This window comes from Squalius cephalus (genome assembly GCF_949319135.1).
Source record: "Squalius cephalus genome assembly, chromosome: 13".
NCBI classification, from domain to species: domain Eukaryota; kingdom Metazoa; phylum Chordata; class Actinopteri; order Cypriniformes; family Leuciscidae; genus Squalius; species Squalius cephalus.
This window is the reverse complement of record NC_137134.1, coordinates 9,414,274-9,558,452: the sequence shown is the minus strand read 5'-3', so window position 1 is coordinate 9,558,452 and position 144,179 is coordinate 9,414,274. Positions and strand designations below refer to the sequence as shown.

At 38.7% G+C, this 144,179-nt stretch overlaps 1 long non-coding RNA gene across 2 annotated transcripts; it reads right to left on the bottom strand.

Annotated features, from left to right (window-relative positions):
- Nucleotides 1–73,747: 73,747 nt before the first annotated feature.
- On the bottom strand, nt 73,748–125,881 carry LOC307169331. 2 transcript variants are annotated; one of them, XR_013823087.1, is made up of 5 exons: nt 125,805–125,881; nt 125,501–125,555; nt 87,849–87,872; nt 87,555–87,741; nt 73,748–73,993 (listed from the first exon to the last, which is right to left on the bottom strand). It is a non-coding gene; the product is annotated as an uncharacterized lncRNA (long non-coding RNA). The 2 variants fall into 2 exon arrangements; XR_013823088.1 differs by lacking the exon at nt 73,748–73,993 and having other exon boundaries at nt 87,511–87,741.
- Nucleotides 125,882–144,179: the final 18,298 nt, after the last annotated feature.

The window sequence follows — 144,179 nt, the reverse complement described above, 5'->3', positions numbered from 1 at the left end:
AATATTCAAGAGACACAGGACAAGAGATCACAACACTTTAGTACATTGATTATGTGATGATGTGAGAAATATCATGATCTTGTGTTGTTCATTTAAACCTTCATTTTGTGTCCTTGATATTTTAATAACCATTTCTTTCAGACAGCTGTATACATGTTTGAATTTTTCAAACCTTTTATTAACATTTTATTAACATTTTCATAGAAGTGTTGAAAACTGAAAGAAATGTTTATTAAAATATCAAGGACACAAAATGAAGGTTTAAATGAACAACACAAGCTCATGATATTTCTGCAGCTCATCGGGTCTAATAAATGTCACATAATCAATGTACTTTAGTGTTTTACTTGAGACAGCTGTATAGATTTTTAAAGTTTTCAACACTTTTATGAAAATGTTAATAAAATGTTCATAAACGTGTTGAAAACTTCAAAAATCATCTGTCTCTTGAACAACACAAGCTCATGATATTTGGGAAAAGCCCATAAAAGTCCAGGCAGAAAGCGATGCATAAGGATGTAGTGTAACGACGCCCAGTTCCAGGAATGCACTAATATTGTGTTGGTAGTACCAGTTTGGAACAATTATTATAGTTAACACTAAGTTGTCAACACTTCGGAAAAAATAATAATTCGTTGTTACACTACATCCTTATGCATCGCTTTCTGCCAGGACTTTTACGTGCTTTTCCAAATCACGGAAGTGACCTCGATGTCCGGGTTAGCGGTAGCATGAGCCGTCAGGCAAGTGTTATTTAAATAAACTCCTGATGTACTTACAAACTTTCCAATGCCTCGTTTTATGAGTACAGAACCTATTTGTACAACTGTAGAAGTTTGGTGCCATTCTGGGCATTATTAGTGCGGTAATTTACGAGATACATAGTAGGATCCATTAGCGCCTGCACTAAGCCATTTGGTTGATATCTCTAAATAAGCTCTAACTTTAATAATGTTCAACCAAGGGAAAAAGGCTTCCGGGGGGGGGGGGGGGGGGGGGGGGTGGTGTTTGGCTCGAGGTCATGGTGCAAAGGACCCTAGGTTGATTTTACTCCGAACCATCAATTTAAGTATATTTAGATAATGGAAGTGCTGTCAAAAAAATGTATATCCTACATAAAAACCATTTTCTAACAAAAACTGCACATGTCGAGGGAAAAACACACACCTGCAAATGCATAGAAGGTGTAAAGTGTAACCCTTTAAGTTAAGGTGATGATGTTACAGTACATACCCCCGATAAACTTCGCATTCGCTCGCAAAATTTCCGAGTCCTTCTAAAACATGTGTGTAAATTTCATCTAAAAGTTGGGGAGGGACAATAAAAACATAAAATAACAAAAGGGGACACAAATAATACAACCAAAATTGTACTTGTAAGGATATGTGTACTTAGGCCAACAACACAAAGTGATAGTTGTTTAAATATGAGCTAGGTTCATACGTTCAACACGCGGTCGTATTATCGTTTTAAATGATCTTGCACATAGCATTTTAGGTTTTGTCTGGAACAGCAAGCCCACTGATCAGCCACTTTACATCATAAATATTGTGTTAACCCATCTCTAAATATCGCGTTATTGGTGTCGCTTCAAACCGCGGCAACAGTGTAAAAATATCCCAATTCCAGGGGAAAACTGCAGACTTGGCAACACGGGAAAGACGGCAGTGGACCAAAGCACTGTGAGGCAAGGGGGGGGGGGGCTTAAAACTTTTAAACGCCCCCTTTGCATTTGCATTGTTATATTGTATATTATTTACAATACACAGCGTGGTTTTTATTGATATTTTTAGGGGGGACATCCCTCAGATAGGGTAGATCCTGACCCCTCCGTCCCCCCAGTGATTTCCGCCTATGTTCTAAAAGTTTCTTGTGGTAACGCAAAAGTTTTCCCAGGGAACGTAAAGGTTTTGCGAGAGAACACAAAAGCATTAAAATCAAAGTTTTCCTCCCATCTCATATTTTCCCCTCACCATGTCCATTTAGGGGCTCCATAGAGGAGAAACGCAGAGAAAACAAAATTTGCTCGTCCAAATTTGCATATGACTGCCTCCAGATCAGTTTTTGTCCAAATTTGTCCTTTGCATATGACTGCTTCCAGATCAAGACATCAATGAATAGTTATCCATCATCGCACCATAGTACACAATAATAATGATGAAATCTGATGAAAACAATCATAAACCATTTAGCTATAGTCGCCATCATTTACATGCTTTCTTTTTTATCCATATTGTATGATATACAATCAGATGAAAATCATTCTCAGTAATGGCCACACAACAGTCAACACTCCCCTCCCCACAGGATCATGCATCAGATTGTCCGTGAATAGAGACTCAGGACATTATAGTGTACACGTCCAGAAAAAGCATTACTTACAAGACTTAATATTTCATGTGGCTTTAATCTAAAATGGTTACAAACACAAACTCCCTGTAAGATATGGATTTCATTTATTCATAATACAATCATGTGACATACTCAGACTTTTATAAGGCAGGAATGAATTATTCCTTGTCTTAAATTATCAATAAGCCGCACACGTCCATGATAGCAGAGCGTGATCTATAGCAGCAGATGTCATATTACTGCCGCCATAGGATCATCTATTAGGAAATTATGCAAAACCGTACAAAATAATAATAAACACCATCTTTCAAGATTAGCATGGTAATACAGATTACATACGCCTGGATAAAATTACATATTGACACTTGTATCCAACTCAAAAATGTATCACCGTTGGGGTAGAAAATACATCTATAACTGTGACCCAGGTGTTGTTTGGACTGGAGATCCTCCTCAAGTGTTCATTTAATTAAACTGCTATCAACGTGAATAGGACGTCTGATCATCGGCATGACAGTTAACTACAGCGTAATGTATTAGCATAATTAATCAAGAAAACCTGTTTTAAGGTCCCCATCAGAACGTTGGCAGGTCCCTTTCCTATTTATTAGCTAGTTAGTTTGCTGGCAGCGCTCCACCGGCAACCCCATTGCTCACAACTGTAACAAGGTAATTTAGTTCTTCAAGTATTGTTAGATAGCATAGAGCCGAGCCAAAAGTGTCTTAGGAAAGGGATGGGGACAGAGAAAGCGAAAGCATTCCTCGAGCATCCCGAGCTGGATTAGAGGTTTTTGGCCAAATAGGTTCAGCGAAAGCAATCCGGGCGAACGTTTTGAATTTGAACTGAATTGCTGCTGAAACAGAAATTTGTCGTGTAGCTTCCAGAAACAAAGATTCTCTTAGGTCATCATAATGTGTACAATACAAAAGGAAATCAGATTCACTTTGCACTTCACCAAGGTCACATAGCACACACAATCTGTTTTCCTCTGGAATAGTTTTGAATCACCAACCTCAATGGCTAGAGGCAAAATCCCACATCTCAGCTGTGCAACCAAGGATCTCTGGCTTCTAGATAAACGAGATGTAACATATAATCCTGGACTAAAGTTCTGTTTGATATGCATATATGTTCTAAATTGTGGCTTTAATAAAACATTTTCAAAACATTTTTCTTCAAATTTCAATAACAGCTTGTGTTTAAGCGAATTGACATTGCAACTTAAATTGTGTCTGTAGATATACAATATATCCACCTCCTCAAAAATAGACTAGATCTCCTTTTATAGAAGTATTATAAGGAGTATAGAATCTCCGGATCTTGCTTTTTTAAATGGAACTTACCCACATTAAAGTGTTGATAAAAAGAATGCATGCAGCTTGTATAAAAAGTTTTGAAATGTTCTTTCATTTGATATATTGCACGTTCATATACAACAAAATATTCTGGGAGCCATGAATTTTTGTGAAAATTATATAAAAAATGCTGGCGGTGACTGGCAACTTAAAAAAAAAAAGGGAAAGAGTTAATGTAGGCTACAGTATGACTTTCATTAAATTTGATAAACTATTTTTCCCATCATAAATGCCTTAATATATTTGACGATGCTTAAAGAAATCATATATTATTATCATGAATATTGGTTTGAGGTGATATGCACAAACTTCCATACGAGTGTGTGTGTGTGTGTGTACAATTTCTATAAGAAATCTAATGCAATGGCATTCATTTTGTATAATTATCTAAGTCATGGCTAATAAATAGCAATAAGTTGGACATTTTACTAATTAATTGGTGTATCTTGTAATTAATTTGATTAATTTTTTTTGAATCCCTTGAAAATCCCAATTGAAAAAAAAAAAAAAAAAAAAAGATCCAAGGGAGATAAACTCCTGGGCATAAACTACCAAATAAAATGTGACATGAAAATAATTAATGTTTTCAATTGATCTAAAATCTAATTATATAATCAAATTCATTAGAAGATACACTGATTAACTATTCAAATGTCCAAATTATTGCTTGTATCAATATTTCCCGAGGAGAGCCAGAAGTCCGACTGATGGCACATGAGTCTCAATGAACTGCATTTTCCTGGAGAGTCAGTTTTACCCAGGAGACAAACATGCCGGCCTCCCAGTTTAATAAGCGCTGGATGAGAAAGATTGCTTTTACTAGCCAGTGTGGAATCGTTCATCACTTTAGACCTCTTTAACACAGCTCAGCCGCTGACAAGAAACAGCAGGTAACCAATTCATGTCCTGCTGGTGCTGATGAGGGCCTGGGGAAACCCTCTACAAACCAGATCCCACAACAAGGACATCCTCTTTTACACCAAAACACAATCCATTAGCAGGTGATTTGTGAGTGGAAAATAAAGCAGTGGACGTCCGTTGTATTGATTTATTTCGTTTATTCCATATTTCCTGCTGTCTGAAAGATGATTTAAAAACCATCTTATTTACACAAATGTCTGCTTTGTGGAAGCAAAATGGCCCTGAAACACTCTATTAAAAAGTTTCGCAGAATCTCTGCAGAGTTTTAAGACAATGCGATGTTTCCTGCATAAATATAGGTTGATCACCCAAAAATGATTTATTTTTATTTATTGATTGATTCATTCACTTCTTGATTCATTTATCTGTGGTCACTATACAAAAAATAAATAAAAAAATGTTATTCAAACATCTACAGAAAAAAAGCATTTATTCAATAATTACATAATTTTCATTTTGGTGAAACTTCTTCATATTCAGTGCCAGATTTCTGTTTCATATGGCTTTATTGAACTACCACAAACAGTTTAGTAATCCACTTTACATTATTATGTAAAGCTAAAAATCATGTAGAGATATTCACCTGAGTAAGTTATTTCCTGTGGATGTGTGAGACTTCCGATTCATTAGCTGCTATACTGTGTCACGGGTCAGGGTGTGTCGCCGGCCCCTCTCTGTTGTTTGGTTTTGTCCTGCCATTTCTGCAGCTCGTGATGTGGGCAATTAGCACAATCACGAGCTGATCTTCCTCACCTGTCGCTCGTTTCCCCTACCCTTTATATTCCCAGCTGTGTCTACCAGTGTTGTCAGTGGATTGTTACATGTAGCGTGTGTGTTCCTTGTCTGTTTGTGTTCTCTGTTTTGCTTACCAGTGATCTGTGTTCAGGAAGCCTAGACGTGGGGGTCGGTGCAGGACTGTTCGCCTGCTGGACCCCAATACTCGTCTATTGCTGGACATTCCTGGGATCTCTCTGTCTGTCGGTGGTCTCCTCTTCTCTACACGTCTGTATGTGTGCTAAGTATTCTGATTAATTATTTTGTCATTTTGCCTCCACGTCCCCCCGATTACCCGCGAGCTTCTCCTCCTGTCTATACGGTAATTTCTCTACTGTGCGACAGAGAATCGCGTGGTTATGACACAATCGTTAGCCTATTTTTACAAAAACTGCTTCTACGGGGCCATAACGTAAGATACAAGGTAATGGAGCCTTTTATACATTTTCGTGTTTCTTTAGAAATAAATAATGGACAAATTGAGTCTTTAAACACCTCAGATGTAAAGTTATTTGCTGTCAAAGTGACGCCAAAATGAATGGTAGTCAATGGAATGCTAACAGCAGGTGATGGTCTGCTAATCAATGGCGGCGCCCAGGGAAGCTTCAGTTTTTTCTGAAACATTACCCCCCTGATAATAATACGGCTTCATAGTTCAGCTCTACTCGCGCCTCCCTATTCATGTCCACTTTTACACTCACCTAAAGGATTATTAGGAACACCTGTTCAATTTCTCATTAATGCAATTATCTAATCAACCAAATCACATGGCAGTTGCTTCAATGCATTTAGGGGTGTGGTCCTGGTCAAGACAATCTCCTGAACTCCAAACTGAATGTCAGAATGGGAAAGAAAGGTGATTTAAGCAATTTTGAGCGTGGCATGGTTGTTGGTGCCAGACGGGCCGGTCTGAGTATTTCACAATCTGCTCAGTTACTGGGATTTTCACGCACAACCATTTCTAGGGTTTTGCAAAGAATGGTGTGAAAAGGGAAAAACATCCAGTATGCGGCAGTCCTGTGGGCAAAAATGCCTTGTTGATGCTAGAGGTCAGAGGAGAATGGGCCGACTGATTCAAGCTGATAGAAGAGCAACTTTGACTGAAATAACCACTCGTTACAACCGAGGTATGCAGCAAAGCATTTGTGAAGCCACAACACGCACAGCCTTGAGGCGCATGGGCTACAACAGCAGAAGACCCCACCAGGTACCACTCATCTCCACTACAAATAGGAAAAAGAGGCTACAATTTGCACGAGCTCACCAAAATTGGACAGTTGAAGACTGGAAAAATGTTGCCTGGTCTGATGAGTCTCGATTTCTGTTGAGACATTCAGATGGTAGAGTCAGAATTTGGCGTAAACAGAATGAGAACATGGATCCATCATGCCTTGTTACCACTGTGCAGGCTGGTGGTGGTGGTGTAATGGTGTGGGGGATGTTTTCTTGGCACACTTTAGGCCCCTTTGTGCCAATTGGGCATCGTTTAAATGCCACAGCCTACCTGAGCATTGTTTCTGACCATGTCCATCCCTTTATGACCACCATGTACCCATCCTCTGATGGCTACTTCCAGCAGGATAATGCACCATGTCACAAAGCTCGAATCATTTCAAATTGGTTTCTTGAACATGACAATGAGTTCACTGTACTAAAATGGCCCCCATAGTCACCAGATCTCAACCCAATAGAGCATCGTGCCCTGGATGTGCATCCCACAAATCTCCATCAACTGCAAGATGCTATCCTATCAATATGGGCCAACATTTCTAAAGAATGCTTTCAGCACCTTGTTGAATCAATGCCACGTAGAATTAAGGCAGTTCTGAAGGCGAAAGGGGGTCAAATACAGTATTAGTATGGTGTTCCTAATAATCCTTTAGGTGAGTGTATATTGGCTAGACTGAGAATTGAGAACAGCCACGTAAACTAAGGTAGTAATGAAACACGCACTCACCTAAAATATATGCGTCTAAAGTGAACCTGTAGTATGAAGCTTGATTCATTTGGAGAACGGGGTCCATTAATCTGAAGTGCTTCAAAGTAAAAGACTTTTTTTTAAAACGCTTTATTTACTCTTTTTCCCCACTTATAAAGATTTTTCCCCTTATGGAGTCATGGAATATTTTTGAGTATTATAAATTATGGTTTTTTTTTTTTTATAGATAGGCTATATATATAAACTATCGGTTTAAATGCTGTTGAATGGGATCCTTGATTTTTGTCAAAAAATAATGTTTTAATAAGAAAAATAATAATCATTATAAATATTATGTTGTATATCAAAAGTGTGCATTCATATTTCAGAATTGTTGGAAACAAGTGTCACATGACCAACATGCTAAATAATTCAGTAATCCATTTTAAAAGTGGGTTATGTTCTCCAGAGGAGGCTTAATGGTAAATCTGGTCTCAAGAAAATAAACCTGGTCTAACAGCCCACATGATATTGTTAAAAAAAACAATATAAATCATTCATGAACAGATCAAACAAAAGCTTTTCTTCTGTCAGAGTGTAACATGGAAAGTGGGGTTAATGGTCACAGGTTACTCACTGTAAAGGGTAGATCTTAGATCACACTGCAGAAGGCCTGTCAAAACAACACCATTAAAATCAACATGAAACTGCATTCGCAAACCATTTTATCTCATTGAACATGTATAGGGTGTGACATGATTTAATATTAATAATAACTCGTGAAACACTTTATCTGGAACCTTACTTTTATTTGAGTTAATGTGCAGTTGAACAGGTGTACCTAATAAAGTGGCCAATGAGTGTATAACACATAGTCTTCATTGTTGGGAGAACAAACAAAGTCGAAATACTGTGTTTTAGTAGGTATTTTTCGTACAGAGCAGTGAAACATATTTGGGTTGTAACGTCGACACTATTCACATTCATACTTTAATTTTTGGTTCAACAGTGCCTACATTTTTCATTCTCTTCCTATAACTGTGCTTATTTAGTGTGATTTGGCAAGCAGTGTAATCTCCACTGTAATCTCAGCTGTCTGCACTGTCATAATACACCACTAGCACTCGTCTTCTTATCCATGATTGAAAAGCGTGTACAAGTAACAAATCGCCAAACTCTTTTCTTCGTCTGTATCTATGAAGAAAATCCCCAAATCCATCTTACTCATGCATGAGCCTTTAAATCCCCCCGCAATCTTTCCTGAGGGGCCAGGGAGGTTGTTTATGTGGGTGGCTTTGGCAAAATCACAGTATTCATTTGATTTAATGAAAACCTCAAGTTTTACGCCTCTAGCAAAGAGCACAGAATTTGGAGCGTAATTGAACAATGCAACAGCGTCTGTGAGAATAGCTGCCGTTCGCCAGCGTTAGAGTAATTAAGCGAAACTCCACCGCGGGGCAGCAGGTAAATAGCCTGGCCTTATACTCCAACACGCATTTAATTACTTTGCATGGATAAAATGCTTGTAAACTTGCATGAAATTTTAAAAACATGAGTGGTTTATAAGGTTTAGCCAATGCATTTGAGATGATTTGAGTTCAAAGACCCCATGAAATTGCTTGACAAGTGCAGTTTCATTTTCTGTGTCAACGTAATCATTTGTGTAAAGACTGGCAAAAATTGATATGTTGGTTTTGAAAAATTTGTACGGCATCTTTCAAGAAAAGTTTAAATTTTATGGCTATAGCAATTTAATCTGGTGTAACAATCATGTCAAAAGTATATTACAGTAACACTTTACAATAAGGTTTCATTTGTTAACATTAGCTACATTAGTTAATATGAAAAATACATATACAGCATTTATTAATCTTAGTTAATGTTAATATCAACATTTGCTAATAAGTTTTTAGATCAAAAGTTGTATCTGTCAACATTAGTTAATGCATTTTAAACTAACATGAACGTTCTTATTAAACAAACGGTTAGTTATTGTTAGTTGATGCATTAACTTGTTAACAAATGAGACCTTATTGTAAAGTGTTACCCATATGCACTAGGGGTGTAACGGTACACAAAAATCACGGTTCGGTACGTACCTCGGTTTTAAAGTCACGGTTCGGTTTATTTTCGGTACAGTAAGGGAAAGAAATGCAAACATTAAACTGCAGGTTGTTTATTACTATAAACTTTTTTTAACAATTTGTTTACACTTTTTTAAACACTTTTTAATAAAATATAATAAAATAGATATAAAATAAAAAAAGAATAAGAAATAAAATACTGCTGCAAAGTTCTCCACTAAATAAAATACTCTCAGTCTCAAACCAATATCACATAATAAAATATAATGAAAAATATAAATAAATAAGTTAACTATGATTACAGTGCAGGAACAGAAAATAGCCCTATATTAAAATAATATTAAACAAATATATTAATGTATTATTATTTTTCAATAATCAATCAACATAATAAATTTAAGATTTTTTTTCCCCACTTTTTTAATAATTATCAAAATAAAATATAGTCCAAAGCTATAGTACAAAGCTATTATTACCAGAGCATGTGATCAGAGCAGGTCATTTTACCATTGTTGCCAGCATGACTATACCAGCTCAGCAAACAGAAATCTAAGTTACTACTGAGAAATTTCACCTTATTTGAGCGGACTTTGCTTTTCCAGTGCGTGATCGGTACATGATTGGAGTGTTTGGGCCGTTAACGACAGAGCAGAACGCGCAGCGCAAACACGGACTCGAACATTGAGCAGAGAGCGCAGCGGGTCGTCGACACACACACACACACACACGCGCGCGCGCGCGCGCCACGGAACGGAGAGTGCGGCGGCGCACACGAAGCGGAAAAGCTTTTTTTCGCCATGCAGTCTATTTCATTGTTACAGTGACGGCGGGTAAAACCAGAGAATGTCTAATAGGAAAAAACATTAGAATCAGCTGCAGGGCGGGATTTGCGCTGAACGCGGAGACTTCCGCCACTTAATATGTTCGTGTGGAAACACGAAAATGTACCTATGTTCCGCACACAAAATATTGCATTCAGTCATTCGGTACACACGTGCACCGAACCGAAAGCCCTGTACCGAAACGGTTCGGTACGAATACACGTACCGTTACACCCCTAATATGCACTATTGATTACAAGTGAGTGTACACATCTTAATTACGGTGGCCCAGTACTTAATCATTATTTTATACAAATATATTAAATATAACAAATAAAAGGTAAAAAATATTTTTATTCCATTAATTATTCATTCACATAAATCGTCATACCACATGACATTAAAAAATGTCACACCACATGACTGTCACATTCATGTTCTGTTTCTCTGTTTTGTTTTGTTTCCAGTCATATGTTGCGTCCCAATTTGCATACTATCCGTTCTAAATGGTATTTGAAAATAGAATTAGTACATCTCAAATCGTAGTATGTTGAAATGAGTGTTCCAAAGATACCCGGGTGGTCTACTATTTCCGGTCAGAATCCGAAGTGCAGATCGATGCGCACTCTAACGGCTAATATTGCCCACAACCCATCGCGCGTTGGACGAGGACTCGGTTAGAACTACAAACACGAGTGAAAAGTGTTAAAAACTACAGACATGGTGGAGGATGCGCGAGTCCGGCGTTGGACGAGGACTCGGTTAGAACTACAAACACGAGTGAAAAGTGTTAAAAACTACAGACATGGAGGATGCGCGAGTCCGTCTTTATGTAGAGAGGTTTAGATAAAGGAGCTTGAGTGATTAATTATCAGTATCTAACCTGACGAAAATTAATTTATTCAATGTTGTCTACATTATATTGCATCTGCAGCAGCATTGTGAACTTTTGTAAAGATACGTTTAGCCATTAACTTTTAAATGCATCATTAGCCTAAACACATGAGGAGAGTCTCCGCATGAAAGACCCCCGACTGGCTGATGAACGTGCAACTACATTTCTCTCCAAAACGGTAGGAAATCAAATTAGATAGAATGGAGGATTTTAACTGTGACAAGATGATTGACAGGGCAGTTTACGGTGATAGGATGCACGCGACAGATCTGTCCGTTAAGATGAGTAGGTAGTCCCAAAGCTTGCCTACTCTTTTGCTACACACTCAAAAGTATGTAGGCTACTTTTTCTTCACAAAAAGAGTACATACTTTTAGGGCGTAGTATAAGTAGGCGAATTGAGACGCAGCATGGTCACCATTGGCTGAGTTCTAGTCATTCATTAGTTGGCATGTTTTCTCATTAGTTCTCACCTGTTCCCTGTTTCGTTGATTGCCATCCTCCTGTGTATATTGTGTTAATTGTATGTGGTGTGTTGTAATCTTCGTCTCTCTGTTTATTCAAATCTTGTATTATTGTTTATTCTCTGTCACGCATCATCTTTTTATTTTAACTATACACACAACTGATGTATCACAGCTCACATTTCACTGTCTGCCCTGTTGAGGAAGACCTCGCCAGCCTCAATCCTGACCCAGAGTGCAGGCTGTTTTCGTCCCGGGGCCCGAGCACAGGTATGTGAGCCAGCGACAGCGTCCATCATGGCATGAATTGGAGCCTCACCACACTCCTGAGGCTGAGGTGCACAATGAAAGCTCGAGCTCAACCGATTTAATACTGGATTAGGATGTATTATGTGATGAGCTGGACGATGAGATGCTTACTGGTCTTCAGTCACCACTGGTCACATCCAGTTCCACGTGTTTTAGTCATCGCTGGATATGCCCGGTTCAAGACATCTAAAGGCGGGCATACACTGTGCGATGTCTATGCGATTTCAGCAAGGTTTCCAACTCACACTGAACGAGTAGATCTCATGCGATGTAAAGCCAAAGCTCGTGTTCTATATGCTCACACTATACGGCCCGAACGTCGAGCTGCGACTTGGCTGTTCACACTACACGTGTGAAATATGTGCGATATTGTCAAAACAAGCATCAGCTATCAATATCAAGAGTATAGCATTTCCAATTTATGTATTACATTATTATTAGTATTGCTATTAGGGAAGGCCTACTTTTAAACTGATAGGCTATTATAATTAATTTGCCACTCAATAATTTCAAGCTTCCTCCTCCTCATTGAAAATTGTCTGAACATATTTAGGTCAATTACAATGGATTATAGGCCTATAATTATAATATGTCCAAACGCTGCAATAATCTAGCCTGACTACGTCAGACTTTCTACTTCCGCTAATTTCATTTCGCTCCTTTAGTCAGTCTGAGATAGCAGCGTATCTTTCAGTTTTCCACCGGCCTGAAAACAGCCGGGCCAATCAACGAACAGAGGGCGGGCTGAGAGCCGTGACGTAGACGCTGATTGTACCGTGGTGGATGCGTACTTGCGTAGATTTACTTCACATAATCTGCAAAAGTCGTTCACAGCCATGTTCACTCCGGTATTTCGCTCGATGGTTTAGTTTTTGCATCATACATGTGTTTACAGTGGAAGTTAGATGCGGCTGAGCATGCGCATAACACACGCCATAACCAAACGTTATGTGATTGGCTTACGGGTAACCAATGATTTTAAACTTCAGACAAGCGCCCCCCCGCGAGAGAGAAAACACTTCTCTATTATGCTATTCCAGACTCTCTCTACGAAGCAAAGTGAAGTAGCAGAGTCTGGTATTACCAGGCTAGCAATAATCAGCCATCAATGAAAATTAAAAACAGCTTTATTTCAAAAACGGACATGAACATTGTATGAACATTCATAAGAAAACTTATGAAAAGATGCATTGTCATTTTAATTTGGATTGCAGTTTTAATATATTTTTGAATAAATTAATGTATTCGGGGGGAAAAAACGCCATGTCACTGACATAATATCTGCTCTTTATCATTTTTTTGCAGTATACTACAGTTGTTATTCTTAATTCAAACTTACAATATTACAATATTTGTTTTTTATTTAATTTTTTTTTTTTGCTACTTTATTTTTTTACAAAAAAACTTAAATATCTATGATAAAAATCTATGAAATGTTGCCTTGGCATCTATCTGATATAAAATAAGTTGTTAAGCATTACTAAAACCTACTGAAAATAAATTACAGCTAAATAGAATTGAACTAATAAACTACAAACACACATAACAAAATTACTAAAAGCTAAAAATATGAATAAATACTACAATAGTAAATATATAATACCTCAAAGCTAACAGGCATTGACTAACACCAGCAAAACTCCCAATTTTTATTTCTTGAGGTCTTTAATAAGCTCTGGCAAACCTAGGTGTAAATTCCTGCACTGGCACAAGAGGAAGTTGGTTTCAGGAAAGCAAAGAGTATTTACCATTTTTCCGTTATGAAGCAGTTACATGCTTTTATGATTCTGCTCATTGGCACCAGCTGTTCGACAATCTGTTCTTTTCCAGACAAGTGCCGTTGTGTTTATTTATTTATCCGCAAACCAAATTGAGGCCTACGAGGTCTGCTTGGAAACCTGTCGTCCGTTCAAATAAGTGTGGCGTCCTGTGTCTGACGTTGACGTTGATGGATCGCAGTCAATCGGATTAGGCCTTTGATATTCCATTATCGAGTCAAGAACTGAGGACGCAAATTTGATCAAGCTAGTCGCATGACTGTACAGTGAATGCACACTGAGACAATGACTGGCTCGATTATGAAACCTGGCCCCTTAGAAAAACTGAGGTGCGTTCAATATATCGTCATTATCTGTGTGACTATGTGGAATATTCATGACTGTATGTGTTCAGATGTACATGATTCATTTCCTACCAGAGCATATGCTTACCAAATCCATGTGTTTTGTCTAACTATATTTATTCCCCAGCAGTTCTTAAATATCATAAATGATGTACATTCATGAACTGAAATACATTGGAAAAACTGCAACATCTAATCACTCTTGTGCTTTCATATACATACAGTCACATATCATCCACAATCTTCAGCATCTCTGAGACCTTAAAGCGCTGCAATATGCTACAGTTTTTCTGTTTTTTTTTGTGAGGCATATTTTACATGATCATTATGGTTCATTTATAATCATCATGTCTGCACAATGTGACTAGGTGGTTTCTCTAAATGATAAGTTGCTGGTTACAAAAGAGAAAAGAAACGGCTTAAAAACAAGTTAAATAGCATTTTCACACATTAATAGGTTTTTAAAGAAATTATGCAGATTAAAATGAAATAAAGTGGGAAAATGTGTTCCATTCCATTTTATAAATAAAGTATACATTTATGTCAGCTCTCTCATTGTCAGTGATAATTGTAGCTATTTGTTTAGAAAATCACTGTGCTAAAAAAAAGGTTAATGGGAAAGGCAAAATGCTTAGATTTCCATGTATTAATTTAGGTGTAAAACATGATCATCTTTTTATTGTTAAAGATAATTGCATATATTTTCCCCCCTGCACATACACATTTTTGCAACTCAAGCCTGTGGTGGCATTTCTGTAAATGTTCTGTTCTAAGATATCATGTTGCTTTTTGCACATTTCGCAGCACTTTCCAATTGAAATATGCAGTGGGTGGCGCTGAAACCGTGTTTCATTTTCTTTGAAATAGATGAATGTGCGTGTGGACACTATTTATGACGTTGGTGGTTGTACATATCACGGCAGTTCGAAAATGAAATGTGCGGGGAGTGGCACTAAAAGGTTAATGCTCTATCGTGTTTGAAAATAACGCACCACTCACACTAAACCTTACCGATAATGAAAAACAAAATGTTGCTGAAGAAATCATTCTAGTTTAGATTGCTTCTACAAATCTTGTGTTTCACAGGACTCTCTCCACATCACAGATGCAATACTGTACCAGGTGAGATACCTGGCAAGTTTACTATGTCAGAAAATCTATATATGGAGCTGGTTATTCAAATGTCAAAATGTATTAGTTTAGAAATCATGCACTTTGGTAAAAGTGTGCTGTGTTCAAAACAGTATTGTCCAAGGAACCTCATGAAAATAAGTCTTTATCAATTGATAATCTGCTCTTTCCAATAATAATTTGTGTGATAAGAAAAACAAGCTGTTGGTGTTTTACTGTGTTTTTCACAGATGGAAACTGTAGTGAATTATATGTATGGATAAGTTTTTGGACTTAAAATTTGGTCTGTTTCTCACAGAAAGTTATTGAATAACTTTAAAAGACTTGGAATAAAGCATAATGTGGACTACTTTTATATTTAACGTTGCTTTTTTTTGGGGGGGGGGGGTTCTTTTGTGAAAAACACAAGGGTGAATAAATTACGACAGAACTGTCATGTTGTGTGCACAATCATTTTGCCTAAATTTTCAAACCATATTTGCTTGAACGTAAGATTCCTTAAAATGCTGTCACAGTTTATCGTAGGTGGCCTTAATTACTATGTAAGATGAAATACCTACAAAACCTACAAAAAGTGGATTTACTATGTAATGATACATTGTTTTCACATTTACTGTTATTGATTTTGAGGTATAGTTAGGTTTAGGAGTAAGTGTTGGGTTAAGGTTCTTTCACACCAAGAACAATAACTACTTTATAACAATAACTATATTAGCATCAACAACTAATGATATTGTTCTGTTTATTCTAAGCACATGCAGCAGTTTTCATCTGCAGCTTTAAATGCTCAAGCTTTATAAAGCAGGATGGATTTTGATTTGATTGTCAATGTTTTTATCGTTCATCAGCTGGGAAAAAAATCATTCTGAAAGTGATTCCAATGAAATTGTTTCTCTGTGCCGTTTTCGTGATAGTTTTGGTGTGAACTCTGCTATTCCTTTACATTTAGAATGTTTCTAGAACTAAATCTTTATTGTTATAGTTGATGTGAACAGGACTTTAGGGTAAGGATTAAAGGGGTTTGTCAGATCAGGACACGAGCTCAGTCTGCGGGCACCAAAAAAAAAGGCAACTTCTTTCAAAAAGGCAACACAAAAGCCTGCCAATAATCCAGACAGGAACTCAATAATCCAGACAGGAACAATTTCAGTGGAACTTCTGGGGTAGCATTCTCCAAAGATGGACGCAATGGCTGAAGATGATCTGCGATCGGACGGAGATCGAGACCAGGGCTGAATGCAGTGGGGAACTGCCTGGGGAAATCAGGAGGGGAGTAGAGAAAACAAAACTAAAAGAGGAAATCCAAAATGGTAAAGTATCCAACATGACACGGGAGGGGGTCGGGACAGAAACAGGTGGGTTAAGGCGGGAACGAAACACAGGCTTGACCCGACAAACATGGAAAACTGGGTGTACCTGACCAAGTGTGGGAGGTAGCTTGAGCCATACCGCCTCCGGACTCAACACCTTGGTGATCTAGTATGGCCCAATGACCTTGGGGGCTAACTTGCGAGAGGCCCCCCGTAGAGGTTGGTCCTTGGTAGACAGCTATACCTTCTGACCACATATGTAGCGGGGAGCAGGAGTTCGGTGACGGTCGGCCGCCGCCTTGGTTCGTCTGGATGCCCGGGCCAATGCTTCCTCAGCCCTCTTCCAGGTGCGACAACAATGGCGGACGAAGGCTTAGGCAGACAGAACAGTGGCATTGGGCTCCTGTGAGGGGAACAAAGGAGGCTGAAACCCAGTTGTGGGCGTACTCAATCCAGGATAGGTGTTGACTCCAATAGCTCGGATTCTGGGACCTCAGGCGGCGGAGAGCTTGTTCCAGATCCTGTTTTGCCTGCTCGGACTGTCCATTGGTCTGAGGATGAAAACCTGATGACAAACTCGTAGAGGCCCAGATCTGCTGACAGAACTCCTTCCAGAACTGGGAGACAAATTGTGGCCCCCTATTGGAGACCACATCTACTGGAGGACCATGAATCCGGAAGACTTATTCAATCACCACTTGAGCAGTCTCCTTGGCTGAGGGCAATTTGGGAACCTGACTAAAGTTCTGTATGAAACGGCAATAAAAGTTAGCTAATCCCATAAACCGCTGCGTGAATCTGGAGTCGGCCACTCAGCCGAGATCCCCTCTGCCGAAATAATGTACAGTTGGTTCTCCCACAGCCGTTGTAGCACCTGACGTATGTGCTGAGTGTGTACCTGAACAGAAGGAGAAAAAATAAGAATGTCATAAAGGTACACAAAGACAATTTTTTTTAACCATGTCCCTTAGCACGTCATTGACCAGGACCTGGAAGACAGCTGTGGTGTTGGTCAGGCCAAAAGGTAGGACCCTGTAGGCGTCTCAACTGCAAGGGTTTGTGATCAGCTGGGAAAGGCGAGGGCATAATCACATAATGTTTGCGCATTAGGTTAGGAGGCGGAGAGTAAGCGGTCTTTTGTGGCTGTTCGAACACATTCGACCACATGAGCATTTACACTACAAAAGCAAAGTTTTTGACTACCTCTGGAAATGGTAGAAAGTGGACAAGCTCAAAATATTTTAGACACATTTAGACCCCTGTATTTAGCATTGTCCACTTGTGATACGATCGACCAAAACGCATCTTAACCCTCTGGGGTCGACAAATGCATCGGCGAGTTTTGCTGAATTTTTTTCACATAGCAGCAAAATAGACTTAAAATACTCCGTCATTTATAGTCATACAGACTTAAGAAATATGAAAAATAAACTGTTAAATGTCTACTTTTTTATGTGTCCACTTACAATTGAAACAAAACATTGTGCTTTTGTAAAATAAAGAAAATAAACAGGGTGTGCTTTCTGCCTCTCCGTCTCGGTGAACTTTTTCTGGAGCACGTCTCTAAACTTAAACAAAACTCAGCGAATACTAGTCACACAGGCAAGAGCTATATATGTGAAGCCCGGTTGAAATTTATTCATATAGTTTGGGTATTCATTTGGTTTAGTAATATTTCCTTAATATTATTTTCTAATATTTTATTTATACATGTATTGTATGTGTATTGGTTCCCTTGTATAATATTATTTTCATTGAAAAGGAAGGAAAATGTATGATTATGTGTTGAGTTAAAAGTACTTGCCACTGTTAAGAGCTGGGATTGGTTAAATGTTGAGGGCGTCCGGGAAGAAGAGGTGATGGCTGGAAGATCGATCGTGTCTGAGTACTAGTTTGATAAAAGATACCATTTTAGGACAGTTGTCCATACGAGAACTGATTCAAAGTTGGTAAAATGTTGTTTGAACGTGTGGGGATAGTAATTTCCCCTTTGATTTTCAAATGACTGAGTAGCGCGATTCTCAAGAAACAGCGCTTATCACACGTGAGAGACGCGAGGTCGCGTGTGTGGAAAACTACCGTGAATCGCCTCTTACCAAATCCATAGATAACATCCCAGATAGCGCCCTGAGATACCAGGGATTCTCAGTGGTTCCTCTGGCAGCGTTGGACGAGTTCACTGATCTGCCGTCAGTTAATCTGACCGCAATCCCCCTCGTGCTGGAAGTGTGTGCGTCATGAAAGCCGGCTCGAACTAACGATCGGTAAGACAGTTGTTTATTTTGTTTACTCGTTGAGTGAAGCGGCAACCTGTTTTGTGCCTCAACGAACCCCAGCATCGTATCAGGCCTAGCTGCAACAGGGTATTTAATTTATTTAGATTTGTATATTTGAATTGACACCCGGGTGTTTTTGATTACTGTTGGGGAATGTTTATGTGAGCCGTAACAGTTGTGTTGAGACAACAAAGACTCGTTGGACTTGTATGGAGTTAGAATCATGCCAAAACCTCACACACACACAAAACGTGTTTTACTCACACCCAACGATTCACAAACAAACTCAGTGTGGTTTGCAAATATAAAACATCACTCACAAACTAATGCATTTTGTTCTGCAAATAAAAAACATACCTATCAAACAAATACAGTATGTTTTACACAAAGAAACGTATTTCTTCAATGACAAAAATATCCTCCAAGTACAAACTCAAATCTTTCAAGTACAAAAAAAAATATCCTTCAAGTAAAAAAAAAAACCATCAAGTACAAAACAAAATCCTTCAAGTACAAAACAAAATTCTACAAGTACAAAACAAAATTCTACAAGTACGAAAAACTGTCACGTGACTTTTGGCACTAATTTTCTGCCTTGCTGATCCACACACAAATGCCTTCAGATCCACACGCATGCTAGTAAACGGTCATGTAATTCGCACTCCACAACAGCAGGTGGCGCTGTTACCTACTTGCTTTAGCGCCGCCACGGACATGGAAAGAGAAGAGAAGAAGAAACGCTAGGGACGTTTTGAACATGATAGCTGTGTTCCAACGTGAAGGCTGCATTCTTCGAAGGACTGAAGACTTCAAGGATGCAGCCTATATGCGTCCTTCGAAGGACGCACCATGTAGACTTCGTAGGATTTCCTAATTGCGCAACCAGGTGTTTCTGATCACCGCTCCAGGTGCCAAGCAGCGGTGCGAGAGGACAGCTGTGAACCTGATAATTCATTTGATAGCCTAATTGAGTAAACAGCTATGGAGCCAGAATTGGCTTTTGTATTTTTTATGTTTTATATTTTACTGGAGGACAGGATGTTTCAGCCCCGGCGCTGCCAGGTCATGTATTTTCGGTTTAGCCCGGTTTGAATATAAAACCCAACTGAATATAAAAAAGTCCAGTATTTCTCGCGCTCGTCACCGGCAGCTGTCACAGTTGCCAGGAGACAAGAACAATCCTCCGTAGGCTAGACCGGTCCGAGCGCGTCAGATGCGCCCTTTGTATAGGACGCTGTTGTTAGCAACAATTTGTTAATATTGTGACAATAGACCTACATTTTGTTTCTTTAATTTTCGGAACTGCATATTTCGTTAAGTATTCACGTACAAATGTGAAGTAACCTACTGAAGTACTTTTTTCCCCACACATGATTTTAAATTAAACTAAACAATAATGTAACAACCTTGAAAATATTCAGAAGTAAAATGCAGTAGTAGCATAATATAAATACAAAACTATAATAGAAACCCTGACAAGGAGTTTTTTCCCCTGCAGAAAACACCTCTAGTTTTACTCTTGATACCTTAAGTACATTAACAAGATAATTTTGCTTAACTAAGGTTTTAGTAGGTTTCCCCCAATGCAGTATTAGTAGTTATTAAAAGTACTTTTTTCAGAAATATACTCTTTGAAAAAAGAAAAGAAAAAAAACCTCAGTGACATGGGAGCCGTCGATTGAATCAGCCCTGCAAACCTGTTGGTAGACAACTTAGTGGATAGTGGAAATATGCACTCAAACACTCTGGAGACCATCCCAGATGATGTCCCACCAGCAGGAGGGGCAGCCCATCCTGGTCCAGCAGCTCCAGTGTTTCCCTGCTCAGCTCAATAGAAGTCTACATCATTTTTTTCTTATTTTATGTTTTATATTTTATCTTATTTTATTTTATGTTGTTCATAGTTGGAAAAAGTACTTTAATGTAGCGTGTGGAACAAATGATTTTCATTTACCAATTGTATTTGAAAAAAAAAAGTATAGAAGAATTTGTTTCATGTAGAAATTATTACTGTCATTACAAAAATAAACAATGACCAGAACAATTCATTCTCTTTTATTTACACATTTAAAGTTGCATAAAAACACAGAATTTTTCTTTCCTTTTAAAAAATAAAAGTGAAAAAAGTTAAACAAGAATAAAAAATATATATTTTTCAATCATTCTCTCAAGAAGAGAAAACAGCCTGTCCATCCTCTCCCTACTCTCCAGTGCCCTCCTCGCCTCTGCCTCCCTTTGTAGTTGCCCTCTGTCTCGCTGCCTTCATGCTGCTGGTGCTGCTGCCTCACCGTGGGCACCCACTGCTGAATTCGGCCCTGGTGTGTCCTCAGGGATTGAGGCAATGAGGACAGGGGTTGGTGCAATGCCTCTGTCCCAACACCTCATCCATGAGGACAAACCAGGGCCAAGTTTCAGCAGTGGGTTTTCCCACTCACACCCTCTCCTGTCCCAGGACACGTGCAATCCTAAGAGCAGAGCAAATGAACCATGGCTTGTTAACAACAACAGCACAATACATTTCAGCAAAGACGTGTATTAACTTTCTTACTTTTGTATTTTTTTTTTTCCTGAATTGCTCTAAAAAAGCAAAAAGGGTACTTAACACAGGGGTGCAATCTTAAGTGCATTGTTAACACTGCAAAATATGACACATCAAGACATGCAAAATACTTATGAAATCATATTTCTAAATACTCAAATTTTTTTAAAACCACATAGCCTAGATTTCATGACAGCACTACAAAAACACATAAAAGTGAAACCCCATTCCCTTATCAACTACTTTTCCTATTGTTGTGGACTTTATAGGGTGAAAAAAAAATGTTATTTGAATACTATGAATTTGCAGTTTGTAATTAACTAGCTAAACTACATGATCCAAAGTACTTAACTACTGAAAAAGCTACAGAGATTTAAATGCACTGCAGTATAACGACAACCAACTACTGTAAACTGTAGATTAACTGGTAATTGAACTATGTGCATCATAAACAAATAAAATGGCCAGACATATTTTTTACCAGTCTTTCTATTGTTATCATCATCTCATAACTTCGCCACTTCACATTAACTTGGAAAGGTAATAATAAAAAAAACTTCCTAAAGTGTCACAATAAATGGGAAAAACGAGTCCAAAGAGACGTATAATAGGTGGATCTGGCAACACGGAGGTTTCACCCGCGCCCTCACTCACAACACGCTCTCAAGCCCCGTTCACTGTTCTAACGTTACCTTCTCGCAGCGACATGAATTGCAAACACTCATATGAAGTGCTTTAAAAGGCTAATTAATCATTCAGAGAGCTTGAAATTTTATTTTTGAATATACATTTTTTTACCGAGGTCCGGACCTTGGTGACCTCATAGCTGGCTACGGCCATTCACCCTACCCACGACAGACATTTCATGAGTTTGATATTTACTAACTAAATATACTAACATTTCTAACATTTGATTTTTCACCAGCAACGACTGCAAACTCACCTGTTGGCCGCTCATCTTGTTCAAAATACGTCCCCCACGCTAGCGTTTCTTCTTCTCTTCTCTTTCCATGTCCGTGGCGGCGCTAAAGCAAGTAGGTAACAGCGCCACCTGCTGTTGTGGAGTGCGAATTACATGACCGTTTTACTAGCATGCGTGTGGATCTGAAGGCATTTGTGTGTGGATCAGCAAGGCGGAAAATTAGTGCCAAAAGTCACGTGACAGTTTTTCGTACTTGTAGAATTTTGTTTTGTACTTGTAGAATTTTGTTTTGTACTTGAAGGATTTTGTTTTGTACTTGATGGTTTTTTTTTTTACTTGAAGGATTTTTTTTTGTACTTGAAAGATTTGAGTTTGTACTTGGAGGATATTTTTGTCATTGAAGAAATACGTTTCTTTGTATATGTAAAACATACTGTATTTGTTTGATAGGTATGTTTTTTATTTGCAGAACAAAATGCATTAGTTTGTGAGTGATGTTTTATATTTGCAAACCACACTGAGTTTGTTTGTGAATCGTTGGGTGTGAGTAAAACACGTTTTGTGTGTGTGTGAGGTTTTGGCATGATTCTAACTCCATAGACTTGAGTATACTAATCAACACATTGGTGATATTTGGGGCATTTTGTGTGTTTACTGTCCATCTTATTAGTTTATCTGTTATATAAATCACCAGAGTGATAAGGAATATTAATACAGTGTTGTATTTGTAAATTGTTGATTTGAGTTTGAAGGAGGAAAGATCCTTTTATTGTAAAACTTTAAAGGGTTAACTTTTATTTGATCTCCAATTGCTATTTTTTTTTTTTTTTTTTTTTTGAGTAAACTACTAAAAGTTTATATTTTACTTCAGACTCTGTGGTTATTTTAGTCTATTATTAAGCACACTAATTGAAAAGATAAGGGTTTATTGAAATAAAATTAATAATATTCAGAGGCTACTTAGAGAGATCTAAAAATAAACTTACCCAGGGCCCCTCCCACTTAAATCGAAGGGAGAAGGGTGCTACATATATTTATAATCATTTAAGTGTCTACTTTTAAATGATGTAATTCAAAACGAAAACAAATATTCTCACTTTATGTAAACTGTATGAAAAGAGAGAGATGTCAGTCGTTCTCATGACAACTCATTATCTGCTAATGTGAACACGCCTAAGGAGAGCGCGCACTATTGAAACGCAAATGATCTGAGGCAATCCATGCAATTCTGTCAACCTGCCACATCAACTCGATAAAACACATCAAGTTTAATCAGATTCATGAAATGTACTTTACGTCGTCTTGCAACGCTGTGAGGAATAATAATAGCGTAATAGTAATATAATCCTGGAAAAATTTACCTCAGAAGTGCTGGTTTCAGTTTCTTTTTTTTTTTTCTTTTTTTTCCTACATTCCCCATCGTGATATTTTGCGGCGAATGCTGCATGGTGCGTCTCAGAATGTCTCTTAACATTTTGACTTTTTGAGCGATGCAATACGATCATTGCAAATGAGACACACTGCGGACCCCGACTTCTCCACAAATGCAAATTGATCAGTCCATTCGGGCTGGAATGAACGGTAATCGTCGTCTTTTTTTCTTTTCGCCATTTTCAATTTTAATTTAGCTAGCTAGGTAGTTGTTTAACTTGATCTGGACAGGACGCAGGCCTAACCACGTTGTCCAATTAAAATTCAGCTCTCTGAAAGGTAGGCTAGCTACAGGCCAAACGCCACTGTCAATTGTATTAAGCTGCTAGTTAGTTAGTTAGTTAGTTTATTTGTATAGCACATTTAAAAACAACATGAGTCGGCCAAAGTGCTTTCCATTTAAAACAATATTCCAACAGCATAAATAGCCAAAATACAAAAAACATTAAATATGACACCAAACTAAATACAATTAAAATACACAACAGTAAAACAAGATACACTCAACTACTAGCTCAACCATAAGCCTGGGCAAGCAAATGCACCCTCAACCGTGATTTAAAAACACTAATTTTCAAGCTGCGAGTCTCTTACCTAAATATTTTTAACACATTTTATTTAATTTGACACATTCATAATTATACATTAATCAGGTATGCTAATAGTTTAAAAATAATTTTATCATCATGTTCGAGGGTGTATTTTCAGTCAACATTTGAAAATTGGAGAGCCATATAAAATCCTCAAAAGAGCCATATATGGCTCGTAAGCCATAGATTCCCGACCCCTGATATAAACCATCCATCAACCTTTAGAGAACCCACCCCCCACCATGCACCTTTCACAGGATCCACACCGCCAGTGACCCTTAAAGTTATGTGTTGAAAGTCTAGTTCCCACCCCCATAAGACCAAGAGAGATCACTATCTGCTAGTTATGGGAAAATGCTGTGTACAGTTCAGGCAGCGTAACCTCGGATAAAATATTTGCTCTGTGGTATTTACCCTTTCCCTACGGACACCTGAATGTCAGGGCATTTGAGATTGGAAGGATCACAAGCAAAGCGGGTCTTGGTTGACACATTACGGTGATGGCGAACCTACACTGTGGACTGATTTTGTCAAGTAGGACACATTGCTGGATCAACATCTCGTGTTGGGCCTGGATCAACAAACCTTTCCCTAAACTTGCCACTGAAATCATAATTCATTGATAGGAATATTGTTCAATGACCAACCAAAATAGTTGCGAACAAGTGACCTACATCCGATCTCTATGATGAATTACATTGTCAGTGAAAGGTCAACAACCAGCTATTTAGCCTCAGTGTAGTTTGGCCAAATAGCACAAATATATATAATATCAGAAATCTGTAATGAAAAGGATTGATCTATCTATCATCTGTCTGTCTGTCTATCTACATATTTAGGGAACCAGTGCTATTATCTGAATATATATATAAAAAAAACTTATGGCAATTCATAATAACAATAATAATACATGTATTCTTTAATTATTGGTTGTTGGTTACGGAAATGATGTAGAATGAAAATGTTTGAATACGCAATTTTCAGACACTAGACATTTTTACTTTCTTAAACATACATTTTGTTCATAACTTAATTGGCTTTACATAGGAAAAGTCACTGAGATATAAAAAGTCATCTGCTCATAAGTACGAACAACCATTTCAGATAATTGCATTGGTTTCAGACGAACAATAACAGAACTTTCATATCTTCCACACGAGCTAGCCTTTTACTGATGTACTGATTATTCTTTAAGCCTTACCTGCGTCATAGAAACCAGGGATTCAGGGACCTTCCAAATCTGCATCACAGGAACTTTGAAATGGGGAAATATTCAAATGTACATCGCAAGACAGAAAAACATACCAACTTAGTCCGAGGCCATGCAAAACATTTAGGCAATCTACAGGGCTACAGATGGCATGTGTAATTCGTACTTAGTATTACTGGCACAAATCCCCTCAGATACCTCTTGGGAGGGAAACGACATTTTGACACACAAAAAAATGACTTTTTAGTCATAAACCTGTTGAGACATGCAGGGTTCACCTTTTACATTGGTATTCAATTATGTCCTTGTTAAATTGCAATTGATTTGTTCATTCATAAGTACGTCTGCTTCCTTACGAATTGCCACATAGGTACAATAAAAGGCTGCAAATGTTCATTCAACTGAGACGTGCCGTTGGAATGGCTTCTATTGTGTTTCAGTGATTGAAAGCAAGAGCATCCTATGACCTTCACCAATATATAAACATGCACATATAACATATACAGGTCATGGAAATAAGCTCTACAATGGCTAACATGTTAACTCACCAATTTGTAGGTGACATTTGGAGAGTGCAGTCAGGTTATGTTGCGAAGAGAACAATAATGCTGCTTCAACCAAGGATGACATGCACTTCAAGCAGAACTGTAAACATAAAGGCCTTTTACTGAAATGTCAGTATTTAGAATTAAATAACAGAGCTGCACTTGCGATATCTGAAAGGGTACCTAAACCAATGACACCTATTAAAGTCACCATGAAATATGTATGTGTGTGTGTATATATACACTCACCTAAAGGATTATTAGGAACACCATACTAATACTGTGTTTGACCCCCTTTCGCCTTCAGAACTGCCTTAATTCTACGTGGCATTGATTCAACAAGGTGCTGAAAGCATTCTTTAGAAATGTTGGCCCATATTGATTGGATAGCATCTTGCAGTTGATGGATATTTGTGGGATGCACATCCAGGGCACGAAGCTCCCGTTCCACCACATCCCAAAGATGCTCTATTGGGTTGAGATCTGGTGACTGTGGGGGCCATTTTAGTACAGTGAACTCATTGTCATGTTCAAGAAACCAATTTGAAATGATTCGAGCTTTGTGACATGGTGCATTATCCTGCTGGAAGTAGCCATCAGAGGATGGGTACATGGTGGTCATAAAGGGATGGACATGGTCAGAAACAATGCTCAGGTAGGCCGTGGCATTTAAACGATGCCCAATTGGCACTAAGGGGCCTAAAGTGTGCCAAGAAAACATCCCCCACACCATTACACCACCACCACCAGCCTGCACAGTGGTAACAAGGCATGATGGATCCATGTTCTCATTCTGTTTACGTCAAATTCTGACTCTACCATCTGAATGTCTCAACAGAAATCGAGACTCATCAGACCAGGCAACATTTTTCCAGTCTTCAACTGTCCAATTTTGGTGAGCTCGTACAAATTATAGCCTCTTTTTCCTATTTGTAGTGGAGATGAGTGGTACCTGGTGGGGTCTTCTGCTGTTGTAGCCCATCCGCCTCAAGGTTGTGCGTGTTGTGGCTTCACAAATGCTTTGCTGCATACCTTGGTTGTAACGAGTGGTTATTTCAGTCAAAGTTGTTCTTCTATCAGCTTGAATCAGTCGGCCCATTCTCCTCTGACCTCTAGCATCAACAAGGCATTTTCGCCCACAGGACTGCCGCATACTGGATGTTTTCCCCTTTTCACACCATTCTTTGTAAACCCTAGAAATGGTTGTGCGTGAAAATCCCAGTAACTGAGCAGATTGTGAAATACTCAGACCGGCCCGTCTGGCACCAACAACCATGCCACGCTCAAAATTGCTTAAATCACCTTTCTTTCCCATTCTGACATTCAGTTTGGACTTCAGTAGATTGTCTTGACCAGGACCACACCCCTAAATGCATTGAAGCAACTGCCATGTGATTGGTTGATTAGATAATTGCATTAATGAGAAATTGAACAGGTGTTCCTAATAATCCTTTAGGTGAGTGTATATATATAATTAAAATCTTTTTTTTATTACATACAGTACATACAGTATATATTGCACTTTTTTTTAATAAATAATTGGTATGTACAATTTTATTTTTATTAATGTGTAATGAAAAAGTACCTTCCCCTTCCATCTCTTCTTTTCCCTGATGTAGTGTTTACTGGAGCGAGGGTGGGGCAACCTGTCACTCATATGAGATCCACCAATAACAAACGATTTAACTAAAAGATTTTACTTTAAGAATAAAAAATAAGATTGTGTTAAGTTTAAAAATGTTAAATGTCATGATCATGTCATGATTAGGTTCTGTCTTGTTCAGTTTTGTTTTAATGTAATGTTCTGTTTCATATTCCTGTCACCATTTCCCTGAGTTCTCCTTCATAGTTTATTACCATGGTTTCTAATTGGTTTCACACCTGTTGCCTGTTCTGTTGATTACCATCCTCCGTGTATTTCAGCCTTTAGTTCCCTTAGTTCATTGTTTGGTGTCGTCTATGTGTGGTGTGTATTGGTAATTCTTGGTGTTCATTAAACATATTCTATCGTTCATTCTGCGTCATGCGTCTCTTTGCATATGAACTCAGCCCTGGACAGTCAGCCGCACTTTGATACATAACATGATTATAAAAACATCAACTCTAAACATTTTGATAGCTAACTAATCTGCAAATTACTTTACAAAAATATTAGCTAAGCTGACTGCTACCCTTCAGAGATAGTTGTTTATACTACAAAGTATCTTGCTATTTAAATGTAAGCTATTTTTAACAGGCTATAAGTCAGACGTGATTAATGCATATTTATATAAAAAAAATAATAATAATGCAGTAGTGTTGAGTAAGCTATTCAAAAATGTTGCTAGCTTGCTTTGCTGCTTACTACTGTACAAAAATATTAGTTAAGCTAAGCTAAAAGCTATGCCCTTCAGAGAAAGTAGATACAATATAAGCTACATGGAAATTGTGGCTTTCTACATTCAGATTAGCTTGCTACATACATACTATTTCCTTAGGAAATATGAGATATTAAAAAAGAAACCTCATGTAAAGATTGTTCAGGTTTTTATTGTGAGATAATCTTTAAGTTAAGTGTGTGTTTATATGCACAACAAAACCCTGATGATACCATGCTAGGAAGCAATGTTTCAGTTTGCTCTGAGCTGTTAGTTTAACAAATGTTGTGGCATTTGATCTGCTGTGGATTAAAACAGCAAAATCAACTATATCCCTCTCCAAACTGCTGGTGTCTCAATCCCAAGGCTGAGGTTGACCTTTAACGGTGGTTCAGCTTGAACTGTGCCTGCCCCCCTCCTGATTAACTGGAGAGGAAGGGAGCGTGAATTCAGCCTTGGTTCCCTGAAGAAAAAGAAAGGCGATACAGCTAATTTCAGCTATTGATAAGTACAAGCAAACAATGAGATCAGTGCCAGAGCTGGAGTCAATACAGTTGCACCAGAGAAATATGTCCTTTAAAATGTGTAATTAAGCCCCATTTACACCAGCAGCAACAAAGCAACTGGTACCAATTGATTTTCAGGCAGTTGCTAGCGACAATTAGTGACAACAAAGTTGAGAAAAGTCTAAATTTACATGCAACTGAACAGTGATGAAGACTCAGTTTAGTCCACTTGGTTGTATCGCCTCCCTTGTGTAAAAGAAGTGCTCTTAATTGTATTGAATGTGCACTTCAAATCGACATGTAGGAGCACTTCTGTACACAGCTTTCAAACATGACAAAATGAAATAGAGATTATGGTATTGTTGCTGCAGGGTGGAATTCTTTATTTTTTGGACTATTCTGACAACAGCCTGTGCAAAACATATATATATATGTATAGGCCTATGTATTTTTTTGGTGAAAACATTTTCAAAAGCTAGTCAGTTACACAGCCCACCAACATTAGGGCATCCAGCTGTAAGAACGCCTACTAGCCGTTGAACCTGGTGACCTGCAGCAATAAAATCGCTGTCAGTTTGAACAGGACATATGTTACAATACTCGACATATGTTGTAAAATTTAAAGCGAGTGAAACATCTGCTGGAAGGCAGAAGCATCTTTCTGTGCTCAGCCATAGTATCACAGAAACCAATCAATGGCTCTTGCTGTGGTGCTATTTTAGATTTTAGGGCTTCAAATCTACCAAGACCATCTGCGAAACATGTGTGAGACCACAGTGGAACTTTGAGCAAGACTATAGTGCATTTTTGATGGATTGATGATGTGAGGTATCCTATAATTTGGATGAAAAGTCCTATCAAACCATCACTGAGTCCAGCCAGTACTTACTGCTTTAGGGATTGAATAGATCTTAACCTGAACTGATGTGTACTGTCCTCCTTTCAGAGTTCCTAACATCCAAAATAATCATACAATTACAATAAAACAGCCTGAACCCCAAATTGACAACTAAGATTACCAAACCTTACCACATTTAAGCCATTAGCTTATTTATCTACTGTAATGCAGTATCACTGTAAAGTCAAGCAAATTATTCTTTGTATTTCTAGATTACCATGAACCTTGACAGTAATGTGTGCATATTGCTACCCTCAAGCCCAACAGATTTATATTTCAAAACACTTTTACAGTGACACATGGCTCCTAAAACCCTTTTCCTGGTTTCTATGGGAACCATGTTTGGTGGCGTCTGCGCAGTCAAGGCCGGCCAGAATATGCTTTGTTTAAAGGCCTAGGAAATGTCAACAGGTGTGCGAATGACATTGAGACCAAAAAAAAAAAAAGTTCCTTGAGCTATTGTCATGTTTACAAGTACATATTTTCATGCCTTCTTGTTTGTCAGAGGAGATGTTATTTTAATTGAATGTGTAAGTGGGTGGTAGATGTTTATTTGATTGACTTATAACCTTGGATTTCCAAAACATTTATTCATGAATATTTTCTAACATTCAACAAATTCTACAGTCTTTTCCAGTCTGGGACAATGCTGTGTTGTAAAACACTCACAAACACGATAATGAAGGAAAAGGTTATCTTTAATAAATCCACAAGAAGACAAATCACACAAAGAGAATGGCTTACAACGCATATCACAGACGAGACCCGAAATCAAATGAATAGACACAGAGGACTTAAGTATACAAGCAAATGAGGATGATTAACACACACCTGAACTAATTGACAACTAGAAACCATGACAACTTACTTAAAGTCCAAACTAAGTGAGAGTGTGACGGTACGCCTCCTCCTAGACCATGGACCGACAGATGGATGGAGGCTTAGCTGGAGAACGAACAACTGGGAGAGGGCCAAACAAAAGAGTCCATGGTGGTGCAGAAGGTGGGCTGATCCAGCGGGTGGCCCTGAACACGGAAAGGCAGATGGTATCCCAGTGCCCAAACAGGACTGCGCTCCACGACGGAAGGAGCCATGGAGGAAGACAGCCAGATGATACCATGGTGACAACAGGAGGCAAGGGAGACATTGGAGGTGGAGCCCACCGCGTAGCCGGAGAGCCGATGAAGCGAAGCGACCTTGATGACGTTGGTGGCCGCGACGGAGCATCAGCTATGACCCCCCACCCCCTCCCCCGAGGTGTAAGCAGGGATCCGGAGCGACCAAGGGCTGAGATGAAGCTTAAGGGAGGGCGGAGCTAGCCGCAAATGAAGGGGTGGAGGGCAGCGAACAGCCCGCAAGTCTGCTGCGAAGGTGGTGCGATGTCCAACCCAGGCAGAGCCGATGTACCAAGGGAGCCCGGTGAGGCCGAATGCCCGGCGGTCACTTCTGGAGTCGAGGGAGGAAGACGGGCAGGCACAGGAGCCAGGGCGACGGGTCGAGGGGGAGTGCTCTGAGGCCAGAGTCGGAGCCACGCCACTGAGAGGATGCTGAAGTGGTACAGAGGGGCTGATGGGAGACAGGAATGACTGGGTGGCAGGAGTGGCTGAAGACTGAGGGGGAGACTGAAACAAGTGCCAAAAAACAAAGCATTCCACATGGCAAATTTAAGAGTTGGTGTGAGAGTGAGGCTGGGTTGGGTTAGCACAGCTGATGATGAAGAGTCACATGAGGGCATAATGAAGGAGCACAGGGAATTCATCTCTCCACACACTTAAAAGGTCCATTAAATCCAACCGGTACTCACTCTCAGTGGCGTAAGGATGGGCAGGGCTCGCTTCCATCCCCTCGTACTCCACAAGGAATCCCACGGCGATGGATTGTACAGCCGGCTCGCACACCTGGTCAAATGGGCTCCCCTCAGGCTCGTAGATGATGTCACTCCTCCTGGCGCGGGCTCAGACATCATGGCTGAGGCACTCTCTTCATTTGCGGTGGGCTCATGGCGTTCCTCCTCGCAACGGGATGGTACTGGGCTTGGCACTTGTTTAGGAGTGGGAGTGGCGTCTTTGCCAATGGGTCCGATAGTGAGTGGCGATCCACAAGACGCCAGCACCCAAAGTCAGCAAAGCTCCCACGAGGACCCTCCCCGGACAACTGCTTTTTGGTGGCGGTGTTAAGGCCGGTATACAGAAACGTGCAAAGGCAGTCGTCAGGGAAGCTTGATAGGTTGGCAAGAAAGATTAAATCTTCCAAGTGTTCCTCGAGGGAGCGATTACCTTGCTCAAGGCCAATTAACAAAAAAACAGGATTGTCCATGATGAACAAACAGAAAAATTTCAAAAAAACAAAAAACACGAGACGAAACGGTCTAACAATACACAACGCGTAATGTAATCACTTCTAGATCGGGTCTTCTGTCACAACGTTGAACACGATGATAAAGGAAAAGGTTATCTTTAATAAATCCACAGGAACATAAATCACACAAAGAGAACGGCTTACAACACATATATCACAGACGAGACCCGGCAGAAAATGAATAGAAACAAATGAAGATAATTAAAAACACACATCTGAACTAAATGACAACTAATCAGAAACCTCAACAGTGGAAACGATGCAAACTGAAAACAAAGTCCAAACTAAGTGAGAGTGTGACATATACATCCTAGTGGCGTTATTGCAAAGAAAAAAAAAAATCAAAATGTAATAAGGATGATTTGCATCCAAAAAAAAAAAAAAAAAAAAAAAAAAAAATCCTTTTGAGTTGACATCATCTAGGCTGCCCAGACTGGTTAATATTTCCAAAATCAAAATAGCTGTTTAATCCCCCTTCCTCAATGCCTGATCAAAACATAAAACTTATTGTGATGCCTTGCTTTATTCAAAAGAGCATTTTAGCCATTTAACGCAATGCTAAGCTAGTTAGCTAAGCTAAAGGCTAAGTGAAAACAAAGGGGTGCTTCTCACTACAGGTCAAGAGCTTTCGTTCCAACTACACAACTTTTAGATGCTGTTTGCGAATGTTTAATTGGAACTATGGTTTTGAGAAATATTAACTATTCTGATAACGACGGAACTTGCAACCATAGTTGGTTAACGATGCTTTTTGGGAAACGCAAATGACAGACCGATACACCTGTGCATCCTCACTCATAGTTCCTCTGGAAGCTTCCTCAGTCCTCGTTCCTCATGGAACAATTAGAGAATCGAGATGTCCTTCAAGATGGCTTTCTTTGATAGTTTTCCTGGTCACAGGCCAGAAAAAAAGGAAGAACGAGGAAATGAGGACGCATCCATTTAAGTATTGAGAAGCTTAGTTTCTTGTTTGTATGACTTAATAAATCATTATCTTGAGTAAAATAAGCAAGCTGACATTCAGTACAATCTATATATTTTATTTCGAATATATACATATGTCATTTACGACTTTTAGTTTGTCAAGAGATGTAAACTGCATGTCCTCTAGTACATAAGAACAAGCCTATGATTGAATCTGGAAATAAAGCTAAATAACTTTGAAAATGAGAATTAGTCCTCAGATGTCATGTCCGTCATTTATAGCAAAAATATGGCATTAATTTGATCATTATTAAAATGAGTTATTACTCAACCACCTGCGTTACATCATTAACCTTTGTGGTTGAAAGACAAAATTGCGACAATACGGTTTCGGGAAACAGTTGTGCCTAGCTAATTGATTTATTCAACGAGTTAAGCAGTGGGTTACATCATTGATCGGAAACGCACGCTTCTGTTTAGTTCCTGGCTCTATGAAACCCCTCCTTCCAAAAAGCACAATGTGCTCGGATTGGTCGGCTGGACAAGTGTGTTGTGATTGGTCAACCACTTCGATCATGTTTGGGAAATGTCACGCCTCTTACCATAACCTTGAGTTTCAACACACTACTAACTAACTCAACCAGGTTCCACCCCTTTATTTTGCGTATACCTTGGGAATTATTTAAATGAGGAATATCGTGACGTGTTCATTCTCAGAAGAAAACTCATGATTACAATGGAGACGTTTCAGCGAGTTCAGAAACAGTGACTTTGTGCGTTTGTAACTGTGCACACCTATTTCAAGCTCCAACACCAACATTACACACTAAGGAAAATTTAAATTGTAAAAAAAACAAAAAACATAATATAGATTTTTTACTCTATTTAAAGTGATATTTTTAGGTTTCATCATCATCACAGCATCTGGGCTACTTTTTGAGTTCGAGTACAACCTGTATGTTAAGATTGTAATTTCTGATTTTCAGGGAATTGTTGGCTTCACCTTGTGTAGCTGATGAACTGGACAGACCATAACCTCCCTATGGTTCTTCACAGCAGGACGGGCATCTTCCCCCGACCCTCAACCCACCGTGGGGATGGCAATCATGCAAGCACATTGATTTCCTGAGCCGAGACTCATATGCCTGTTCCCTCTCATAAATGAGTATTAACCCCGGTGTAGATGGAAGCTTGCCAATAGTTGACCTCTCCGGAGCAAAGAACACCAATGCTGCAACCTGCATTATTATTATATTTAATAATGAATATTATAAATATGAATATAAAATATGAATATTATTATATCAAATAATGAATTACAGTGTTGGTGACAGTGAGGCATAATTTTCCTTAATGGATGCAAAAATATCATGTGAAAAACAAACTGGCATTGTTGATGAAAAATAACAAAGGTAAAATAAGCAAATTTCTGAAACTTGCCGAACAACGGTAAACTTCACCACACATTAAGCTTTATTGAAATACCAGTCATTTAGCCATTTAATGAGGTAACAATTTAGTTTGACAAAACTACATGTCCCATTATTCTCTTTTGCTGCTTAAGAATGGTTATAAATACATAAAAACATGAATTATGCACCTTGTGTCAAAATTGTCTCTCAAATATCTGAATAGGCAAAATATCAAAAGAACAGCCTCTGCTTTTAAACAAAGAAAGAAACATTTTTTTATCAACACTTGAATGTGGTTTCATAAAAAAAAAAAAAACATTTTGAGCAAAAAGCTGAGAAAAACACGTTTTTGTCAAAGACTTCATACAGATTAGATTCAGAACGATGATCAAAAAGATGGAGTAGATCAAGTTCATTAACATCGCCAAAGCTTCACAGGCCTATTACTCGTCCTGGGTAGACATTTCATTCAGTAACATTAGGCAGTTTTAGTTACTATGATGTTTTATGTTGATGATCGTGTTATTTTACATATGAATCTGCTTACATATGCAATCGCTTTGTTTCTGCTACTTCTCCTGTGTTTTCAGTACAGATTCAGAATCTACACATCTTTCAGAAGATGTGTAATAGCGCCCCCTACCGTATAACAGTGAAAACACGGAAAGCCAGAAATTTCAATCAATGGCTGGGAAAGATATAATAAATATATTGCTAATATATTGACAAAAAGATGTAAATAATCTCCAAACTGAGATTTAAACCGCCAATTTACTCAAATCAATTTACTTCTCAACAGTAGGAGATGCAATGCTACATGCTAATGTTAGAGCATTTTTGTTATTGCATTGTGCGCAACACAACAAATGTGTAGCATCTTTCCATGCTACGCCGCTAGGTAGCTTTTTACTAAAAAATACTTTTTCTTTCAAAATCAGAGCAGCTGTTTTTGCACCACTACAAAAAAAAAAAAAAAGTAGTAAAGTAGCTACAATGTTTCTCTCCAACAATGATACTTCACTGTCAAGGTGCGGTTATATTTACAGTCATTTGGCAAATTTTCACAGGCAAAATCTAGTCATTCCAATGGAAATCCAGAATTCTCACGGGAGAATTTGTAAGAATTCGAATGATGCAAATCACGCGGAAATGTACGATTTTTAGAAAGAAAAAAAAGCAAGCATGAAGGACCTCCCCAAACAACACCACGAAACCTAACCGCCACTGTCAAGTTAAGTCAAGTCACCTTTAATACTGCGCTTAATGCAATACAGATTGTTTCAAAGCAGCTTTTAGGCCCCCGATATACTCACGTTCTTCGTTTAGGGGTAAAACAAAGTTCGAAATACGCGAGCAGCGATATTCTGTTATCGAACATTTGACGCCGCCCACACTGCTGAGAGCGACGGTTACATTAACATGTGCTGCTCGCTTCCCTCTCAATAAAATACACACACAACAAAATTGAGAACATAGCAAGCATTTTAATAAAGCATTAGAAAAGCATCTGATTGTAGCAACGTGGTTATGTTTGCACTAGCTGTACGGCACTCCATGTCACGTCAAATTTGTTTATATATCACTATACAATAGCTTAAAATCAAGCAGCTTTTCCATATTAAACATGAAAAACAGTGTCAGAAGCCGCGTTTCCATTAGCTACAATGGAATTTTTTTCTCTTTGGCTCTCAACGAAGGCGGTCGCATTTTCTTACCCTCCTCTCCCTTATCTCCCCTGCTTTGCTGCTCTCGTCTCGTCTACTGTCTTGTACTTTGAGAGACTCTCTCCGCACTGCTCTCCAAACGAAGAAATTATGGATTTGATCAACTGGTCTCTCAACGCAATTGACACCATCTTCTCGACGAGAAGCTTGGGTTCGGGGGAACCTGACTGCCCTGCCGGAACGTTCGCAGCTGGCTACACGATGGACGCGTGGGAGAAGTGGCGGGTCGTGTGTCTGGCGGCTCTTTCTGTGGAGGACATTGAAGATATCTACCTATTCGGAACCATGATAACAGGTCTTCTGCTGATTGGATTAGGCATTGCCCTGGTTTATCGAGGAATTAAGAAGACGGTGACAGCTGTCCAAAACCCCACAAGGCTGCCCTACATGATTGAAGCAGTGGGCAGAGCTGTCAGCACTCAGACTGTGACTTTGGTGACTATGAACCAAAATATTGATAACATCTTGGAGAAGCTTACAGCTTTGCAAAGGCAAATGGATCGTTTCGGAGACCCAAATGGACCAGGAGCTGTGTAAATTGGAATGCGGCTACTCGTCCCAAGACCAAACAACCCCAATCTTATCTGCTTTCGGCCCCCCTCAACCAGCAATGGCCTTGGCCGAGGCTGCTGCTGCAACAACAACTCCTCCAGAAGAGCACTGCTGTGAGACGCTCTTGCGTTCCTTCCCCCACTCCACACTGACACCTGCTGATTGTTGACTCTGTCTGGGACCTGATCAAGGTTGACTCCATGGCAACTGCTGTGTATCGCTATGACATCCTGCGGACTGAGGCACCTAGATTAGGATGCCAGGCGTAGCGACTCTCCAGGCCTACACATACACGAACTCTTACATATACACATATATGCAATCACCCTCCCCTCCCCCCATCCCTCGCCTTCGACGCTTTATACCTCCAGTCTGACAGGCGGGTCTGACCAGCGCCGTAATTGGCTGCAGGACCGGATGGCTGCTTGCCACTGCTGGGTTACCTACATTCCCCACTCCCCTCCCCTGTTGCAAGTCTTGTGTGTTCATGTTGTGTACTGATTATGTGCTAATGTTGCTGAGGTGTTTTTTACTGTTCCCAAACTGTACTCCTTACAGGAGCATAGTCTGGGGGTTGCCTTTTTTCTCCTCACCTCTCCTCATGTTATGCTGTATTTTTTCTCCTCAAACGAATTTCCCCATTGTGGGATAAATAAAGGTTTTCTAATTCTAATTACCCTTCAAATTGCGCGAATTGAAATTGCGAATTTGTTAGAAATGAAGAATTCCAACACGATTATAGTGCCTTTTTGTCTCCTTCTTTATTAGGCGTAATGAATGAATAAAACAAAAGAAAAGAAAGACCAGCGCTGGGAAGCTAGAAAAATAGCTCAACTCCCCAAACTCTGCATATACAATATATAGTAAGAATATTCAGGGAGTATCCCGTTATTCAACCAATAAGATCATAAATGACATCATAGTATCATATACCTATTGTATAACATATCTATAAATGGTAAATATCCGGTAAGATGTGCCTTGAGATCCAAAAAGGCTTCCACAATACAATATAATGCATAGAAAGAACAGAACTCTCTCTCCCCCTCAGAATCTTTGGGTCCTTCTTAATATAAAACAGATGTGCCTTACAATACATACAAAGGAATGTGCAAGCAAGGCTTTTCTCTGGACAGAGCTGAAGATAAGAAAACTACACTTCTAACAGAATTGAAAGTACACCCAATGGAAACTCAATTTCACAAAAACTTCCATTTATAGCAAAAAAGTTTTTACTCTCGCATGAGGTGGTTTTTAGGCAATTTGAAAAAGAAATATTTTGCAAAACTGCAATGGAAACAGTTTTTGCGCATTTAGTGCAGCGGCTGGGATATAGTACATAAGCCTACCAACGTCTGTTGCCATGGTTTTTGGAATGATTTTACTTCTTGTGAGAGGAAAAAAATAAGTTTTAGTCACATAACATCGGTTAATAGAAACGCCGTCATTTCACATTAGTTTTTTGTCGACATTTAGAAAAAAAGTTTTGCGCAAATCTGTAATGGAAATGCACCTAGTGTCTGGGAAATGGGGAGACGTGTGTTCTGCCGCATCACAATGCTGTTGGCCATGAGGAAGCCATTAGGAAGACTGGCATTGATTTATCTATGTGTGTTTGGCATTCAAAGCTCTTTTCAGCTGTTCATATGACGGCTTCCAGAGGAGAGGTTACTGATGTATAGATTTCTCTTAAGAGCTAGCTGTGAAGATGTCTCACACACGAAAGCATATGAATATATAAGCGTAAAACCAAATTTAATGTGGAGAAAGACCCTGAGGAGAATGTTCTTGATTGACAGATAAGTTTTAGGAGATATAGCAAGAGATGAAATGTGCAACAGCACTCCCTTTTCTCCTCTAATGACGGGCGACTCTGTGATGAACCACCGCAGCATTGGTCTGACGTACATTGTTCCCTTTATTTCAGCCGGAAAGGCTGTGTTGACTACAGTAACATCCAGCTCTCAGCGTCAACAAAGACACATTGTTCCATTAGCAGCAGGACTACAGCAGTGTAAAGGGTCCCATCACTCACAGGAGGAATTTATTTATACCTCAATCAAGAGGGAGAGGGCAGGAAATGAGAAAACCAGGAGTAACAATAGACGAGTAAGTGGTACAAGAAATCATGGCAGACATTATAGCAAGTCTCATTTTATATGTGCGTTTCTTGAAAAGTAGCCTACATTTTAAGCTTGGTTAGCAAACCGTATCAGTCATCACTTGCAAACTGCAGGAGAAGAAAAATGGATTTATACATGCTATCGATTATGGTTGTAATCCCACATGTATTGAACATTGAACATTTAATAAATCACCCTGCATTAGGGTTAGGGTTAGGGTTAGGGTCATATTAACTTCCACAGTCCTATTCAGAACGCACTAATTCAAATGCTATCTTTAAATGACTTTTAAACTTTTGAATGATTATTTTTGTTGATTCCTACATAATTCTGTAGTTATTGCAAAGTAATTAACTTTGCCATGTTCCTTCACAAAAAGTTTGAAAGACCCTAGACCTTTAAATTACTGAAATATTTATGCACACTCTCTACTCCACATTGCAACCTTGGGATTGCATACAATTTTTAATAATTTAACAGGCCATTATTACTTTTTTTTAGTACTTAATTGGTTTAATAAGATCTTCAGTATAAACATCACAAATCCAAAGTTGTTACAAAACAAGAATAGCAACTTTAACTATTTGGTTTTGCAGATATTTGAAAATGTCCCTGTGTGACTGCTGTTCCTTTAGAGATATATTCAAAACCAGGTCATTATCAGGTCTTTTCCAAATGAGAATGAGCCATGAATTAAGCTCTGAAAGAGTCAGTTTATAATTAATAAGGATGATTAAACTAATTCATATCAAAGAGGAACAAGACAAGACAGATGTGCCATCTTTACTCACACTCATTTTCTCTATTAGAGGTGGAATTTAACAATGGCACATTGAAAATCAATTAAAGTAATTACCTGGCACTGTATCAAAGTAGGGAAGACACCCGCAAAAGGCTTCACTTATCCTTTCAAAACATCACAAGTTCTTCAATCTCAAACCACACGCAATTTTCCACCAAATGGTAGCGCATAGGTTTATTCTCATGTCAAAGCAAATATGCACTCATATGGGACATAGCTAATGCTTGAATTGTGATGCATGTTATTTATAGTGGCACAGCATTGGCTTGTTTCCATGAGCAATAACAGCGTTTCTGAGTCAAAGAAAGTCACGCACCAATGCCAGCTGAGTTTTCTTCCACCCACACTTTAAAAAAAAGAGGCTGGTGGGCAGTTGGTAATGCTAATGCCAGACAGGTACATTCATGAATGCCATGCGAGATGAGCCCTTGCAGTTGATACAAGTGTCAAATTAGTGGAGATCTGACATCTCCATTTGACATTACATCTGGAGTTCAAAAGATGTTGCCCTGTGGCTGATGCACAACCACCTGTGACAACCTGCAATATTAGTTTCTGCAGAAAATGTGGCCGCTGTGACTCGCAACCTGGAATTTAGGGTGTTGTTAGTGTGGATGATAGGTTTATTACTAGCTAAAATCAAAAGAGCCCACACTGAAATCTGCAGATATGATTTAGATATGGCCGTATTAAATAATAGCACCAGTGTTGGGGAAAGTTACTTTTAAAAGTAGGCCTAATGCATTACAATATTGTGTTACTCCCTAAAAAAGTAACTAATTGAGTTACTTAGTTACTTTTTCTGGAAAGTAATGTGTTGCGTTACTTTTGACTGAATTACTGATTCTCTTCTGTCAATGTCAATGTCAATTTTATTTATATAGCACAACTAAACACAACAGCAGTTGACCAGTGTGCTTTACAGTACATACAATTAAGAAAAAAAAAACATAAAAACAAAATGCACAATCATCATCTTCTGGGCTTGCTTGTTTGTTTCATAATGACAACAACATATATATATTACTTATATATATATATATATATATATATATATATATATATATATATATATATATATATATATATATATATTTGCATATACAGTCAAAGTTATGACAAAGCCATTAATTTATCCAGTGCACACTATAAAAATAAGTAGTGGTGTTTTCCCATATATTACTTCTAACTACTGAATAATGCAACACATTCACATGTATCTACCATAATAATTATTAATGGTGGTCGTATGCTAACTCCTACATTACGTTTCACCATAACACCCCTGTCAGTTTCACACAAAGAAAAGAAACGCGCACCCTCATTATAACCCAACTGCAGTCACGGCCGCAACCGTATAGCGCATCTCGCACACCTCCACTTTTCCCGCGTCTCCTGTCATTCCAGCGGGCTCCTATAGGAGATACGGTGTCCCCGCCTGCCTGTGAGTTGACTCATCCTATCCTTCCCACGGCGGTGACACTGGAGCAGATGGCGCTGGTCTCGAAAGCCCACGACGACGCTCTCTGAGTAATGTTCCCTCACACTGTTTCCGATAACGGCTTTGCTTTGTCTTTTCACCCAGACGGGGCCGGCAGTGCTGTCTCTGCAAGAATGTACAGCCTCTGATTAGCACAAATAGCACTCGGTAATGTCTTCAGGCTCGTACGCCAGGTGCACATCTAGCTTGATAACTCAAGTTGTTGTTTTTTTTTTTCATCCAGACACGGCAAAGGAATTCCGCTTCCAAGTTTACAGCTTTTAAAGTTTATAATTAACATTAGATGTCCCTGAAAACGGTGCAGTTAAATTTGAACTAGATGCTTACATTGTCTGTAGAAATTCTTGCATTTCACCTTCCAGAGCATTTCTACAGAAGTTCCCAAGTTGTCATTTTATGTGGTTGCTAAGGTGCTGTTGCTATTCAGTTGTTCTAAAGCCTATATTAAGTCTATATTATGTTCTTGGGCCAGATTCTCAAAATCTTCTTAAGAATTGAATTAGATACCTATTATATACCTATTTTATACCTAAAACATAATTATGTGTCCAGTGTGTACACACAACAACCATATTGTGGTAAAACTCCATCCACTATGTTTGTTATTTTCTCCATACTGTAAATCTGAAACAGTGTCTCAAAATGAGACGTTCAGGAATGTTCTCCAACGTCACAAGCCCCGTCACAGTCCGCCATGTTTATCTCCTCGCCAGAGCATTTAACAGCAGCATTCAAGTAGGAAATGTATTCTTATTACTACTAAAGTTATTCAATCAAGAGCAGTGAGTGATTTTCTGTTTTTCTTTTGTTGGTTGATTCATATTAACAGCATAGCAGTAGGTAATGTATAATACCAGTGATGGAAAGAGTACTGAAAATTTGTACTCTCAAGTACAAGTACTGTTACATTGCTAAAATAATACTCAATTACAAGTAAAAGTACTAAAAATGTACTTTAGTAAAAGTACAAAGTACCCCCTCAAAAAATACTCAAAGTACTAGTTACTTTTTAGCCGGTGATATTTAATGAATAAACATCGAATCCTTTGAATCAAATCTGAAATATTACTTGACCAAACACAGGCAATTTGTGTTTTAAACGAATAAACGCATAGAACAGGAATTTTGTCTGTTTAAAGAATGTTAAATGATTTTTAAACCTGTATAAACAGTATAAACTTTTCACTGCAAACCAACAACTGGGCAAGTGCCTTAAACTCTGGGACATTTCACTTTCTGAACTTTTTGTTCAGTTTCAGCAGAAGCTGATTTTCAAAGTTCACAGAGTCTATCTGGCTTCGTTTGGATGTGAAAAGTAGAAAAGCACAGCCAAAAAGCCGTTCAGAGGCAGCTGATCCACTCTGTGTTTAACTTCAGAGATTGCTGGGAAGGAGTGAAGCAGCTCCATGTTGTCTGAGGCACATGCAAGGTAACCATCAAGCTCAACTGGACTTTGCAACATTTTGGAGAGTGGTTTGAGAAGAAATCGTCGTCATCAGATGACTCTCTTTGGTGTTCACTCTCATGCTCCGTAGTTTCAAGATCTTGTTTCAAGTATGTCAAGGCTGTAATTGGAAAACAATTACTTCAATTTATGGGAGCATTTTTGTAAACCCACACTTAAATAAGCTAAACCACAACAAATTATACTTTAATAACAACCTTTTAGACCTGCCATGACTGAGATGTTATAAAAGTATACATGCTTATTCAGGCGTGCAGTTATAGCAAGACACAAATGAGATTATGTAAATTTGAAATTACCAGCTTCTATAACATCTGCTTGTCAGTGCAGGGGGTCTTGAACTGGGGTAAGAGGACTTGCAGCAGCAGCCAATTCTAGATCCTCCATCATCTGTCCATCTTCTGCAGGCCATTGTGCAGGGCTCTGATGAGTGTAGGTCCAACTTGATGTCTCTAGCCTGTTGAGATTGGATAGAAGCTGGTGGATTACTGGCAGAAGCCATCTCATGTAGACACTGGACTCTGACTGGAGGATGTTTGAAGCTTTTATCAGTGGCTTCATGGTGATGCAATACTCCCGGAGGAATGCAACTTCTGCAGGACTCAACCTGGAAGATAAAACATGTTTATGACAAACACTAAGGAAAAGACTGCATACATGGTAACTAATATTACTCACGTTTACCATTTGCCACAAGATTTAGCAAGTGACATGCACATCGCTGATGAGGGGGTAATTGATATTACATATCAGAGTCTTCATCAAGGATTGTACTTGCATCATGATATTCAATATGGTCACTTACGTCAAGAGCATCCATGTCTGCTTCATCGTCATCTACCTCTGCATCTTTCGGCATTCCAAACACATGGAAAGCTTTGAAGAAGTTGGATCCACTATCAGTTGTGGTCAACTTTGTCTCTAATCTTGTATTGACAATGGACATCATCAAGAGCACCAGCAATCACATCTTGTTGGGCTATTATTCAATTTATAACAGTATTTTTTTTTTTTACATTTAAAACAAATCTGACTGGACAAAAAGCTTTCCAAAAGTGCTAATATTTAAAAAGTTATCAGCATTTAGCACTGGCACATGTACAATCTAGACAGGCTGTCAATCAGTGCAGTTACATTGTTACGCCAGTAGGTGGCGGCAAGAGACTATTTTTATGAGAGAGTCATTATTAGACCGTTCATTATAGGCTTAAAACACGGATTCAATATGACTGAAACAATTTGTTGACATCAAATTTAACTTTGAGCGGCACTTTACAATGCTAAATCTTTTTTTACAGTCTATGTGCTCAACTGAAAATCAACTTGGGTAACGCTGAAGCTCACGTTTCAAGTGATGTTATTTAGTCAAATTATCGAGACAGGTCTACCCAACATTAAAAAACGAAAACAACTATCACACAAATATAGTTATATGTCTTCTTACAATAATTTAAGCTAAACACCTTCACTGTGTCCGCGAGTACGATTAGCTCTCCAGAACCGGGCTTTTTTCCCAGTCCAAATACAAGGGGTTTTTATTGGCCCGCTCACGATCAGATATTTCTATTGGATACCCAAATGCTGGTCAAAGAATTGAATTTTAATTCAAATTGGACGCATACTCAGTAACGAATGTGATTTTTAAAGTAGCGAAGTACATTACTTAGCTTAATTTGTACTTAAGTACAAGGAAAACTACAGACTTAAAAATATACTAATAAAAGTACAAGTACTCTAAAAAACGACTTAATCACAGTAACGTGATTAGTTGTAATTCGTTACTTCCACCTCTGTATATTACGCTGCTTTCACTTTAATACACAGATCTAATACACACATGCGATTTCTTTACTATAGCTGTTAATATTAACGGACATAACCGACTGTGTTTATGTGAACTTTGTGTGTTTTTGACATGATAAGCGCAATGAGACGTGAAAGAGAACTTAGTTTAATACTCACGGGACGCGCCGTCTGACATCCGACTTTCTATGCGTTTTTTTTTTCAGATGTGTGCGCTCAGAAAGCCATATATCAGAAGTTTAGACTGATATGGCTTTAAAACACATGCAGATAATAAACTTTCATGATGATGAAGAACTGCAATGTCACGTGACCGTGACCTCGATAGAGATGATAATCAAAACAAGTTAGTTGTTTGTTTTTGGCAGAGTATATCTGAGGCACGAGCTGTAAAGTCTCCGCCCTCTTCTGGAAAGCAGGTTTGGGGAGCAGCAGCTTTAAATGTTACATTTTTAGGCTGTATACAATCATCCATTCAAAATGATTGAGATGGCCAATCAAATCAAAGAAGGCAGGCCTTAATTTCATAATATCATAATATCAAATTATGCAAACTACTCAACTTTTTCCATGAAATTTCACCGTTTTGAATTGAATATATGTTATTATTTACATGAATCGTGTAACTAAATGACATTTGAATGAATTTGTGCACATTTGAATATTTATATCATCACGTAGTTATCCTCATTACGTTTACTGGCGTGAGGGCGGGACAGCCTTGACATCAGTGACGTGACACGTCAAACTTGGAAACATGTCTTGGCGTGTCATGTTTAAATCCAACACAAGCACAAATTAAATATGACAACCCCATTATGGAAATCCTGGACATTGTTTTCCACAGAAGAAAGGAAGTCATATGGATATGGGACAACATAAGGGTGGGTAAGTTAAAACAGAATTTGTCAAATATTTACTAAAGCAACAGGCTTCATTAGTTTAAAATCAGAGACCTTGCATGGCTGAGGGCTAAACATAAGCAGAATTGACTGATATTTAAAAACAATATTATTATAGACTTTATAAGCCATAAAATGGCATTTTAGCTTCAAAAATCAAGCTTATTAGCAGTGGCGTTTTAACACGAAATCAAAGTATCTGAAGCCCTTAGAAATCTCACGACGGCACCAGAAAGATGAATCGATTTTAGATTAAACAAATAATTTCTTGTTAAATCCTAATTATATTGCACTAAGACCAATGGTGTTGCCTTTCCAACAACAATACAATTGGACACATCCATTTGAGGAATTTCACGATTCAAATTGATTATGGTATCACACCCGAAGAGAAGATAAACATGCCATAATTGAATTTTAGAGTGCATAATTTCAAAGCACAAATCAATTCGTGACAACGACGCCAGGCAAGTGAACGAAACAAAGTGCCAGGAGTTTGTGGTTTACTCCGGCTAGCCTGGGCTGAGTAAATAGCAATTAACTGAGAAATGCACAAATTGTCAGCTCCACAGAACGACTTCTGTGCTCTCGCACATACTCTTGGAATACCAAATAAAGCATTAGACGGAAGACAGGAGAACACGTGAACTTGGAAGGAATCACCTCAAGCATTTATAAAAACACAAGAAATTATCTTAAAAGGATCCCGTTTGGAAGTGCTGATGAATTCCTCCATTCCCTTGGAAATGGGTTAAAAATTTGTTTACACCCCAAGCAAAACCCAGCAATCGATGCCAGAAAAGCAATTGCATAAATAACAATCAACATCCCATGACGTCTCAATCAATTTTCCTAATCTACTTTTGGAGCATATGGGAAACAAAAATCTAGATTTCATTTCACAAAGTTGAAAACTGTACAACTGCAGAGCCAAACACACTATTAAATATCAATTTGGCACCCGCCGACCCAAAACACACCGCAGCTTTGTGGAAAACACTCTGAATGACGTGAGCTTCCTCAGATCACCGTTTGAGAAATCTGTAATCCCTCCCGGATCTGTCACGCGGGAATTCTGATACCAACTAAGCCTTGTATTGTTAACAGAGAACAATTCCTTTGTTAACAATGGCAAACAATAAGACGTTTTTTTGCGAACAATACCAGTTAAGGCTACTTTAAATTCCCTTTGTTTCTACCTCTCTTGGTTGTTGTGGGAGTGAAAACCTCAGCTTGAGGAGATCCAAGATTGATTACAAATCACTGCTTAGCATTTCAGTGTGTCATTAGCTGAAGTAGTTTTCGTGATGCCGTGTTGTCATTTCACTCCCACGGCAAGCATATTTAAGGGTCATTGGTTGCTAAGCGCGTTATTGTGGGCTGGTTGCAGGATGACAGACCAACACTGTCCACATAGGCTGCCAGGTGAGCAAAGCATGCAGTTTTTTAAGGTCTGACTCAACAATCTACATAGCAACTCTTACATCATGTATGATTCATGAGTATATTTTCACGACTTTAACTATGAAACAAGGTTTTAGAGAGAGCAACACTGTTTTGTTGATTTGATCTGCCGGCCAAATAAATATTAAAAAAGCTTTTACTCCAAGACAGGTGGTTTATCTAGGGGAATAAAAGGCATTTTAATGCCTATTAAAAGTTCTTTTCATGAACGTTTTTCGGCTTGACGTGAATGCTCTTTTGAAAGGCATTGTCCACAGGGGAAAAAGGTCATGCTATCAATGCACATGTTATAGTAGATTTAGTGTTTTTGTTAAGCTCCCATGTCTTCAATGGCATATAATTACTGCTTTCAAAAAGGGTGTTGAATGCAGATAATACACTTAATAAAGGGACGTTTAAATATATTTGTGAGTGACCTGACAATGAATAACACAACCTAGTGTTTTCATGGCTTACACAGTGCACAGTTTTATCAATAACAGCAAACCAAATTATTTAATTAATTACTGTTCTCATTATGCCAAATCAAAGTAATGCAATTGCCGCACTAATAGTGTCAACGAATGGGATTGTAAAAATAATGATTGCGGTTCAACACGATTCCTGAGCACTTTTTTGAAAAAACAGATACTGTGACATTTTTCACAGACAACCAATTTTTCACCTCGTCAGCAATGTTTTACTCGACAAAAGACACTGATATCCATGTTCCAGGCTGCTTCACTCCGTGTGATGTTTTGTAGTTTGAGTAAAATGATCCAGACTCCTCTTGCAAAAATCTGAAAAGCAAAGTCCCATACAGCTTAAATACATCTTCGGGTTTCCAATATTAATATCACTCATAGAAATATATAGTCTTGGGTTTAATGTGGTAACACATTATTTTAAAAGTTCATAATCACACATGAAGTAAGGGAATATTAGCCATTATTAATGCAGTAGTTAAACATGAACATATCAGATTTTGTCTTTAGTAGTACTGTCTAATGGTAACTGTACTGTCTAATGGTAACTTAGCCAAATTACTGGCCTATTCTGATGAATAAACTTGAACATCACTCATTAATGTGGATATACTTTTTTTTTACTTTAGAATAGGGAATCAAATTTTCTTCATTACACAACTGTAGCAATTTATAACTTAAGACTGTGAAACCAAGAAAAAATTAAAATAATGATTCATATTGCTCAGTTTACTTGTAAATCTGAGAAATATAACATTATGTAAATCACTTACTACACACACACAAACACAAAGTTAACACTTTCATTTAGGTTCCAGTTTTTACTATTAACAAGTTGCTTATTAGCATGCAGATTACTAGGATATTGGCTGTTTATTAGTACTTATTAATAACTTATTCTGCATGACCATATTCTACATCCCTTAATCCTACCCAATACCTAAACCTAACTTAACTACCTTACTAACTATTAATAAGCAGTTATTAGAAGTTTGAGGCAAAAGTCATAGTTAATAGTTAATACAGAGAATTGGACCCTAAAGTGTGACCAAAAATAATGCAATGTAATGGCTTACAACTATGACATTTTATTTCAATTGTCCACTTTAGACATTCTGCTAACTATAAGTAACTTTGTTAGTACATGTCAACTAACTCTCATTAGAGTATTAGTAGGCTGTCTGTTTAATATCTCCTAACACTTTATTTTGATGGTCCTCAACAGACATTCTACTGACTAGAAGTAACTTTGAAAATACATGTCAACTTATTCTACTAGCCCTAAACCTAACAGTCAACTAATACTCTAATGAGAGTTTGTTCACATGTAGTTGTAGACAACTTGCAATTTACTTAGTCAGCAGAATGTCTAAAGTGGATGATAAATAAAGTGCAACTCTAAAAGGTATTTATTGTACATTCAGTTTAACAGTTATATCTGCTTGTTTATCCTTTACTGCATAAATACATTTATATGCCATGTACTATATGTTCAGTTCATCACTAACTACCGGTGTGCTAACTTAATACTTAACTACAGCGTAATTATGGACCCTTAAAATAAAGTGTTACCGACTCATGTTGTACAAGTCCCAAGTCGATAAACAGCGTATTTCTATTTCAAAGCAATTGAGAAAAGAACTGTAAAGTTGTACATCTTGTTTATACGTTGAGTCCAGCATAAAAAAAGAAATCTTAGAAACTCGTTGCACTTTATCTTACAGTACGTGTACTTACAATGAACTTACCTAAGAAAGTACTGGTTAATATAAGGTAACTACATGGGTTAAGGTTAGGTTTATGTGTAGGTTCAGGGTTAGTACCTAGTTATTACTCAGTTATTGTTATTACAATAATAAGTACATAGTATATACATGGGGAACATGATTGTAAAACAAAGTGCTACCGTTATACAAAAAAAGTGTGCCCAATCATGTTCCTGGAGATCTACCTGCAGAGTTCAGTTCCAATCCTGCTACAAAACACTTTTCTGTGATGATCAAGCGCTCCTAAAGAACTTAATTAGCTGGTTCAGTTGTGTTTGATCAGGGTTGGAGCTGAACTTTTCAGGAAGTTAGATCTCTAGGAACAGGATTTGGCACCCCTGATCTACAATCTCCTGGAGGGCCAATGTCTTGCAGAGTTTAGCTCCAGCTTGGCCCAACACACCTGCCTGAAAGTTTCTAGAAATCCTTAAGACTTAAACCTTGTTCAGACTGTCAGTCCAAATCCAATTTTGTGCAGGTTGGAATTCGAACATGGCAAAAGTGTGAGTGGCATGGCAAAAAAAAACAAAAAACAAAAAAAAAAAAACCTTAAATCCATTGTTTTACAAATCATTTTAAGCTGTTCCATGACTGGTCCATCTTTGAGAAACTTCTGCAGATATGTCCAGACATCTAAGAGGACACATCGACATTTGAGTGGTAGTCACACACTGTACCTTCCTGAATAATGTAATTCTACTTTGGCTTTACAGTAAGGATTGGAGAGTAATGTTGAAGTGAACAAGGACATACTTGGATATACATTAACATGCCTGAGATGTGTAATGTTTTTCACTTTAAAATAATGGTTCAGATCACTAGTAGTTCCTGCAGAGTGACTAGGCAACACTTGAGTAATTTGTGATGCATTTTATAACTATATTCAGAGTAAAAATATGATTGATTATGTCTCAGACACACAATAATGTTGTGATTAGTAATTAATTGGTAATTCTTTATAATTTGAAGTTAGTTGATAGTCATAATGAGACTAATCTCGTTTAGTAATTATAATAAGGACCTAATAAGAACTGAGTAATAACTAGGTACTAACCCTGAACCGACCCCTAAATCTAACCTTAACCCCTGTAGTTACAGTACCTTATATTAACCAGTACTTACTCAGGTCAGTACACTGTAAGTGCACATACTGTAAACTAAAGTGCAACCCTAAATTTGATATTAATTACTGATTAGTTAAACTTGTTTCCACGTTAGTTAAAGTAATAGCCGAAGTTTTAATGTAGTACTACTCATTTGATTTGTCCTGCATTACTTCTTGCATAGTTACCTATTAATGACGCACCATTATTCTAAAGTGTCGCCCATTTATTTCATATTCATAAAGCAGAACTAAGCATGAAGAAAGTGCTAGTTTGAATCAATGGACTCTTTGAAACATCTTCAGCTTCAGTGACAAAGTCTAGAGCTTTATAGGCAAGCGTCTTCTCCCTCCACAACCCTCATTACAATATACCTGAGAGAGTAGCAGCTTATCGCTTCAGAGGGTTGCTGCTTTAGAAAAGGTCACTGTGTCTGAGCGTTGCTTAAATTTACCAACATTGGTTCAACAATTTTCGTGCACAGTTCTTAGCTACAGACCCTCAAAATACCACTGACGTTCTTCATGTAGAATTAACTTAAAATGTCAAGGACTCAGTTAGGCATTCTGTGCTGGAACAAAACTGTCCGTTCAATGTTGTAGCCTAGCCATCCCTGTCAGTTTGGTTTTAGGGCTGTGTTTTTAAAGGCCAACAAAAGTATCTTCAGAAAAAACAGTACTAATTCAATATTATTTACCCCAAAAATGTCATTTCTAACCTGTACGCTCTTATTTTTTTAAGAGAGTCCTGAATTTACATACTATGACAAAGAACAAGGACCTTTCCATTTTAATTGAACTCCTGTGTGCAGTAAGTCTTCTGAAGCCATAATAGATTTAGTGAGAAAAACAGACCTAGAACACCTAGCAATAGCCTGGCAACAACACTCAGTATCATAGAAGCAGGTCAGCCAAGCACTTCTCATATTTTCTTTAGAAAGTGTCAAAATCCTGTTCTTTTAGAAGTTGGTTCTCTGGAGGTGTGATTGGCTTCGGTGACAGAGCTTTTGAGTTGTTGATACTGCCTGTATTAAATAGAACAGAAAACTTTTCCTGGAGCTTGGTGAAGGTTATATGTTGCAGTCATAATATGTCAGTATGTGACTACATTAGTTGTCAGTATGTAATGCATACTGTATATGACTCCTTTCTGATGTCAAAATCTTTAAGATTTTGAGGTTTTCGTCCACCCACCCATCCATCCACACACCCACCCACCCATCCACCCATCCATCCACCCATCCACCCATCCACCCACCCATCCACCCATCCACCCATCCATCCATCCAAACATAAACAAAATATACAAGACTTGACAATGAATAGACTCAAACTTGAACTAAACATGAACAGAGCTCTCCAACAGCGGTTACAGGGAACATTACTCAACAAGAGACCAATGAAACATGAGGGCTATATATATATACACACGACCAATGGCCAAACAAGAAACACCTGAACACAATGAACCAATCAAAACATGACACATAAAACAAGGAACAAATAAGAACATTGGACACATGACCAAAAACCACCAGGGGAAGCACAAGACATGATCACATGACTGCAAGGGAATCACATGACAAACTATGAGAATTACAAAATAAGACATGAAAACAAGAACATGAACAAAACTCAAAACCAAACGTGACATATTCCTTCCTCAAAAAAGGCAAACCCTAATGCCTTAAGGTGAACATCCACCATAATCAAAACACAAAGTCCAGGAGGGTGGTCCAGGGGGAGGGATGGAGGGTCAGGCACATGCAGGGGAACTGGACCTGGATCATGGAGCAGTGACAGGCCTGGGTCCTGGAGCAATGGCGAGCTTTGGGCCGTGGAGCAATGCACACTTTGAAGACTCTGGGGTTGGAGACTCTGGCGTGGGCCTTCAGCCAAGATGTCCACCACGCCTGAGCCTTCAGCCAACATGGCCGCCACGCCAGAGTCTCCAGCCGTATTGGCCGCATATTGGGGGGACTATAGAAACCAAGCTTGGGCAAAGATTGGCCCTCCACTGCTGCAAAGACCAGAGTCCAGTGATGGCTTCAGCCCATGAACCCGCTCCAGCCCACAGCCCCATCGGGCCTCCCAGGAAGTTTTTTGGTGGGGGCTATAGGTTCCTTGCTAAGGCCACGGAGGCCAATCCCTCCTGGCTCCCTGAACTGCCTGCACCTCCCTGGTTCCCTGCATGCTCCAGGTCCACCCATGCTCCTCTGCCCAGGTCCGCCATTGCCATGTCATGCCATGGTCCAGGTCCTGTCTCCCTCCACTGGCCTGGCCCTTCAACCCCCCATGAAGGGTCGGATGTTTGCATACTTTACCACAGCTGAAGTAAAAAAAAAAAAAGCAATATTTGTCAAATACACAGACTTTTCAGACACATTTTCATTCAATACTTTATGCACTGCTTAATAGAGCGTATGTTTGTACAAGAATAAAGTTCAACAAAAGCCTATAATCTCGATTCGCTCTTGTGGTGCTTTGATGGCATACGTCACAGTCACATGGCGTCGGTGACACTCAAGTCGGACACAATTTCTAAATGGCATCCACTGCTTTAAGTCAGCCGCCGATCGGTCTGCGAAGCGTTGTATGAAGTCGAACAAGCCTATTGGTTCATTGTCTTGATTGTTTACAGGTGTGTCTTGTTTAGTTATCAGCCGTTGTGTATTTAAGCCCTCATGTTTGCCCTGTTACTTTGTCTAGTATTGTCCATGTACCCCATTATTTGGTGAGTCTATGTATAGGTCAAGTTCATGTCAATGCTCATGTCTATGCTTAAGTCTACGTTTTTGGTTATTTTATAGTCAAGTCAAGTCTTGTTTATTATGTATTTTGTTCATGTTTTGTTTAAATAAAACTGCACATCTGCAAACTTGCCTACAGTGGACTCGTTACAAATACAATATATTTAATGAATGTAATTATGTTATTAATTACTGAATTAATGTTTAGTAATCCTCTTTAAAGGCTGAGAACAATCATGACATTTTTTTATTTTTTTTTAAATCTAACAATGGGTTGAAAATATGCCCAATCCTACAATAGTTAAAAGCCAATTAGTAAAAACATGTTGGCATGCTTTGTTTTCCCCTCTATGCTGTATAAATGGATCTTTATACAAGGACAAATAAATAAATAAATAAATAAATAAAATACAGCTGCCTTTATATTTTCAGAATGGGGTCGCTCAGTAATGGATCATCAGATTTGAAGTTCCTGGGCATCAAAAAGTTTGTATACCTCTTGCAAAGACTTCTAACTTCTAAAATCAATTAAAAAAAAAAAAAATGTAAAATTATTTGTGCAAACCTAATTAGCATTCACAAGCTAAGCAATGTTTCAACCACTCGACCAAATCCCACCCCCAACTGTGCCCACCACATTTCAAAACAAAGTAAAGCCCATGGCAATCTCACACTTGCCTCCACTGTGATGCTTACATTCAATACAAGAGTGTACTTTGAGCAAACATCACACTCTTTTTATAATGTGTTAGCTTGTTCATTAACTGCCTCACAGAGGAGACCAAAACACACCTTCAATCAATTATTCCCACGACGGGGCTTGTGTTCCTGCTATCAAGCTCTCCATCAGTTGATGATATCATTGATCAGGGTCTCTATCACCACAGGAAGTCAGAGCACTGAGTCCTGATGATCATCTCCACTGACCGTGCAATCACGAGCGCAATGAAAAAGATCATGCAGTCTGAGATTTTGCACATATTCTGTTGGCCGTTGCGAGCAGGAATGCTGCCATGTGTTGTTGCACGTCTTGTTCAGGTTTGTGCATTTGTCGTATAGTGGCTCCTTGACAGCACACATACCGGGATGACAATGAAAGCGAGAATTCAGCGTTTTTTTTATGTTTTACAGGCATCACCGAGAGCATCCCTGTCTGCTAAGCGTTAAACAATCGCAGTGTGCTGTACAGTAGTTGCGTAATCTCTTAGAAGCTTGTCAGTATGTCTCTCAGCTGCTCTGGAGCAGATGATCAAAAAACCTGTGACAAGCACTAGAGAATAAGAATGGGGACACAAATATATCAGTTCACAAATGCTGATTCTGTGGACGTGAGGAGTTTCTACAATGGTGTGCTTTACTGTTTCATAAAGAGTTCAGATGCAAAAGCCTCTAAGTGCCATCTGAAATTTTCTTCTAGAATGATCATTTTTATCAAGCTCATATATTTAAGTTCGGTAATTTCACTTAAATGACAATTAATAGGTAATCTTCATTGTCATTTAAGTGAAATTACTGAACTTAAACATACGAGCTGGATAAAAATGATCATTCTAGAAGAAAATTGCAGATGGCACTTAGAGGCTTTTGCATCTGAACTCTTATATATATATATATATATATATATATATATATATATATATATATATATATATATATATATATATATATATTATGGCAAGCCGTTCAGGAAATAATTATATTTATAATATGAAGTCTGAATATATAGAATGAAAATCTGAATATATAGAATGAAAGTCTGAATATATAAAATGAAAGTCTGAATATATGGAATGAAAGTCTGAATATATATATAGAATGAAAGTCTGAATATATATAGAATGAAAGTCTGAATATATATAGAATGAAAGTCTGAATATATAAAACGAATGTCTGAATATATGGAATGAAAATCTGATGTTATCAGCGCCATCTTGTGTTATTCATCTACTATTTTTATACACATTTTGAACAATGAGCGAGTCTGCACGAAATTTAGTAGCAGCAATTTTAAGTAACGATCATCTAATTAACACCCTGGCGAAAGCGTGTACGGGCCAAAATACTGGCAACCGTACTCAACATCGTTCTACTGATAAAGAAATGAATTCGCTATTTCATCGCGGAAGAGCGAATGCGGTGAATTCATAAGATTCATAAATTCCTTCGAGAATGATGCATAATGTTCTTTCAGCAACATTTTGTTGAACATGACTGCCCATAAGCGCTAAGAATGTTGCAAGAATTTAAATATGATCCTCGAGATGACGTGATGTAGACTCCAAATTGTTTATGTTGTTTGGAGTATGACCAACTGTTGCAAAAAAGTCTTGTAGCTCACCAAAGTATTGGAAAATTTCAGGGAATGACATGTTTAAATGAATCACAATTCAAAAGGCTAAAACAAGCTACACATTATTCAGTGAGAATTGTCAAATGTACACTTTCTTTTTACATATTCACACTTTCATATACATTTAGACTTTCATTCTATATATATTCAGACTTTCATTCTATATATATATATATTCAGACTTTCATTCTATATATTCGGACTTTCATTCTATATATTCAGACTTTCATTCTATATATATTCAGACTTTCATTTTATATATTCAGACATTCATTCTATATATTCAGACTTTCATTCTATATATAGTCAGACTTTCATTCTATATATATATATATATATATATATATATATATATATATTCAGACTTTCATTTTATATATTCAGACATTCATATATATTCAGACTTTCATTCTATATATTCAGACATTCATTCTATATATATTCAGACTTTCATTTTATATATTCAGACATTCATTCTATATATATTCAGACTTTCATTTTATATATTCAGACATTCATTCTATATATATTCAGACTTTCATTCTATATATGCAGACATTCATTCTATATATATATATATATATATATTCAGACTTTCATTTTATATATTCAGACATTCATTCTATATATTCAGACTTTCATTCTATATATAGTCAGACTTTCATTCTATATATATATATATATATTCAGACTTTCATTTTATATATTCAGACATTCATATATATTCAGACTTTCATTCTATATATTCAGACATTCATTCTATATATATTCAGACTTTCATTTTATATATTCAGACATTCATTCTATATATATTCAGACTTTCATTTTATATATTCAGACATTCATTCTATATATATTCAGACTTTCATTCTATATATGCAGACATTCATTCTATATATATATATATATATATATATATATATATATATATTCAGACTTTCATTTTATATATTCAGACATTCATTCTATATATTCAGACTTTCATTCTATATCTTTCATTCTATATATATTTAGACTTTCATTCTATATATATTCAGACTTTCATTCTATATATATTCAGACTTTCATTCCATATATATTCAAACATTCGTTTTATATATTCACTTTCATTCTATATCTTTCATTCTATATATATTCAGACTTTCATTCTATATATATTCAGACTTTCATTCCATATATATTCAAACATTCGTTTTATATATTCAGACTTTCATTCTATATCTTTCATTCTATATATATTCAGACTTTCATTCTATATATATTCAGACTTTCATTCTATATATATTCAGACTTTCATTCCATATATATTCAAACATTCGTTTTATATATTCAGACTTTAATTCTATATATTCAGACCTCATATTATAAATATAATTATTTCCTGAACTCTCTCTATATATAAAGAGTTCAGATGCAAAAGCCTGTAAGTGCCATATATATATATATATATATATATATATATATATATATATATATATATATATATATATATATGTCCATCAATCTATCTAATGGCTGTCTATCCATCTATCTATCTATCTAATGTCTGTCTGTCCATCTATAAATCTAATGTCTATCTATCTATCTATCTATCTATCTATCTATCTATCTATCTATCTATCTATCTATCTATCTATCTTTCTATCTGATGTCTATCTATCTATCTATCTATCTGTCTATCTATCTATCTATCTAATGTCTATCTATCTGTCTGTCTGTCTATCTGTCTATCTATCTATATATCTATAAATCTAATATCTATCTATCTATAAATCTAATATCTATCTATCTATCTATCTATCTATCTATCTATCTATCTATCTATCTATCTATCTATCTATCTATCTATCTATCTATCTCCATCTGTCTGTCTGTCCGGCCATCCATCCATCCCTTTTATTTTTTCATCTCAGAGATTTTAAATTGCAAAGAGATATTGCATAATTTGTATACCAGGGGACACTGGCCTAAGAAATCCTTTTATTATATTCCAAGTAAAGATCATTATAAAAGCATCACATATTCAGTTCACTTCAAAACCATAAGAGCCACAGCCTCACTCTGATGTATATGTGCTATACTCAGAGAGCGTTGTGAATGGCAGCATGGTGCCTGATGCAGAAATGTCTATAATTTATACTGAACAAACCTCAGGCCTTCAGGTCTCACATATAGTGTTTGTTTGATTTAAGTGCCGTCTATGGTGCATGAACACATCCAGTTATGAGAGCCGAGCCCCGCAAACAACACCCTGTTAGAGCAGTGGTTGTCATGGCAACGCAGTGTAGACCATGAGGTCTCGATGGATAAAAAGCCTCTGAGTTCTGAAACATAAAAAATTGCTAACACAAAAGCATGCCCTTTACCTCTGCAAGGTGTCTGTGTGTGTGAGCGCGTGGGAGAGACAGATTTTCACGTAACGCATTCTAAAAGACAGACAGATGAGGGGGCATCAGCATATCCCACAGTTCACTCTGTCTGTGTTGAGTGATCACTGCAAAGCTATTGAGCTGTCAAGTCAAATGAACTAGAGGAGGTTTACACTGACAAGAGCACTGGTGTACATTCAATAAAGCGCATGCATGTACAACTCACTTACGCTTCATAACTTTGTCCCTTTTGTAAAAGCAGCAAGAGAGAAAATAAGAGAGATGAAATCTAAGAAAAATAATAAGATCATAAAAATGTCTTTTGTGATGGTTATGAATTCCTCGGTTGTCCAGAGTTACAAAGCTAGATCTCCACATCATATAGTCACTGTGGGGAAGAACTGAAATGTGCAGAGCATGCTGGGAAAACAAAGAACTGGCAGTACCTGGAGGATTTTTTGTCAAGAACAGTGAAAGGCTTCATTGGTCAGGACAAACCAGGGAATGTACAACTATCACAGAAAATGATGCGCGTGAAGTGTGTGTGAGTGTGTGTGTGTGTATACACACAGAACTGAGGAAACAAATGCGTGGTACACATTGTACGATTTTGGTAGTGATGGGGACGAGACCGCCTATGCCGAGTCCGAATCAAGACCGAGTCTTTGAAGGGTCGAGTCCGAGTTAAGACCGAGTCCGTTGGTTTTCAAATACAGTCGAGTCCGAGTCTTTGAGGAAGCAAGTCCGAGTCGAGACCGAGTCTTTAGGAGTCGAGACCAAGACCATAAAAACATGTCAGTTTTCATATTCATGATTTAATATCACCCCAGTTAATAATCAACAGTTAGGCCTACAGACTAAGCTAGATTGGGAATTGTTTAGAGGAGCAGTCTTAACGTCTTAATATGGACTATGCTTTTACTATCATTAAAAAAATCCCTACCACATGCATCATCTTCTGCCTATTTTTCTAAACTGCTTCAACAGTGCTTCAATAGTGCTGCTCTGTCATCAACATGTTAAGCCCACCCTGACTTTTTTAAGGGGACATAGTTAGGACATAGTTTAGTCATAGTTAGGACATGCAGAGCAAATACAAATTTTCTAGTGGTATGTCTAAATTAGTAGGCTTAGCTACTTTATAACATTTTCCAATATTTCCCAATTTTGACAATACACTAGAATTTAGTGATGGGGACGAGACCGCCTATGCCGAGTCCGAGTCAAGACCGAGTCTTTGAAGGGTCGAGACCGAGTCGAGACCGAGTCTTTGAAGGAACAAGTCCAAGACGAGTCAGAGAAAGCAGAAATCGGTCTCGAGACCGGTCTCGACAGTGTATTTGTGAATAAATGACAAGATGCATGATCATCTCACAGTGTATTTGCTGCTACGGCCTATGTCTACTGACTTTAAAATAAAACTGCAACATGAAATGGCGTATTGATTATGATGCTAAAACTTAAAACTACTTACCTCAAGCTCCATTTGCAAAGCTGGCATGCCAAGTTGGTCTCTTTTCCCTTCCCATGACTGCGTCCATATTCTCCTCTTTCGATTCCTTGTCTTTTTTTCAGCGCACATAAAACCATAATTGCCAAAGTGCGATTCATCTCGCTCTATTTGTTCACCACTAGCACATGCTGATGACATTTCATTCTTCTATACTAACGTGTGTCGTAGCCTACAGTTCAATAGGTGTCATCATTGCACAGTCTGCATACATGTTGTACCCAAGTTTATAAGATCCATGATGTACAGTGTGATTTGTAATGATCTTGTGAGGATTGTCTGTAGCAGGCATAAGTACTCGGCAAGTACCAGGCATTTCAGCACAGTCACGCTGTGTTGAAAATCAAGCTTTTAATATTGTTTATATGTCTATGTGGTGTTTTAGACAAACCATGTGCAAATTCATAAGTCAACACCATTGCTGAGTATTTTCTCCTTAAAACTGCAGTGAATCAGTCTCAAAAACACGGTTTGAAATCGCTGGTGTTTCTGACGTCAAAAAGAGGTCAGAACCAATCAGATCAACGACTGATCGTCAATGAGTGGATCTCTGAGCTGGAGTGAGTGAGTGGAGGCGGGGCTCATTTGCATATTCATAGAACCATGTATACTAAATGAGGCACAGGTGAAGAGTTAAATTCAAGCTATTTTAAGGCATGACACATTTTTTTCAAGGAATAAACGTTTAAATATGTCCTTTTGCTGATCAAAGATGAGTTTTAAGGGATAAAAATGATTGACAACAGGGGACTTTAAAGGCACCCTGAATTCAAAATTTAAGTTTTTTAGCTCTTAGAATGAATATGTTAGCCTTAATGTTATAAATAAGCTGGTGTGTTCCAAAACAATGACACAATTCGCATTTAGGAGATAAAAGCATTCAAAATTACAGTCTCTCACTTCCGCTAAGATGGATCACAGATTTTTATGACATCACAGCGGACTTCAGCTTCTCATCACATCTTCTGTCCAATCAAAATGCTCTCTAGAATCTGAAGCTCCGCCCCCTATGCTATAAGCACCACCTGGCCAAAGCGAAAGTGGCTGTACCTGACTGTGCGTTCAGAAGTAAACGCACAGCGCTGACTCTGTTTTGAACGATTCAGTTCGATTTGGTTAATTGGTTCGACCGGTTCACAAAAAAGAACCAGTTCAAAAGAACGATTCGTTCACGAACCGGACATCACTACCGTTGTCACGTCATCGAGCAATATGGGTTGGGTTGCTCAAACGCTCGAGTTTTATTCCGTTTTCAGAATGAAATGGCTAGAATTTATTCACACATCTAACGTTACTATTGAATCCAATGCATCAGCGCTCGGATTCGGTTCCATGTCGCTGTCAAGTACGACTTGCAGTCTGTGAGGTAAACTAAACACTATTGGCTATTTTAAAAGGGGGAGGGGCCATTCAATATGTCCCGCTTTAGCTTCCTGTTTCAGTGGAAATTACGTCAGCACATCATACAAAGCTGCGCGTTTCAAGGCACTTCAGTGGGCCTTTAAATACACAAGGAGAGGTAATGAACTGACCAGAAACAGGTGCGTAATTAGGAACTATGGAATCTAATAGGCACAGTCAGGCACACCAAAAACATGATGCTAAAACAGAACATAATCACAACAAACTGGCCTTTTAACAATAAAAACATATGAACAATGAATAATACAATTATTATTCCATCAATGTTTTTAATATCTGAATAAGATGATAAATTGTTTATAATGGCACTGAATTGCACATAGGTAACATATTTTCCCCCTTTTACCCTGTAATTAGCAATAAAAATGAGTGAGACAAAGAGTTGAATATGAACAAGACAAATGTGACTAATTATCTAAATCCTCTGGCTTATCCTTCTGCGAATCAACATCTGAAGATCAGAGAAGGACAATATGCCTCCTCTAAGCTAATACAGCACTTAATTAAATCTTAGAGTGCTTGCAGTAGGCCATATTAAAATTACTCTGACTTCATTAAACATGATTAATAATTCACCCATCCTGCCGAAGAGATATATTCTGAGAAATAAGAGTAATGAACATCTGCTCGTGAGTTGTTTCATAGTTTTAGTCTGCGAAACGCTGCGTCTTCTTTAGGTGGATCTCTGTGGAGTTCACTTATGCTTTCTGGGCCCAACATAATTATTTTCATGTTGTGGTTTGCAATGACACTCAAAGTGCTCTAAGTTAGATGTTATTGCTAGTATAAGTTCAACAGGCAAATTCTTGCTAATTTTGTTGCTAATGCTAATGAACAGCTGCTATCTTAGCACTTGTATTCCCTCCTGGAATATAAAGCTCAAGCTAGTAGCTGTGTTGTTAGCATGGTAACTAATCAACATAGCAAGTTTAAGATTGTCATTAGCTAATCCAAGCTGGTTTTTAGCAGGCCATTAGCTAGTCTAAGCAGTCCTTATGAAAATTAACTATGGGCGTTGTAGTAAACAAAAGTAACTACAAAATTAACCACGGTTTAACTTTTTTCAGTAAATAAGTAGCTACAAATTCAGCATGGTTTTACTACAGTAACCATGATTTAACTATGTTTTTTGTTTGCTTTTTAATAAAACCATTGTAAAATAGCTATAGTTACAACATTCATGGTCACTACAGTTTTAGTATCACTGCAATATTGTTAAAAAAAAATACATTCATGGTGATACATTCATAGTTTTACTATAGTAAAACCATGGTTATTTTTCATAAGTGTGGTTATAAGTGACTAAAGCAGTTTATTGGTGGATGGTGGCTTGCCAAACAGCTTGAACCAGATAATAAACAGCTTGGACTAGCTAGAAACCAGCAAACATGTTGCAAAACACATCTAGCTTAAAGGAGAACTCCGGTCAATTTTAACATTGAGCTCATTTTTTTGTACATTTGGAGTGCTGTCAGTACAGAGAACAACGGCAAAAATCGGTGTTGCCTACACCTTGTTATCCTCTTTTTAAAATTTGCACCCTGTTGACTTCAATGGGGCAAGTTTTAAACCTGCTTTTAGCCTCTTAACATCCTTGATGTGTCATTACAAGTGCCCAGCCATTGTAAGTGATTCCTTCAGAGTGAACACGCGGTGAATCTGACTGCAGTAGATGTGCAAGATATGAATAAAAATGATGTTATTTCAGCCAGCGCACATACCTGTATTTACATCCTGTTTTCGGTCGAAGTCCACAGTAATCGATTGTCGAGTTCACGCGCATAGGTTTAGTACGTACGATCATGCGCGTGAACTCGACAATCGACTACTGTGGACTTCAACCGAAAACAGGATGTAAATACAGGTATGTGCGCTGGCTGAAATAACATCATTTTTATTCATATCTTGCACATCTACTGCAGTCAGATTCACCGCGTGTTCACTCTGAAGGAATCACTCACAATGGCTGGGCACTTGTAATGACACATCAAGGATGTTAAGAGGCTAAAAGCAGGTTTAAAACTTGCCCCATTGAAGTCAACAGGGTGCAAATTTTAAAAAGAGGATAACACGGTGTAGGCAACACCGATTTTTGTCGTTGTTCTCTGTACTGACAGCACTCCAAATTTACAAAAAAATGAGCTCAATGTTAAAATTGACCGGAGTTCTCCTTTAAACTTGATTTAAAAAAAAAAAACCAGCTAGTTAGACATATTATCATAAACACAAGCTTGAAAATAAAATATGAAATTGAGAACTATGGATGATGACACACCACAACTGTTAGACTGAGACAATAATGTGATGTGTTTCTCATAACATGTAAAGAATGACTGAAAATAGCTAGCGCCGTTGATGTGCTACACGTCTCATTAATGTCCATTGTTGTTTTAAAATACATCACTGGACATCATGAACATATAATTAAAGTAGAAACCATCCTTTCACATAATAGGCATTGTTAGGTTGTTTGTGACAATTGATTGAACTAGCAAAAAAAAAAAAAAAAAAAATAAAGGTCTGTACTGATATGTTAACATAGTTCCTTCACGTTCAGAAAACATAGTTTTGTTGCGCACGGCTGATAGCTAATCAAATTAAAGGATTACTGTTTCTGACAAGCTTTATCACTATTCTCCGTCTCAGCTTTATTCATATAAAAGTTGTGGCTGAAAGAGTTTCACACAAGTAGTTACAGCATTATTGTGGCATTCATGCGCACTCATCTCATGAATATGACAATTCCTTAATGGCTTGAGGACAACATTGCACAGTATTGTGTGCAGTAACAGAGGCTTGGAAACAATTTCACTGTAAAGTCTAAATCATGAACAAAATTTAAATGGTTTGCTACTAAATAAAAGAATTACAGCTTGATTTTTTTAAATGTAATTCATTTGAGACCAACATAACGATTTGATTATTCTTTCAAAATGTCTAAAAACGAAGATGATTTCATGACATTGATTTAAATGTGGCAAAAGAAAGTGCATTTTAACGTTTCATGCTGCGGCACTCAGGGGAGGACTGAAATAAAACTAATGACTGTAAGAAGCCGCACAAATCGAAGGCAATTTAGAGATAAAAGCTTTGACAAGACAAACCAAGGAAGGTGAGCTTGCACGAATATAATTGCTTCAGATGCAATACAATTTTTGAAATCCGAGACAAGAAATTTTGTCTGTTGTTCCCGAAAATGCTGGATCCAATTGTTCCAGTAGTGTATTATTTAGCAAAAATGTGAAAGAGGGAAAATGATCACCTTGCAGGGGAAAAGTTTGGTCAAACTAGACTTTGTGATATGATGGAGATAGGAAACAAGTACATGAATGTTTTGAGACACACGCTCTTACGCCACACATCCATTTTCTCAGGCAGAGAAAAATCGTGAAGCAAAGAGGACACTGACACCGACGGACAAGACAGAGCAGGACACTTTTGAAATGAAACATTCTCAGCTTTCAGATTCTGTAAATTTTATGACAAAATTCAAACAATAAATACCGTTTTGGAGCTTGTAATTGTGATGTGACAGATCGTTAAATCGCCTCGGTTCAAGTGGTACGTGAACCAATCATCTTACTCTTTGCTACTAGTTAATAGTACACGGCTCTGTGGAATACTTGATTCTGATTGGTCAATCGCGCCATCCAGCGGTATGTTATTCTCCTCGATAACAACCGCTGAAAAGAGATAACACAGGCTCATCTGGGTTACCCAAGTCAGCAGCGCTATACACTTGCTAGGAACGTTTTTTCTTCATGGAAGTTGAGCTAATAATTTATCAAAACTCAGTCGAATCAATATTTTGTGTACAGTTATTTAATTAATCTATCCAGTATCGTGGACTCGCTCTCTCGTTTCATACAAACGCAGCTGCTGCCATTTTGTGACTATTGTCTTGTACACTGTTGGATTATAAGAGACAAACAGGTACGACTTTAAAACAGTTTAATCTGAAATCAATATATCTTATCCCCGTAATTATTTGTGACGAAATGCTGTGTAATAAGTGGTATCTCTTAAATGTCCGTCTAGTTTAAACTTGCCACGCTAGCAACTGCTCACATAGAGTGTCTAATTATTTACTTACATGTATTTGGCAAGTAGCCGTGTAATAAGCGGGATAATGTACATCCAGATTGTTATCTCAGAATAAACCCCCGACAGGGTGATGAGGACCCCGACGCGAAACGGAGGGATTACATTATCCCTTACATAAGCACAAATGAACAATAGGTATGTTGAAATATTCAGTACAACTTGCCGAAATGTTTATGCCTCGTACATAATATCAAGCAGTGTTTTTCAACTGCGGAAAGAGGTCAATAAAACAGCTGGAGAACATAACGTTACATTTACCTCAGGAAAGCCATTTAATGACCATAGCATGTGAGTTGGCTAGAATTAGCTATAGAGAGGAATATTTTGCTAAATAGATGTAATATAGTGCACATTTATTATATTTGTACTTATATCATTAAAATATTATAACGGTATAAATGTTATTATAATAAAACAATTTCTTGAGAAAAATTAACATGTAACTACTGTACCTAACATTTATCCGAATTAATCGATATTGAATTAAGATCGGAATCAAATCACAAGAATTGAATTGAAATTGTGAAATTTACAAATATAAATACAAAATGTAATACAATATTAAAAACAGTAGCCTACCAGTCATTGTACCATGTGAACATTGTAAAATGTTGTCACTAAAATTAATAAAATTCTGTTTAGTTACCAAATTGACAATCACAATACATCCTTGTATAGCAAAGTATGATGCTGTAAACAGTATATTTGGTTGTGCACATGGGAGAAACTGGGTGTAAATCATCAATGAAATATTGAAATAAGATTAAACTACGCAAACATGTAGGAATGTATTCTTCAGAACAAAGTGTTTGTGTCTGCTTGGGTGTCTGTCTGTGTGAGTGGTCTGCATGCATCTACTACACGCTTATGTGTGTGTGCGTGTCAGAGCTTAAAGGGATAGTTCACCCAAAAATGAAAATTCTGTCATCATTTACTCACCCTCAAGTTGTTTCAAACCTGTATGAATTTCTTTCTTCTGCTGAACAGAAAGGAAGATATTTAGAAGAAAGTCAGTAACCAGACAGTTTCTGGTACCATTGACTTCCATAGTAGGAAAAAAAATATACTATGGAAGTCAATGGTACCAGAAACTGTCTGGTTACTGACATTCTTCTAAATATCTTCCTTTCTGTTCAGCAGAAGAAAGAAATTCATACAGGTTTGAAACAACATGAGGGTGAGTATATGATTTTAAAGTGGAGTATCACTTTAACTGTGTAAATTTCCCCAGCTATGCTGTGATGGTGCAGCTGAAAAATGAGGATGATTTGGCAGGCTGTGTGTATGATTACGCATGTAGTTGTGAGGTTCCACGTGGTATTGAGGTGCAAATTGATAAGTAGACATAGGCCTGGGCTTTTGATGCTGCTCATCCTCCCAGCTGACAATGAGTGACATTAATTTGATTTTTAATTGCCCTTTATTTACCGTTATTTTCCTCAGCTCAGGTGCCAAACTCAATAAAAAAAAGTTCATCAGGATCTTCATAAGGCATTGGCTGCTGAAGAAATTTGTACAGCTTTGAGGTTTCCACTTGTGCAGCTGACCACCTCTTCTTTAGCTGACCTCCTCTTCTAGGTCTTGATGTTGCATTTTCTTGCTCATCTCCTGTCATGGTGTACTCTCTCTCACTTCCTCTTTCTCCTTCATCCATTGAATGCTCTCTGTCTTTATTTTCTCCATCATCATCTTGTTCTTCACATGCAAATTCATTGGTGTGACTGTAGTTATCCAAGTTGCTCCTTGTCCCGAGGAAAGCAAATAATAAAATACCCTAAATTAAATGATAAAAATGCAATGTTTGAACTAACATATGACAGAATGTTGTAGTTTGATAACAAAGAATCTTACATTCTTGGCTGAATATATGGCAAAAGGAATGTCATATAGTGATAGTATTTTCATTCCTTTTGTGTAGTTTCCCCTGAACCACTCGGTGGGCGTGGTCTGCTTATGATTCTCACAAATGTGTCTCCTAGATTTTTCCACTTGGACTTTAGTGTTTCATAATCTGTAAAATAAACACAGATGCATTGTTCACAAACTCTAACAATGTGTTTTTTATTCACAGGTATTTGGCAACAGGAGACTCGATGCACAGTCCGGCGTACTGCTATCGTCTCAGAGTCCAGACAGTGTCCGACTGTATCAAGGAGACATGTAGGGCCATTGAAGAACGAATGTTGCCAATATATCTCCCAAAGCCCATGAAGGGAATGTGGGAGGACATAGCTTTGTCCTTTGAAATTCGGTGGGATTTTCCAAAATGCATTGGGAAACACATCTACATCACTGCTCCGCCAAAATCTGGAAGCCTTTTTTACAATTATAAAGGCTCTTTCTCCATCATTCTCCTTGCCCTTGTTGACGCCAACTATAAATCCATCGCAATCCATGTTGGTGATTTTGGAAAAAGCAGTGAGGGAGGGAGTCTACAGCAACTCCACACTAGACAAAGGAATGAAGGAGAAGTCACTGAGTGTTCCTGAGGAAAAGTGCTGAGGACCTGGGAAGACTTCCCTACGTGATGGTTGGAGATGCCGCATTCCCTCTCAAGCCCTGCTTAATGAGACCCTACCCAGGGAAGAAAGGCAGATTTAAATTACCGCCTCAGCAGAGCCCGAATGACAGTGGAAAAAGCATTCGGCATACTATCCTCGTGCTGACGAATTTTCCACAGAGACATTAACTTGATGCCCAAGACCACAGACACCATGATTGTTGTGACATGCATTCTGCACAACATGCTGACACACTCAAGTGTAGCAGAACACTAGCTCAGAGAGGCATCTGAAGATGTGTCCTTGAGGGGGCTGACTGAACGCCCCAACAGAGGAAGCCTGGAAGCATCATATGTGCGAGAGAAGTTTGTGGATTACTTCAGCTCTCAGGCAGGAATGCATGTTTCTGATCAATAAATTTGAAAACATCCAAATGTAGTTCTTGGAGCCGCTCTAAAAATTAGTTGTATCAAACATTTGGAATTGATGCAATCTGATTGCTGTAAACTTCCATGATTTACTCTTGTGGTATCTTTATTTAATTTTCACCAGTTCAGAATAAAATGGTTTAATTTCTGTTGAACCGTTTTGCACTGTCTTTAATCCATGCACATTTTGGATATATTTCTGCCACTAGCTTATGATTTTAATCAGCATGGGAAAGCATACATAATAGGCTATGCATTATACAGTACATAATAAAAAATATTGACCTGCACACCATGGTGAACTACCATATGTTAGTTCAAATCATTAATAACTATTAACATTACATTCCATATATATAAAAGATAGGTCAGTACAGAGAGATGTTAAAAATGTGGGCTGTTGGTGTGTCTTCTCCACGAATAGGGTTGCTAACTGGAGAAGCTGCACTGAGGACAGCGTATGCTATGTGCCACAGGTGAGTATTTCAGTAGATTGTCTGGATACAGAGACACCCCTGGATATACAGGGACACAAATCGTCATGCCTATTCACTCTACATTAAAAGTAAAGCGGAATTTGTTTTACACAGGTTGATGCTTCATTAGTACTATATAGCTAAAAGCTTCATTCATTCATTCATTCGCTAACTTAACTTAGCATGTGTATTCAATGCTTCAGCTATGCTTCTCCAGATGGAATCCTTTTTCCTGATGTCTTTGTGGAATTTGTAGGATTTATCGTAGAGAATTGAATGCCTTTGAACTTTGCCCATGTTTGATGATTAAATATTCATGACACGCAGAATTTCCATCCAATGAGATCTCTGTGTGGGCGGATCTGTCAGCCGCAACGTCGCAGAAATAGGAACCGTTTCTAAAATAGAATCGTCGCGTGTCGCGGCTGGTTAGGACAAAAACTCTGATTAACATGGAAAAGATACCTTTTATCACGCGTCGCATGTAGACATGTAGTTAGGACATAGGACATTTTAGGACAAAATTGAGCATGTGTAATGCGCAAATTTGGACAATTTGTGAATGACAGAAAGACCAATTTAACATTGAAATCTTTAAGTCAGTATGAAATTAAAATATATACTCTATTTTCTAAAAGTATGTTATGTCTTATTGTGAAAAATTCATCCATGCATATTACAAAGTGTCACAACTCAATCTTCCTGTGAAACACCATACTTCTCCAATCACTGAGTCTGCTTAAACTCTGCTCCTTTCCTACACCGCTCACATTCATCCAATCAACAACTGATGCATAGAACCAAGTCCACACACAACATTTTCCTTTTCTGATAATCTGTTTAACTCGGATGTATGTCACAATTTGAAAGAAATTAACTGTCATTATGACGAATGCATTGCTCTTCAATGTTGATTGAAAATGGCCACTGTTACAGTAATTCAATTTGAGTTTTAGAGGTCTCGACCATTGTGTATTTGGAAAATTGGCATGTGAATAATCTCACAACAGTAGATCCATCTGCTCGGCTGGCGGCAATCACGTCAAACAGACGCTCGCTCTAACTGTCATGCTCACGAGACCCCGGCCTGGTTGCTACTGCACTGGACAACAGGGCCAAACACAAATATGGTCCAACCTCATTCCACGTTTTACCGAAAGCCAATTTCATCCCAAACCTCTCTCCGAACTCCAGCTTCTGAGGGATGTTTATTCAGTATTCAAAATCAAAAGGCCTGTGGAAATTTCCATGCCTCATTTTTCAGCAGAATGGCTTTGTATTTTTGCCGCCGTTCGGCGGATGAATCAAGGTTATATAAAGATGCACTAAAAAGATGGATTACTGAAAATAGGCGGATTTTCCGTTCCGATTTTTTTTTTAAGGTGGCAAATCCAAGTCAAAACAAGAGGCAATGATGGTCCTAGAAACCATTGAGGAGTTTTATCAGGTTGGCTGCTGGTCACACATATCACCCACTCAATTAAAGAAGCTGAAGGAAAGAAATCCCACGGGATGCTGGGATGGAAGACGAGGTGTGAGTCGTGTGGCAGCAGTGTGGAGGCAGAATGAAGAGGAGGAATATCCACATGAGCTGATGCAAGAGAAACTCCCTGACTCTCGCATTTAGGTTTAGTCACTGCATCTTTTGTGGCCGTTGGACGTGACTGCTCTCCAGATCGATTCTTAGTAAGCATTACCCAGCTGAAACAAACAGCAAATGTGTTGTGGATGCCAGTCCCCAAGAGTCTTGGGGAGTAACTGACTAAAAGTAGGAACTCTTCTAACTTAACTACAGTCTGCAGTAGTATGACAACATCTGATTTCTTGTGTAAAGAGTGTTTGTCCTAAAGGATCATGTTACCAACATACACATCTAATCACATTTTCTTTCTTTTTAAAATATTTCATGTAATGCCGGCACTTGCAAAGACAAAATCAGGTCACTCATAACAGATGCAATCGCAAAATGTTGTTCCAAGTGAGAAAAAAAATCACATTGAAACTCAATTAAAGGAATTCTCTCTCTCTATCGGAGCGTAATGAGCAGATGTACATTTCTCAATGGCCATCTAAGACATTTAGCCAGTTTTTTAGCTTGGCACAGAGCCCAGGCATCACAAGACACAATATCCCACAGCGCTTTTCAACACTTTCCAATTTAACAAATGACGTTGCATTGTTTAAACGTATCCTCCCTATCCACAAGCAATTGATTCAGGGATAAAAATCATCTGACCTGTCCCACTGATTTTCTTTTAAGGACCTGTTTGAAATGACAAAAGCAAACATATAATTACGGCATAAAGACTGAAATTCAAACCTCGTGATTAAAAGTGTGTGGCACTACTAAGTCGTGGAGAATAAAAACAGCTTGTGAAACAAATCATGTGTGATAAAGCCTTGAGGGAAAGAGGATTTAAATAATCTTGAATAATTTCTGAAATCTGCCAAACAATTAGTAAGACAGAGAGTTTTACAAATGACTGGTATTGGTTATGACTTTTTGACAACACAGCCTCTATTCTAACTGTCAAGTAACAATAACCCTACACCTCTACATGATAATAATAAAGCTTTCTCTTGTTTCTGTTCTCAGGGTTTCCCAAATAGGAACCCTGATTGGCTCTATTCCAAAGTCTAGTTAGCTGGCTTGCTGTCTACTGCCTTTCTTAAAGGCCCACTAAAGTGCCTTTGTATCAGCTTTGTATGATGCGTTGACGTAATTTCCACTGAAACAGGAAGCTAAAGCGGGACATATTGAATGGCCCCTCCCCCTTTTCAAATAGCCAATAGCGTTTAGTTTACCTCACAGACTGCAAGTCGTACTTGACAGCGACATGGAAGCGAATCTGAGCGCTGATGATACGTAGGATTCAACAGTACACTCTTACGAAAAATGGTTCTAAACAGTACCAAATTAGGGTTCTTCGGCTTGTAACAATAGCAGAACCCTTTTGGTGCTAAATAGAACCCTTTTTATAAGGTTCCATATAGAACCATGCTTTAAAAGTGCTCATAGGACCTTAATGGTGTTACAAATAACCTATTTATTTATAGGTTAAATATATATATATATATATATATATATATATTTTCATTAATATTAGCTCATTATAATATATACTATAATATACTATTATTAATATTATTTTTATATATATTATTATTATTATTATTATTATTATTTGTCCTCTATCTGCCTGGTCTTCTTATATCTTGTTCCCCATTTGGGTTTTACATATAAAAAAAAAACAGCATGTTGTGTCAATTAGGTACTTTTATGTTTTATTGAACCGGCAGATTGTAGCAAAAAAGACAGTGCTCTAACAACAGTTGTTAGCTGAATACATTAATAAATAACAAATGACATTGAACACAATATAGATGTAATGAAGACCAAGTTCCAGTGAAATATCTTCACAGTCCTCTATGATCTCTTTATGTCCTTCATTAAGTGTGTATTCTGAGTGTCAGTTTCTCTCAGCAGATGATGAGGTTATGATACGTGACAGCATCTGAAATACACAATCGAGTTTAGAGTTACATTGTGCCTCTTCCATTTGATTATGTAAAAACAATCATGTTCATAAAGGCAAAAATGGACAGTATGAGCCCTTAACCATGTTAAAAGGAAAATGTGTCATAAAGTCATGGGATAGCTTTAATGTTTTTTTGTGACTGGTTATGTTTAGGCATAAAGTCATAATTTAAAAAAAATAATAATAAAACAATATGGATCATAAATTCCATATCTTTGTTACTTACTTTGTGGAGAAGAGAAGATGAGTATCCTTAACTGAATGGAGCTGCTTACACTTACATGTTCAGTTAAACTAAAAAGACATGATTGTTAAGAAACCTACAATTTTTAAAGTTATCATTTGTAGACATTTTAAGAAATAAATCATTTACCTGTTGAGAGTATGCTGAAAGTCTGTGTACTTGTATAGCTGAGTAGAGTTCTCAACGGGCCTGAAAATTACAACCCGACCCGACCCGGCCCGTGGCTTTTAAAGCCCGGACCCGATGTAACCCGACACATAAACATGAATTATCTGCCCGAACCCGGCCCGCGGCCCGATGCCGCGTCGGATTTTTTTTTCTCTCATACATGTATTATCATGACCAGCAGATGGGAATTCAAATCAACCTTTAATGTTCATGCCTTTTAACAATACAAACAACTGAAACAATAAACTTTAAATATATAAATAGGCTGTAGTAGCGACGGTGAATTCACCTGCGGCAAGTTTACTTCTCACCAACTCCATCTTCTCCAGACTAAAGGCGTGCACGCAGCGGCGTCAGGTCTGCCGCCGCCCCTCTCCATGATGCACGTTACACGCAGCAGCAAGACTTTCTTTACGGTGAACAGCAGCGATGATTAATAAATGTTTTTTTTTTTTTTTGTTGGTTTTTTTTACTGAGCGGAAAAGATTAAGCCCGAGGTCCGACCCGACCCGAGTCATTTGATTATATTTTCGACCCGAACCCGGCCCGAACCCGCGGGTCCCGTCGGGTTTGTCGGGCCGACCCGACCCGTTGAGAACTCTATAGCTGAGCTCCAGAGCATCAGCAGTGAGGAGGCTTAACAGTTACAGATTTGAAAAACAAAAAGGCGGGAATAAAGAACCCTAAACTCCAACACTAAGGACCATTTCAGCATTTAAAGGGTTCTTCAGGACAATACAGTTCTAAATAGAACTGTTACTACGTGTAAATAACCATCTTTTTTTTTGGATGAGGTGTGAATAAATTGTAGCCATTTAATTCTAAACCAACATACAGTTGGAAAACGGAATAAAACCAGAGCATTTGAGCAACAGAACACACATCTCCTACTCATATTGCTCCGTGACGCGTCAACGGTTGCTTTGGCCAGGTGGTGTTTATAGCATAGGGGGCGGGACGCTTTACATTCTAGAGAGCATTTGATTGGACAGAAGATGTGATGAGAAGCTGAAGTCCGCGATGACGTCATAAAAATCCGTAATCCATCTTAGCGGAAGTGGGGGACTGTATGTTTTGAATGTTTATATATCCTAAATGTGACTTGCATTGCATTTCAAGGTACACATTTACAGTCTTATCAGTTCTTTCCCTGGGAATCGAACCCATGACCTTGGCGTTACAAGTGCCAACGCTCTGCTGTTTGAGCTACAGGAAAGCTGAAAGTAAACTTTCCTTTTGTTCTGACTTCGTAATCAGCACAGTATTCTGATGTTCTTGCACTGAACACAATCAATGTGTATCCTGATTTTTGTGTCATTTTTCACATTTAATCTAGAACTACACCCTTACACCAACCTCTGCCCTTACTACTGATTTCTCTCAACATGGGGACAAGAGAGCTGTCAGTCAATAAGTGGGAAAACAAAGTAAGTACTTATTTGAAAAAAATAACGTAGTCAATGTAATGTAAAAGTAATGCATTACTTTACTAGTTACTTGAAAAAGTAATCTGATTACACAACTCATGTTATTTGTAATGCGTACCTTCAACACTAATAATCATAGTGTATATTGCCACTAATAAGTGTACATTTAGAATTACTCATCTCTTGAATACCAATTAAAAGCATACAATGGCCTGGATAAAAGATGAGTTTTACCACATCAAATAATCTATTGAAAAAGTTTGGATTCCTTTGGTAGAATCCCACAATCCTTTATATGAAAGAAATCAATTGAAATAGAGATGTCTGACATGTACTTTACTTGAGTTTCCTCTGCAGTCATGCTCCCTGCTCTCAGAGGAAGGACTTTGAAGTGCACAATCATTAGAAATGTCATTTGGCCTCATCATTGCTGTTGATGAAAGACTGGCTTTCCTTCAGCCTCTGCCAAGCGTGTTCTTTGTCCGTCTTCGCTTCAATAGCTGTTTGCTCCAGCTTCTAATCTTCACATGGTCTTACCCTTCAATCCTCCTTTTCTCTCTCAGACTCTAGGTTTCGGAGGCGGCAGATACATTCTGGAAAGCATCATAGGCACCTATACAAAACAGAACAAAGGCTGCGATAAGAGACGGAGATTGTTGTTTGTCCTGTTGGGTTGGTGAGTCCAGTCAGACCAGACTTTGATCTTCCAGGAGGACGGATTGGAAGAAGGTGGTTCCTCGGTTCAGTCCGCAATAATAAGGTTCTGGTGTGAAGAAAGAAATCAAGCCTAATAGTTGAAATACAATGTTAAAAAAAAAGTGTCAAAGTGGTAGTTGCATATACTGTCAATGGAGAGACAGAAATCTCTGAGATTTCGTTTAAAATAGATTAATTTGTGTTTCGAAGATTAACGAAAGCCGTACTGGTTTGGAATGACATGAGGGTGAGTAATAGATGACAATTTTTCATTAAGGGATGGTTCGGAGTAAAATCAACCTATAGGGTCCTTTGCACCATGAACTCGAGCCTAACTAATATGTTGCTGGTAGTACCAGTTTGCAACAATTATTAGTTAACACTAAGTTGAATAATAAGTAATAATAAAAAATAAAAATAATAAAAATGTTTGGATATACTGGCTTTCTGCCAGGACTTCTACGTGCTTTTCCCTAATCACTGAAGTGACGTCAACGTGCGGGTTAGCAGTAGCATTAGCCATCAGGCAAGTGTTATTTAAAAAAAACTCCTGATCTACTTACAAACTTTCCAATGCCTCGTTTTATGAGTACAGAACCAATTTGTACTACTGTAGAAGTTTGGTACCATTCTGAGCATACATCCTAGGATCCATTAGAGCCTGCACTAAGCCATTCGGCTGATATCTCTAAATAAGCTCTAACTTTAATAATGTTCGACCAAGGGAAAAAAGGCTTCTGGGGGGGTGAGGGTGTTTGGCTCGAGGTCATGGTGTAAAGGACCCTAGGTTGATTTTACTCTGAACCATCCCTTTAACTTTTAAGTGAACACGATAAATGTAAGGTAAATGTAAAAATACTGAAAATGAGCATAGCCTACACAATGTGAGAGAATATCTGAGAGAAAGATTGTCAGTGAAAAATAATTTAAGCTACGTTGTGACTTCAGATGACTTGGAATATAGTGCACAAGTAGTATAGACCATTTTTATGATTATAATATAATATAATGGTTTTTTTTTTGTTTTTTTTTTGGTGCTTACAGCATCTGGCCCTATTCACTTTATTGAAAAAAGAACCTGAGACATTCTGTTAAGCATTTATATTTTTGTTCCACAGAAGAAAGTCATAAACTTTCATTTCTTGTCTAAGAAACACAAAACTTGTAGAGAGATGCAAAGCATTTAAAATAAAATAAAATAAAAAAATGCTTCTTGAATTGAAATCTTGCATTTGAAAACAGCGTCTAACATACACCCCCTCAAATGGCCTGTTTACAGGGCGATACTTACATTCAACACTGCACACCAGAAGAGCTCGAAGTTACCCAGCAAAAAAGCAATAACAACATTCATCACTGGCGGTAATCCTGCAGGTGGTCTGCTAGCAAACAGGGTAGCATGGCTAATGAGCTAGCTTGCAGGTAGCGACCGATCTGCAACAGGGTCCCCCATAACACCTGGGATATCCAGACCTTCATTCATATACATTACCTGAAAATCTCTGGTGTGGGTCAAAGGAGAAAAGTCATTTGTAAAACATGACAGAGTTAGTAATGACCTGCTAAGATCACCATCAGGCGAAAGTCATGGCATTAGCACCGCACAGATTTTGAAATATATTGGAGATGCTAAAATATATTATTTTGTTAGCAATTATATGACAAACTGTTAACCTAATCCTTGTATATGTATAAGTAAAGACTTTTTGTAACACAGTAGCATGCCAATATGCAATATAATGTAAAAAGAGGTTGCTTATATTTCAAGATTTCTGGACAATGAATTAACAGTACCGTCTTTCTTTAAATACTATTCTTCCCATTTTGTCCTCTATCAGTCTTGTTCTGAACATGACACATTTTTTAAGAAGTGCTTGAAGGTAATTCAAGGTTGGCCCGTGTGATTAAACCGAGACATGGGCTTAATTATCAAATTGATTAGTACTCCTATCTGCTCTAAGTGGCAGGACACAATTCTTCAAGATGCAAATAAAGTCTCACTCCCTAGGAAGCACTAGGTGATCTGAATTAAAAAGGGGTCATTTATTAAAAACTGTAGTATTGATGTTTAACACTCACATAATGGATTATTTTGTGATCCTTTATTTTAGCAGAACAACCTATTGGATGAGTAACTTGCAAATATGTTAGACAATCATAGCAGAGACTGTTTAAGTTTTACTAAAAACTAATATATATATATATATATATATATATATTTTAAAGTCACTAACTGAAAATACTATTGAATTTGCAGTTTGCAAGTATTCTGTGATATGACGAATTGAGTGCAATTTTCAAAAAGAAATACGTTTTTCATATTCACATTGCACTAAATAATACAAAATAGCCACCTCATTAATGTGTTAACTTTGACAGCCCTAAAACTAAATAAATTGAAACTAGAAAACTAAATCTACAAAAAAAAAAAAAAAAAAAACTTAATTGAAAAGAAACACACAATAGATAAATAAAATAGAAATGAGAACTAAATAAAAAAAAATATATATACTAACCCTAATTCAGCACAAAAGTCAGCCTTTTTAAGCATAAGGGTCTGATAGATGGAGGAAATGGTCATGAAACTATAAATTATGGCTGGTTTTGGTACAAGAAACATTATAAATGGACTTCAAGCGGAAAAACAACACAATATGCTATATTTAAGTTCACAGTATACCAATGTTTGACTATTAGTGTATCAGCAATGTAATTTAATGTGAACACTGACTTCTCCAGCTATACTGGAAAGAAAAAAAAAAGAAAAAAATAATAAAAGTACTAGAAGTTCCCTGAAGGACCTGTGAGAATTTAATTGGCTTTTCTTTTTCTTTTTTTTTTTTTTTTGTGACCACAGCCTCTCTCATTAAATTCTCCTCAGTGCATATTTTGACTGCATACAGTCTTGAAATGAACCTCCTTTCTGCTCCAAAACTTTGTGTACATATAAGAAAGTCAGGGTTTCGCTAACACAAATTAGTTTTATCTTGGACTGAATTATTATGATCAATGGTGGTTCTCTTAAAATGTTTCACTTCCACATGCCGGAAGTTTGGCAAAAAGATGCAGCGTCTTGTTCATTACTTGGGGAACTGGGGTTACAGTCATAATCCAAGACGATTCCTTTTAAAACTCAACACTGTGTCTGAAAATTTATGCTATGGGAATGTGAATACCCACTATGCCATACTGAAAGAATGTCTGCCCCTTAAAGAAGTGAAATCGTTAATTAACAAACTTAGTGGGCTATTAAAAGCATTATGAATGTGTGCGAAGAAGCCCAATCTGCCGCATCACAAACATCTTGTAAAGACACTCCTGACAGTAACGCAACAGAAGTCGTTACGGCCATAGTGTAATTTGTGCTCCGATGCCTAAGGGTGAAGGTATTCCACGCACCCCATAGGCCTGAGAAATAGCCTGCACAATCCAGTTTAAAAACACTTTTAAACACGCAGAAGCCCTGCTGTGTGCTCCAAATCGAACAAATAGCTACTGGAATTTTCGCCACTGGCCTGAGCAGTGGACATGAATGTTGTGAACCCGAACAGGGCATAAGAGATTAAGCCTATCCTGCTCCACAGATTGAAAAGGCGGAGGACAGAAGGCCTGGAGAACCGCATAACATGGCAGCCTAGGATGAAGAATAGCTTTGACTCCACCAAGAGCAAATTCCAAGCGGAGGGAGGCAGCTGACAGGGCCTGGAAATCCCACACTCTTTGAAATGAAGTGATAGCCACCTTAAGAGAACTTTCTTAGAGGCTGACTCCAGGGGCTCAAAAGGTACCATAGAGGGATCTTCCAGGACAAAAAAAAAAGTCCCTTGGTAGCCTAAGACGTCTCTCTCCCTGCAGGAAGCAAGGCACCAAAGGATGCCTCCTCAGGAATGCTCTGTCCATGAGTATGTGGAGAGCAGAAATGGCCACCACATCCACCTTAATTGTATATGGAGAAAATGGTCTTACAAGAACTCCAGCACTTAAGCAAGAGGGCAGTTAACTGGGTCCAAATGACGCTCTCTGCACCACAAGGAAAAGAGCCTCCACTTGAAGATGTACAATTTCCTTGTGGATGGATCCCTAGCACTTAGGATAGTCTCAACAACGTCAGTTGAAAGACCAGCACCTAAGATTGGGGCCAGACCCATAGTTTCCATAACTCCACCCGAGTTACATTCTAGTTTACATTCTGCCCCCTGTCTGAGACAGAAGATTCCTCCAAATGGGAATCTCCCAAGGTGAGCCATCCAGGAGAGATATCAGTTCTGTAAAACAAAATCGGGCCAGTCAAAACGGGGCTACTAGTAGTAAGCAAACCCCGTCCTGGCGTACCCAGGACAGGACTCCTGGGAACAGAGTAATCAGGGTTAAAGTGTACAGACAGAGCCTTGGCCACGTCTGTTCCATGGCATCCAGCTCCAAGGGTTCTGGAGGTGCGAGGGCTGACCAATGGTTCGTTTCCCAAAAGCATCGTTGGGCAACTATGGTTGCAATTTCCATTGAACTCTATTGGTAACGACGGAACTTGGGACCATAGTTGGCTTTGGGAAATGCACCCCAGAGCGGACAGTGGGTCGAATTCCCTGAAGCAAACAGATCCACTTCCTTGTCAGCCCCTCTGGGTAAACTTCTCCGTTCCTTTGGCTTCAGCCCGCCTTGACAGGATGTCTGGTCCCTGTTCCAGCACCAGAGCCTGCTCGGTGCTCACCAGCATGGGCAGCACCCCATTGAAACGAGGAGGACAATTCCCAAACTGGTTCCACAAACCTCATTCCACAGTTCACAGAACCCAAGGAGACACATTTGGCAGAAGTTGCCACGCTGCCATATGGTCTGAAAAGGGAATTAGTTTCTTGAGATAATCCTCCAGTGCAGGAGAAGTGATATGTTCGGTGCCCGGAAATGCTCTCCAGCAGGGAACGGCCAAACATACTTCTCTATTACCCTGCAAACAGAGGAAGAGGGTGTCCCAATTCTGCAATGTTCCCAGACAGAGATTGGACTCGATTTCACATATAGCGCTTCCTGAAGACAAAAAAAAGTTGATGTCTAATGCAGGCACCCCTTTATAGTCATATGGTGTGCCATTTCACATCATATGTCAATCTTTGGCCAATTCATACTTTGCAGTCACGTGTCTACCATGGATACCTGGCGGGCAACAAACGGGTATTTTAAACGTAGAGTCCTGTAGTTCCAGGTCTTTCTAGTAGCTATCAAGTCTGTTAGCAAGCTAACTGCATAACTATGGACTAGGATTAACTCCAAGGTAGCTAAATTGTGTAAAGCAGACAAGGTTTTTTAAGATAATCGAGCAGTAATAATTCCTCCGTAAATAATCTAGCTCTACTGTTGGGTCATCTCTGGTTCTCATTGAAAACCATTGATATCACAAACCTCAAAACAACCTATCACACACTTTTGTTGTTGTTGTTAGCAAAAGACGACAGCTGTGCGTTCACATCGCCACCGGCGAGAGCGTCAAAGTGCCCGGAAGTCATTCATTTTCAATTAATTTTGCCGCTCTCGCCAGCGGCGGTGTGAACGTACAGTTAGTCTAGCTTAGACTCATAACACAAACAGCTGACTCGCCGAACCAGCTGGTGGTGTTGATTGACGAAACTACAGGGTAACTTAAAGACACGATTAATTACATGATCATACACCCATTGTATTCAAACAAATGTTGAAATTACCTTTGATGGAGTGATGGAATGATCACTGCACAGACGTGTATACTGTGAATTATCTCATCTGCAGTTAGTGCATCCAATCGCACAACAACTATCTGGCATGTCATTTACACCTCAAAACACCAACTTTTGTATAGTAAAACTGGCGACGTCCTGACAAGATCCTTGATTATTTACTGGGTTTCGTTGCTGGAGAACGACGTTCTTGCCCGCCAGCCAGTACTTGTGATGTCACGTGCAAAGTATGAATAGAATCGCTATGATTTTACATGTGCTTCAGAGACCGGAAGTGTTCACACAGAAGCCTTCCTAAAGCGTCAACATTCAAATGCAGCGTTGAGTTCCCTCAAAAGGGAACTTAAAAAAAACAAAAAAAACATCAGTTAACGCATTAACTTGCAGACTTAAAACACTAAAACTAAATAAAAACTAAAACTGAAACTAGAAACCTAAAAACAAAACAAAAATAAAACTATATTGAAAACCAACATAATATAGATAAATAAAACAGAAATTAAAATATTATAACTCTTATGCAAATAAACATCTCCCTGGTCAAAGTGCTGTTCGTGTTGAAATGTGCAGTGAAGTCATGAAGTACTGAACAAATGAAAAGTCTCTTTATTACTGCTGTATGATCCAGTGATTTAACTTATAGGGCTGATGTTCAAGCATCAAATGATGGTCTCCTTCCTCACTTGTGCTGAAACAGCACTGGCTATCCATCAGAGAGGTCGGGGGTGGTCTCTCTCCTGAACACTATTAACAATTGTTCAGTTTCAGCATTCTTGATATGTCACTATAACCAGGTTAATATTAGTAAGAGATAATACAAAAGTGCTGGGGAGTAACTAAGTAGAAGGAGCAGTGCTGCTAACCTAAAGGGACAGTTCACCTCTAATTAAAAACTCATAATTCACTCTCAAGTCACTTCAAACCTTTATGACTTAAAGCAAAAACAAAGATCGAAATGATTTTTTTATTTTATTTTTTATATTTGTATTTAAAAATAATAATTATTATTATTAATTTTACAATCATATTGACATTTTCACAACATGTGATTTCATTGGCTAAATTGTGCAGTCCTTTGAACAAGCAGAGCAAACCTGATGCTCTTTTAAAAAATGAAGAAATTAAGATATAAATATTAGTTGTACTGTAAATTATAATTATTGCTATTTACACATTTTTTATTTTACAGTGCAATAGTATTATTATCTTATTATTATATATCTTCTATTTAATTCTTTGTATTTTTAAGTAATTATCATAGTATTATTAGTATTATTATTATTGATATACAATTACATTATTTTATTGGCCAAATGTGCAGTCTTAAAATAAACAGAACAAACCTTAAGCTCTAAAAAAAAATCATTGCAAATTCTCAATCAAACAAGCTTGTTCTACTGTAGCTTTAAGGCAAATGTAAATAAACTTTGTTAATTGTTTTAAATGTATATACTGCAATGTAAAATGTAAAAGGAGTTTCAGGTCCATTACATCACGGACTAATAGATTTAAAAACAACTTTTACCCCAGAGCCGTAAGAGACCTTAACAACACTGAACGTTTGATTACACCTTGAATAGTCATGATTCAATTGCACTATAACAATGTGCAATATTTTTACATGACACTTGTCAAGTTTCTGTATTGTAGTGTGTTAGATTTATTGTGTCTTAATTATTGTTGTGTTGTCATGTGTGGATGCACCATAAGGAATGCTAATTAATTTAATTGTATAATAAACGCAATGACAATAAAAGAAAATTGAATTGAATTAAATGATATAACAAATTCGATTTATCCCTACTTAGCAGCGAGTTCGACCTAAAATATGCCTACATAGAACAAATAATTTACATAATATGACCCCTTTAATTTAAAACAGATAAACATCAATTATAATGGAGTGATTATTACTTGTAGCAAATGAGAGTGTATGTATACAGGTCACATGTTTAAGGGTGATTTGCCTACAGTGGTTCAGGCTGCAGGACCCTTCCTTGAACATGTGACTGATACCCAAAGTGAGAAATCCAAACTGACCAATCAGAAGTTGACAATTTCCCCTAGTGTGCTAAGAAAGAGGGGGAAATGAAGCAGAGTAAATGTCTTTGTTAATTTTCAAATATCTTTAATTATTTTCAATCTTACACATGCTTTTTTTATTCAAAGTCCAAGTTTCTTGGAAGCATAAAAGTGATGTGGTTCTTAGAAATGAAAAACAGACAGAGTCCTAAGGTAGAAGTTTTGGATTCCAGATGGACACTCATTTCTCAGGAGACTGAGCCGAACGGATGCCATGCTCCAGTTTTAGTGCACTTTTTTTTGCTCTACTCCAATGGCTTCCATCTTTTTTGTTTCTCAATTTAATTTCAGGCCTCAACGAAAACCAATGACTTTCTAAATACCCTTGGTGTCCTCTCAGCTCTATAGCAATGCAATATGTATTTAACATAGCATCTGCCGGAGAGCCATACTGCCTCCTTTCTCAGGAAAAGACAGCCAGCAGAAGTGACGATGAGGGGAAGTCACTGATGGATGTTGAAGAGGTCATTTCAGATACATACTTAGCCTGTTCAAGTAAAAAAAAAAAAAAATCATGTTCACATTTATACTATAGATGTATGATATTCATTCAAACAAGGATAAAAAAATGGCATGAAACATTTAAAGAGGAAATGAATTTCAGCTTGCAGCCACATTTCGTCAGATGCTCACATAAATGATATTACAATTATCATATACACGCACCGGCTACTTTTTTTATGTAAGCCTTAAGAACTTCCTTAATTCTTCATGGCATAGATTCAACAATATGCTGAAAATTCTTCCATATTGAAGAGTCCATATTGACATGACACCATCACACAGTTTGAGTATTGACAACTCATTGTCATATTCAAGAAACCAGCTTGAAATGATTTGAGCTTTGTGACATGGGGATGGCGCATTATCCTGCTGGAAGTAGCCATCAGAAGATAGTCCACTGTGGTCATAAAGGGATGGACATGTTCAACAACAATACTCAGGTAGACTGTGACGTTTAAATGATGCTCAATTGATACTAAGGGGCTCAAATTGTGGGAAGAAAACATTTCCTACTTTATTACACCATCAGCAGCCTGAACCGTTGATACAAGGCAGGATGGATCCATGCGTTCATGATGTTTATGCCAAATTCTGACACGACCATGAATGTTGCTGCAGAAATCGAGACTCATCAGATCAGGCAACATTTTCCCAATCTTCAATTGTCCTGTTTTGGTGAGCCAGTGTGAATTGTAGCCTCAGTCTGTGTGTCTTCTGCTGCTGTAGCTCTTCTGCTTCAAGGCTGTATGTGTTGAGCGTTCAGAGATGCTCTTCTGCAGACCTCGCTTGTAAAGAGTGATTATTTGAGTTTCTGTTGCCTTTCTGTCAGCTAGAACCAGTCTGGCCATTCTCCTCTGACCTCTGGCATCAACAGAACTGCGGCTCACTGGATATTTTCTCTTTTTCGGACCATTCTTTGTGAACCCTAAAGATGGTTATGCGTGAAAATCCCAGTAGATCAGCAGTTTCTGAAATACTCAGATCAGCCTATCTGGCACCAACAATCATGCCATGTTCAAAGTCAATTAAAGGGCACCTATTATGCAAAATCCATTTTTACATGGTGTTTGGACATAAATGTGTGTTGGCAGTGTGTGAACACAACCATCCTACAATGATACAAATCCACGCACTCCTTTTTTTTAAATCCCCATTAAACCAAAGCATTCTCATTAGACATGCCGTTTTGATTCTCTGAGCAGTGTGACATCATCATTTTTTTTTTGAAGGTAATGCGCCACAAAATATACCAAAATTAGTCTGAGCAAATCATTTCACTCCAAACTGCTTTGTGAACGAGGGTCAATACAAAGGGACAGTACAAAAAGGTTTGTGATCAAGCTTACAGTCTCTGGATCGATACTGGTCACGGCAGTAATGAAAGGGAGAGCACGCACTTTATTACAGTTCATTTAATTGTTTTACGGATATAAAGTTTACCAGTTTATTAAGCACCCCCCGAAAAGGCATAAAGTATGTATATATTTGTTTACTATTACGAGTGGTTTTGTGTAATTCGCTGTGTATGTTGATGATAATACAAGGGAGAGAGAGAGTTTATGGATAATACATTAATGCGCACTTCTTGTACTGTGATTTATTTAGCTCTAACAGTGATGTTCTGGAGTGAAAACAGACGCTTCATCTTTTGTGTAATGTACAATAAACTTAAATAAAACTGATTAGCAAAGTTTTGGCCATCATTCGGATGGGGTCCGCTACAACAGGCTTGTAGTGGATAAAAGCAAGGTGACAACATAAGTTATAACCGTAATTAAACTAAATCATACCTGCTCTATCTCCATGCAGCATATATTCTCTTGCTCTGTAGGCATCGTCCGACTCCGGTTCGAAACTTCACATACACAATCAGACATCAGACACTTATTTTGCATCTTGTAAAAAGTAGCATAATAAGTGCCCTTTAAATCACCTTTCTTCCCCAATCTAATGCTCAGTTTGAACTTCAGCAGATCTTATTGATCATGTATACATGCCTAAATGCATTGAGTTGCTGCCATGTGATTGGCTGATTAGATATTTGTGTTAACGAGCAGTTGAACAGGTGTGCCTAATAAAGTGTGGCCAGTGAGTGTATATTTTAATACGATTACAATGAATTGAGTCCTAAGTCATTAGCTGTACTCAGCCATGTTTCATATTGCTAGGCAATCTGGGAAGGCCTGCCAGAGGAAAATTATTTATAATTAACTAAATTATCCTCTTGTAGTCTCAGAAGGGATGGAAATAAGTGACTGAGAGAATGAAAGATGGCTCAAATCAAAGTTTACAATGAAAACTGATGTAATCATATTACTTTCAAAATGTTTTTATATTATACACTATATTTTACATTATATTCTATTATATTATAGCCTAAAATCTAAAATTTTGTTATAACATCATAATGAAATTCTGGCAATTTTAACATTTCAGAAAAATTCTGGAATTTTTATATTATTTATGACTAAATAATGAAAAACCGGTAACACTTTACAATAAGGTTTCAAACCTGAGAGAGGTTCAGGAGTTTGTCAAAGCAGATAGCACCAACTCAGCACCAGGTCCAAGTGGAGTGCCCTACGTGATCTACAAGAGGTGCCCCAGACTCCTTCAGCGACAATGGAAAATCAAAGTCATCTGGTGAAGGGAGAAAGTGGTGCAGCACTGGATAATTGCAGAGGGTGTCTGGATTCCGGAGGAGGAGAACTCAAGCAAAACCTACCTGATCCAACACCATGTTCCAGATAAGATCAGGGACCTCATTCTGAACTATTATAACGTCTTTATTTTGAGAGTCACCTCTTGATCAACAACATCTGCATGTCATAGGCTGGAGAAAGGAATAATCACAGGGTGCAATTAGTGATCTTGTTCGCCTTAGCCATGCATATGCTAGATAAGGCAGCAGAGGTGGAATGTAGAGGCCCACTCACCTGGTCAGGTGTGCAACAGCCCCCCATCAGAGCGTTCATAGATGACCTGACGGTGACCAGAACATCTGTAACAGGCTGCCGATGGATCCTCCAAGGCCTTGATCGCCTCATCAGCTGGGCCCGAATGGACTTTAATCCAGTCAAGTTCCGATCCCTTCTGGTGAGGAAGGGAAACGTAACCGACAAGTTCCATTTCTCCCTGCGAGGAGTCCGGATTCCATCAATCACAGAGAAGCCAATTAAGAGCCTGGGAAGAATCTTTAGCAACACACTTAGGGACACAGTCACACTTCATGAAACCGGAAAAGAGTTGCACGCCTAGATTGCTGCTGTGGACAAGTCAGGGCTGCCAGAAAAGTTTAAAGCCTGGATTTACCAGCATGGCATCCTGCCGCAACTCATCTGGCCACTACTGGTTAACAATATGGGCTTTGTCGAGGGCTTTGAGAGTAAGATCAGCCACTCTCTGCGTAGGTGGTTGGGTCTCCCTCACAGCATAGCCTTTTACGGGAGTAAGAACAAGCTACCACTCCCCTTCAGCAGCCTGTCGGAGGAGTTCATGTTTTCCCAAGCAGGAGAGGTGCTGCTATACAGAGAGTCCACTGACACCAAAGTCTCCTCGGCTGGCATAGAGGTGAAGTCGAGTAGGCAGTCGACCAGGCTGAAGAGCGGCTGCGGCACGGTGTGCTAGTGTGGACAGAGACGTCAGGACATGCAAGGCTTGGCTGCATCCAAAGACCTCGATACGACAAGGCCCGGGGGAAAGGACAGGTGTCAATTGGTCCAAGAAGAAATTCGAGCAGGGGTGAAGGGGCAGGATGGTGGGGATGTGAAAACAAGGGGCGTGGACTCAATGGGAACAGTTGACGGACCATAAGATTTTGTAGTTGTGGAAAGTGGAGCCACACCGGATCCAATTCCTTATACAATCAGTCTACAATGTCCTCCCCAGCCCAACCAACCTCTTCTCCTGTGGACTGACAGACACCCCTGCATGCCCCCTAAGCCAAAAAAGAGGATCTCTAGAGCACATATTAAGCTGCTGCCCTAAAGCCCTGGGAGAGGGACGTTATCAGTGGCGGCACGACCAGGTGCTAAGGGTCATCGCAGAAGCCATCAGCACAGGGATCTCTCTCAGCAGGCACCAGCAGCCAGCACAGCACTCAATCGCATTTGTTAAGGCTGGAGAGAAATCACCACGGAGCACAAACTCAGCAATGGGACTTCTGGCAACAGCCCGGGACTGGCAGCTAAAGGTCGCCCTGGTAAGACAGCTCAAATTCCTAGTTTAGGCCTGACATGGTCTTTCATCAAGGCAGGTGGTCCTACTGGAATTGACTGTGCCCTGAGAAGGCTGAATGGAAGAGGCGTTTAAACGGAAGAGGGCCAAGTACGAGGAGTTGACAGGTGAATGCCGTAGCAGGGGATGGAAGACCCGCTGCCTCAGTATCGAGGTTGGCTGCTGAGGGTTTACTGGCCAGTCACTCTTCAGGGCCCTCAAGCTTCTGGGAATCAGGGGACTGCACAAGAAGAAAGCAAGAAGGAACATCACGGATGCCGTTGAGAAGGCATCTAGATGGCTGGGGATGAAAAGGGGTGATGGACCACATAAGCTATATATACACAATTCGGCGACTGATCATTCCTGGCTGGGTTGCATGGGCGAGGGTGTATGATGTTGAAAGACCCGAAACACCTGATGATGCTCTTCTACACCATTTATTAATCTTTGTTAATGTTAATTTCAACATTTACTAATGCATTATGAAAATCAAAAGTTGTATTTGTTAGCATTAGTTAATGCACCATGAACTAACATGAACAAACAATGAACATCTGGATTTTTATTAACTAACATTAACAAAGATGAATAAATACTGTAACAAATGTATCGCTCATGGTTAGTTACATTAACTCATGTTAACAAATGAAACCTTATTGTAAAGTGTTACTGAAAAACCTTTATATTTGGTTATACAGTAATATAATACAATATAAGGTAACAATGGAATTCTGGAAAATGTAAAATTTCAGCATTTCTAAAAATTAGGAAAAAAGAAAAAAGTGAAAAAAAGTTGCACAAACTAATTTTATGTTCTTTTTATTTATTTTATTTTTTGGTTCTTGGCAAACATATTCACTGTAATAAAAAAATCATACATATTCTCTAAACATTCTAATTAGAAGTTTAAACAGCAGGGGTCCATATATAAAAAGACCAAAGGTCAGATGAAATGCATTGCCATACCAACAATTGCTTTTCTCCTCAAGTGGCGTCCATTTCCTAGGTGCCCCTCTTAGGGTCCACTTCACTCTCGACTTTGTCCAATTGATCTTTGACCACAAGTACCACAAGAAGGCAATCAAAGCGTTTGGATTCCCGTCCAGCCCTGGAAGTATCCATTTGACAGCGCATCCGACCAAAGATCACTTAGCTATTAAAGTAGGACACAGTACAGAAAAATCTATGTTTAAATATTGGGAATATATGGCACCATGTTCCTCTGTGCTAAAAAAAATATTTGCATGCCAAGGTAATTACCTTTTTGGAGATAATCAGCAAGATCTGAAAGAAGACAGAAAGAAAATTGGCAAAGCAGGTTTTAATTAAAGAAAAAAATAATTAAGTCTTGCAAATAAGTGTATTAATTTATTTAACTCTCTATTGGATAAAAGAGAGATATTTCTTATTGAAATATTTACCATGTTACCTTAAAAGTCTCAGTTTTCAAACCCCTCAATGACTAATAACGGGGAAAAAAACGATGACATTTTTATGTATAAAAACTAAAACTAAAAACACTTACATTAAGCTATTAAGATAGTTTCTTTGCAATTAGGTGTATTTAGAATTATACCAATGCATTGCATTTGACAACAACATGCTTAAATTTTTAACGCAAAACCGCATGTGGCTTGTTGCTTTTTTAAAACCTTAGTGCCATTTACAACAAATTAAACCTTAGAAACTCAAATATACAACATTTAATCTACAAAATAAGAACCTCCAAAAAGCTGCCTTTTCCCCAAGCTATTTTTTTTCTCATCAAAGTTAGCCGAGCAGAGAGCAGCTAGCATCATTATGGCCAAAACTGTGTCACCAAGTGTGAACTCTTCATATCTGTGGTGAAATATGTTCAAACTTTAGGAGCCTTAGGGAGTTGTATCCCCTTTCGCCTAGCTAGAAGACTGTGAAATTGTGTCTCAGAGGTTTAAGAATGAAGAAAGTGTGAAAAGGGCATCTACAAAATCCAATTAACAGCAAATCAATTGAAAATAAACAGAAAACAGAATAAAAGCAGATGAGAGACTGAACTAAAAAGTAAAAGTCCAAAGGAAAATCATAATGAACCCTATTTACTTATTTCAAAATGCACAAAACTTACTTTGCTTGCAGTCACCAACGCCACTTCAACTACACAACACCAAAGGGAACAGCAAAAGTAATCAATGTTTTCAAACATGTTTCCCCAAACAATCTTTATCATTCATTGGTCAGATTAAAACATAGCCATTCCCCCCAACCTAAGCCATTGGTGAGTCAGTGTTGCTGTTGTCGGGCAGTTTAGGAGGCACAACCGAGGAAACGTTTTAAAAGCACCACACTTGTCATTCAACAAATAGCTTTCTTATAGTTGTCTCTTCATATTAAGCTGAGATATATTAAGTAATATTTCAACATTGAATAAATTACACACTACACATTTAAATGTACATGCGAGAGTTTTATTGTTTGGTACTTCAGGCACTGAGACAATCAAGTTCAGGTGTTGATGGAAAAGTCTGTTGCTTGTTCCTTACAAAGCATCTCCTATAAAGCTTTCATTCCAAGTTCATTCAGTTGTTCTTCTTGGACACAATGTTAAAAACTTAACATTTAACGTTATGCATTTTTAATATATTTCTATACAATTACTGTTAGGAGTAAAGTAAATCACAGAGGCTGCACTGCAACGAGCCAAACTGACATTACTGCATATATGCATACAATTGCAGACTTGTCTATTTTGGCATTGTCACTCGTCTCCCCAGACCTCAGGTTTGGGTCACTCGGTGCACAGCTGTTTTTCTGCATTGTTTCCAACATCTGCTGTTATCTCATTTGCAAATGTAATTGTGACAGTACTCACTATAGCACCGTGTAATTATCAGAGCCTGCGACAAACTATTTAAAAAGATGGGCTTTGTTACAGAAGATCATTATCTTAGAGATCCTAGTTGCCTCAAACAAAGCGACATTTAAATATTTAACTGCATGAAAATGGGCCTACAATAATAATTTTAAAAAATGGCAGAAAAGTATGACATTTTGTTCTGTGGATCTAATAGTCTTTGGTTTTCATATTTAATATTTCTCCCTTTTAGCATTCTGACTTCACAGAGAGTTCTGAAGGACTGAAATCCTTCAGTGTTAAATGTGTAATTTAATTGAAGTATGTGGGATTAACTGAGATACTCTTCATGTTGTTAAAATTAGGCACTGGTAAAGCATTCATCATCATAATACAATATAGTGGCTTTTGAATAGTTTACAATGGTGAAGCATGCTTTATAGTCAGCATAATAGTGTAGTTACCGCATCCACCAAGTAGGGGTTAACTGCCAAAGCTAACCATGCAGAAGTTGGTCATCCTGGTGATACTAGTGATGCCACTCCATATCTATGAGAGGAGAATACATTTTAATGAACTTCAGAAAAAAAAAAATGTTTATTTAACATAAAATTGACCCGTAACTGAATGCACAGATGATTCAAGAGTAACTGCTTACTAAGACACAAAAGGAGACATTTTAAAGAATCTTCATAAAGCTGTTTTTTGACCCCAGATTATTGGGAAGCACTATATTCCAAGTCTTCTGAAGCCATATGATAGCTAAAACTGGGAAACAGACCAAAATGCAAGCTTTTCCTACCTGAAAGTGTTTCCTCTGTAATGCTGTATGCTATAACTGACAAAAAAACATATTTTTTAACAAAGATAGGTTGCTAACTAAAGCTAGCTAGGTAATGTTAAACACCTAACTAGCCTCCACTAACCTGCACAAACCACAGCCCTGATTGCTTGCAATCATTTATTTTCTATCATTTCTTTTCTACAAAATTGCATAGGCTATACCACTTATCAGCCTCTGAGTGCATGGTAATTTAAAGTCCCCCTGTGGTGAAAATCAAGCTTTTAATGTTGTTTATATGTCTATGTGGTGTTTTTAATATGCTTTAAGACAAACCATGTGCAAATGCATCAGTATTTCCTCCTTAAAACTGCAGTGAACCAAAGACAGTCTCAAAAACACGGTTTGAAATCGCTGGTGTTTCTGACGTCACAAACTACCTTGTAACCAATCAGATCAATGAGTGATCGTCAACTAGTGGATCTCTGAGCTGGTGTGAGTGAGTGGAGGCGGGGCTCATTTGCATATTCATAGAACCGTGTATACTAAATGAGGCACCGGTGTAGAGTTACATTCAAGCTATTTTAAGGCATGAAGATGTCATTTTAGTGATCAAAGATGAGTTTTAAGGGATAGAATTATTGACTACAGGGGGACTTTAACTAACTTGCGGTTGATAATCACACATATGAAGTACATGCAGGTGAACTGAAAGTCTTAAACCAAACACAAAAGCTGACTGGAGGTCAAAACTGTATTTCTTATAGCTAAAATACTTGTTGATTACTCTGTTACTGTGCATTATCATCCAGGTGTACTTCATTCTTGTTTGTTTATGCTACAACAGCCTGCTAAGAAATGTTGCTGATCTATTATATCCATTTGTATCCATTATACCCATTCAATTAATTGTACTTTGCATCTTTCTATAGTTTGAAATGATGATAAATTGGTTCCTGGCAAAACATACAATTATGTAATGGAATATTTATATGTTGTGAAAAGAGTGGTACGTCCGAATTCACATTATTCATAAAACGGTAGGCGAAAAATACTTCTGGCGAGATTCTGAAGTGCACAACTAATGGACACTTTACTATCCCATGAGGCCACGGGAGAGGATTTGGGAATGGCAGAGAAGTGACACAACTGATGTGGCTAGGTCACATGACACTGACAACATGACAAATGTAGTATCCGGATAAAAAACAACAACAACAAAAAAAAACAATAAGTAAAATTTACTTAAGTTTTTACAAGCAGATTTTTTTAAAGTCCATTTCTGATATGGAATTAAGTCAAATTAACAAAGAAAATAAGTAACGTTACCGTGGCAAGTTAATGTATGAGTAATTTCTACTTGATTGAAGTTTACTTTGCAATAGTACATTTTCCTCAAGTATTATATCAGTGAATTAAGCCATGGGTTTAAAGTGTATGCTTTACTAGAACATCTAAGTTTCATAATGCAGTGGATATTGTATAGACAACATATATACATAATAGAAGTAATGCGGTACCCACCCGAACACAGAGACCTCAATACATGGTACACAATACACAATAACGGTAATATTTGTTGGATAATGTTTTTGTATAAATGTGTCATTTTGAGTAGAAAATGAACTCCAGATGTCACAAAACAGCAAGTTACTAAACCCAACAACAAAAGCAATGATAAATATAGTTAGAAAACATAAAAAAATGCAACCTTATTAATTATGCATGCCCCAGTGCATGATGGAAACACCAGTATCAGAAAGTTGAGTAGGTTTTACTTAAACTTTGTAACGTTGATATTTACGCTTTTATTTCTACAAGCTTAAATCGAGTGCTAATATCGAATTTACAAAGTTTTTTGTTTTATTATTCTTGCCTGTACTAACTTATTCAGGTAGAAATTACATTTGTTTTTTCTGTAGTATTTACTTCGCCACAGAATCATTTTCATCAGTGTACACATTCACACTATATAAAACATGCTTTTTTATTGGCAGTGAAAATGACTAATTCTAAAGTCATTCCTACTCAATTTCAGACGCAGCCCTATTGATTGTTAAAATGACAAGTAGCCCCGTCCCCAAACCCACGCCATTGGCAGAAGGTTGTCTCAAAGTTTTCTGATTGGCTAAGGTGCAGGTGACGCCCAGATTCTTTTCTGCCTTTTACAGGCTCTATGACCGCCATCGACACAAGTGTGATTTCTCAGGACACTTAATTCAGTGCTATCTATCAGATAGCAGGGACATTATATTCATGGAATTAAAAAAAATAAAAAAAAAACTGCTTACTTACAAACTTTCTTCCAACATGTTTTTTTCATTTCTTTTGTAGAATAAGTCAAGCAGTGAACAGCCTTTGAGGACAAAACTGATTAATTCCTCCCCTTGTGCTTTTACAAGCAGCGCCTCGGAGGACTTTTACTATAAACAGGAAGGCTGTATCTGCAGCAGCACACCAAATAACCCATCTGGCGTGTCCATGGAGCCCTATACAAAAAGACACTGCCTGGTCTACAAAGCGTCTGTTCAAGTGTATAAAACCTTGACATCCCCCCCAGCACAAACAATAAAATCCAACCATGTTTTCAATCCAACCATTAATCCACACAGACATCTTCCAACCACCATTAAGACAATCTAAATGTACATTTGATGTCTTTGTCAAAGCAGGTTTTATCTCAGGCTCCTTGTTGATGCCAAGAACTGAAGTTTTCCCTCAGGTACTCTTGCAGATCCAGCTGTTCTGGGGGTTGAACGGAGGGTTAGGGAAAAGAAAAAAAGAAGAAATGTCGATAACAATCAGTAACTATTGAATTTAAAATGTATCTTTTCACTGTAAATGTCTCATTGATGGGTGCCGTTTTAATGGTGCATTAAGGTGCCCATCTGTGCAGTGTGTGCACTGAACGGCTAATGGTCTGTAAAGTGTGTGTTTGTGTTACTGCATAAAGAGAAAACATCACAAGCCATCTTGATTACAGCACAGGAATTTACTGATCAAAGTCTATGTTAATCTAACCCAACTAGTTATCACAGACTCAGCCTTTAGGTGCTAATCATACCAGCTCTAACACGAGAGCGACAACTTTGAATCTGCATTAATTAGCGGTTGGAGCTGCAATGCAAAGAAACGCATCTCTTTGTTTCAGTCCAAGTAACATTTACCAATCCATTAAAAGCTTATTTGACTAGTCCTGCACATTGAAGCCTATGGGCCCTATCATACACACGGCGTAACGCAGCGCCAGGCGCAAAGCAAGTGTTTTTTGCTAGTTTCAGCCCGACCCAGTTATCATTTTCACGTCCTGCGCCACGTTGTTTAAATACGAAATGCATTTGCGCCCATTTGTTTGCGTGTTGCTATTTTGAGGCAACTGAAATAGACTGCGCCACTGACCAACAAAAACCTGGTCTAAAATCAATGGCGTAATATTTATTTATTTTTTGTCATTTAAAAAGCGCGTTAGTAATGTGCGTCCACAACGTGCGTAAACTTTGTCCAGTAGATGGTCTGCTTGCGTGCTTTAACCTTTCGCACAAGCAGATCCGTTTCCTCACTAGAGAAGCGTTCAGTTTTTCCACTTGCAAATTCCGCCGTGTAAATAGCAAATCCACCATGGCGCAACTGGCTTTTAAAGAGAATGGGAGATGAGACTCTGATTTATTGCATGTTACGCCCAAAACACACTAATTACTCATTAAGAGAACAGGGACAACCCTTTCAGATCATGCGCCGACCATTTTCCCCGTCGTTAAACTAGCAAAAGTGGATTCGGACACGCCCTAAGTGCACTTACACTTTAGACCATGCGCTTAGATCGTTAAAATAGGGCACTTTAAGTGCAAAATCTTCATATGAAAAACAACATTTCTGCAAAATGATATTACATTGCAAAATGATATCCATGCTAGTCTTTAGGGATCTTCATGGGGAAAGGTGGAGGAAATCGTTTGGGCATGGTGTTTCAGTAAGTTAACAATGAGTAACAGTAGACCCATCCCAAGTCAGTCTGAAGAAAGATCACACACAAAAAATTATTTAGTCACACTACTTTGTACTTTTGCCCACTGAGTGTATACTTGCAACATTTACGAGATTAACAGTGCCATGCTAACTAGCCAAATTCTGATCCCTTGATAAAGTCTAGTTGTGAAGGAATACACACATTAGAAGCTCTGAAGGATACTTACCAAAACTGAGCATCGACTGTATTGTGAGCATTGATTTTCCTTAGGTGAATCTCTTTATCTACTGTAGCTGGCCATGTTAATCTGCCCTTTCTCTAAATATGTGGACTAAATCGAAGCGAGAGTTTCCCCTTGACAAGAGTAGAAGGTGTCTCTTCAGGTTAGGGTTAGGGCATCCTTTCATTTCTGCGGAAGAGTTTCTAACTTGTTTAGCCAAGCAAAGCTGTGCAAGTTATCAAGGACAAGTCAGCAAGTCTCACACAAGCTTTGGGTTCAACATCAGATCTGCTGTCTGAACTGCAGTGGGAGTAGAGCACAAAGGCTGGTAAAAGGAACTGAATAACTCCTCCGTCTTCATCTTCTGAACAAGATCTTTAGTTGTTTCATTTTACATCAAGACATCTTGGTTTCCCTCGGGTTGGCCTCTACTATAAAGTGCTTGTTCCTCTAGCGACAAGAGGTGCGCGACTATCTTTGATGACAGAATCATAGTTCTCCCTTATTAAAAAGAAAGTAGAAATATTACATCGGCGTCAATGACAAAAGTTTCTTCTTCATAGACATAATTTTAATCATGCAGTCAACCAAGCAATCAACCAAGCAGCCTATACTTTTGTTTGCCAGATTACAACATGCAAAATTCATCTGTACCTCAGAGTGTTGTTCATAAAATTAAGGACATTCCCTATGACAACGTCAAGCATTGCACATGTCCACTGTCCTTTTTTTTTCAACAAACGTGGACCCTTTTCGTCAAGACTTGATGAATTCACAGCCTTGTCAGCAGAGTCTTGCATTTCCAGCCTCCAAGGCCAAGCTGTAGAATCCACTTCAAATAAAATATACTGTATGTTCCCTCTAGTTCATTAAGCAAGTGTGTGTGTTTTTTTGTTTTTGTTTTTCAGAACAGAAAAAATATATATGTTTGCAGCTAAAAAATTGCCATAAACAAGCTAATTGGTGGGATCTGTCGAGGTAAAAATGCATCTACTTTCAGTGAGCGTGCTACTAACATTTCACTCACTCTTTGAGTTAATTTATCATTTAGTTAATTTTTTGCTAATTATTGTTAAAGGGATAGTTCACTTTGAAATTAAAGTTTGGTATGTTTTAGCTTACCTCAAGGGCATCCAAGATGTAGGTGTCTTTTTTTCCGCAGTAGTTTCAATTTTGATATTTTTAGGTCAAACCGTTCTTGTCTGTCAGTCATATCATGCAGGTCTATGGTCACGGTCTCAAAGAGCATGCACAGAGTCCAAATTAAAACAATTCCACATCGTCCAAATTAAACAATTCCCCATCGTAAGTACACATTGATGGCCTAAGACACGAAACGAGCGGTTTGTATGAGAAAACGAACAGTATTTATATCGTTTTTAGCTCTTATAACACCACCACGTCCAAGTGATCTGAGGGCGCGGGCGCTTCCTGCTGTGTGACGTGTACGCAGACTGGTGCATAGATATATATACACTAGATGTCGCCTTAAAGACATTCGTTCCAATGAACTGCCGTAGACAAGGCGACACCTAGTGTATATATCTATGCACCAGTCTGCGCACACGTCACACAGCAGGAAGCGCCCGCGCCCTCAGATCACTTGGACGTGGTGGTGTTATAAGAGGTAAAAACAATATAAATACTGTTCGTTTTCTCACACAAACCGCTCGTTTCGTGTCTTAGGCCATGCATTAAATGACTGACAGACAAGAACGGTTTGACCTAAAAATATAAAAATTTAAACTACTGCGGAAAAAAAGACACCTACATCTTGGATGCCCTTCAGGTAAGCTAAAACATACCAAAATTTAATTTCAAAGTGAACTATCCCTTTAATGTTCTTTGCTAGTAGTATGGAGTGTTTTAGCTGTAAGCAGATTTAATCTATTTAAGCTTTGGAAACTGAAGGTGGACTTGAGTTACTTTTTGCTGTGTCCTTTGAAAAAAAAAAATGAATGGACTTGACTTGCAAGGTCACGATTTGTGGTCAATTGCTGCCACAGATGTGCTGGCTTCAAACTGTAATTGGTGAGAGACAACATGGCCTTGGTGCTTCCTCTGTTCCCTTGACAGTAAATCTTACACTGAAGAAACTTGAAATACTGAGTTACTGCCTTGTATCCATTTTTAGGTGTTCATTAACCTGAAACGGTCTGGATCGGGACCATTGAGGGGTGATTAATTCTTTTTAGACCCAAATCCCAATGTATAATCTAATTCTCAGGTTGGGTCTAATACAGTTGAGAAGAGTTCTCTTGCCATCTGGTTATTTTAGCTTGACCAATCCACAACTAAATCTGTGCCTGCAAAATTTTAAACTCCACAGATAAAAAAAAAAAAAACTTAAATGGCAAATTCGTCAAATTTTGATTCCAATTTTTTATTAATTGACTATATTGTCTGTTTTCTGTTCCCACTGTATATAAATACACATTATTATCCCTGTACTAGCAAGACTAATGGAAGCTGCAAAATAATAAAATGAAAATAAAATTACATAATGTGTATATGAGGGATCTTGTGTGAATATATATAGAGCCCTCATATACACATCATGTAGCCAGGTACAATAAAGTCAAGATTTACAGTGCTGTGACATTTTTAATATGAGAGTTCAATCCCTCGTGGTCTCAGAGAAACAGAGGAATAATTCTTCACTGCTATGAACTGCACTCCTTTTCTCATATTTATTTAAAATGTTATTCAAAGCACTTTCCATTCATATTTTTATTATAAGTATTTAAGAGGATCTCTGAACAAGCGTTGCAACTTTAGAAAACAAAAATGAAACTACCAAATGACAAACTCTGTTATAATTGCAAGCTAAAATCAAACAATGAATAATTTGACTGCACATAAAGTGTTAATCAGCTACTAAGTACACAAACCCTTTTAGAAACTACCTGAGAAATGTGTTATTAGTCGTGCCTGTAAGCAGCCATATTACTATTGCTCATATGTATTAGTTTTGCCTCATGAATCATTCTACATCATCTGTGTTATGCACATGAATGATACCTCAAATTGTGCTGAGGACTTATCAAACACTTAGACTTACATCTTATGAAAAAAAAAAAAAAAAAAAAAGGCGTGTGACGTGTACTCTCAGTTGTCTGTCATGGTAATTGACATTTATATGCTTAGTTCACTTTGTGCAAGTTTCTTTAAGTGTCTTCAGACACTTAAGATGTAAATGATGAAGTCACCATGGGACTAATATTATTAAGGTTGGATGGTTCAAGTAGTTAAAATCACATCTAATGGCAAGTGAGCTGTTAGGCCACATTATAAGACATTGCCCTGCATGATTACCTCATTTCTTTTGGGTTGTTGACTCTACATACTTTATTGATTTAAAATGTTTGCTTGTCACACGCACTCATAACATGGACTTTGTTTCCACACACTTGAAGATTTTAAGCCCGGTTTTGAGGCCGATTTGCATCCCCAAGCAATCAGGGGGCGTGACCCGATTCGAGGCTTGTCGCAAACGACTTTTTGTCCAAAACTCCTCAATTGTGTGGTGTCATTACAATTATTTTACTGTTCCCGATTGCGTCTCAAACAAAGCTCACGCAAGAAGAACCAGCTGACGACGTCCATCGTTCTGTCACATGCCTGTCCTGTCTTGTGCTGCACATGGGTGTTTTGTTATTTTGGGCCATGTGCTCGTGTCTATTGTCTAGCCCCTCCCATCTTGTTATCTGATTATTGGTTAATTTGTCCCACCTGTCTGTCTCATTACCCTCCTTTGTTTGTTCCCCTATTTAGCCTCCTTGTGTTTGTAGTCTTGTGCTGTTCGTTGTCCGTGTTTCTTGTTTCCTGGAGTTCCTGAGTTTTTGTGTTTGTACCGTACCTGCATGTCACTTATAAACTAACTCTGCATTTGTATCCTCGACTCTCGTTTACCATTCCGTGACAGAACGAACCAGCCAAGTATGTGGATACAGCGGAGTGAAATTTTTCCTCAGGGAGAGGGAGAAGGAGCCTCTATTTCCTTGCTGGAGTACTTTTCCAGATGCGCTCAAAGGACTTTGGAGGAGGAGAGTATCACGGCAGATGGCAGTCAGTGGAAGGGAAAGCCTTCGTCGCTGGTCCTGAAACGGAGGAGAGGTAGGAAGACTTCCTCCGTGCCTGTTCCGGTGGTCCCGAGTCAGGTGGTCCCGAGTCAGGTGGTCCCAGTTCCGGTGGTCCCGAAACACAGGAGGAGGAGAAAGGCTCCCTCCGTAACTGTGCCGGTGGTCCCAGTGTTAAGTTAAATCTGAAATTGAAGGAAAGAGGGAGAAATAAATATTCATCATTGTTTAATTAAAAGAACTGAGATCAAAATGGGTGCAGCCTATTGGCTGTGAGCACAGTGTTGCTGGAACAACCAGGGAAGCTGATTGGCCATTGAAACTCCACATGGCACAAAGGACCAGGTGTGTGTGATTGTCAGCATGCTGAGATCTTTGAGCAGTGGATATTCTTCTCCTACCTAAACTGGTGGATTTTGGAGATTACACAATCAAATGAGAAAGATTGGTAAATCAGCATCGGGTCAATTGAGTTGTTCAAAGACTACTGGGAAAAGCCAAATGTATTCATCAACTTGGAGTGCTACTGGTAGGACAAATATTCATTGTGTTTGAAAGTTGTTTGATGCTAGCATTTAGCATCTAGCATGCTAACTGAACATGTGCACTAGGTGTATTTGATTTTACATTGTTGTGGCTGTTTACAAGCTGCTATATAAACCGCAAATAGTTTAACAATATTGTACTTTTAATATCTCTGAATGTACATTTATTTATACTCTGTGTAGTGACTCATATATTTATGTCTTTCTATATAGGTTATTAAGCTAAGCATCTGAGATATTCATTGAAACAAGATCAAGTCATTGTGGAAAGATTTTCAATAAATTGATTTGATGAAGATTTCAATGCTTTGAGTTATTCCATGCACCCTCCTCTTAAAGTTGATTGAAGCCTTTTCAAGTTTGGGCAGACATTAAGGCAAAGAAACCCTGAGAACTTGACACCCAGTGCCGGTGGTCCCAGTGCCGGTGGCTCCAAAACACTTGAGGAGGAGAAAGGCTCCCTCCGTAACTGTTCACGTCATGTCTGCCCAGCCAGAGACTGGTCACGTCACGTCACGTCTGTCCAGCCAGAGACTGTTCACGTCACGTCTGCCGATCCAGAGACTGTTCACGTCATGTCTGCCGAGCCTGTGTCACCGGACAAGATGGCCGCCGCAGAGCCTGTGTCCCCTGACAAGATGCCTGCTGAAACATTGTTGGATTATTTTTCGACGCTATTCAAGATCCTAGAAATTCCCAGGAATGTTCACGTCACGTCTGCCGAGCCTGTGTCTTCCGACAAGATGGCCGCCACAGAGACTGTTCACGTCACGTCTGCCGAGCCTGTGTCTTCAGACAAGATGGCCGACGTCGAGCCTGTTCACGTCACGTCTGCCGAGCCTGTGTCTTCGGACAAGATGGCCGCCGCCGAACCTGTTCACGTCACGTCTGCCCAGCCAGAGACTGTTCACGTCACGTCTGCCGAGCCTGTGTCTTCGGACAAGATGGCCGCCGCCGAGCCTGTTCACATCACGCCTGCCGAGCCTGTGTCTTCGGACAAGAAGGCCGCCGCCGAGCCTGTGTCCCCTGACAAGATGGCCGCCGTCGAGCCTGTGTCCCCTGACAAGATGGCCGCCGTCGAGCCTGTGTCTGTTCCTGAGCCTTAGCCTGAGGTGTCTGTTCCTGAGCCTGAGCCGGTGGCGTCTGTTCCTGAGCCTGAGCCGGTGGCGTCTGTTCCTGAGCCTGAGCCGGTGGCGTCTGTTCCTGAGCCTGAGCCGGTGGCGTCTGTTCCTGAGCCTGAGCCGGTGGCGTCTGTTCCTGAGCCTGAGCCGGTGGTGCCAGTTCCAGTGCCAGTTCCAGTGCCAGTTCCGGTGGTGCCAGTTCCAGTGCCTGAGCCGGTGGTGCCAGTTCCAGTGCCTGAGCCGGTGGTGCCAGTTCCAGTGCCTGAGCCGGTGGTGCCGGTGCCAGTGCCTGAGCCGGTGGTGCCAGTTCCAGTGCCTGAGCCGGTGGTGCCAGTTCCAGTTCCTGAGCCGTTGGTGCCAGTTCCAGTGCCAGTTCTGGTGGTGCCAGTGCCAGTTCCGGTGGTGCCAGTTCCTGTGCCTGAGTCGGTGGTGCCAGTTCCTGTGCCTGAGTCGATGGTGCCAGTTCCTGTGCCTGAGTCGATGGTGCCAGTTCCTGTGCCTGAGTCGATGGTGCCAGTTCCTGTGCCTGAGTCGATGGTGCCAGTTCCTGTTCCTGAGTCGGTGGTGCCAGTTCCTGAGCCGGTGGTATTTGTTCCTGAGCCGGTGGTGTCTGAGCCGGTGGTGTCTGTTCCTGGGCCGGTGGTATCTGTTCCTGAACCGGTGGTGTCTGGGCCGGTGGTGTCTGTTCCTGAGCCGGTGGTATCTGTTCCTGAGCCGGTGGTGTCTGAGCCGGTGGTGTCTGTTCCTGAGCCGGTGCCTGTTCCCTGGCCGCCCGAGGGGTCGTCTGGCCGCCCGATGGACTGTCGTCTCCGCCCTGGACTCCCGAACTTTGTGTGCCTCCCTGGCCTTCTGAACTGTCCATTCCCCTTGTCCCGCCCTGGTCTGTCCCTCCCGTCCCGCCCTGGTCTGTCCCTCCCGTCCCGCCCTGGTCTTATGGAGCGTCTGGTAGCCGCTCCATAGGGAGGAGGTAATGTCACATGCCTGTCCTGTCTTGTGCTGCACATGGGTGTTTTGTTATTTTGGGCCATGTGCTCGTGTCTATTGTCTAGCCCCTCCCATCTTGTTATCTGATTATTGGTTAATTTGTCCCACCTGTCTGTCTCATTACCCTCCTTTGTTTGTTCCCCTATTTAGCCTCCTTGTGTTTGTAGTCTTGTGCTGGTTCGTTGTCCGTGCTTCTTGTTTCCTGGAGTTACTGAGTTTTTGTGTTTGTACCGTACCTGCATATCACTTATAAACTAACTCTGCATTTGTATCCTCGACTCTCGTTTACCATTCCGTGACACGTTCTCCATCTTTTTTCTTTTCAAGTCACGTTTGAAATCGCGAGTCTCCGTGAAAATGTTACTACAATCGACAGGTGTGTGGTCCGCTCTCATCTATGTTCTGGTTGTGTTTTTATTTGACTGCCTATGTGGATTACCTTCAGGGTGTACTTGATTCCTACATCTTCGTGCATTTGTATACTGCCAAGTTGTGACATTGGTTTGATTGATTTAAAATTTTAAAAGTGTAGCATAATGTTTCTGATACAATTTTATTAACCACTAATCTCTAAGAACATGGATTTATATGGTTTCAAGTTCCGGTAAAAAGTTTTCTTAATGTAAGTAGAATGTTATTTAAAGGGATGGTTCAAGAGTAATTTCAACCTAGGGTCCTTTGCACCATGACCTCGAGCCAAACACCCAACCAAGAGCTTTTTTTTTTCCCTTGGTCGAACATTATTAAAGTTAGAGCTTATTTAGAGATATCAGCCGAATGGCTTAGTGTAGGCACTAATGGATCCTAGGATGTATCTCGTAAATTACCCCACTAATAATGCCCAGAATGGTACCAAACTTCTACAGTAGTACAAATAGGTTCTGTACTCATAAAACGAGGCATTGGAAAGTTTGTAAGTACATCAGGAGTTGTACGCTAACCCGGACGTCAACGTCACTTCAGTGATTTGGGAAAAGCCCGTAAAAGTCCTGGCAGAAAGCGATGCATAAGGATGTAGTGTAACGACGCCCAGTTCCAGGAATGCACTAATATTTTGTTGGTGGAACCAGTTTGCAACAATTATTAGTTAGCGCTAAGTTGTCAACACTTCGGAAAGAAAATAAAAAATGCATAGCTTTCTGCCAGGACTTTTATGGGCTATTCCCCTTTTACGGTGTATCAATACTGCAGAAGAGGATACATATCGAAAAATCTAAATTTTTGACAACACTTTTACATAAAGAAATCTGTATTGACTTTAAAACATGAAGAAGCAAGCTACTGTCTTGCAGTGTGTTAAGCTTTTAGAAACTTCTCATTTACAAAATCAATCCCACAATGCATCTGAATTTGTGCTTCTTGCAGCAAGACTGCTGAATCTTTTCACAGTTCCACCAACATTTTTGCAACATCTATGGAGGAGGAATAGTTTAATTTTAATGATAAACACTGTAAAGACATTGTGAGGGCAATGTGTTAAGCTGTTAGCACTTCACCATATAGCTTACTGTAGCCAGTATATGAATCTAACAAGTTCTGGCTCCCAAGCCAGTAGTTACAGTCTGTTTCCAGCCACAGAGAGCAGAGATGTTTCATTTTTATAACAGTCAGGATCAAAACTTCCAGAAAGCATAATGTTTTAAGATTTAATAAATAGGCCTACTAGGGTTGTGGCAATATGAGAAGAGACAATTCACAAAATTGGGTTCACGAGAATGAGACGAGACAATATTTTAACACTTTTTTAATGAAATATTCAATGATGAAATATGTAAAAATATGATTTGACTATTATATGACGCACTATTATTCAATGGAAAGAATTATTCAACTGAAAGTCACAAAATGCAAAATGATGCAGGTTTATTTTGAAATGTCTTAACTAATCTTGGTAATTTTGGTAATCGAGTAATCGGTTGATTATTTTGACGATTAAATGACTTGAAATACATATATAATAACAATGAGGCAATAATATTGGTTCAAATAAAATATTAAAAGCAAGTATTATTTAGATTTTATTGAACAATACTGTTAAAATATATCATGTAATATACATAATATACTGTAAACAATCATATCGTATTATAACAAATGCCGGTAGACAATGTCAACAGCCTGGTGATTTTTGTTGTTACACTTTACAGCATGATCAAATTCTTGTTTAATATTGGCCAAACAAGATTTAATTCAAATTTCCACTTAATCGTTAATATTTGGCCCCTTCTTTATGATGAAATTGCTACAGCCGCTGTAATTTATTGAACAAGAACACGAGGGCATCAAAACATGCAAACTTAGAGCGAGGGTTTAAACCTTTATTTTGACAATTAGTATATTTAGAAACATTTTAATGTATTCTCCTGTGTCTGCATAGGTTGATACATAATTTACGTTCCAAATCTGGTGAAATGACGCGTGTTGCATTCCCAGATGAACGTTTTAAGCAACTCAAACTCACAGTATATGCAGAGATGGAGTTTGTTCACCAGGCTGCTGAGATGCGCTCCATGCATGTAAATGATAACAGTGCAACACTTCGCTATGAAACAAAACGTGTCAGACATTACATGCGTTCCCAAATTCACATTATTGAAAACCGAAACAAACCGCACATACGGAGAATGAGTTAATGTGGAGCAGCATTTACTGTGAACGGAGCCACTCTGAGACGCAGTAAGACACATGTAACCTGCACGCATGCATCAAGTGTCTCGCTTCGCTCTGAAACCTGCGGCGCATATATTCATTTAATTGAATCGCATGCAGCATTTAGAAATTAAATATTGCCAACAAAAAAAAAAAAAACCTATAGCTATTGCTCAGTGATGGATTGAGATTACCTGTCATTGTAATTTTAGCCATCATTTGAAATAATTATATTATCAAACTGAAAGTTTTTGGGTGAGACAAACCAGCTAATGCCTCAAAATATAAGAGAATTTGTTCAATCCATTAGTACTTACTGATGATTGTACGGTTTTCCCTCCAGAATGATTTCACTTCCTGGAGGACATGTTCAAGTATTCTAAGATAGATATTTCGTGATTTCTCTATTTTATCTCCAAGTATTCTCTGAGATTAGATGAGTTTATTGTGAGGAATCAATGTTTGACTGGTCCAGCTGTCTCCCTTGATAATGTATTTCATTCATTTCCTGAACATCTGTCAGGATTCAGAAATCCAGAGGAAAAAAAAATTACAAAAAGAAAGAAGACTATATGAAAAAAGAGATCAATCTCATCAAATATGAGCAAACAGAAGGAAGGCCTAACAATTTCGCCATCTGAACGTCCCGGTTCTTTAAATGCAATGTTGGTGTACAGGTCAAAATTATTGCAGAGTGTTTAAATGTTAAACACTCTGCGTTTCTCAAAAGCATTGTGAGCCAAGTTGATCATGGAGACCATTGGTGCCAACGGTTCTTCAATACTTAAGGCCAGTTCACTTCAAGAACAATAACTCTTATAAATAACTATATTAGCATCAACACCAGCGGATGATATCGTTCTGTTTATCGTCTGCAGCTTTAAATGCTTGAGGCTCCGGCTCTTAAAAGCAGGATGGACTCTGATTGGCTGCCACTGTTTTTATACTTTATCAGCTGGAAAACAATTGGAAACCGTTCCTCTGTGCTGTTATCATTATAGTTTTGGTGTGTACTCTGCTATTCTTTTATATGTAGAATGATTTTTAAAACTATCTTTATCATTATCGCTTTAGTCCGTGGTGTGAACGGCCTATTACGGTGCTTTTAAGAAATGCTGCCCAGAACTACACGGATGATGTTATTGAGTAGATTAAAACAGATTGACAATGTCAATTTAATTTGACAATTGATTTAAATGTCAATTTTAATCAAACTCCAAATTAAAAATTCAAAGGGAGCCTATACGAAAACTTTGTAGCGTCAATAAGTTTTTGATTAATGGATTTTTTTTTTTTATTATTCTAATTGCTGAAACATTTCATACTTGGATATGTCAATATTCCGTTTTAATTAAACAAGCTTAAAGAGAAAATTCAGATAATATTCAGTTCAATAAGCCACCACTAACATAAAAGCTTATTTGTACATAATTATGAGCATAAACAGATGACACATTATAATTAATTCAAGGCCAATCTTTTTTTCCGATGTTAATTGCGGAACTGCATGACGATAGGTGACTAATTAAATGTCGCTATGATAGAAAATGATGAACAAAAATATGCCAATTGAAATTCAACTGAAGCAATATCAAATAGGCTTTTAGAAGTTATTTTCATAAATTCACGGTCATGCATTTATGAAACAGTGATGCTTTCCACCACAGAGCACGTAATTGTGCGTGAATCTGTTTGTGAGCTGAATCTCTAATCAGGGAGTCGTTCTGCTGTCGTCTGAACGCTGATTTCTTTCTGTTGAGCTTTATGTAGATGCTTTCCTTTTTTTTAATCAGTGAATGTCTTTTTTTTTTTTTCATCTTTCTTCCTGAGCTGTTTATTTTGTCCAGGCTTTAGACGGCGATGTGTTATCCTTTCATATCTCCACCAACTACCCAATCACTCCCAAAGGTTGCCGTACATCTATCAAGAACAGACAGGCACACGCATCTCCACATCTTGATTACTCACATTTTATAATGCGGCGAGCGAGAAAACATGAAGCTGGCATCCCAGTAAACACGGCAGGCCCGGAAGCGAGCAGCCGAACGACATCGGGTGAAATATCAACCGACCTCCATCGTAACAGATCCCATGGGAACCGTTGAGTGTGGAGGGAAGGTATATTATGATAATGGCCTGGATCTCATTCCAATTAACGACTCTTATCTGTGCTGAGGTTGAAACATGGTGGTATATTTATGCAAAACCATTCCTGAAATCCCATTATCTGTGGCCTTTTTTATCTGACAATATGATGGCGCAAGCTTTGATTAAATCTAAAAATGTATGTGTGCGAGTCCTCACATGCATGTTTCAGTTAACACTGGAGATGTAATATGAGGTGGGATCATTTTAAAAATACAATAACGGATAGTTTGGGTCTTAAGGGATATTCAGTGAACCGTGTGTGTCTGACTCGGGAAGGGCTCAACCAGATCGCTCTGTTACCTCATGTTGAACCTCGTTCTGCTGAACAGACAAACCATTGACGTGGCATTTCATCCCAGAAATGTGCTGACTGCTCACAAGAGCTCATTCAACTTCTGACCAAAGTGAAGCACCAAACTAATGGCCTTTTGATTCACTTGGCAGAGATCAGGCCATCGTACAATAGGCTGCAAAGTTGGATTTCAACGGCAATGACTTCTGACGGCAATGACTATTTATAAATAAATATTTCGCTTAAAGGAAATTAAGCCTTTTTTAGGACCATCAAGATAATAAAAAAAATCACTACTGTATTGCAAAACACTTTATATAATATCTACATTATTAAGTATTTTTACATCATGATACTTTCATGGTATTTTTGTGCTGCCTTTAATTTATGATGATTTGGGGTTTTTTGCAGGTCATGGGGAAAAATGCTTTGTATAAGATGTAAAGTATCTAATTTTTGTTTATGCATTTTTGTTCCTCTTTTTGGTTTTGTGGAGAACTGTTACCAGAACATGTTGAACAGCACAAAACTATTGTTGACCTATTGTTGCTATGTTCTACACTTTGGCCTTAAGCTTAAAGGGATATTTCATCCAAAAAAGAATTACGAAAGAGAACCAGCGGCGTTTAGCATCATTGATCTTAAATCTGTTGTGCCGCACTGCTTATCTGAATATATATATATATATATATATATATATATATATATATATATATATATATATATATATATATATATATATATATATATATATATATATATAAAATATACACAAATGCAAATTTGATAGCTGCAAGAAGCGGGAGATTTTCAGCAAAGATAGGATCTCATTGTCTAATAATTGCATGGATTATTCTCATTTGGGAACTTCCAATGAGTCCAAAATTGTCATACGCGTTTTTTCGTATTCGTCATTCAGTGGCTCTGAATTGTCTAAACACCTCTCAAAATGCTTGCTACAGATGCGAAAAATGCAAAAAATTTAACCCGATCTGAATTTTTTTATGCCGGACAAAAGTTTCGGAGGCAGTGTGTAAACGTGATTGACACAACGTGAGGTCATGTTTATTTTTTTACGTGCGAAAATTTCGGACGAAAATTGTGTAAGGACCTTAAATCACAACATATACACACGTTTATAGTTTGTTCTTAACCTTGTTCTAATGTTGATGAATTTGGAGTAGGCCTATTCTAAATCAACAAATACGTTAGTAATTTGCATAAAAAAAACACCCAAACCCTCTCCATATAGGGTTTTCTGCACAATCTATGTATATTCACCTTAACACGTTTATAGAATAAGGTCACCCAGAGTATCGTAAATTTTCGTACATTTAGTTGCTACAAAAGTTATTGATTAACCCTTAAATGCATACCTTGGGTCTTTATCGACCGGGGACGTCATTCACTACCCTCCCCCTTATTCATATTTTAAAGTTAGACATCAACCTACTTAGTATTCCTCAATCTGTCCCTTATAAACAATATAACAAGGAAGAAAAGTTATAATGTCTGTTTTCTAATACATTTTTTGTAAAATGTGCATAGGGTCTCTAGTGACCCGAGGCATGTAATGGTGTTAAGTATGTTTTTTTTCTGTGCAACAATCTCTATGGAAGCTTGTTTCCTCCACAGATTAAAACATTTTAAAAGATAATTGCGACTTTTTATCTCACAATTGCGAGTTTACATTTTGCAATTCTGACTTTATTTATCAGAATTGCGAGATATAAACATGCAATTTTGAGAAAAAGTCAGAATTGTGAGGTTATTTCTCACAATTACAAGTTTATATCTCACAATTCTGACTTTATAACACGCAATTGCGTCTTTATATAATGCAATTCTGAGATAAAAAGACGCAAATACCTTTTTTATTTTTTATTCTGTGGCGGAAACAAGCTTCCATGAATCCCTGATTAATAACTGCAATACCTGCAATTCTTCTTTATTCCTCAAGGTGGCAATGTCTGATACACAATGATGACGTGATGCTTCACTCATAATTACTGCAGACAGAAAACTAAATCAATCAATCAAATATTAGTGTCACTTGATGGTGGATCTGGTGAAGATGTCAGCGATCAAAATATTGATTTTGAAGAATATGTTTGACATGGAGACTATAAGCCAGATGCTGAATGTACTAGGAAATGAGCTCTGCCGATGACGGTAATGATGGTAAAAAGCATCCGCTCAAATTGAACCCTTCCAAGCTCCAAAAGGTAATGAAATCTGCTATATTCTATTCTGTTGTAATATCAGAAGAGTTTTATACATTGCGATAGTTAGAGATCCATCCGTGTTAGATACAGATCCGGGTCGCTAAAGACCCGAATATGTAATAGTGATTGGCTAAACATGCATGCATTTAAGGGTTAGTGTAAAAAACCTTTGTATGCAGATTTCGCACACGTAAATGAATAAGACACTTTAATGGTGTTTTTTTTTTTGTATCTTGATTGCCACTGGTCACTGTATACTTTGGCGATCCACAGAAAGAAAAAAAAAAAAAGAAAAGAAAATCAGAAAAACTTAGGTTTTTACTAATGAAAGGAATTAAATGACAATTTTCAGTTAAGGACTGGGTATAGAATTTGTGCAAGGATCCCCTTCGACCCGCAGACTCCCTCGTCCACCATTTCCATAAATTCCCAGGTAATATGGACCAGATCCAATATCCACAGTCATCTTGACTCCTGCCAAGCCCAGCTGCACTCACCGTGATTGATTAGCACAAGTCCTTTGCTCTGCGTCGCCTCCAGGCCAGGCAGGTGGCTTGAGCTCCCATAGTCTCACACGTCTCTCTCTCTCTCACACACACACACTTGTTGACACTTTATTGCCACAGTGGTCAAAATCCTTCACAACTGTGCAAATATGCTGCTGGAGGTGTCTCTCTGTCCAGATATTTTCATGCATTGTTAGGTTATGATGAGGAGTTTTTCTACGCTACACAGCCCAAGAAGTGTCAGCGAAGTTATGGCGGTTTCATAAATACGGTTTGCTTCAGTAGAAATTCATATCAGAAATGAGGTTTCATGACTATCAGCAGTTTCAACAAAAACATTGTGGTGGTGCTATGGTACAGTGAATGTATCAGATAGTAATACCATGCAAGGGTGTAAAAACAATTCAGGAAATGCATAAAATGACATGCTTACTGTAGGGCTGTACATTTAACTGTAATTGTTAATTTAGTGAGTTTAATTAAAAAAAAAAAAAAAAAAAAAGAACTTGGAAATATTGACCAATTACTTACGCACCCTGACATATACATGTAAATGCCATGCAGGGGTGTACGAACAATTCCAACGAAAACATTTGAATAAACATTTAAAAACAACAAAAACTGCTTAATTTTTTACATTATTAATGTTTAATATTAAATATGAATTATTATTATTAGATATAAATATAGATTTTTAAAAGTAATAATCTTGTTAAACAAATTTTGTGAGACTAAAAAAAAATCTTTAAAATATGAGGAAAAATGTACATGTCTAAAAACTTATTTTAACGTGTTTACTAACAATGTGTTATGGCACTATTACAATTTGTACAGCAAGTAACGCATGGAATTAAATATAAGTTTGAAAGTATTTTCTTGGAAAAAAAGTACTTCAGTAGTCAGTTCCATTCACAACTTCACTTTCGGTGTATGAAAGTATGTACGGGCCTTTTGTAAAAAGTAATTTTCATGTATCTGAACTCTAAATAGAAGTTGAAATTGATTATGCCTTACAATTGTTTTTTTTTTTTTTTTTTTTTTTTTCTCTATTATTTATTATAATACAAATATTCTAATAATGTCTTGTTTCTAAGAAAACATCTCCACTGGACTGTTTTGAGGCAAGTCTTAAATTAAAATTCTCCAAATTGGAGCCAACATCTGACCTTAAAAGTTTTTTCCCATACAATCCCTCAACACTCAGTGTGGAGTTAAAAGGCTGGAGTGAATGAATTATTTCTATCCTTCCAGACAAAATCTGCAATGTTTACGGAGTGAAAGCCTTTTCCTTTCCTAGGCTGTTGTCATTACGCGGCTCTGCAGATGTTTCAAAACTATCTGTTGCATGTCTCCTCTAGCACATCCAAAACTCTGCAGATTGACTTTTATTTAACCTCTGGAAATTCTCTTACGTAATGTCCCAACTCTGGTCTCTACACTGGCTGCCTGTAACTGCTTCAATTTAGCTTTTACTGCTACCAGTGGCCTCATCCTGCACGGCTTCTAGTCCATCAAAACTGCACATCCAGGTCTACTGTAGCTGTACAAAACAGCTACTACTGCTTGCTGAAATCCAACATGCCTAAAAAGAAGCCTCTCTAGCCAAGACTTCATAACTTCATTATAAAACAGCGATCATGAAATGAATACAATCCGTCCCACTTGGGTAATTTTTTTTTACAGTCAAGCGTCCATTGAAAAGATAAAAATTATTTTATATATATATATATATATATAGCAATCCATGTTTTCACTGTTATACGTAAGGGTTACGCATCTTATGAAAGAGTACACAATCTCTGGATACAAAAAACAAGCAAAGAAGCAGCAGTAACTGCGATAGCCTGCATCCAAAATCGCATACTTCCCTACTAAATAGTAGGTGAAAAACAGTATGTGACAAAAGAAGTACGGATGTGCGACATGACGATTTTAGATTGTGAATGATTAAATTGTCTCCACAATCTGCCTTTGAAGAAAGTGATTTTCTGAGCACGTACACGCGAAGTGCATGCACACTAAAAAACTGTTAAAGAGCTCTAAACTGTCAAATACACTCAAGGTTTACATAAACACAGACATTATATCTTAAGTGAATGTGAATAGTTTGGATGTGTGTCAGTAAATTAGATCTACGCTTTCATTCTGTTCTTGACTGAATAACTTCAGTAGCTATACTAAGAATCAGTGTATATCAGTCGCAACATCTAGCTACTGGGGTGCCTCAGGGCTCAGTGCTTGGACCACTGCTCTTCTCCATTTACATGTCATCACTACAATCTGTCATTCAGAAAACGTGTTTTTTCCTATCACTGCTATGCTAATGACAAATAACTCTACCTCTCATTCCGTCCAGATGATCTGACTGTAGCTGCTCGCACCATAAACCTTGGTTGGGGGGGTTGGAATAGGGGAGACAACAACCAACAAAGAAAACTTCTTGGTGTGAAAGTGACTTCTGTGTGAGCTGTGCAAATGCATCACTACACATTACCTTTTTGTGCCCAGATCAATTGTCATTTAAGAGAGTTGGCAATCAGAGCAACAGTAACCACAGAGAAACAGAAAATGCAACAAAGCTGGACAATTCAATTCGATGGGAGAACAGAAAGTGGGGATCACGTGTTCCTGTAGATACGGAATACTGCAAATGAGCAGGAACGCCTACTAGTGAGCAATAATACAAAAACCTGACGACCCAGCAATTCAAATGCTGCCATTGTTGCTAGAATTAGGTCTTGAATGTCAGACATAGCATAACTTTTCAGCATTTCCAATGTAAAATGTAAAAGACCAGCACATCAACACCCACAATGCTAAGACTTTCCACTCACATTCTGGCCACAGCTGCTTTAGCAAGAACAAACAAAGTGTCAATGTGTTCGATTTAAAGCATTTTCAAATTCAAATAGCTTTAAGCACACACAGGGACTTTGCATGCACTGTGCCAGTTTTGTATTTGTATTTTTTTTTTGTTTCTGAAATGCACTGATCCATGAACATTGTTTGAATGAAAAGAGCTACTGCTGTGAACCATTTAGCAGGCCTGCCAACAGTCACAAAATTGACCATGTCCAATCTCTGATATTTAATTTCCGTTAATGACAAGCCAATACACATGGAAAATCAAATAGTCATATCAAAGACAAACACAGCTCTTTTACAAAAAGAATAATTGTTGCATCAAGGCCAATTAACCTACAGGAAAGAAACATCACATTGTTTCTCCTGGACATCTACTAATTTAAATGGAAAGAAAACTGAGACTTGATGTAAACTATACTATTTTGCTGTTATATATACACTCTGAAACAATAACTACTGAATTTCATATTTGACTTTTTATTGCTGAATGCATCCAAAATCGTTTTATTTTTTTATGATCCAACATTGCATATCCTACAGTGTTTAAAGGCACAGCGAACACATCGTTTTCTGCAGGAAGATTACGATAAAAACATCTTCTTTGAACGCTTGTCTTCCATTTTAAGACCTGTGAAGTTGACATCAATGACCTCCTGCTGTCCTAGGGCAATTCTACCAAGACATCCTCATCCATGCTTGGTTACATTGAGTTACACGGTAGAAAGTTCCTGTGATGCATAAAAGTAAAATCCTGATCCTGGATTCACCCTGAAGCAAGACAGAACCCAGCCCATGGTCTGCTGTTGAGGAGGTGGCCAATGGAGTGTGTCTACTTCAGGCTTATATTCCTCTTGCAATGTATTGTGGGTAATGAATCACACTTCCTAAGGCACCAGTAGTACTCCCAGCGATGAGTAGGAAGATATAGAAGGAAGATATATTTCACATCCACCAAAAAAAAGCCCTAAGAACCAGTGAATGTACAAAATTGGCAACCAATAAACCAAAAGGATACTTTTAAAGAATCAATATAACAGGTAATTGTGTGTCACATAAAACATTGTTTTACATTTAAACACATTTGGTTCAGCTGAATTCGGCTAAAGTTATTCAGTCGTCATATTTAAAGAAAATCTAGGCACGAGATATTATAGTTTTAATATTTTGAATTATTCTTTTTACATATATTTTCCATTTTAATTTGATTGTAACATATTGGTAATTTTGTTTTTGTTTTTTACAAGTTTTTTAATTTTAACTACATGTTTACTAAGTTTCACTTTAAGTTTCACTACATGTATGGCTTTACCTGTGGATTTATTAAAGACTGCCTAGTAACCTTGATCATCTACATGTTTATGTGTGTTTACACAACTAAACCATGACATTGTGTCTATATAGTTTATTAATTTTTGTTACTTTAATACATCGAGTTAAACAATGAAAATAAGAAATGTATCTGAAATATAGCTATTTCAGTTAACTTTTTTTTTTCAAGTAACTTTGTTTTAGTAGTTTTCATTTAGTTAGTACAATTTTTCAAGTAACTTTGTTTTAGTAGTTTTCATTTAGTTAGTACAATTAAACTAATTCAGTCAAACTCTGTCCACAACATCTTTATTATTTTGAATTATGAATTCTGTGTATTTGCAAACATTCAATTCTTCTTTGTTATGGGCCGTGGTATCACTTTATGTAGAAATCAGAGCTCATGAATATTAAATAGTTTGCACTGACATTGCAAGGTAATCATCCTGGAACATTTAGTTACCTTATAAATAATTAGTCAAAACTTCAGATTTTAATATTCATAAATTGACATCCTGTGCAGACGTGGGTGAGGTGTATTTCTACATAAATGTACATTCGTTTTCCTTAAACCGTTTGTTTCAAGAACAATACAAAATTCAAATGTAAAGTTTGCTTTCATATGTTAGATGCATAGATTCAGCAGTGTTCCTCTCTCGACAAGCGTGTTCTGTGTGACAAGCGTGAGTAGGCCTATTGATAGATGCTTGGAACAGATTTGGATCTGCTGACGCTTGGATCTTTTATTTCTTAGTGTAGGGCAAAAGGCTCCTTTACCCGTTTAAAACAATAGGTGCTAAAACTACAGCGAATTATAGCCTATATCAGAAATGGGCTTTTATTGTGAGCAAAGAAAGGTGAACTACATATTTTACTACAGCTGACAGGGATGTTAACCAAAGGAGGAGGGGATTTTGTGTTGTGGTTTAATTTTTTAGAGTACGGTCTTAATTCTGTTCCATTGTTGTCCAATTTAATTATATTGTCGCTTATTTCACTTTTGTGGTTTATTTTAGTTGTTTTAAGAGGTAATTCTGTCCTTAAAAAAAAAAATTAAAAAAAAAACCCTGTACACCAAAGATGTATAACCACCCACTATGTGCCGAACATATTGCATGAAATGTTCCTTTAATTACAGTGTCTGAAGTCAGTCAAGTAGAAGCTTCAAAATCTTATGAGGAGCTCTAGATGACTGTTGTTGGCAAAGAACACTTTGATCTCTTTTAAAAAGCCTCTTATTACAGAATTTGCTAAAAACATTCATTAGACATGCAAACCATACTTTGATGAGATGCTTTTGCTGTGAGGTCTCAGATCAATTCACCAGCAGTGTGTTAAAAGCAGCAATGAAACCCAAGGTAGATTTAATGTAATTACAGACAAGACCACCACAAACAAAAAAAAGTACTCATGGAAACTAGTCACATGTTGTGATAAAAGTAGGGCAGGTTAAGTTTATCCCTTTTGTAACAGATTGCAAAACCATGTCTCTGTCTTTGCAAGCTAACTAGTACATGACAAGCAACAGGCCTTAAAATGTACATGTCCTGGGCAGGGAGAAAAGCACTCATATCCTGTCACAAACAGTGCCGTAGCTTTCGTTATCTGTACGTAGTCATATGAGGACACGTTCACATTTTTCATCTGAGTTCATTGAGCCATATTTTTGTAATCAGAAGAGAAGAACGTACTCTGAAACTGCAATCATTATCGTGTTGCCTTTTGAAAGACATCAATTCATTTACAGCAGTCAATAATTGGAAAACCCCACACTTCACTGCCCTCATATAATTCACTTTCAGAGTATTTATATTCAACTTTAAATAAAACAGATAATCATCTGGAAAAGAACAAAAAAAAATCTGTTACTCCAACATGGTAGAAGGGATTTCAGGAAATTCTCCATACTAAATTCTCTAGAAAGTACCATATTGTACGGTTCAACATGCTAACCTCTATCTGAGAAACCATCACTGAAAACAACTGACTTGGATAAAATTGTGAAATCACATACTGTGGTCTCCCATCCGTTTCAGATGGCACAATAATAGAACACTGGAAAATGCATGGCAAAGTTAAATATGCAAGCTTCAATCAATATGCAACTTCTAAGTGTTTGAGACCAACAAACAAATGTTTAAAAGGTACCTGGTTGATAAGTCCTTTGAGGATGAATTTGTCGCTGGATTTGACAGACATTTGTGAGGTCTGTGGAATCAAAGCTTTGGCAGTTTTGAGGCAATTAGTTGCACAAAAAAGGTGGCTTGAAGAAATAAGCAGTACCAGGGGGCTAGAAACCCTAGAGAAAGCCATGTACCTGTTTCACATTTAAAGCCTGTAAATGGCATGTGAAACCTAAACAAACTTGAATGCTTTAGATGCCAGTCAGACAGTCTGTCTTCCTATTTGATTTAACTGTTTTTGGCCAGAATAGGGAGCTTGGCCCTCATCTATGGGATGTGGACTTTTAGTCCAGCAGCCTTTCTGCACATGCTTTTGTGGAGTCCAGGGTCATAGGGTGTCCCACTTGTCAATTTAGTTCTTCAGAGCACCCATTTTGCGGCCACTATGAGACCCTGATGCACTCATTTGCAGAGGCTTCACTGGTCTGGGACTTCACACTGAACTATTACCCAGTGGCCCTTGCAGTAAAGTGTACAGTACAGAGGAGGCCTGAAAGGGCTGAGGATGTCATTTGGGACAGGGCCCATGTGGACAAGATTTTATTCCAATTATGAAAAGTCTGGCCTTGGAAGAACATGCAAAAATCAGACACCCTCAAAACCCTGAGTGTCTAACTGTACCCCATCTGGAATGTCCGACTTTAGAGATCTAGCCTATTAGGGAAAACCACTGAGTCTCCCATGAATGGTGTAGGTGGAACTAAGCCACAGAGAGAGAGAGAGAGAGAGATATCTCTGAATCAGCATATGACACTTCCTCACCCTGTTCAAATGAGCTCTGGGAAGCACACGCACGCTCATGGAAATACACACTTTTAGGCACAATTCATTATAGGAGCCATAATTCCCTGCAACTGTAATGCATAGCTCCATAAAGTATTAAAATCTATTCATGTGTGCATATTCCAGACAATTAGGGACATCTCAGCCTTTCATCTCAGCCTGACATAAGGAAACAGAGTGGTCCGCCATCCCTCTGTGTTTTCTTTTGTTCATTGGCCCTTCAAGTAAGGCAGCAATTAATCATTCCTGCCACCGGACAGATATGAAATTTACATAAGGTAATAGCAATTCATTGTCTCTTGAGTTTAAGGGGGAGTTCCAGAAACACTGTTCCAGAACCAGTTTGCCTTTAGGTTAGAGTTAGTCTCGTAAGAGACATTGCAGCTTCTTCTGGAAGGAGCCATCTGTCCAACATGTGAAACAACCAATCTTCAAGAGTTCGTTTTTTTTTTAAGTATGATGCTTAGAGGCAGCTAAATCTGAAATGTTTTATCTTGTAGCTTACCTCAAATAATGAAAGGACAGAACTGTCATGTCAATACCTTAGAGCAATGTCTCCTTTGTCTGACACACCCATTTCAGGTCTTGGTGTCTCTACTAATAAGCTCATGACTTGAATCAGGTGTGTTTGATTAAGGAGACATGCAAAATGTGGGGCGTGGAATGTGGTTGGCAACCACTGCCTTAGAGCAAGGGTAGCCACCCCTGCTCTTGGAAGACTACTTTCTTGCAGAGTTTAGCTCAAACCGTAATCAAACAGACCTGAACCACTTAATCAAGGTGATCAGAATTACTTGACAGTGACAGGCAGGTGTGTTGGAGCAGGGTTGGAAATGAAGTCTGCAGTAAGGTAGCTCTCAAGGAACAGAGCTGGCAACCCCTACCATAAGGTCTTGGATAGCCTCAGGACATATGGCTAGAGACTTCCAAAGGAAACTGAACACAGGGGCCCCTCTAATATGCTCAAGCCCCTAAGCACACCTAGCAGAAAGCAGACAAGGTGCACCTAAAGTTGAAGGAGCATTGTCTCTGCCACTGGCAAATGACAAGCACAAGGTGTCCCTTGCAGGTCCAGGAAGAAAGCAAGCTGGAAACCAATGGACTGACACCATGAAACAGTGATCACAACAGCATTCTACTTTGCTTTTTATGCACTTCCCTCACTAACTGACTTGAATGTGCAATGTGCATCCTTGGTTACGTTGCACGAGTGCCCATTACTGGCGGAACCCATTCAATGGGTAGAATTGGAATGTCTTAAGCCTTTGATCTCTTGGAATCTGCTATAGAGCTTATTTATTATTTGAACTGTTTCCTTATAATTTAGCTAATAGATATGCTTGGGCTGTTGGAGAAAATATATTTTTTTAAAACTACAAAAATAATGAAATATCAATACAATAAACTATGACTGTGTAACAAATAGGGCTGGGTATTGACACAAATTTCACAATTCGATTCGATTTCGATTCACAAGCTTGCAATTCGATTCGATTTCGATTACAATTCGATTCGATTCAATATCGATTATTTTGGCTATCAGGTACAATACATTGCAAATTTTCTCAAGGAAAACAAATCTCTTAACTAATGCTGTAAGCCATGGGAGTCAGTTGTAGCCTATAGGCTTCATTAGCCTACTATAATATTGAAGGTAAAAATGAACTGATTTGTATACAAACACTTAAAATACTGTACACTTTTATTTATTTTTATAATAATAAAGTTATATGAAATTATATAAAATTTTAAATGATGGCTGTCATAAAAAACTTTCCAGATTTATTCAAACATGCATTAAATATTGAAGAACATTAAAAATGATAATGATTATATAATATGGTGCATATATTTAACAAAATGCTCCTCTCTAGAGTTAATTTTTCTAGCTGACTAACGAGTTTATGGTCACTAGATATGTTTTTTCTGAGGTAAATGTGACGTTATATGACATTGTTTACTAACGTCTTTGCACGATTGAAACACTGATTGAGCGAATCCATGAGACATGATACGGACTTCGATAAGTTGTACTCTATCTTTTAACACACTTTCAGATGCTCATTCATGTTTATTTCGTGCTGTAACTGGTATTATTAAGGCAGAAGTGTTGCTTCCATTGCTTCTCTTGAGCTGAGCTGCGCCAGAGCGATCTCACGCCACAGCGCCAAAATGGTAATTATGTTTTTGAATTTCGTAAGAAAATGGATGTAATTTGAAATCTGAGACTTTGTTTCATATCAATAATAACAAAGCAAAAAGATTATTGCAATTTATTGGATGGGATGCGCGCAACAATGATCCATTCATTCATCAACTGAAAACAGGATGACTAATCGATTCTTGGGATTTAAGAATCGATATTGTTTCGTAAAAATGAGAATCGATTAAAATCGAGAAATCGATATTTTTTTACCCAGCCCTAACAAACTGCCATCTTAAAGTAGCAACAAATTTACTTGCAGATAAAGTAAACATAAATCATATATCATACACTAGAGTTGTATGGGGTGAGGTAATTACGCACGATTTGCTGTGACATCTCAATCATGTTGCATTGTAGTATTTGAAGTATTTTGGAGGATATGTCCATATAAACTTCCCTTATCCACTTGACGAAGTGAAACACACTTCAAAATGGTGGTGGATGTTCCCCTTAGGGAAGTTTGCAAGTGTCTAAAAGTGAAGTGGAACACTTCATTTCGCATTTTATTTCATGTCCCAGCCGATGTGCCTGGATGTCAGGACACCAAGCCACCATTTCCCTAAATCTGGTCTGCAGGCACTCAGAAAAAGCCATTAGAAAGAATAGAAAGCACCTGAAGCCCTGGACCTCTGGGAACACATTGTCACTGTTTGTTCCTGCCTTCCTAAAATATAAGCACAGATTGTACAAAGCAACAAAAAAACAAAAAAAAAAAATACAGTTGAGCAAAACTCTTGAGTATATTTCACAGATTTGATAAACCCAGTGACTAGGTATTCCTCAGAAGTGCTTGCTGTAGAAACCTGATGCCTTGTAAACATTGTAAACTTTGTTTCCTGGCATACTGAGAAAAACCATCTACACTTTTACTCCTGAAAACGATGCAAAACCACCCAAACAGATTGGAGCTTGGGATTTTTGCATCATGGTCCATGGTCCATATGAGATTCAGACTAGGTCAGACAGAGTGATGGAGGGAAATCGGAACCTGATCCTTTTTCCTTGCCCTCGCTACACCTCCTATTCCCGAATCTATTAGCATCTCAGAGTAAGTGCTCTGGGTTCATCTAGTTTTATCTCTCTCCCAGTTACTTCACTGTGCTAAATTGGATATGAGAGGCAAAAACTGATCTGAGATCAGTTCTCGTGTTGAGGTCTGGCCCATGTTTCCAAGTGGAGTGACATTCGTTAAATTTCCTGATACAGGAAGAATTTCCCCAGAAGGTTTTCCTCTCATCAGATGAGTGGGTAACTATGGCAACAGATGCCATACAGATAGTATGCAACTATCTTGCAGCATAGAGGAACTCTGAAAATACAGTCCCAATGTTAAAAGGAAATCCATCTACTGCAATTCCTATGCAAGAAAGTGAATGAATGCACCACGATGCAGTAACTGACACGATACAAAACTTTTCACTAAATATTGAAACAATCATCCTTCGCACCGCAGGGGCTTTGAAGCAATGAGAGAAAATATCTGAGAGTGATCGAAGCGTAAGTGGTACCTCGGTTAATAATTTAAGTCAGACTGTTTGATTTGTGTGTGTGTGTGTGTGTGTGTGTGTGTGTGTGTGTGTGTGTGTGTGTGTGTGTGTGTGTGTGTGTGTGTGTGTGTGTGCTGTGAGAAGCCAATTCATGTGCCATCAATAAGAATGGTTGTCAAAAACAGACACGTTCATGAAAAGTCTGTATCAGCACCTGTAATAAATTTTTGAGTTCAAATCAAAGACATCAGCAAGAAAATAACCTTGTAATTGAACAATCTGAGTTTCGAATGAGAAAGCATGGATCTTTTGGAAGAAAAGTCTTCACAAGCAACCCAAAAAAAGCTCTTGCCTTGTAATTCTCTAGAAGATGCCAAATGGTTAAGTGGATTTCCATACCTGCCATCCATCCAACCATCCATCCATCCATCCATCCATCTATCCATATATCTAGAATTGCCTGTATTACGCTCATCTCAAAATGTTAACAAAGCAACATAAGATGTTTTAATGCTTTGACTGGAAGCAGAGTACGTTTACTAAATATTGAAAGATGGTGGGGTGAATGATAGACCCATTAACAGCCGTGGCTTTCAGTGTTTCACCTCACCGGTAATTAAAGTGACACCTTCCTAATGAATACGATGATTTTCACACTTGAGCATGTGCTTAATCCTTTGGGCTATTGTGTGTCAATTAGGTTTTAAAAAAACTGCTGTGGAAATGCAAGATTTGCACCACCGCAGGTTTAATTTGGAAGGTAGCTTAGTGTTTGACTGCATTTGAAAACTGTCATAACTTTCTGATCCTCATGTTGGTCCAAACCCATATGACTTGCTTTCTTATGTGGAACACAAAAGGCGATATTATGCAGCATGTCCAAGCATCTTCTTTCCATTTAGTAAGTTGAAATGAGGCTGTCAAGAAAGAAAGAAAGAAAGAAAGAAAGAAAGAAAGAAAGAAAGAAAGAAACTTGTCTTGTATGGTCACTTTCTGTTAAATAAAAGTAATCCTATATGTGGTAAAAATGTGATTTATGCAATTGCAATTTTTGAAGTCAATTACATTTTTTGATTTATTTAACTTTGAGGCAAAAACGGTCTTCCATATTAAATTAATCTATGAGGCAGAAACATAAAATACATTTACAAAAACTAATGAAATTGCTTGAATAATTGACTAATAATATCCTATACATTTAAAACAATTAAAAATAATGACTTAGAGAAACTTAGAGAAAAAAGTTTTCACGTACAGACAACAGTATTGTCAAAACGATCCCAGTTCACATGGATCTGTGAAAACAATTAAAAATGCTGTATTATTCATGCCAGGCCAGTAGATGGCGATGTCTTTTTGTAAAAAAAAAAACACTACGCGCCTATAGACTGAACGCGTAATACGCATGCGCATGACGACACCGTTTTCACAAATTCACGTTTTTGTAGTTTATACAGAGACTAAAACGGTATCGTTTTCAAAAACGTGCACTTTGAAACCTGCATTTTCAGGTCCCCGAAACGGCGTTGTCGAGTACATGAACTGCCAAAACGTATAAAAAGTTTTCCAGTTGTACTCGTGTAAACGGCCCCTAAAAGGAAAGAGGTGTAGTTAATGCAGAAATAAGGTCAATGACTAAAAAGGGCAGTCACACATATAAACGAGAGGTGCATTAGGCACACGTTAAATATATAAATTGGGAAATATAACAAAACTATACCTGTTATACAGAGATTTTTACTTTTGACTTTATTTGACATAACTATAACAGTTAAGTTAAAGACAAAAAGACTCTTGCAAAATAATCATGCTTTGGTTATTCTGTGGAATCTCAATCTGCAAAAAAAAGATCCTTTATCATCAGCAATAATTCTCTGTGACCTTGTGCCTTCATTTGTCCGTCTATGACCAAAAAACTATTTATATGAAAATGGGTGTTCAAAACAGAGACCGAAAGAGAACGTCAGAATAATAAGGGGCATAGTAAAATTTGTGACTGCATCCAAAGCTCAACGTGTGACAGGTTTATAGGAGGTTTGGGCCCTTTGCAGCTGCCTATAAATTCTCCCTTCACACCACCAAGAGCGGGAAGCTAAATAAAAGATGAGGGTGCAAGCATGTGACGTATCAATATGCCATTACATATACCTCTCAATGCACTGACCAAAGAATTGCGCCAGACATGACTAGAATTGATGAAACCCTGGAGTCAAAGAAGGATAGAGAAGATTGCCATGTAAAGAACGTGCTGCATGGTTTAATAAAAGACAGTGTGACGTGCAAAGAAAAGGTATAAAAAGATGAATTTCTGAAACTAAATTTCATTTAATTCTGTGAAAGTTCACACAGGGTCACCTTGACGACAGCCCTGGTTTTACTGAACTGGAATTTTACAAATTCATTCTGTTGGAAACGTAATAGCCCACCAAATCGTAAGCGCCTTTGAATTAAAAATCAAGCCAGGTGCCGACGGAAGGGATTTTGTGATGGTTGTCTCAGGCTCAGAGAATGAGTCACGAGTCTTGTGTAGGAGGGGAAGGACCACAGGGTCTTCAAGTCAGACTTGAAGACCCCCGCTCAGCTCCAGACTGAAGCATGAGAGGTTAGATTTGCACTGAAGTCGTGATGCCCCCTGCAGAGCAGTACCTGAAGGAGCACATGACAAGATAAGTCTGAAAGACAGGATAAGAAACGTCAATATTTTGAGGGTACTTTCCCATGTCTGTTTAAGAGGCTTTCTACAAAGAACTTGAGCTTGAGTTCTCATGTTGCTGAGGTTATTTTAATGCATTTCTTAGGAACCATTTCATCTCGTAAAATGTAATTAGCCATTTTGAAAAACTACTAAGTGAGCTAGCAATGCTAACAAGCACTCAGAACACATTAGCATCTAGATATTTATACACGGGCGGCATCCGAAAGCTTCGGCAGCTGACTTGTTGCCTTACTGCCCTGTCAGGCACCCGAGGCAACGCAGCGATTTAATCGTTTAATCATTTAGCAAAAACCATAAGAATTCGTACGAGTGAGGTCATATGTTGGTAAGTTGCATAAAAATAGCAACATTTTTAGCAAAAAGCTGAGAAATATCACATTTTTGTCAAAGACTACATTCAGAACGATGATCAACACCCCTTCACAGTCCGCTTCACAGTCCGATAACTCGTCCTGGATCAACATTTCATTCAGTAACATTAGGCAGTTTTGATTAATAAGCTGTTTAATGCTGTTATTTTATGCATCTGCTCACATATGATATGATACTACGATAGTGTGATATGATACTACGATAGTGTAACCCCTCCACCCGGGTGCTACTCACCCCGCTCTGTGCGGGCCTCGAACCCGGGTCGGATGAGAGTCAGGCGCTCTAACAAGGAGGCTAAAGACGTCTGTCGCTATAGTGCCTATTGAGATCAGAGGAGTGAGGTTTACTCGCACAGCAACTACTATCCGGCCTCCGTTACATTAGCAACCAAATAACACCAAGCTAAAAAGTATACAGAACGCCTTAGCAAGCACATAACACCCTGGCAACTACCCACTAAACCATAGCAACACAGCAGCATTTTGTATGGCAAAAATAAATTACTTACAAGTATGTAACTACTACTACTAAAAAAAAAAAAAACCTACAAAATAGCACAGCTACAATCATATGATATGAGCATTTTGACATGTGGGGTTAGTTTAATTGCATTATACAAGACCTTAAGATCCTTGCTTCTATAAACAAATGCTATAACATTTACACTACACTGAATTCTACAGTTCAACAATCACAGCATTTGTCACGTAGCCATTATCTGAAAAGTGCTAGTGTGACCGGTCTGTAAATAAGAGGATCTCTGGATTAGAGACAACATTCCCCTTTTCCGCCCACATTTACGGGTGACTATGGCAACAGTTAGCAGTCAGCACGTTCACACTCACAAACACTTCAGCTGACTTTACATACAGTACAGCAACATGCTGGCCTGAGTAACTGATCAACGTTGCTGAAAACATCCCAACTGATGATCTATTATTCATTTCCTGTCTGTTCCACTGTACCATTCCATGTTACCCACTAATATCACCCCTGCAGTATTGCCCAAATGTCCTCAGATACTTCCCTTGAATGATGTATTATTGATAAAAAGCACAGTTGCGACTTTAAAATCAAAATACTAATGTAACATTGTAAACAGCCTACAGTTATGCAAAATAAACACATGCAGAATTATTATTTATTAGTGGTGTTTGCTAAAGCTATTTTCACTAGCACAATTGTTCATACATAAAGATATGAAAGAAATACTGGTCGTTTGAAAATTACTGTACTTTTAACAGAGTAATATTTTATTAGGGTATCAGAACTTTTACTCAAGTAGGCCTACGACTACCACTGGTTATGAATTTGAACAAACTCCTGACCCTGAGTATACACATTTCCAAATGTAACTCGTGCTGCATTTGTGATCAGATTTTCAAAAACTTTTCTGCCAGTTACGCATGTTAAGGCATCCAGTAGTAGAAATGCCTATTAGCAACCAACAGTACGGCAACCTAGCGCTTAAATCAGTGTGATTGTGAAGTTACCAATTTGGAGCGCTCTAAATCAGGGTTTGTCAAACTCGGTCCTGGAGGGCCACTGTCCTGCACAGTTTAACTCCAACCCTGATCAAACACACCTGATCAAGCTAATCAATGTCTTCAGGATCACTAGAAACTCACAGCTAGGTGTGTTTGATCAGGGTTGGAGCTAAACTGTGCAGGACAGTGGCCCTCCAGGACCGAGTTTGAGAAACCCTGCTCTAAATACTGTAGGTAACTTCACACACCACACAAATAGTAATCTGCATGGGAGACTCCACTTAGTTTGGCATTAGCATGTTGCTAAGCTAACAAGCATAACACACACACATATTGGGTCAAATGACCCAAATTAGAATCTTTTCAGTTTTTGATGAATTAGGGGTAGGGTTGGGTACCGAAACCGGGCACGGATATGAAACCGGTGCCTAAGTAACCGGTAAGTAACCGGACCGAATCAAAATGCAGATTTCGGTGCCACTTAAATGCCTCAGCTGTCGGTTGACATATTTGCCCTCTGGTTCTCCAAAACGGACGTAAGAAGCTTCATCACCGCATGTGATTGCTAGTTAACCCTTTGGCGCGTACAATCGTTCACATAGTTTTTTCAATAAAAAAGCCGTTCTTTAATGTTATTCAACATCATTTTGAGGCTCTCTTTTATTTAAGTATCGATTCAGGCACCGGTACTGTTTTAAAAGTATCGATTTGGCACCGGTATTGAAAAAAAAAAAAAACGATACCCAACCCTAATTAGGAGGCTTGTCCGCCATCTTGGATTTTGTTTCCACTCAGATTGTCACGAAAACAAGGGCTGTTTCTCAATTCCAAGAACGCAGAGAACGGACTTGTGTTCTCGTGGAGACCGGTCTTGCCAAGCTTCCTTGGAAGAACGAACTCGGAACCGGCCGCAATGACTTCTGGGACACCAGGCGAGTACTAGCTCAAGTCTGCATTCGATGCATCCTCGGTATCAAGAACACATCCGGGTTCTTTCATGCGTCCTCTGTACTTGCGTTCTTGAGAATTGGGTCTGAACTTCGACGGTTATGATGACGTAAAACGAGAACACAAGGACGCAAGATCGCTGAAGAACGCATATTGAGAAACACCCAAGGTATATTAGAGGCTAAACAAGATATATTAGAAGATGCCTACCTTTTAGAACAGCCTTTGCGTCAATGCTTCTGTAGACATAGGTTTTGGAAAGGAGCTGTAAAAAAACATAGCCACATATGTTGATACAGTATCTGACGCACAACAGCATATGCTCTAGTGAGACTTTATTTGTTTGTGAGGGGGTAGTATACAATTACTGCTAAAATTTACTGCAGAAAAGAAACTTATGCATAGAAACTTCTTCGAGATAAGTGCATTTATACTGTTTATATAAGGTATTGAAGAGGAAATCAATTGTTTTGCTTTCCACAAAAAAAAAAAAAAAAAAAAAAAACTTTCAAACCTTCTTCCTTGATAGCTCCAACTCTTTGTTCTAAGTCAGCAGTGGCGTAGAAAAGGCTCTTTTTCTTCAGAGAGATCTGTATATCAAAAGACAGCAAAGACAGCCATGAGGGAAAAAAGGATACGGCGTAAACATCCCAGCCATGAGCAAACAGACAAAATGGAAGCGATGATAACCACAAAGCAAACGTAAAAAGGAAATTAAAATGGGATTTTCTGCGGCAAGTTGCTACATGTTGCAGTCTCCACTTTTGTCACTTCTCAAATTTATACATTTCATTCTACGTTTGTTCGTCCTTTCTCAATTACTTCTTGTTTGCTCAGCAAAGCTTGAATTTAAAATGAACTGAATAAATTGGGGTGGTGGTAATAAGATGGTGTGGGATGTGTTTGTATGAGGAACAGCTTGAAAAAGAAATTGCTAAAAGGTTTTCATTTCCTTTCAATTCGCATATCTAGTCTCCTCTTTGCAGGTTTCCCCCACTTTTATTGAAAGTCAGAGGAAAACAACATGGATAGACATGAAACTTCAAGATTCAGTACTTAAGAGGCAAAATTAACCTCCCGTTTATAAGAACGGACATAATCTGTTCTAAAAGACTAAAAGGTCCTAAAAGGAGAAAGCAATTTGAGCTTGTCATGCTAATGGTGTAGTGTATTCGCAATTAGTGAAATATCCATTAAGAAGGACTTCTTGGTACTCAAACCCACAACCATGACATAAATTAGAGGGTAAACACGCAATCTGTCCATTACCACCTATTCTACAAAGCAACTGAAGTGAAACGTTTTAAAAGGTAAGATGAACACTGTTCCACTTGACAGCGGTCGTCAAAAACTTCTAAAATGGGCATGTTGACTTGGACGCAACACTTCAAGGTTACAAAATTACTGCCTTCAGGGCGTTTGAAACCTGTGGTGCAATACAACCCTGGAAGCACCACTGTGGATGTTTCTCTCAGAAAAGACACAACATACAATCACATAAATCAATAATCATCCAATAGGAAAACCAAAGCCCTCAAGACTTTTTGATGGTCACTGAACATCGCCACTGAAATGAAAAAAAAAAGACCTGATACTTTGATTAATAAGGGGCTGTCACACTAGCGAAATTTTGGCGAACGTTCAAACAAAGATGATTTCTGTTGGTCAGCGTGGCGAATGCAGATTCCATGGGCAGAAGAGTGAAGGTGAATAAGATTAGGACATGTTGCAGGCTGGACTCGAACCTGAAAAGCCCATATGTGCACCAAAGCTCAACGTGCCAGACCCTTGTGGATTCAAGTCCGTGTGAACCAGAAGTTGCAAACGACTTTTCTCCAGTGTTGTGACGTATTTCCCAGTGAAAAGGAATATTGAACAGAGGGCAGGGTTTTACTCTAGCGCTCCTCCTCTCCATCTCTCGCTCATCTCAGACTAACGGTTTGAGGGAAGTGGTTAAGCGTTTCCCAACCCAAGCCGTCAAACTAACGTCATCAGAGAAGGAATGCCATTCCAGACCGGAAGTAACTTTTCAGACTTTGATTAAAGATTACGACGACAAACAAATGTTTTCTGTGTATTAACTTGCACGGATTAATTTTTCACCACAAGACTAGTAATATGCGCTAACAAAGTAAATAGGGTCAATTTTGATTTCAGTTGGACTTTAACCACTGCACTCTGACACATCAGGAGAAGCCGAAAACTCATTTAATGTATGAATTTCATTCTGTTAGATAACACAGTATCTTTTAATAGATGTTCCACAAACTTTTGACAACCATTCTGAGCAATATAACTATTCTTTTTTTTTTTTCATTTTAAACCTAGCAAACTCCTTTTTGTAAAAAGTTTTGCTTGAAAAGACTATATTTCTTTAAAATATGTGATGCATGGTTTGATATTTTGTTATATTATGTGAAGACATTCATGCATTTTTAAGTGCGGCTTACGTGTCCAAATACTTTATGGGGCCACTGTATATCTTCAGGCTTGCTTGTATCTAATCTGCTTTTCGAGCTAGCTGAAACATCAATTGACTTATGAGTCTGATCAAACTCCAGATGGATCTATTTGAAATTCATACACAATCTAAAAATACTTCTCCCTGCGTCATTCTGAACTCTCTGTGGTCTGGCATCAGAAGACAGATGCAGATGTAAAGTTTCCCCTCTGAAGACTCGTAGAAGAGCTGCCCTGCTTATGTAAAAATGGATCTGTTTTTGTCGGCATCCCCGTAACCTTTTCTCACTCGCTGTCTTGTTGCACCATTCATCTCTACAGTAATTTCCATGTCATTGCAAGTTTTGTGTGATGAGCATCAGTCTGACGTTATAGTGTACAACAGATGACTGTAACACCCACAGAGTCGAGCACCTGACAGCATTGCAACTGTACAAATGTGAGTATCATAGGTTTCACTTTATTTTGATGGTTTGATGCGTTTTCGTACGGTCTGCTTACGCCCGACTGACATCCCAACACTCCAAAAGACTGCTTCTTCCTAATGCTTTCAAGCTACATCCACAAAACTCAGCACAGACCTTTAGACTGTTCTGATATAGTGAGGTTTTTTTTTTGTTTTTTGTTTTAATTCATATAAGGCTGATGATCACATAGTCATTTATGGAATGTTCAGAGTCTAACTCCTTACACTGGAAAAAGTGGTAACCTACAATTGTTACAATTGTCCCTACAATTGTTACAATTGAAAATTTTGTCATCATTTACTGCCGTTCCAAACCGTAAGACTTTCGTTCATCGTTGGAACACAAATGATGATCTTTTTGATGTATTCTGAGAGCTAACCCACTTTGATGCTTCAAAAGGTTCATTAAAAGATCACAAAACTAATCCATATGAATTGAGCTTGATCACTTTATATGATGAACAGATTTAATTTAGGCTTTTATTCACATTTAAACATTGATCAGCTGACATAAACAGAAGCTTAACCAAACCTGCTTGACGTGCGAGAACAGGCCTCTTGCAGAAGCTCAAACGTGCTGTGTAACACGAGAATGAACCTCATTGGTTCTTGCAGGAGCTCAAACGTGCTGCGTAACATGAGAATGAACCTCATTGGTTCTTGCTGAAGCTCAAACGTGCTGTGTAACATGAGAATGAACCTCATTGGTTCTTGCTGAAGCTCAAACGTGCTGCGTAACACGAGAATGAACCTCATTGGTTCTTGCTGAAGCTCAAACGTGCTGCGTAACATGAGAATGAACCTCATTGGTTCTTGCAGGAGCTCAAACGTGCTGCGTAACATGAGAATGCACCTCATTGGTTCTTGCAGGAGCTCAAACGTGCTGCGTAACATGAGAATGAACCTCATTGGTTCTTGCTGAAGCTCAAACGTGCTGCGTAACATGAGAATGAACCTCATTGGTTCTTGCAGGAGCTCAAACGTGCTGCGTAACACGAGAATGAACCTCATTGGTTCTTGCTGAAGCTCAAACGTGCTGCGTAACACGAGAATGAACCTCATTGGTTCTTGCAGGAGCTCAAACGTGCTGTGTAACACGAGAATGAACCTCATTGGTTCTTGCAGAAGCTCAAACGTGCTGTGTAACACGAGAATGAACCTCATTGGTTCTTGCAGGAGCTCAAACGTGCTGCGTAACATGAGAATGAACCTCATTGGTTCTTGCTGAAGCTCAAACGTGCTGTGTAACATGAGAATGAACCTCATTGGTTCTTGCTGAAGCTCAAACGTGCTGCGTAACACGAGAATGAACCTCATTGGTTCTTGCTGAAGCTCAAACGTGCTGCGTAACATGAGAATGAACCTCATTGGTTCTTGCAGGAGCTCAAACGTGCTGCGTAACATGAGAATGAACCTCATTGGTTCTTGCAGGAGCTCAAACGTGCTGCGTAACATGAGAATGAACCTCATTGGTTCTTGCAGAAGCTCAAACGTGCTGTGTAACATGAGAATAAACCTCATTGGTTCTTGCTGAAGCTCAAACGTGCTGCGTAACACGAGAATGAACCTCATTGGTTCTTGCAGGAGCTCAAACGTGCTGCGTAACATGAGAATGAACCTCATTGGTTCTTGCTGAAGCTCAAACGTGCTGCGTAACACGAGAATGAACCTCATTGGTTCTTGCTGAAGCTCAAACGTGCTGCGTAACACGAGAATGAACCTCATTGGTTCTTGCTGAGGCTCAAACGTGCTGCGTAACATGAGAAGGAACCTCATTGGTTCTTGCAGAAGCTCAAACGTGCTGCGTAACATGAGAATGAACCTCATTGGTTCTTGCTGAGGCTCAAACGTGCTGCGTAACATGAGAAGGAACCTCATTGGTTCTTGCAGAAGCTCAAACGTGCTGCGTAACATGAGAATGAACCTCATTCGTTCTTGCACATCAGGCAAACATGCTGTTTATCATATAAAGTGATCACAATTTTAAATAAACCACTCAATTCATATGGATTAGTTTTACAATCCCTTTATGAACTTTTTGCAGCATCAAAGTGATAGTTGCAGCATAGATTTCAATGGATGGACAAAAAGCTCTCAGATGTCATCAAAAAGATCTTCTCTTATGGGTTTGTCAGGGACGTGCAGGGAGTTCCTCAGGGGCAGGGGCTCAAATGTAAAAAATGGGCGCATATATATATATATATATATATGCTTTGCATCACAGAAATAAATGATATTAAAAAGTATTAAAATAGAAAACCATTATTTTAAATTGTAATATTTTTTTATAATTTATTTTCTGTGTTTTTGATCAAATAAATGCAGGCTTGATGCGCATAAGGGACTTCTTTAAAAAAAAATTGCAAATTTTTGACTAGTAGTACTGTACTATTGCTGCAAAATTATCAAAAATGTTAAAATAATAAAGTCACCATTTCGCGTGTTGTTGTCAGCCTACACTTCACATAATAGTCCTGTAGAGGCTTCATTTAACAAACTATGATAGTTTAATCAAATGGTAAACGGTGTATGACTAAATACAAGTGACTTGAATACCATACTTACCATTGATGCGACTTTTGATGCTGGTTTTGTGCAGTTCTTTAGTCAATTAACATCCATTAGTTCAACGACGCAGATTCAGATCGACGCAGATGGTGTGTCCATGTTAATTTTCAAACGATTTATTTATAAATTACAGGAAAATTACCGCTCCACTTCACATTGTCCAATGAAATTTGAACTTGTTGTGCCAGATGACGATTGGTCAGTGTATTAAACATGACAAACAGGCTTCAATGAAGTATGTAATATTCTAAAATATGTGATATGTGGATTTTCAATTAAATCGACACACTACCTTTTATTATTGAAGAAAAAAAAAGTTGAAAAAATTGTTAAGTTTATTTTTTTCCTGCCGTCGAGCCATATACTCTCTGAAGCCATATTTGGTTCGAGAGCATCCGTTCCCGAGCAGACTGTGGGATATTAGCCTACACTAGTTCATTTTCATTTTAAAACGCTATTGCTACGGTTATGCCTGGCGTCCACACACTACTCCGGAGTTTTAAACCCTATAGAAAACGGAGACTAACCCCGTCAGTCAAGACCGAAGCAAGACACACACAACCCATAGCAACGACGACACCTCAGACTGACAGATACGTAAAAATAAACGTGAATTTAGGCTACTTTAGTTTTGAACACATTGTCATGTTATTATAATCAAATGCATTGACCACAATACATTGATATTTGTTTGAGAAGGGCACTTTTGATTAATTTTGAAATAGGCCAGGGGCTCGAGCAGCCAAATCAATAACCATTTAAAATCTCTCTTTAAACATAAATGTTAAATAAAAATACAACTAATTTAACTAAGCTGCTCTGTCTTCCTATCCACCAATTGGGTTCTTAGTCTGAAAAAGTCTGGGCCCGTATTCATAAAGATTCTAAGAATCCTCTCAGAAAACTCTTAATTTAGTTTAAAAACTTTTACGTAGGAGTCTTAGGTTAAGAGCTATTCGGGACCGATCTGAGAGCAACTCTGAGTAAGGAAAAGACAAAAACTTTTATCTTAGTGAGGAGGCGGGGCTGACCCCGTTGCTATGGATGACACAATCTTTTGAAGACTGTGATTGGCTGGTTGTCCAATAAGGGGAAAAAAGTGATTTTAAGTATAGGATATATTCTAAGCCTTCACTTTGAAATTACATGCATAATTTTTCCTACTTGACCGTTCTCACACACACACACACATTATATCCTTATTTTATTAACCATGCTGTTAATTTCCTATAAGGTATTTGCTTGGCTTAGAATGATAAAAATTGTTCCACTCTTTCCAATTACACTGATTGTTGGCATGTCTATTTAAATGGTGGTTTGAATGTTGGTTTTAATGAATCAAACATGGAATTTTCCCAGTTGCCAAATATCGTAATGTAGTGATTACTTTCATTTCAGGCGCTATGGCATTTCTGCGCTGTGTTGGAGATGTTAGCGTGTCTCTAATAAGATCAGTCACAAACATGATCCCTGCACGATCTAATATATATCTTCTTATTAACTCACTGTCATCCATTGTCTGCAACACATTTCTTCTCCCTCTTCGTCTTTCTGCCATTTTCTCCTCTGCTAAAGAAACTCTTAAGCCTCTTAAAAGTCCTCGTCCGTACTCCTAACAATTTTGACCTTAAGACCTCTTTTAAGGGTTAAGATGCTTTCTGAATTACTTTTTTCTTTACTAGGATTTTTTCTTTAAATTTAAGAGTAAACGCCCACATTTCTAAGAATTTTCTTAGAATTTTGTCACTAGGAGCTACTCTTTGCATTAAGATTCTTTATGAATACGGGCCCTGAAGATTTAGTCCTGGCACTGGAGCAAGTAGGGGAGAATGGGGTAATGTGAGACATCGGGTAATGTGAGACACCCCCTGTATCTAGGCTATGGAACACAATTTTGGTCATTTGACCATTATGTTTTCAAGCCCCTCTCATTTCCCCTTGGCCATGAAGGAGAGGACCTCATGGTGCTGTATTAAGCATGTTTTTTTCACAAAAATATTTTTTTTGCATGTAAAAGTACATTTTCTTGCTGTCAACTTAATCAACTGTTGTGCCAAAGCAAATTGATTCAGGTAGAAAAACTTATATCATACATGTTGATGAACTACCAACATATAAAACCATGTGATGATGCTAGCTGAAGATAAGCCTGAATTGCTAAGAGAGATCATTTTTTTCTAAAATGTGGCGGTGGGGTAAAGTGAGACAAATGCTGTGGGGTAAAGTGAGACATGAGGCACAAGTTAAGTTTAGTCTTAAACATATTTTTAACGTAATATTACATGACATGTTTTATTTTTAATGTCATAAACATTGTAGAAAAGCCATCAAAAAGAGAAGGGGAAGTAAAAATCAGTAGCTTGGGGTGCAGTAGCTGAGGCAAAGAGGTGGAGCACCTTCTCCCTCTCACCTTGTCCGAATGGAGCGTTTGTCCCCTCCTCGACAAAACCCCCAAGGTCCGTTTTAGGACCGAGGTCGCTCCGACAGGAGCTCCGCACTTTCCCTGGGAGCCTACTAGGGAGTAAAGTCAGCATGGGAATCTCGTCCATCTGTAACCTCACAGACACTGTCCGTTTTTGTTTTCGGAGGAGAGGACCTTCCTCCACCGCTTTTTCTCCAGGGGTGTCTGAAGCCCCTGGAGTCGCTTCGCCGTTTATCCAGACCGACCATTCGACAAGCATACGTTTTACCTCGGGATCAACCGAGAAGCCCCCGGACGGTGAACCGCGATGTGCAGGCTCCCTACACACGGGTCTCGCTCCACTCGGGCCTGGGCTCGAGACGACACGGCCACTCATAGGGTGGGTGAGGAACCATCCGCCGGGGGCAGGGGTGGGAGGCATCTGGATCGAGGCCGTAAACGGGAAGGGTGCTTTCAAAGCGGGGGGAGGCGCAGGGCAAAGTTCGGCTCTTAAGGCGTGCCAGGGGGGCCCCAACTAACACCCCCCATCCTCCCACCCGCCCGCGGCCACCGCCACCTTTGCGGACATCCATTTCAGACGGGCCGTCTGAGTCTCCTGAGGTCTCATGTCGACGCGCAAATCTGCGAGCAAGCTGCCCCTCGACCGGCACGTCCGAAGCTCCAATCGACCGGGCACCCCAACTTGACGGCCCGAAGGAGAGGGTGCGCTCCTCTGGGCCCCAGGCAACCCTGAGGCACCTGTTTTCCATTACCTTGTCCGATAAGAGAGTGTCGTCTCCCTCCTCCACAAAACCATGAGCGTCCGTGTTTGGACCGTCGTTGCTTCAGCAGGAGCACCAGCAGGTGTACGGATCTGACTTTGACTGGAGATGACCCACCCTCCCTGGGGCTGGCCCGGGAGGTCTGCGAGCATGGAGCTCTTCTTCAAATACAAGATATTTTTGGACATTTTTATGAGGAGGAATATCCTCCAGTGTGTCTTTCACCCCTAGCTCACCCAGGATGGTGCACGCTCACCGGTATGCACGCCCTGGCACCGAGGGACTGGGTGTCCAAACCAGACCCTATTTACTGGAAGTCTCGCCCGCACAAAGTGCACTTTCTCTGGGCTGGGTCAGGCGGTTTCCCCACCCGGTCTGACCACCATGGTTCTCTGGTCCGTGTTCCTTGTCTAAGTGGAGCATTGCCTCCACAAAGACCCAAAGGTCCGTTTTAGGACCAACTTTGCTCCAGACGGAGCTCCAGTGGTGGCGGACAAATCCGAATCTGGCCCAGGAAGGGCCACCCTCCTTGGGCTGGACAGGGGAGGTCTGACTGCATTGAGCTTCCAAATGTATCACAATATTTTGGATATAGTTTTTTTTTTTAGGAGGAATTTCCTCCAGTGTGCCATTTACCCTTAGCACGCCAAGGGTGTTGCACCTTCACTTGGATGCGGGTCATCAAAAAAATGTGCTTAATTGACCAATCCCCATGATTCTGTTACTAGTCCGACATTAGTTTTAGAATGTGTGGTTGTCAAGCTAGCTGTCAGGATTCTAACTGTTACAACATGTGTTGTTATGGAAGTTTCAGAGTGGAAAAAGTAAGTGGATCAGTTTACCCCCAGCTGGTTCACTTTACCCCCTTGATTTCTCTGGTCTGTCTCAGTTTACCCCTAAGCTGGGGTAAAGTGAGACACAAGACCACTTTTTAAAAACCATTCATATTTTCACTGCCCTTCATCCTGAATACATTCTAATCATTTCCATTGCTAGGAAACATCCTGAATTAATGGGAAATGTGTAAATTTGACTGATATATCATTTTAGCTCACTTAGAGGGGAACAAATGTAAAAAATGTCTCACTTTACCCCACTCTCCCCTACAGTGATACACAAATTTCACTTTATTGTTGCTTTTCCAGATCTACTGTTTATTCAAAAATACAACTAAAAATGTATAAATTCTTAAAAACGAAAACCTTAACAGGTAGCTTGATATAATAGTTTATTTCTTAATCATTTAACTTTAAATTTTTCTTGAATAAAATGTTTTATATTTTATTTTTTAAAACCTGCATGAAAAAGCACTTTTCTTGGCACATGCATTTTAATAGTGCAGTCCAACAGAGCTATGCAAGCCACTTTTAATCAACATCTGTTAAAAGTGTTTAACTCAGCAAGATACAAAGGTACTGTATCTCCTCTTGGCGTAATACTTTACTGAACATCTTTCTAATTTTCTTCGTTTTTTGAGATAAAAAAAAAACATTGAGAATGGCACAATGAAATGGCTGTATAACGCTGTGTGCTCGACCGCCCTCAGTCTAATTACAAAAAAATGATAATGATAATGTCATTCTACTACAGTTTACAACCAAATTTCCTTTTTTCCTTTTACTCTTTCATGTGCTGTTGCTTTCGAAAATAACTACCCTTTAGATATTTCACAGCGGGCATCAGGTACAAAGGTGCAGTTCTCCCACACAAACGGGAGCGTCGTGGATTCAAGATGTCATTTGCAGTGAACTTCTCTTTCGTACCTGAACATCAAAGGTGCTGCAGATCAGGAGGCCAATTAGAGCAGTCCAATGATTGGTGCACAACATCTGAGGGCTTGGAAACCACAGAAAAATTGTACCTCTCTCTTTCTACCTGATGCATCATATTGGCACTGATTTGGGGTTGGGGTAAAACGACAGACATGGGCTGCGTTTCAAAACCTGGGCTGTGTCCGAAAGCGCCCCCTATACCCTTAAATAGGACTATTTGAGGGAACAGACATTTGTAGTGGTGTCCGAAACCATAGTGGACATTATCGAGTGTACTCATTCATTGTTAAACATTATTAAACAGGAAGCATAAGCTATGCAAAAGCGGCAGCCCTTCTGGCACTCACTGTCCAAATTCAATCATTTTCAGTCACTCCTTCAAGAGGACTATATTAGTGGAGTAATGTAGGGAATAGTGAATGAGAGTATAGGGGGCAATTTCGGACATAGCCCTAGTGGGCTGCTCAACCTGATCTCATGAGAAAAAATAAATAAATAAACTGTTTCACGAGGTGGTGATTTTGTATGAATTCATACAATGTGATTCATATACTCAAACGTATAATTTTCATTAAACAGTTGGCATGAAGGTCCATCCCAAACCTAGCTGCCACTGGGTCGCAAGCAGATTGTACGAAAATGTACAAATTTGATTGCATGAATTCATACAAATTAGCCAACAATTCATCAAAATATTAAATATTATGACTTGACATGAGATAATTTATACAAATTACCTACCAATTTCCCAAAATGTAAGATAATTACAAATGAGATTGTGTTGACAATCTCTTGTAAATTCGTAATTAATTTTGGCGAATTGGTGGTTAGTTTTGTACGATCTCATGGTAATTCGTAACAATTTTTGCATTTTGGTGCATCGGTGGCTAATTTGTATGAATTTGTATAATCTCATGGTAATTCATAACTGTTTTACATTTTGGTGAATTGGTGGATAATTCGTATGAATGTGTATAATTTCATGGCAATTTGTAACTATTTTACATTTTTGGCAAATTGGTGGCAAATTGGTACGACCTCCTGGTTGTCACAGTGGGGTTGCAGCAAAGATTAGTTGAGGCAGGATCTAGATGCAGCAGTCAACTTTAGCAATAACTAAAAATAACAAACATTCAGGATAATATACACCTCATGGAGAGAAAGAACCACTTACCAAAGACGTACTAAAAGACAAGGACAAGGAACTGAACAACAGGGAGTATGTCTACACAGACTAAATAAGTGAATTAACAAGGTGCAGGTGGACACAATCGTTTACTATGGTAACTTACAGCCACACACTAGGAAAAAACTAGGGGTCCGTTCTTCGTACGTCGCTAACTCAGTTAGCTGGATTTGATTGTTGGCGATTTGGCATGATCTTGGATTGTTTGGTTCTTCAACGCTCTTCCTGGACTTGCTGTCATAGCAACATGTGCGCAAACTTAAACCTGCTCGCGAGCAGGCTTATTTCATGTTAACAGGATTAGATCCCGGCTTCATAAGAGGAGCTGATTCGGGGAGTCCAGCGCAGCGCGATAGTGCACTTTCTGAGATATATATTTTTTCTCGTGATTCGTGAGATTGTCGTTTTTTGTCACTTTTATGTTTAAAAAACAGGTTTAGTTTTTTTTTTTTTGTGGCATTTCCAAGCCACTTAAGACACAATGTTGTAAAGAAGTTTTTTTTTTTTTTAGGCTATCATAATTTTTTATGAAGATCATAGAATCATGACCATGCCGATTACAGATATGTCACTCAGGCTTCACTAACGTGATTGGTACCATAGACTATAGGCTAAACCATAGACTGCCATCAAGGCCTCAATGAAGGGGATTATGTGAACAGAAAGGGGATTCACAATGTAAATGTGCAGCCCAGTTACTATTGTGATTCTTAATATTCCAGATTAGTAATATTATATCAAATAAAAAACAGGCAGTTGACTAAAATCTTTCATATCACAAATGTGAAAGCAAAATGGCCAGGATCTGTGCATGACTTAAGAATTTTCAGAGATTCACATTTATGCACATTATCTGAAAGTGGTAAGGAAAGTTCCACAATTAAATATCAAGCTCACGGTATTACATACACTTATGCTGATCCTAACAGAACTGCATTTTTTTCATAGGTGATTATGACATGTTCCTGCAGACAGGTGTTTTATGACCCCATTCCCTGACCCAAACCAGTTACAATGCAGCTCCAGGACAAGGGCACACAATGAAATGAACTTTGGCTAAAGGGAAGATTTCAGTGTCTGAAAAGTCTGAGGGTTGCACACCTGCAGGGCCTGTGACATTGTTGCATGTGCCATATTACACAACATTGCCAAAAAAAAAACCCACTTTTCATTAAATGTTTAATAAAAGACAAATATGCTTAGTTCCTTGAGTTTTATTTCAATTGTTCTTTGTAAAGAAAAGCCAGTGGTCAAGTGCCTGCAACAAGAGATATTAGACACATGCCTCATGCAACAAATAAAAAGGAAAAGTTGGCCATACACTGCCCACCTGTAGGCCTATGTCTCCTCTGTCTGTGCAGACTCTTCTGTGGGCCTTTCTGTAGATGTGGAATCCTGCAACTTATATTGCAGCCATAAAGCATACAAGTATAAATGAAGTAAAGTTATTTATGCACTTGCAGGTAGGCTAGTTCCTCCATATGACAGTTATCTGAGAGGGTTTATTCACTGTCCAGTGCAATGGAAACAAATGGACATTACAAAGTCTTATACTTTCTTTCCTTTGGAAAGTTATATAGAAAATGTCCACTTACTGCACATATTTCAGCCACCACTTTCTTGGGAACAGATACAAGTGTTGGTGTATTATGTAAAAGTGCACAAAAGAGGAAAACACAATGTCATTACAATGAACTACACTGGGGAAAAATGTGATCAATAACTCATGGCAAAATATTTTTACATTAATAGTTTATCAGTTTTCACTTTCACAAGTCAAAGCAATTCATCATTACTCAAGATTTAACAGTTGAAATGACTATACGGCCTTAATTTAATGCAGCAAAAAATATTTTACAGTGTAGGCTACTAAGATCTTTTCTATTTGGTTGCTTTTATAAACAGAACACCATTTATTTAACAGTGCCTTTTATAAAAGAGACTATAATATAACTAAAAATTAAATAACTAATATTATTAAAAATATATTTTTTTTGTACTTCACTTTTATTTGTTCCCATGTTCTAGTGTGGTGACTCTGACATTACAATGCACAAAGTAATTATGCAATTATTAAAATACAAAAATATAGGCTAATAAGTGATAAAAACATCTAACATGGCCACTTCTAACGGATTTAAATAGTCTGCTTTTTGCCAGCCCTCTCTCCTGGCTTTTGCAGACTTTGAGGTGTTCCCTGGCGTTTTGATTAAACATTAAAATTCCGAATAAACTTCGACTATTAGTTCTTGCTCTGCTGAGGAGTAAAACTGAGCGCGCTCTTTGGCCACGCTGAGCAGCCAATAGCAGCGTTGCTGATCAATGTTTCTACTATCGACACATATCCCCTTTTAACCAGCGCATGAACGCGCAATTATCTCAGATAACTCAATCCAGCGATACTAATCATATCCGGCAAGTGTGTTCGAAGAACCGAGTTAGCCAGATCATGATTCGCACGATGATATCATCTTGGATGTGTCATTTGATCTCGGATGTAATAAGCAACGTACGAAGAACGGGCCCCAGGTCATCTGTTTGCATGACACTGTTTTTAAAAAAACTTATGAAAACGTGTTTCAAAGTGCAAGTTTTTGAAAACGAGTAAACAAATCATGTAAACATCATGTCATGTAAACATACCCTAAGGAATACAGGAAATAAACACTTGAACTGGGAACACAAAACCAAAATCTGACACTGGTAACCATTTTGTATGATCAAATTAATTTGTGTGATCTCATGGTAATTCGTAACTTTTTACCCTTTGCTGACTTATTCATATGAATTTGTACGATCTCATGGTAATTCGTAATTATTTTACCAATTTTGTGACTTGGTGGCTAAGTCGCATGAATTTGTACGATCTCATGGTAGTTTGTAAACTATCTTATCATTTTGGTACATTGGTAGTGTCAAACACAGGAGGAGACAGACAGGTTTGGGTGCACAGTGTTTATTAAAAGTAGAGTGGTGGTGGAACAACAGATGGTGAAAGGATGACTTGTAGAATGATGGTGACTTAGCTGGCGATGACTGAAGTGGATTCTCTGTGCAGGTGACGAGTGAACACAGAGTCAAGCGATCTGGATCAGGATGACGGATGGAAGACAGACAGGAGACTGGATACAGGACGAAACAATCTCAGGTGAGTAGATTGGTAAGGAGTCTGACAAAGCAGTGTATACTGCAATGAGACCAGACAAGGAGTGAAAGGGGCAAATAAAGAATGTGTTGATGAGGGAGTGCAGGTGCAGCGAGTCAGTACTCTGGTGATTGTGAACGAGTGGGCGAGTCCTGGTGATTGAGTGATGATTGGGGCTGGGACGGTGTGGCTGACTCTGTGACAGTATCCCCGCCTCCATGGCCGGCTCCTGACGGCCTTGGGGGGCTGGACGGTCAGGGTGATCGTTTTGCAACTGGGTGAGTAGCAACGGGTCCAGGATGTCATCCCGAGACACCCATGAGCTTTATTCTGGACCATATCCCTCCCAGTTGATCAGGTACTCAAGCGGCCACCCCACCGCCGTGAGTCGAGGATGGTATGGACTCGGTACTGTAGCGACTGGGCTATTTGAATCATTCGTTCGTTTGATTCTGAATTAACAAATTCGGACTCTCTGTGTTTTCTAAGCACATTCCTGCCCATAACGTTCTTTGCTAAGCTTATCAGAGCTCGTAACCTCCTGACTTCGAAATTACAAATCATACGCCAGGCTCCATAAAGACTGGAACAAATGGACTTTTACGACATTTTATTGCACCTTGGGGGAAAGGACAAGAGTTCACAAAAGCAGCCTGAATTCTGAATGACACACACACACACATACATACACACACACACACACACACACACAAACATCTGTTGTGTTTACCTTAATATCCTTTTAATGTATGTAACTCAGACTTGTATCTGAACTTCCTGTATGTATGTGTGATTAATGTTGTTGTGATCATATAGTTATGATCTTCGAGTGTTGGCTCTGAAATGTATTTGCCTCTGAAGAATGTTCTCCCAGTAGAATCGCATCCTGTAACCCGATCTCATTGATAACGGGGGGGGGCGCAACATTCCAACGCACACACATCCCAAAACTCACAGATACAGGCAGACACGCACATTACCATATATGGACTTCCAATAGTAAAATCTAATTTTACCAACTATTACAACTGTATAAAGAGTGTTCTGGGTGATTTGCATGTTCCCCAGAATGATATTAGAGTAGTTGTATTTTTGAATTACAGTAATGTAATCTTAAAGTGCCTTTGTGTCAACAAAATAATGTATCTCTATGTTGCTATCTTTGCCAATATTCGTCCTTAGTATTGTTTGGATCCCCTCGGCATGACGAAGAAGATTTTTGATAAGAGACTGTGATAAACATTATGGTTCCATGCGTTTTAATTCCCTGAGCATAATATCATATTTTGCCCCCTCGTGATTCCACACGAGGGTCGGGAAGCATTAACACACCCAGGCGATCTTCCTGCTCGGAATGCCCTAAACTGATTCGTCATCCACGAAAAAGGAGGCGTACACAGGACACTGATAAAAAGTCCAAACCCTCCTTCTTCTCTCTCTCATTTTCCTACGCTCTTCTTCCTCCTCCAAAACCCAAGCCCGGACCGGCTTCGGCCTGCTTCTCTTTTATTCCCTTTTATTTCTTTCGTTTTCCTATTCGCCTCTGCTCATTCACGAGCTGAATGAACTTAGCCTGAATCATTCCCGGCAACTTCACCTCAAAGAAAGACTCTTTGAAGCTCCCGCGCTCGCACGCGCGCCGGAAGACACAGCACGCGCACGCCTCCCCTCAGACGACTCACGCTGCTTGAAAGACACGCAGAACCCTGCCTTCCTCCCTCATACAAAGAGAACCATGTGCCATGCAAGTATCGATTATTGAATTGAACTTACAATGTGATTTCTTTGTTGTCTCTTACGGGTTACTGTCTGTGATTTTGCCATGCTGAGATCATCTCGGTGATCTCTCTCATCCTGAACTTTAGTTTCACTTTCTCCCTTTCATCTTCTCCCTCTCTCATCTGTTATCCGTTTAGTCTTGTATTTTGTTTACGTGTCCTGTACATACATATTTACTCGTGTAAATTGTAGAACTTGTATTCCTTAGTTCGATGTAGTATTAGTCTAATTATTAAATTCCATATGTCCTTGACTGACTCTGTTTTAATTGCCCATGTTACTTAGTCCCTGAAATGTTCGATCTTAGCTATATGCTTTATCTTGGTACGATTTAAGTAACCTAATTTTACACAGAAAGTTGTCTTTTCAAGGCCTGGAAAAGATACTCTTTCTTGTGTTTGTAAGAAGGATAATTTTCCTTGAGAGTTAAGTTAATCTTACGTTCAATGTTTGCTGGACAAACAGATTGTTTGATAACTAAATTAATTCCATTAAAGTTATCCCATAACTTCGAGCTGAAATAAGAACTATTGATGTATTCATGACGAACCATAACACGTTATGGTAATCGTTCATATATCAATCTAGTTCAGCTGCGATAAATTAATGTAACTGTAACATACAAAAAAAATAATCATATTCATGATTAATTATTAAAATTCCCTATAGATCATTTGAGTTAATATTAATATTAATGTACAACCCATTGTTGCTACAGTACACTAGGTCCTAGTCAGCGACATCTGGAGGAGGTACTTCATCCGTGGTAGGTTCTGTAGGGGAAGAGGATAGAGGTTCAGTGAAGGGTTCCAGGAGGGAGACATGAAATGAAGGTGAAACATGGTAGTGAGGTGGAAGGTTGAGCCTGTAGGTGACCTCATTGACCTGCCTCTGCACAGTGAAGGGACCCCATGTAGTGGGGACTCGGCTTACGGCAGGGCAGGCGAAGACTGATGCTGCAGGTGGAGAGTCAAAACCTTTTTCCCGACTGGCATTGGTGGCTTTAGCTCTACGGACATCCGCTTGGAGTTGTCTTCGCACTGCTGGAGATGCACGTGCACTGAGTCCCATACCCTCTCACTCACTTTGAACCAGTGATTGACAGCTGGAACCTCCGATGTTTCTCCAGACCAGGGGAAGAGAGGAGGTTGATAGCCAAGGATACATTGGAACAGAGTAAGCCTGTCTTGTTGCTGGCGGCTGTATGATTGCAGGTATCTCCCGATCTCCTGGATCTTGCGCTCAGTCTGGCCGTTGGTTTGCGGATGGTCACATTATGATAGATTCATGGAGATGCCAAGGAGTTTGAAGGCCTTCCACACCCGGAAGATGAACTGGGGACCTCTATCCGATGAGATGTCTTCTGGTAGACCATAATGACGGAATACTTGTTGGAACAGGAGTTCTGCGGCTTCGAATGCGGTGGGCAGGCCCTTGATAGGGATGAGTTTACAGGCCTTGGAGAAGCGATCAACGACAAATACACAGGTGTGATGGTTGGACGGAGGAAGTCAATGCCAAGTTGGGACCAGGGACCAATGCCAAGTTCAGGTTCAGGATGATACAGACAGGATGAGGCATCCGCCTTGCGATTATTGGTACTGGGTTGGTAGGTCACAGTGAAATCGAACTGCGTGAAGAATAGTGCCCAACGGGCTAGTCGTGGGTTGAGCCGCTTGGCCTCTCGGAGATACACTAGGTTCCGGTGATGACCTCGAAGCGCTGGTGAGCTCCCTCCAGCCAGTGTCTCCATTTCTACAAGGCGAGCAGCTCACGATTTCTGATGTCATAGTTCTGCTCCGCCGGGGACAGCTTCTTGGAATAGAAGGCGCATGGATGGAGTTTGAGGAGGCTCAGCCAACCCCAGTGGCAGATGCATCGACTTCGACCACGAATGGCAGTTCTGGATTGGAGAGGTCATGAAGGCATCATTCAGGTGTTGGAAGGCTTCAGTGGCCAAGGGGTCCCAGGACAGAGACTTGGTCAGTTTTACTCAGTCTCTGGGCTTTCAACAGATGTGGAGTTCAACTGGAGACTGGATGAAGATGTTGGATGTTGATCACAGATGACAGACAGTTCTGGAAGCAGGAATCACTCCATTGTAGAATCTCTCCAGAGTTCCAATTGATGGTGGGTTCATGCTGGATCATCCAGGGGCATCCCAGGAAGATGTCAGCAGTGGATCCTTTCAGCACCAAGAACGAGATCTTCTCATGCAGTCAGCCGGCACGTAGCGTGACTGTGGGGAGAAGTGGTGGACACGACCACGGCCCAGCAGCTTGCTAAGGGTGGTGTGAATGGCTAATTCTTGTGAGCAGCATTTCCTCTGG